The sequence below is a fragment of the Pristis pectinata genome, chromosome 1 (genome assembly GCF_009764475.1).
Source record: "Pristis pectinata isolate sPriPec2 chromosome 1, sPriPec2.1.pri, whole genome shotgun sequence".
NCBI lineage: Eukaryota > Metazoa > Chordata > Chondrichthyes > Rhinopristiformes > Pristidae > Pristis > Pristis pectinata.
In genome coordinates this window covers 5,258,025-5,402,203 of record NC_067405.1, presented here as the reverse complement: position 1 = coordinate 5,402,203, position 144,179 = coordinate 5,258,025, and the positions used below count along the sequence as shown (strand labels likewise).

At 45.3% G+C, this 144,179-nt stretch overlaps 1 protein-coding gene and 1 pseudogene across 1 annotated transcript; one reads left to right on the top strand and one right to left on the bottom strand.

Annotated features, from left to right (window-relative positions):
* The first annotated feature begins 46,827 nt into the window (after window positions 1–46,827).
* Window positions 46,828–72,366, top strand: stk16 (serine/threonine kinase 16). The gene is made up of 8 exons (XM_052014834.1): window positions 46,828–46,883; window positions 52,616–52,726; window positions 54,419–54,638; window positions 58,329–58,462; window positions 59,129–59,249; window positions 61,101–61,196; window positions 63,368–63,489; window positions 65,493–72,366. The coding sequence occupies exons 2-8, from the start codon at window positions 52,641–52,643 to the stop codon at window positions 65,629–65,631; spliced, it is 918 nt and encodes a 305-aa protein (XP_051870794.1). The 5' UTR covers window positions 46,828–46,883; window positions 52,616–52,640; the 3' UTR covers window positions 65,632–72,366.
* A 9,283-nt stretch (window positions 72,367–81,649) lies between these two features.
* On the bottom strand, window positions 81,650–128,803 carry LOC127569631 (tubulin alpha chain-like; annotated as a pseudogene).
* Between the last annotated feature and the right edge of the window lie 15,376 nt (window positions 128,804–144,179).

The window sequence follows — 144,179 nt, the reverse complement described above, 5'->3', positions numbered from 1 at the left end:
AAAATTTGTTCCTCATGTTCCTATTAAATCTCTCCCCTCTCACCTTAAACCTGTGCCCTCTGATTCTTGATTCCCCATCCCTGGGAAAAAGATACCCTACCTATGCCCCTCATAACACTTCTATAAGATCTCCCATCATTTTCCTACACTCCAGTGAGAAAAGTTCCAACCTAAGATAAGATAAGATTTCTTTATTAATCACATGTACATCAAAACACACAATGAAATACATCTTTTGCATAGAGTGTTCTGGGGGGCAGCCCACAAGTGTCGCCATGCTTCCAGTGCCAACATAGCGTGCCCATAACTTCCTAACCCATACGTCTTTGGAATGTGGGAGGAAACCAGAGCACTCGGAGGAAACCCACGCAGACACGGGAGAACATACAAACTCCTTACAGACAGCAGCTGGAATTGAACCCAGGTCACTGGCATTGTAATAGTGTTATGCTAACTGCTACACTACCATGCCTGCCCTCTCAAGCTCTCTCCATAACCCAGTCCCTCAAGTCCTTGCAATATCCTCATAAATCTCCTCTACACTCTTTCCAGCTTAATAGCACCTTTCCTATAGCAAGGAGACCAAAACTGAACACAATATTCCAAATATGCCCTCACCAACGTCTTGTACGTGGAGAAACTTCAGGGGGAACCAGCTACTAGATGGTTCAATTAGTCTTTCGTCCCTATACCTAGGTCAGACGAGCGATTTGCACATCAGGACCACTACAGGCCTCACCAGAGTTTCCTTTGGCTTCACCCTGCCCCGCCATGGATTGCTACCTATCACATCCTAATACATATGCTCCTGCTCCACCTCCCTGCTGGAACAGGTGAGACGGGCCGGTAGTGCACCCACTATTGCAACATAACATCCCAACTTCTACACGGTGCCCTGACTGATGAAGGCCAGCGTACCCAACGCCTTCTTCACCACCCTGTCTACCTGCAACGCCACTCTCAGGGAACCATGTACTGGTACTCCTAGGTCCCTCTGTTCTACAACACAAGTATAACATGGTTACTGGGGATACAACAGGGAAATCAGAAGAAACTTCCTTACCCAAAGAATGGTGAGAATTTGGAACTCTCCGCACAGGATATGGTTGAAGTGAATAGTGTGGTTATGTGTAGTGTGTTAAACAGTGTGAATCTATGACCCTGTGAGATGCATTTACAGCTCACATTCCTGGACTCAGAGCGAGAGTCATACAACGTCGAAACAGGCCCTTCAGCCAACCACGTCCATGCTGACCATTGTACTTATCTATAGTGGTCCCAGTTACCAGCACTTGATCTGCAGCCTTCTATGCCTTGGCAGTTCAAGTGCTTGTCTAAATACTTCTTGAATGTTGTGAGAGTCTCTATCTCCACCACCTCCTCAGGCAGCACATTTTATATTCTTGTGTGAGCAAAACCCCCTCAGCTCCCTCTAAACATCCTACCTCTTGCCTTAAACCCATGCCCTCTCGTTTTTGACACCCCACCAACGAAAAGAAGATTCTTACTCCCTACCCCATCTGTCTCCCTCATAATTTTGAATATCTCTATCAGGTCACCCCTCAGCCGACTCTGCTCCAGAGACAATTAACGCAGTCAATCTCTCCCTATAACTATAATGTTCCAATCCAGGCAACATCCTTGTAAATCTCCTCTGCTATCTCTCCAGCACAATCATATCCATCTTGTGGTATGGTCACCAGAAATGCACAGAATACTCCTTAGCAGGCATGGAAATGAATTGATCCACTAACCTTTCCTCCGGATCATTACATTACTGACTGTACTTCCAAGAAATCAAAAATGGTCTCACCTATTTCCTGTTATGGCTAACACGAGGGGACATAATTTTAAGGTGATTGGAGGAAGGTATAAGGGGGATGTCGGGGGTAAGTTTTTTACACAGAGAGTGGTGGGTGCTTGGAACACACTGCTGGCAGAGGTCGAGGGGGCAGATACATTAGGGACATTTAAGGGACTCTTAGATAGGTGTATGAATGATAGAGAAATGGAGGGCTATGTGGGAGGGAAGGGTCAGATAGATCTTAGAGCAGGATAAGATGTCGGCACAACATTGTGGGCCAAAGGGCCTGTACTGTGCTGTAGTGTTCTATGTTCTGTCTCATACTTCTGAATTCATATTTGTGGATTTGACTGAATCTTATCTTAATGTGTCCATTGAATTGTTCAGAGATCACATCTGGATTTATACATTCCTCCTCACTGATTTCCCAACTGTTAAATAATCTTATCCACAAAAGGATACAGCAAACCTTCTCTTTGTGAGCCATAGCAGTTAGCGTAATGTTATTACAGCGCCAGTGACCCGGGTTCAATTCCGGCTGCTGTCTGTAAGGAGTTTGTACGTTCTCCCCGTGTCTGCGTGGGTTTCCTCTGGGTGCTCCAGTTTCCTCCCACATTCCAAAGACGAACGGGTTAGGAAGTTGTGGGCATGCTATGTTGGCGCCGGAAGTGTGGCGACACTTGCGGACTGCCCCCAGAACACTCTACACAAAAGATGCATTTCACTGAGTATTTTGATGTACATGTGACTAATAAAGAAATCTTATCTTATGTTAGGTTGGAACTTTTCTTGCCTGATACCTTTTTGAAAACTACTGATTGTTAGTTTACATCTTTTGTTCAAATTTTCTTCCATTATGTCATTGGCATCATAGTCCATTATAAGCTGAAATTGGCCAGGGCAGTGGGTCAGGCAGCATCTGTAGGCTTCAGTGGGTGGTGGGTATATGGAACGAGCAGCCAGAGGAAGTGGTTGAGACAAGTACAATAACAATATAAAAAAGACACTTGGACAGGTACATGGATAGGTGAGGTTTAAAGGGACATGGGCCAAATGCAGGCAAATGGGATCAGGCGCAGAATCAAAATCAGATTTATTATCACTGACATATATGACGTGAAACTTGTTGCTTTGCGGCAACAGTACAGTGCAAAGTCATAACTTACAAAAATAAATAAATCGTGCAAAAGAAAGGAATAACGAGGTAGTGTTCATGGGTTCATGGACCATTCAGAGATCTGATGGCGGAGGGGAAGAAGCTGTTTCTGAATTGTTGGGTGTGGGTCTTCAGGTTCCTGTACCTCCTCCCCGATGGTAGCAAGGAGAAGAGGGCATGTCCTGGATGGTGAGGGTCCTTCGTGATGGATGCCGCCTTTTGAGTCGCTACCTCTTGAAAAAGTCCTCGACTGGGGGGAGGGTTGTGCTGTTGATGGAGCTGGCTGAGTCTACAGCCCTCTGCAGCCTCTTGCTATCCTGTGCATTGGAGCCTCCATACCAGGCTGTGATGCAACCAGTCAGAATGCTCTCCACAGTACAGCTATAGAAATTCATAAGAGTGTTTGGTGACGTACCAAATCTCCTCAAACTCTGAATGAAGTAAAGCCACCTGGTCAGCATGGATGAGTTGGGCCGAAGGGCTTGTTTCCATGCTCTATGACTCTATGACTTTATCGTGAACAGCAGGGTCCCACAGAGTATTGAGAAACAAAGGGACCTTGTACAATGTCCAAAGATCCCTAAAGGTGGCAGCACAGGTAGTTATGGTGGTGAAGATATTGGTATTAGTATTGGTTTATTATTGTCACTTGTACCGAGGTACAGTGGAAGTCTTGCATACCGATGGTACAGATCAATTCATTACACAGTGCATTGAGGTAGTACAGGGTTAAAACAATAACAGAATACAAAGTGTCACAACTACAGGGAAGTGCATTGCAGGTAGACAATAAGGTGCAAGATCATAACAAGATAGATTGTGAGGTCAAGAGTCCATCTCATCGTATAAGGAAACCATTCAATAGTCTTATCACTGTGGGATAGAAGCTGTCCTTGAGCCTGGTGGTACGTGTCCTCAGGCTCCTGTATCTTCTGCCTGACGGAAGAGGGGAGAAGAGAGAATGACCCAGGTGGGTGGGGTCTTTGATTATGCTGGCTGCTTCACGAAGGCAGCGAGAGGTAAAGACAGAGTCCAAGGAGGGGAGGCTGGTTTCCGTGATGTGCTGAGCTGTGTCCACAACTCTCTGCAGTTTCTTGCAGTCCTGGGCAGAGCAGTTGCTGTTCCAAGCCGTGATGTATGATGCTGACCAATATTCCAGGCATATAATATAAGAGCATAGAGGACATGTTATAACTCTATGGTTAGGCCACAGTTAGAATATTGTTTATAGTTCAGGTACAGGAGGTACATGGTTGCACTGGAGAGGGTGCAGAATGTTGAAAATCAAAAAAAAACTGTAGATGCTGGAAAACTGAAACAAAAACAGAAAATGCTCGAAATATTCAGCAGGTCAGGCAGCATCTGTGGAGAGAGAAAGGTTGAAAACTCCTCGTCAGAGCCTCCGATCTGAAACGTTGACTCTGTTTCTTTCCCCACATAGAATCATAGAGCAATACAGCATGGATACAGACCCTTCGGCCCAACCAGTCCATGCTGACCACGGTGCCCACCCAGCTAGTCCCAACTTCCTGCGTTTGGCCCATATCCCTCCAAGCCCCGCCCCTCCATGTACCTATCCAAGTGCTTCTTAAATGATACTGTTGTACCTGCCTCACTCACCTCCTCTGGCAGCTCATTCCGTATACTCACCACCCTCTGCGTGAAAAAGTTGCCCCTCAGGTTCCTTTTAAATCTTTCCCCTCTCACCCTAAACCTATGCCACCTAGTTTTGGACTCCCCTACCCTGGGGAAAGGACTGTTACCATCTACCTTATCTATGCCTCTCGTAATTTTAAACATTTCTATAAGGTCGCCCCTCATTCTCCTACGTTCCAAGGAATAAAGACCCAGCCTGGCCAACCTCTCCCTATAACTCAGGACCTCTAGTCCTGGTAACATCCTCATTAATCTTCTCTGCACTCTTTCCAGTTTAACCGCGTCTTTCTTATAAGAGAGTGACCAAAACGGTACACAGTGCTCCAAGTGCAGCTTCACCAATGACTTGTTCAACTGCAACATCATGTCCCAACTCCTGTACTCAATGTCCTGACTGACGAAGACCTGCGTGCTAAACATCTTTTTCACTACATTGTCTACCTGTGACACCACTTTCAATGAACTATGCACTTGTACTCCTAGGTCCCTCTGATCCATTACACTCCCTCGTGCCCCACCATTCATAGTATAAATCCTACTGCCTGGTAACTTACCAGAAAGCCCTGGTAATTTACCAGAATGTTGCCTGCGATAGAACATTTCACTTAAAAAGAAGAGACAGGACAGGCTGGGTTTGTTTGTGCTGGAGCAGAAAAGGGTGAAGGGGGACCTGATTGAAGTAAACAAAATTGTGAAGTGCATAGATTGGCAAACAGATAAACATTTGCACTTAGCAGAGGTGGCTCTGACCAGAAGGCACAGGTTAATGGTAAGGGATAGGAGTCTTAGAGGGGATTTGAAGAAGAATTTTTTTCACCCTGAGGCTAGTTGAAATCTGGAATGAGGTGCCTAAGGCAAGTACTATCACAACATGATAGTTAGTCTCTTTCCCATGGCAGCAATGTCAAATATTACAGGGTGTAGCTTGAAGGTGAGAGGGGGAAAGTTCAAACGAGATGCATGGAGCAAGGTCTTTTACACAGAGAGGGGTGGGTGCCTGGAACAGGCTGCCAGGGTTGGTGGTGGAAGCAGATACGATAGAGGCATTTAAGGGGCATTTAGACAGACACAGGAACATGCAGGAAATGGAGGGATGTGGATCAGGTGCAGGGACATGGGTTTAGTTTCATTTGGCACCATGGTCGGCACGGACGTCGTGGGCTGAAGGGCCTGTCCTTGTGTTGTACTTTTCTATAGAAACATAGGGAACCTACAGCACAATATAGGCCCTTTAGCCCACAAAGTTGTGTTGAACATGTCCCTACCTTAGAAATTACTAGGCTTACCCATAGCCCTCTATTTTTCTCAGCTCCATGTACCTATCCAAAAGTCTCTTAAAAGACCCTATCGTATCCGCATCGACCACCGTTGCCGGCAGCTCATTCCACGCACTCACCACTCTCTGAGTAAAAAACTCACCCCTGACATCTTGTCTGTACCTAGTCCCCAGCACCTTAAACTTGTGTCCTCTTGTGGCAACTATTTCAGCCCTGGGAAAAAGCCTCTGACTATCCACACAATCAATGCCTCTCATCATCTTATACACCTCTATCAGGTCCCCCCTCATCCTCCGTCGCTCCAAGGAGAAAAGGCCAAGTTCTCTCAACCTGCTTTCATAAGGCATGCTCCCCAATCCAGGCAGCATCCTTGTAAATCTCCTCTGCACCCTTTCTATGGTTTCCACATCCTTCCTGTAGTGAGGCGACCAGAACTGAGCACAGTACTCCAAGTGGGGTCTGACCATGGTCCCATATAGCTGCAACATTACCTCTCAGCTCCTAAATTCAATTCCGTGATTGATGAAGGACAATCCTTCTATGTTCTATGTTTTATGCAAGGAGCACTTAGAATAGTGCTGGAAAGTGAGACTATTGTATACAGGTCAACAAACAATCTGCTGGAGGATCTCAGTAGGTCAAGCAGCATCAACCCACTAAGCTCCTCCGGCAGGTTGTGTCTTACTCCAAATTCCAGTATCTGCAGTCTCTTGTGTCTGTACTGTATACAGGTACTTGATGCTAGCATGGACACAATGGGCTGAATGGCCTGTTTCCGTGTTGTAGGACTCTGTGACTCATACATAGCACTGTAACAGTAACCAGACGCCACACCTCATGGTATGGAACGAGCTTAATTATACGAAGCAATGTGAAAACATTGAAGAATTTCTTCAAGCTGATTTTCTGCAGTACTTTATAATCCATAATGAATGACCACCATCTGGAACAAACTTGATATTAAACCCTATTTGTCATCCAAAATGTCAATAATATTTAAACTATTATAATTAATTCACGTTAATCAAATGAATAAATTCTTTCAAGAATTGATAAAATGTCAAAGACGTCAGGCAATATCCAGCGAGTCAAGTGGAGTTTATTGTCGTGTGCACAAGTACGGTGAGGTACAGGGACAATGAGAAACTTGCAGCAGCACAGACGCATAGTTTCAGACAGCACACAGAACATACGCTATACATCAATTGTACAAGACAGGAAGAGAAAAAAACTGTGCAAAACAAGACATTAGTACAAAAAAACACAGAGACAAGTCCTGGTAGTGAGAGAGTTGGTCCGTAGTGTTCCATTGCTGAGGTAGGACTAGGGTTGTCCACATTAGTTTGAGAATCTGATGGTTATAGGAAAGTATCTGTTCCTGAACCTGGTGGTGTGGGACTTCAGGCTTCTGTACCTCCTGCCCGATGGTAACTGCGAGAAGATGGCATGGCTTGGATGGTGGGGATCTTTGATGATGGATCTTGCCTTCTTGAGGTGGTGCCACCTGTCAGAGAGCTAGAGGAGTACAAAAAAGCTGCTGGAGGAACTCAGCGGGTCAAGCAGGGTTGGTCAACCTACCCTAGAAGGGTATGTTGGGCTGAATGGCCTCCCTCTGTATTGGATCATAGCAACAGCAAGATAATGTAAATATTACTGAAGTATTTTCATTTTCTGTTGAACAAGGAGTAACAAATCCATGGACCTCAAATATCAAATCATGCTACATTCCTTTCCAAACTACATCCAATTTTGTTTCTTCTTTGATGTGCATGGATCTGGATCTAGAAACCCGCAGTCAGGTTGAAACTCTTGTCTCTCAATCTCTACTTCATCCTGAGATCCCCACCATCACATCAGCCAGTCTTCAGCCAATTCCATTCATTCCATGTGGTATCAAGAAATAATTGAAACCACACTGTATGCAGCAAAGGCCATGGGACCAAACAATTTCCCTGCTGTAGCACTGAAGATCTGCTTTCCAGAACTAGCTGCATCTCAAGTTCAATTTCAAGTTTATTGTTAGAGGCTTACACACCCGGGGTATAAATGCCGTGAAAGTTAGCTTTTTGCAGCAGTAGCACAGTACATTACAAGCATGGTACACATAAGTTAACATCAACTTAAATTATCATAAATTATACAAAAATAAGCAACAAAATAAACCTATCAACACTAGTGTAAGTTGAGAGAAAGAAAAAGAAATATAGTCCGAGGTTCCAATTGCAGAGGGAGTTCGAGGTGATGGTGTTGCACCCCGAGCTGTAGTCAATGAACGACAGCCTGAAGTACGTCTTCTGGTTGTGCAGGTGGTCCAGAGCAGAGCGGAGAGCCAGTGAGATAGTATCTGTTGTAGACCTATTGTGGCGATAGGTAAACTGAAGTGGGTCTAGGTCCTTGAACCGTAACCAACCTTGCGAAGCACTTTGTTATGGTGAATTATGATTTTATGGTCATCATGGTCATTGTAGCCAAGCTGTTCCAATTCAGTTGCAACACTGGCTTCTACCCAACAATGTGGAAAATTATCCACAAAAATCTTGTCCACTTAATACTCCAAATCAGTAGACACTCAATCATCAGCTGAGAGATGGAAGGTATCACCAACTGTACCATCAAGCAGCACCCACCCATCAAGGGTCAATTCACCAATGCCCAGTTTATGTTTTGCCACAACCACTCAGCTTCAGATCAGATCACAACCTTGGTCCAGACATGAATGAAATTTCAGAAGTGACTGCCCTTGATATCAAGGCAACATTTGACAGAATGTGGCATCAAACCTGTTTGCATCATGGTCTGGTACAGCAATTCAAATGCGCAGGAATGTAAGAAGCTGCAGAGAGTAGTGGACTCAGCCCAATACATCACAGGCACATCCCTCCCCACCATCGCTAGTATCTACAGGAGGATCCGCTTCAAGAAGGGAACATCCATCATCAAAGATCCCCACCATCCGGGCCATGCCATCTTCTCGCAGCTACCATCGGGCAGAAGGTACAGAAGCCTGAAGTCCCACACCACCAGCAACTTCCCTTCAACCATTCAGTTCTTGAACCAACCGGCAAAACCCTAACCACTGCAGTTTAGCAACACTATGACCACTTTGATCACTTTGCACTAAAATTGACTTTTTTTTGTTCTAATTGTGTTCTTGTAAAAATTGTATCATAACTTATGTTTAATTTATGTTTTTCTTGTGAATGTTACTTCTCTGATGCTGTGTGCCTGTGATGCTGCTGCAAGTAAGTTTTTCATTGCACCTGTGCTCACATGGACTTGTGCGTATGACAATAAACTTGACTTTGACTTTTCTAAAACCAAAATGAATGACAATCAAGAGGAAAAGACTCCAGTGGTTGGGGTTAAACCTTGCACAAAGGAAGATTGTGGTTGCCGGAAGTCAACCATCTCAGCCCCATGACATCTCTGCAGGAGCTCCATAGGGCTGAGTCCTGGGTCCAACATCTTCAGCTGCTTCATCAGTGGCCTTTCTTCCATCACAAGGTCAGAGTAGAAACGTTTGCTGATGCTCACACAGTGTTCGATTTCATTCACAAGCCCTCAGAAAGTGAAGCAGCCTGTACCTTCGTGCAACAAGACCCAGACAACATTCAACTGAGCTGATGAGTGGCAAGTGACATGTAAAAGTGTGAAATCACATCTAACTCCAATAAGAGAGAGCCCAGTGTGGAGATATCCCAACCATGCTAATCCCTGCATAGCCAGCCACCGAGCCACCTCCCCCATCCTCACTTTGGTGAGTCAGACCACCGGGCTGTCCTCCTCCTCCCTGCTACAAACAAAAGCTGAAACAGGAGGATCCAGTACAGAAAGTCATACAGTGCTGGTCGGAGGAAATAGATGAGCTCCCACACGGCTGCTTTGAGTCAGTGGACTGGTCCATATTCAAAGACTCAGCTGCCAGCCTTGATGACTATGTCACCAGGCACGGTAGTGCAGTGGTTAACGTAATGCTATTACAGTGCCAGCGACCTGGGTTCAATTCCAGCCACCGTCTGTGAGGAGTTTGTACGTTCTCCCCATGTCTGCGTGGGTTTCCTCTGGGTGCTCCAGTTTCCTCCCACATTCCAAAGACGTACGAGTTAGGAAGTTATGTTGGCGCTGGAAGTGTGGCGACACTTGCGGGCTGCCCCCAGAACACTCCACACAAAAGACACATTTCACTGTGTGTTTCAATGTACATGTGACTAATAAAGATATCATATCTTATCTCTTATCTTAAGAGAGAGCCCAATTATCTAATCATGATATTGAATGCCATTACCATTTGCCAAGACCCCACATTAATATCCCAACAGTCACCATTGTTCGGAAACCCAACTGGACCAGCCAGAATAATACAGTGACTGGTCAGAAGATGGGAATGCTGTGCTGAGTAACTCACCCTGTGACACCACAAAGTTTTTCAATAACCAACAAGTGCCAGGTCAGGACTGTGATGGAATAATCTTCACTTACCTTGAGTGCAACTCAAGGAAGCTTAACATCACCCAGGGCAACGCAGTTAGCTTGATTTGTACCCCATCCGCACCCTAAACCTTCATTCACTCCACAACCAGCTCTCAGTGGCTGCAGTGTGTACCAGTTATAAAATGAACAAATAAGTGAGAATCACTGCATTCTGCACTGGGTCAAGGACATCTTCCCCATGAATGACTGTCCCTCTCCTCTCCAGATTTTTAATAATTCCTCAGCTGTGTTTGAAAACTGCCATCGTCCCTCTCCCTCCCTGTAAAGCACACCTGACCCAATCCCTATGCACACTCACAATGCAAAGAGTAATTAGCCTGTCAGAGATAAAATCTTTTCATTCATTCACTCTATTAGTGACAAAATGATTTACACTTCCAATTAACTCGTACAAATATTTAAGGATCTTCCCAATCACAATTATTGCTTGGTTAATGGATGGGGGGGTGACCCTTCCTTTTACATCAGAGAATGGAAAGTATATTAACTGCAAGGAAACTGTATTAGTATCTGTGGAGAAATTAACCTCCAAACAGGATTTAAAGCAGGAGTGGAAAATTGAGCTTGCTTTGGCTGAGAGATATTTGCTTTAATATAACACCTCACCAACAACAATTGTGTTTACAATACAAGTTTAAAGAATAGTTGGGGGTACAGGGGGGCCATTCACCCTTCAAATCCATGCTGCCTCTCATTTCTACCCAACAATGTGGAAAATTGCCCACAAAACTCTGGTCAACAACACCCTAAATCAGTCAACAGTCAGTCGGTAGCAAAGTGATGGAAGGTATCATTAACTATCTCACGTGCTACAGTTATCAGATGCACCACAGAAAGCATCCTATCCGGATGCATCACAGCTTGGTGTGGTAACTGCTCTGCCCAAGGCAGCAACAAGTTGCAGAGAGTTGTGGACACAACCCAGTCCATCACGAAAACCATCCTCCCCTCCATTGACTCTGTCTACACTTCCCACTGACTCAGGAAAGCAGCTAGCGTAATCAAGGACCCCTCCCACCCCGGGCATTCTCTCTTCTCCCTTCTCTCATCGGGCAGAAGATACAAAAGCTTGAAAGCACGTACCACCAGGCTCAAGGACAGCTTCCACTCTGCCATTATCAGACTCTTGAACAGACATCTCATACGCTAAAAGATGAACCCTTGATCTCCCAATCTACCTCGTCGTGGCCCTTGCACCTTATTGTCTACCTGCACAGCACTTTCTCTGTAACTGTTACACTATATTCTGCATTCTGTTTTCCTTTTTACTACCTTGATCTACATATGCATGGAACAATCTGTCTGGACGGCATACAAACAAAAGCTTTTCACTGTATCTTGGTACACACGACAATAATAAAACTTGATTGGATTTGATTTCTTTATTAGTCACAGGTACATCAAAACACACAGTGAAATGCATCTTTTGCGTAGAGTTTTCTGGGGCAGCCCACAAGTGTCGCCACCCTTCCAGTGCCAACATAGCATGCCCACAACTTCCTAACCCATACGTCTTTGGAATGTAGGAGGAAAACAGAGCACCCGGAGGAAACCCACGCAGACATGGGGACAACATACAAGCTCTTTACAGACAGTGGCCGGAATTGAACCCAGGTCGCTGGCGTTGTAATAGTGTTACGCTAACCGCTACACTACCAATAACTGCACAATCAAGTCACACTCCCCCCTACCCACCCTGCCAAATCCTATAGTCCTGCAAATTACTTTCCCTCACACCTATCCAATTCCCATCTAAGATAAAAACTTCATATTTTACGGTTTCTGGAAAAGCTGATCCCCTTATTATGAAGAGCAAGAGAGACAGAAAGACGGAAAATGGGGAGGAGGAGAGAGAAACAAAATCAAAACCAGGATATAAGGGAGACCAAACATGCACACACACACTCACATCGTTAAGTGGGATAGAGTGATCACCATAGTCCATTCATTCAAGACATTCATACCCCATCTGTGAGTTGGGAGGGGGAGGGACTGGCAGAGGAGACAGGGGCAGCTGGCCTCTTGCTGAATGTCATGTGCATTGTCAGTAAAAGAGGCAGAAGAGGAGCGATGCTGTGAATATCCACATTCACATACTGTTGAACACCCGGACATCTGCTGGCAACTCACAAAATATATGAATGCAAAACTGAAAACGTGGTATGTTAAACATCTGTGTACAAATCATTTGCAGCCAGCCCTTAAAAAAAATACTGATCTATTTTAATTAATAAAATCCTTGCGTCAGATTTTTGAAACAAAATAGAAATGTCTTGTCGATACTGGGGAAACCCAGCATTTTCAGTTGCATCAGTTTTTGGATAAACCAATCCCCTGTCAGGATGTTGTTGTCAGGGACCTCCTTATAATTTCTACAACAACACTTTAATAGTACTTCATTTGCTGTGAATTGCCTTGGGATGTGCTAAATTACAGTTTCACGGTAGTGTAGCGGTTAGCGTACGTAACGTTATTACAGCGCCAGCGACCAGGGTTCAATTCTGGCCGCTGTCTGTAAGGAGTTTGTACGTTCTCCCCGTGTCTGTGTGGGTTTCCTCTGGGTGCTCCAGTTTCCTCCCACATTCTAAAGACGTACGGGTTAGGAAGTTGTTGGCATGCTACGTTGGCGCCGGAAGTGTGGCGACACTTGCAGGCTGCCCCCAGAACACTCTATGCAAAAGATGCATTTCACTGTGTGTTTCGATGTACATGTGACTAATAAAGATATCTTATCTTATCTTGAATTAGTGGAAGGAGCTGCATATTACTGCAAGCCTCTTCTCTGAAAGAGAGCTCCCACTGTCGTGACCGCCCTTAAACTTAGCTCTAACGCAGTCTGTGTTGCCTTTGTTCTTGGTGGGATTGCACAGTGCAAAAAGAATGTCAGCTGTACCTGTTCACTTGTAATTCATTAGTCAGCACGGAAACAAGCCCTTCGGCCTGTGTTTGGCCCATGTCCCTCTAAACCGATCAATGTTGTTGTTTAAATGTTGTAGTTGTACCCGCCTCTACCACTCCCTGGTGTGGGAACCACTGCCGGTGACCTTAGAGAGATGGGTGAATCTTCGTCAGTGACCTTCCTTGTATCATGTTGGAAGTGAGGATGTTTGCCGACAAGTCAGAAACAGCCTCACCTTTGATGGCACAGAACTAATTGGGATTGTCCGTGGTGCTTGGGACACAAAGAGACTTCAAAGGGATATAGAGAAGCTCAGTGAGTGTGCTCACATGGAGCACAATGTGGAAAAATGTGGGGTTATCCACTAGTAAAAAGAAAATACTGAGTATCTTTTAAATGGGTAGAGTTATGGAAATATAGGCGTTTTGAGAGACCTGGGTATTCTTGTGTACAAATCATTGGGAGTTAACAGCCAGCAGTTGAGAAGGCTAATGATATGTTGGCCCTCATAGTCGAGTTTATTGTCATATGCACGGGTACATGTGTGCACAGGTGCAATGAAAAACTTACCTGCAGCAGCATCACAGGCACATAGCACCGTATAAGTGGCATTCACAAGGAAAACATAAATTAACATAAACTATACACATTTTTACAAGGAAGAACACAATTAGAACAAAACAAGAAGTCGATTTTAGTGCAAAGTGGTCAAAGTGGTCATAGTGTTGTTAAACTATAGTGATTAGGTTGTGCTGGTTGGTTCAAGAACCAGATGGTTGAAGGGAAGTAGCTGTTCCTGAACCTGGTGGTGTGGGACTTCAGGCTTCTGTACCTCCTGGCCGATGGGAGCTGTGAGAAGATGACATGGCCCGGATGGTGGGGATCTTTAACGGTGGATGTTGCCTTGAGCTTTATTGGAAGAGAATTTGTGTGCAGCAATAACAATGTCTTACTACAATTATACTGGGCCTTGGTGAGACCACACTTGCAGTATTGTGTACAAGTTTGCTCTCCTTCCCTCAATACAATAATACAAAGGTAGATCCAAAAGGTCAGTTCCTGGGATGTCTGTCATATGAGGAGAGATTGAGGAGACTGGGTTTCTATTCTCTCGAGTTTAGAGAATGAGAGGGTACCTCATTGAAACAAAACAAAAGTTAGAAGGCTGTGAGTGATATGAGAGGAATGTCTCCCTTGGCTGAGGTCCAGAATTAGAGGTCAGAGACTCAAAACAAGGCATAGGCTACTTAGGACTGAAATGAGGAGGAATTTTCTTCACTCAAAGAGGTGGGGGATCTCTGGAATTCTCTAACCCAGAAAGCTGTGTAGGTTCAAGCACTGACATCACTCAAAACTCAGCTCAATACGTCTCTGGATGTTAAGAGTAAGCAACTGCTGAGTTCCTCCCGCAGTTTGCTTTCACCAGGATGTTGCCTGATTAGACGATATTATCTACAAGGAGAGATCGGATAAATGTAGAATTTTTTTCTCTGGAGCATCGGACGCTAAGGGGCAACCTGATAGCGGTTTATAAAATTATGAGAGGCATAGATAGGGTAGACAGTCGAGGGTGGAAATATTGAATACTACGGGCTGTAGTTTTAAGGCGAGAGGAGGAAAGGTTTAAAGGAGATTTACGTGGCAAGTTTTTACACAGAGTTGGGTAGTTGTCTTCAGTACACTGCCAGAGGAGGTGGCAGAAGCAAATATCTTGGTAGCATTTAAGAGGCATTTAGACAGGCACATGAACAGACAGGGAATGGAGGGATATGAACCATGTGCAGGCAGATGAGATTAATTTAAATTGACATCATGGTCTGGACAGACAGCGTGGGCCGAAGGGCCTGTTCCTGTTCTGTGCTAATCTATGTTCTATATTCTAACCAGATTTGAACGAATAAACTCAAAGGATGCACAAAATGGTATCTAATCTCAAAGTGAATTAAGTTAAGAATGGAAAAGCCCCAATCAAAAAATTATGCATCATTTACAATTCTCTCTTGACGAAGGCTGGTGAAGAAGGCATACGGCATGCTTGACTTCACAGGTCAGGGGATAGAACATAAGAATCAGGATGTTAAGTTGCCACTTTACAGAACACTGGCTAGGCCACACTTGGAGTATTGTGTGCACTTCTGGTCACCACACTATAGGAAGGATGTGGTTGTACTGGAGAGGGTGAAGAGGAGACTCACCAGGATGTTGCCTGGATTGGAGGATTTTAGTTATGGGGAGAGATTGGATAGGCTGGGCTTGTTTTCCTAAGGGGTGACCTGATAGTTTACAAGAGGCATTGTTATGGTACATAGTCCACATGGTGAAGGTATGAAAAACAAGAGGGCAGAGTCTTAAGGTGAGAAGAAGGAGATTTAATGGAGATCTGAGGGGCGTTATTACATAGAGAGTGGGTGATATCTGTAATGCTCTGGAGGTGTTGGAATCAGATACAATCACAACGTTTAGGAGGCATTTGGACAGACATGTTAGATAGGCAGGGCACAGAAGGATGCAGCCCTAATGCAGGCAAATAGGATTAGTATAGATGGGCAAACAGTCGGCATGGATGCGGTGGGCTGAAGGGCCCATTTCTCTGCTGTATAACTCTACGACTCTTCACCAGGAAGCTGCCTGGATTAGAGGGCATATGCTATGAGAACAGGTTAGACAAACTTGGGTTGTTTTCTCTGGAGTGGCAGAGCATGAGGGGAGACCTGATAGAAGTTTATAAGACCATGAGAGGCATAGATAGAGTAGACAGCCAGCTTCGGAGCGTCTAATACTAATGTATTTAAGGTAAGAGGGGGAAAGTTCAAAGGAGATGTGTGGGGTAAGTTTTTTTTTATACAGAGAGTGTTGGGTGCCTGGAATGTGCTGCCAGGGGTGGTGGTGGAGGCAGGTATGATTAGAGGTGTTTAAGAGGCTCTAAGATACGCAGAGAATGGGAGGATATGGAAGGGACTGATGTAATTAGATGTCATTGGCTTAACTAGTTTGTCTTAACATTGTGGGCCGAAGGGTCTGTTCCTGTTCTGTACTGTTGTATGTTCTATATCTCCATGATTCAGGCAAGTTGCACTCCCTTAGAATACATATTGATGTTAACTTAAGTAATAGCTTTGACTTCCATTAATTGGGTGTTACTCTATGAGTAAGTTGCTCTATTGAACCACAGGGTCAACTAACTGCAGTGCAAGAACACCGCTCTCCACCATTTTCCAAGGATGTGAAACACCACCAACATCCTGTGTCAATTAATTAAAAATAAGTGTATTGAATCAAAGCTTTTTATTTAAATAATGAAGGATAAACACTAAAGAATGCAAATAGAACTAATTAGCTGACTCTAAAGAACTGGGACTGACATGATCGAAGAATGGCCTCTTTCTGTGCTATAAGATTTCAGAGTCATGGAGAATACAGCACAGAAAACAGGCCCTTCGGTCCATCTCATCCATGCCAACCAATTTGCCTAACTGAGCTAGTCCCATGTGGTCTATATCCCTCTAAACCTTCCTGTCCCTGTACCTGTCTAAATGTCTTTTATAGTTGTAATTGTACCGCCTCTACCACCTCCTCTGTATTTTATTTCTGTATGCTGTTATAAGACTATTGAAGGGACCTCTTGTATGATAAGCTGGGACTCTTGACCTCACAGATCTACCTCGTCGTGACCTTGCACCCTATTGTCTGCCTGCACTGCACTTTCTCTGTAACTGTATCACTTTATTCTGCATTCTGTATTCTTTTTCCTTGTACTAGGTCGGCACAAACATTGTGGGCCGAAGGGCCCATACTGTGCTGTACTGTTCTTGTGTTCTGGTTCTATGTTCTATGCACTACCTCGATGAACTGATGTTGTGAAATGATCTGTATGGATGACATGTAAAACAAAGTTTTTCACTCTACCTCAGTACATGTAACAATAATAAACCAATTTACCTATTTAGTAATTTAACCTCTCCTGTCCTCTTTTTCCAATGCTTCTGTTACAGTGATATTGACTGAATATTGACAATAATAAACCAATAATGTAACTTTGAGGGGAGGGAAAATCCCAATTTTTGCCCTCAAATATTCCCACATCTCTCCCTTTCCTTACCTAATCTGGGGAAGGACTGCAAGGAGGGAAATGCCAGACAATTCTCCTTCTTGCAGCATGTAAACTCTAATGGAAGCTGTAGATGTAGGTAACTAACAATGGACAGAGCTACAGATGTTAGACGTGAGATCAGACAGAAGGGAGGGGACGATGAGGTTTGGTGGGGGCCAAGTCAGTTCCCTTTGTGCACCTCCATTGAGATGCAAATTGGAACAAATTGATGAAGCCTTCTTGTGTGTTACATGCAGAACACAACAAGCTAGTGCCAGCCACCCAGGAGGTATGCCATCCATCAGTTGTACAGCTATTCGTTCATTTAATCAATTAACTAATTGATTCATTATGTCCACTTTACAGCTTGGGTTTTTTTTTATTGCAGAAATACAGGCGGACTCAACTGTCAAAGAGGCAGCTGTTTATTAAAGGATATTTAAGAGCAAATTGAACCACAGATGAAATATAAATGCCTGGTTTTGTGGTGTATAAACCAGACTAATGGTGTTGCAGTGAGGTGCACTAAAGCAAACGCAAGAGAAAAGGTTCCAATGAAAATAATTTCAAACTTTCAGTTTCAAAAACTGGGCATTTGGTATTTTCATAATCAGGGTGATGACCAATGGTTCAATCGCCAGCTGATGACATTCAGGCCTTGCTTTATTTTGCATCAAACAAGACACCAGGACTCTGTGTAAAAAAACTGGCCACATAAATCTCCTTTAATCTTCCCCTCTCTCACCGTAAATCTATGCCCTCTAGCATTTGACATTTCTACCCTGGGGAAAAGACTCTGACTTATCAACCTCATCTATTATATTATTATATCATTAACCCCATAATTTTATAAACCTATATCAGGTTACCCCTCAGCCTCCGATGCTGCAGAGAAAACAATCCAAGTTTGTCCAACCTCTCCTTATAGCTCATACCCTCGAATCCAGGTAGCGTCCTGGTGAAAGACGAACTGCCGGAGGAACTCAGCGGGTCAGGCAGCATCTGTGGAGGGAAACAGACGGTCAACATTTCAGATTGAGACCCTTCAACTGGACTGAAACATCAATTGTCCATTTCCATCCGCAGAGTTCCTCTGGCAGTTTGTTTGTTGCTCCAGATTGCAGCATCTGCAGACTCTTGCTATTTATTTATTTATTTGTTCCTGGGACATCATTGTCACTGATGCCAGTATTATTGTCCATCCTGAGCTTCTCTTCTTGCTAGCAATGCTGCTCCCAGCTCCAACAACCCAGGTTCAATCCTGACCTCTGCATGGAGTTTGCACTTTCTCCCTGTGACCCAGTGGGTTTCCCCGGTGCTCTTGTTTTCTCCCAAAGATGTCCTGACCCGAAATGTTGGCCGCCTTCTTTTCTCCGCGGATGCTGCCTGGCCTGCTGAGTTCCTCCAGCATCATAGTGTTTTTCATCCAGATTCCAGCATCTACAGTCCTTTGGTTCTCCCAAAGATGCGACGGTTGGTAGGCTAATTGGCAGTGTGAATTTCATCTAGTGTTGGTCGGTGGTGGATAAATCAGGGAGAGTTAATGGGCATCAGAGAGAGTACAGGATACAAGAAAACAAGTGGGGGAGTGAGACTAAAGGGACTGATCACAGAGCTAGCACGGACTCAATGGGCTGAACTGCCTCCTTCCATTTCATATGGAGATATGAGAAGTATTAAGAAAGAAGGCAGTTAAAAGTCAACAGTATTAAAGGCTCTGAAGGTGGGTTGGGATTGGCAAGGACCACAAATTCCTTTCCTGAAGGTCATTTTGACAATTCAATAATTTCAGATTATCGCTACTGAGACTGGCTTCCTTTATTACATTGCTAGAATTTACATTTCCCACCTGCTCTTGTTGGACTCAAACTCATATTTTATATATGGACCCATTGCAATTCACCTATCGGCGAAACAGGTCTACAGCGGATGCCATCTCCCTGGCCCTTCACTCAGCTCTGGAGCATCTGGACAGTAAAGGCACTTACGTTAGACTATTATTTATTGACTACAGCTCCGCCTTCAATACAATAATACCAAGCAAGCTTGTCACCAAACTCTGAGACCTAGGACTCAACATCTCCCTCGGTAACTGGATCCTTGACTTTCTAACAAACAGACCGCAATCAGTGAGGATAGGCAGCAATTCCTCCCGCATGATTATTCTCAACACTGGTGCACCTCAAGGCTGCGTCCTCAGCCCTCTACTCTACTCCCTATACACTCACGACTGTGTGGCCAGATTCTGCTCTAACTCCATCTACAAGTTTGTAGATGATACCACCGTTGTAGGCCGTACCTCAAACAGTGATGAATCGGAGTACAAGAAGGAGATAGAGAGCTTAGTGGAATGGTGTCATGACAACAACTTTCCCTCAATGTCAACAAAACAAAGAGCTGGTCATTGACTTCAGGAAAGGGGACAGTGTACATACACCTGTCTACGTCAATGGTTCTGAGGTCGAGAGGGTTGAGAGCTTCAAGTTCCTGGGAGTGAACATCACCAACAACCTGTCCTGGACAAACCACGTGGATGCCATGGCCAAGAAAGTTCACCAGCACCTCTACTTCCTCAGGAGGCTAAAGAAATTTGGTTTGTCCCCTTTGATTCTCACCAACTTTTACCGATGCACCATAGAAAACATTCTACCAGGATGTATCACGGCTTGGTATGGCAACTGCTCTGCCCAAGATCGCAAGAAGCTGCAGAGAGTTGTGGACAAAGCCCAGTGCATTATGGACACCAGTCTCCCCTCCTTGGACTCTGTCTTTACCTCTCGTTGTCTTGGTGTAGCAGCCAGCATAATCAAAGACCCCAACCGCCTAGGACATTCTCCCTTCTCTACTCTTCCATCGGGCAGAAGATACAGGAGCCTGAGGGCACGTCCCACCAGACTTAAGGACAGCTTCTACCCCACTGTGATAAGACTATTGAACAGTTCCCTTATCCAATGAGATGGACTATGACCTATGACTTCATGACCTCACGATCTACCTTGTTGTTACCTTGCACCTTATTGCACTGCACTTTCTCTGTAGCTGTGACACTTTACTCTGTACTGTTATTGCTTTTACCTGTACTACATCAATGCACTCTGTACTAACTTGATGTAACTGCACTGTGTAATGAATTGACCTGTAAGATCGGTTTGTAAGACAAGTTTTTCACTGTACCTCAGTACAAGTGACAATAATAAACCAATACCAATACCAATACCAATCATATTGCTGGAGCAATGGTCCAGAACTCTGGCCGCTGGTCCAATGTTTTAACCAGGACACTACCATACCCCCAGCTGAACAAAGGCTTCATTGAAATCAGAATCAGATTCATTATCACTGATTTATATGACGTGAAATTTGTTGTTTTGCGGCAGCAGTACGGTGCAAAGACATAAAATTGCTATAAATTAATAGTGCAAAATAAAAAGGAATAACGAGGTAGTGTTCATGGGTTCAGGGACTGTTCAGAAATCTGATGGCGGAGGGGAAGACGCTATTCCTGAAACATTGAGTGTGGGTCTTCAGGCTCCTGTACCTCCTCCCCGATGGTAGTAACAAGAAGATCAACAAAGCAATAAATGTACAAACAAAATGTAGTTTGATAATTTTCTTTACATAGAGAATTGTTATAATTGAGAAAACATTGAAAGCAAATTCAACAAAACTTTCAAAAAGAAAAGGGATAAATATTTGCAGGGGGAAATATCAACGGGGTTCCAAAAATAGAGTTAGAATATAGAACAGTACAGCACAGAACAGGCCCTTCGGCCCACAATGTTGTGCCGACATAGCTAATCCCTCCTACCTACAGAATGCCCATATCCCTCTATTTTCCTCTCATTCATGTGCCCATCCAAGCCCCTCTTTAAAGCCCCCAATGAATTTGCCTCCACCACCTTATCAGGCAACGCATTCCAGGCATCCACCGCTCTCTGAGTAAAAAACTTACCCCTCACGTCTGTTCTGAACCTACCCCCTCTCACCTTAAATGCATGCCCTCTGGTTGGGTGGTGTTCATTGAAAAGTGGGTGGTAGTTTGCGTTTAATTGAGGACTTAGAACATTGAACATAAAACAGTACAGCACGGGACAAGCCATTCGGCCCACGAGTTTGTGCCGGTCTTGATGCCAATTGATACCAAATGTCCTCCTCCTGTGTATCATCCACATCCCTCCATTCCCTTCGTATTCATGTGTCGATCTAATAGCCTCAAACTCCACCAAACTGCCTGCTTCCACTACTACCCCTGGTAACCCATTCCAGGCACCTACCACTCTCCGTGTAAAAAACTTGCCCCTGACGTCACCTTTAAACTTCCCCCCTCTAACCTTGAAAGCCTGTCCTCTGGTGTTTGACATTTCTACCCTGGGGAACAGATTCTGACTGTCTACCCGATCTGTGCCTCTCATAATTTAAAAAATCTCTATCAGGTCTCCTCTGGTGCCACCTACACTCCATGGAGAACAACCCAAGTTTGTCCAACCTTTCCTTATAGCTCATACCCTCTAATCCAGGCAGCATCCTGGTAAACTCCTTTTGCACTGTCTCCACAGTCTCCTTCCTATAATGGGGCAACCAGAACTGCACACAATATTCTAAGTGCGGTCTGACTAAAGTTTTATATAGCTGCAGCATGACTTCCTTACTCTTAACTCAACATCCCAACAATGAAGTCAAGCATGCCATACGCCTCCTTTACCACCTTATCCATTTGTGTAGCCACTTTCAGTGAACTGTAGACTTGGATCCAAGATCCCTCTGTACCTCAATGCTATTAAGGGGCCTACCATTAACTAAATACTTTCCCCTTTAATTTGACCTCCAAAAGTGCAAAACCTCACACTTGCCCGAATTAAACTCCATCTGCCACTTCTTTGCCCATATCTGCAACTGATCTATATCCCGCTCTATTCTTTGATAGTCCTTTACACTGCCCACAGCTCCACCAATGTTGGCGTCATCCCCAAACTTGCTAATCTACCCATCTACATTTTTATCCAAATCATTGATATATATCACAAACAACAGAGGTCCCAGCACCGATCCCTGCGGAACACCACTAGTCACAGACCTCCAGCCAGAATAACAACCTTCCACCCCTACTCTCTGTCTTCTATGGGCAAGCCAGTTCCGAATCCAAACTTGCAATTCTCCCTGTTTCCCATGCATCTTTATCTTCTGAATCAACCTACCATGAGGTACCTTATCAAATGCCTTACTACAGTCCATGCAGATGACATCCACTGCCTTACCCTCATTAAGCACCTTTGTCACCTCCTCAAAAACCTCATTAAAGTTTGTAGGCATGACCTGCCCTGCACAAAGCCATGCTGACTGTCCATAAGCAGGCCATGCCTTTCCAAATGTGCATCAATCCTATCCCTAAGAATCCTCTCCAATAACTTCCCTACCACTGACATGAGGCTCACTGGCCTATAATTACTTGGATTATCCCTCGTTCCCATCTTGAACAAAGGAACAACATTTGCTACTCTCCAGTCCTCTGGGACCTCACCTGTTGCTAGTGAGGACACAAAGAGCCCTGTCAAAGCCCCAGCAATCGCCTCACTTGCTTCTCTCAATATTCTGGGATATGTGCCATCAGGCCCTATCCACCTTAATGCTTTTGAGAAGACCCAGCACTACCTCCTCCTTAATCTCAAAACGTCCCAGCACATTAGCATGCCCCACTCTACTTGCATTATCCTCCACTTCTTTCTCCTTTGTAAATACTGACACAAAGTACTCATTTAGTACCTCAGCCACTTGATCTGACTCCAAGCACAAATTCCCTCCTTTATCCTTGAGTGGACCTACCTCTCCTTAGTTATCCACTTTTTCTTAATATAAGTATAAAATGCCATAGGATTACCCTTGGCCCTGCTGGCTAAGGACATTTAATGGCCCCTTTTGACCTCCCTAATTGCCTGCTTGAGCACTTTCCTGCTATCTTTATATTCCATAAGGTCATACTGTTCTCTCTGTATCCATGTGTGTTTCTATTGTGATCCCATTGGACAGGAGAGCCACGTTGTGTGTCTGCTTTGCAGTGATGTAACATTGTCACTGACCGTCTAATGTTCCGTCTGCCAGCTCAGACACAGCTCAGCACATCATGGAAACCAGTCTCCCTTCCATGGACTCCCTTCTACACATTCCGCTGGCTTGGGAAAGTGACATAATCAAAGACCCCACCCTCCCCGGACATTTTCTCTTCTCTCCCCTCCCATCGGGCAGAAGATACAAAAGCCTGAAAGCACGTACCACCAGGCTCAAGGACAGCTTCTATTCCACTGTTTTAAGTCTATTGAACAGACCTCTTGTATGATAAAGATGAACTCTTGATCTCATAGTATACCTCATTGTGGCCCTTGCACCTTATTTGTCTACCTGCACTGCACTTTCTCTGTAACAATGACACTATATTCTGCACTCTGTTAGTGCTTTTCCCTTTGTACTACCCTGATATACTTGTTTCTTGAAACGATCTGTCTGGTTGGCATGCAAAACAAAGTTTTTCACTGTTTTTCAGTATATCTCATACATTGTTTCTCAGACTGGAGACCTGTGTCTAGTGGTGGTCATAGGGGTCAGTGGTGGGACCTTTGTTGTTTGTAGAAACAATTTGGATGTGAATGTACAAGGCATGTTTAATAGGTTTACGGATGGTACTAAAATAGGTGGTGCTGTAGATAGTGTAGAAGGTTATGAAAAACTACAAGGGGTCTTGATCAGCTGGGTATGTGGGCTGAGGATTGGCAAATGGCTTTCAATCCAGATAAATGTGAGGTATTGTGTTTTGGGAAATCAAACCGGAGTAGGACATACAGTGAATGGTAGGGCTCTGGGGAGTGTTATGGAACAGAGGGACTTAGGAGTGCAAGTACAGAGTTTGCTGAGAGTGGTTTCACGGGTAGATAGGGGGTGAAGAAGGTATTTGGCACACTGGCCTTCATCAGTCAGGGCATTTATAGCACTTGGGAAGTTATGATGCAGTTATGCAAGACATTGATGAGACTGCACTTAGAGCATTGTGTAAGTTTTGATCGCCCTGTTAGAGGAAAGATGTTATTAAGCTAGAAAGAGTGCTGAAAAGATTTACCAGGATATACCTGGACGGGGGCCTGAGTTACAAGGAGAGGTTGTGTAGATGAGGACTTTATTCCCTGGAATGTAGGAGATTGAGGGGTGACCTGATGGAGGTATATAACATTATGAGGGGCATAGACAGGGTGAAAGCACATAGTCTTTTTTCCCAGGGAGAGCGGGTGTTAAAAACAGGAGGGCATAGGTTTAAGATCAGAGGTGAGAGATTTAAAAAGGACATCAGGGGCAGCTTCTTCACGCAGAGGGTGGTGCGTACTTGGAATGAGCTGCCAGAAACTGTGGTTGAGGCAGGTACATTAGCAACGTTTAAAAGCCATCTAGATAAGTACATGGATAGGAGAGGTTTAGAGGGCTATGGGCCAAATGCAGGCAGATGGGACTAGCTCGCTGGGCAACACAGTCGGCATGGACGAGTTGGGCTGAAGGGCCTGTTTCCGTGCTGAATGGCCTCCTTCTGTGCTGTAAGATTCAAAGGAAAAATCTAGAAAGGAAAGAAAGCCAGAAAGAATTTGGTTTATTGTTGTAGGGGAGGGCTGAGAGCAACATTGTGTTTTACAACATACTGAGTATCAATCTGTGATGTAATCTCGCTCTGTGACTGACTGCACCTTTACTGCTTGTCAGTTCAACACAATGGATTCATTAAGAGCTGGGCTGGGCAGATCAGCCCAAGTCCATTCCATCTGTCAGTCTGTGGCCCCCAGGAGAGAGTCAGGGAGGCACTAGGGACCTGTCCCGTCTCAATTTATCCCATTAGCATCACTGTGCAGTAAAAACAAACCTAATTTAACAAACAAGGTTCCTGAGTGCTCTCATTAGCAGAGCCTTCACTAACTAACCTCAGAGGATCAATCTGACCAAGGCAGTTTGTGGTGAGGTGTCCTTCGGCTGAAGGGGAATTGAAGCATCATTTGCGGACTTGTCAGTGTTGTTGATCCATCTGCGATGGTTGTGGGAAAATGATATATAAATGCAATTTACTAATGTGAGCAAAGACTTTGGAACTATATTAACGCCTTCCATGACCTCAGGATGTTTCAACACACTCTACAGTGCTTAAGTGATATAAAGTAGGAAATGTTATACCAATGTACTCACAACATAGAACATAGAACACTACAGCACAGTACAGGCCCTTCGGCCCACAATGTTGTGCTGACATTTTATCCTGCTCTAAGATCTATCTAACCCTTCCCTCCCACATAGCCCCCTATTTTTCTATTATTTTCCCAGGGCTGAAATGGTTGCCACAAGAGGTTGCCACACAGGTTTCAGGTGTTGGGGAGTAGCTACAGAGGAGATGTCAGGGGTAAGTTTTTTACTCAGAGAGTGGTGAGTGTGTGGAATGGGCTTTGGATAGGTACATGGAGCTTAGAAAAATAGAGGGATATGGGTAAGCCTAGTAATTTCTAAGGTAGGGACATGTTCGGCACAACTTTGTGGGCTGAAGGGCCTGTATGTGCTGTAGGTTTTCTACGTTTCTATGTTTCTATATTCATGTGTCTATCTAAGAGTCTCTTAAATGTCCCTAATGTATCTGCCTCCACAACCTCTGCCGGCAGTGCATTCCACACACCCACCACTCTCTGTGTAAAAAACTTACCCCTGACATCCCCCTTATACCTTCCTCCAATCATCTTAAAGTTATGTCCCCTCGTGTTTGCCATTGTCGCACTGGGAAAAGGTCTCTGACTGTCCCCTCAATCTATGCCCCTTATCATCTTGTACACCTCTATCAAGTCACCTCTCATCCTCCTTCTCTCCAAAGAGAAAAGCCCCAGCTCGCTCAACCTATCCTCATAAAGACATGCTCTCCAATCCAGGCAATATCCTGGTAAATCTCCTCAGCACCCTCTCTAAAGCTTCCACATCCTTCCTATAATGAGGCGACAAGAAGTGAACACAATACTCCAAGTGTGGTCTGACCAGAGTTCTATAGAACTGCAACATTACCTCGTGGCTCTTGAACTCAGTCCCCCGATTAATGAAGGCCAACACACCATACACCTTCTGAACAATCCTATCGACCTGCATGGCAACCTTGAGGGATCTACGGACGTGGACGACAAGATCCCTCTGTTCCTCCACACTGCTAGGGGTCCTGCCGTCAAAAACAACAAAGAAAATAAGTGACCCTCTTCCAGGGTTACATCCGTGCCTGTGCGCCCCTGGAGAAGAAGCACACGGTGTCCACAGGTACAATAGGAGATTTCCAGGACTGGTGGGAACCACAGGGGCTTGAGTGCATTCTGGATAGTGATGACCATGTTATAATTTGAAATCGTAAATAGTGTGTATTGTGAAGTACTGTAATATTGTGTTAATGTGATCCTGTAATGACTGAATAAACGTCTTTTGGAAAAAGAAAAAAAGAAAAGAGGTGAATATAATCTAATCCATTTCCAAATAAAGATGTTGATGAAGGACTTCTTCGAATTGCACTGTGGTTATCTGTTACATCCCACTAAAAAGGTGAAAGCTTCATGTGAAAGGTGGGTCCTTCGACACAGCAGGATTTTTTCTGATGCCTGCTCAATAAAAAGGCTTGTGTGCAACAACCAGTATCCAAGACCAAGTTTTGAGTTTATTGTCACGGACCAGGGTATAAATTTATACCCAGGGTATAAATGCCATTGTAGCAACTCACTGTCTGAGCAAGCGAACCGGCTCGGCGGTCGGGTCGCGGGTCGTCGGAGCGGCAAAGCCCAAGATGGCGTTGGGCCTTCGTCTTCCCTGAGCGACAGGGAGAACCCGCGTGTGGGAAAGGTTTGATGACGTAGCGTATACGTCATTGCCGTTTGAAGTGGGCGGGAACAGTCTCTCTTAAAAGGCCCGCGCAAGGCGGGAAAATAAACCAGTTCTTGTTCTGAAACCCTTCGATTAGTGTCTTGTTTTCACATCGTGGTAGCAGCCGCTACACCACGAAAATTAGCTTTTTGCAGCAGCAGCACAGTGCATTACAAACATGGCAAACATAGATTACATAAGGTTAAATTAACATAAATTATACGTAACATACAGAATAAACACAAATAAACACAACGATATTAGTGAAAGTTGAGGGAAATATGGTCTGAGGTAAAATTAGGGTTTCTCAGGCGGGTTCAAGAACCTGACAGAAGTGGGGGAAGAAGCTGTTGTTGAGATGTGGGTTTTCAGGCTCCTGTACCTCCTGCTTGATGGCAGTATCGAGAAGTCCCTGGTGATGGATGTTGCCTTCCTGAGACATCACCTCTTGTAGATGTCCTCGATGGTGGGGAGAGCTGTACCCATGATGAATTGGCTGAGTCCACCACTCTCTGTAACCTCTTGTGTTCCTGTACATTGGGGTTTCCATATCAGGCCGTGATGTAAACAGTCAGTCATGATACAGTTATAGAGGCATGTGGCATGGAAACAGGCCCTTCAGCCCATCTCATCCATGCCAACTATGTTGCCCAGCGAGCTAGTCCCATCTGCCCGCATTTGGCCCATAGCCCTCTAAACCTCACCTATCCATGTACTTATCTAGATGGCTTTTAAACGTTGCTAATGTACCCGCCTCAACCACAGTTTCTGGCAGCTCATTCCAAATACGCACCACCCTTTGCATGACGAAGCTGCCCCGATGTCCCTTTTAAATCTCTCACCTCGGATCTTAAACCTATGCCCTCTGGTTTTTGGCATCCCCTCCCTGGGAAAATGTCCAATATGGAAAAAAAGACATAAAGTGACTCAGCATTGCAAAGAAAGTAAATTTTATTTATTTTTTTTATTTTATTTACAGCATGGTAACAGGCCCTTCTGGCCCAATGAGTCCACGCTGCCCATTTTTTAAACCCATATTAACCTACCCGTACGTCTTTGGAATGTGGGAGGAAACCGGAGCACCCGGAGGAAACCCACGCAGACACGGGGAGAACGTACAAACTCCTTACAGACAGCAACGGGAATCGAACACCGATCACTGGCACTGTAATAGTGTCATGCTAACCGCTACGCTACCGTGCCGCCTCAAAGTATTATCGCCCAATGTGGGGGCTGCAAGTAATTTATTTCTTCGTTCTCTTGGACAGAGCTGCTGCTGCTAAGGATAACATTTAGTGCCCATCCCTAAATGCTTGCCTCCATTTTAAACTGTCACTGTCCATGTGGTGACAATGATGGATGGATGGATGATGGATAGATAGATAGATAGATAGATAGATAGATAGATAGATAGATAGATAGATAGATAGATAGATAGATAGATAGATAGATAGATAGATAGATAGGTCAATCGATCACTTTGCACTAAACTAAACTGGACTTTTTTTGTTCTAATCATGTTCTTTCTTGTAAAATTGTGTATAATTTATGCTTAATTTATGTTTTTCTTGTGAATGCTGCTTATCTGATGCTGTGTGCCTGTGATGTTGCTGCAAGTAAGTTTTTCATTGCACCTGCGCATACATGTACACTAAACTCAACTTTGAGTCACTGACAACCAATCAGTCGAAGTATCCCAAGTTGATTCCTGGGAGAATTATTAAAATTAAACAAAAAGGTGTTAACCATGAAAGGTGAGATTAGCCACAAGTGCACAGGTTTAGTCAATGAACAAGGAATTAGGGAGAGCATTAAAGGAACGGGAGGAGAGTTAGGGAAGGTATACCAGAGCTCAGGGCACGGCTGAGGGGGTGAACGGAGGGGAACTGGACTTGGAATTGGTTTATTATTGTCACATGTACCCGAGGTACAGTGAGAAACATAGTATTCCATGCCATCCATACGGATCATTTCAAAACATAAGAACATTGAGGGAGCACAAGGGAAAATAATAACAGAATGCAGAATAAAGTGTTACAGTTACAGAAAAGGTGCAGTGCAGGCAGACAATAAGGTGCAAGGGCCACGACGAGGTAGATTGTGAGATCATGAGTTCGTCTTTAATGTACAAGAGGTCCATTCAAAAGTCTGATAACAGCTGGATAGAAACTGTCCTTGAGCCTGGTGGTGGGTGTTTTCAAGTTTTTGTATCTTCTGCCCGACAGAAGGGGGGATTGTGCATAACTAATGTTTAATTTATGTTTTTCTTGTGAATGCTGCTTATCTGATACTATGCGCCTGTGATGCTGCTGCAAGTAAGTTTTTCATTGCACCTGTGCACACATGCATTTGTGCACATGACAATAAACTTTGAGAAGACAGAATATCTGGAGTGGGTGGGGTCTTTGATCATGCTGGCTGCTTTCCCGAGGCAGCAGGAAGTCTAGTCAGAGCTCTGGGAGGATTGCATGGCGGGGATGTTTTACAGAATGCAAAGCCAATGCATGGAGGAGAGATGTTGAGTGGTATACATTGAGGATTAGGAGGAGCACAAACTAGAACCTTCCCAGTCTGTGGGATCTGACCTCTCATTTTTTTTTTGCTGATGTCTCCCTATCATCCGTGTCTTATCCCTGAAGTATGATGTGTGTTTATCTTTTACTGCGCTCGGCACCTTCATGTCTAGTTTTATGAGGTTGGGTGGATTAGTGCCATAGTGCTCTGTAAACATAAGACAGGGGTTGGGGAGGGAACAGTGGGTTCTCACTGCTCTGTGGGGTCATAGCCCCTGGGGAGAGGTGATAACATCAGCACTTCATTACCAAAATCTATTAACTCATCAGAGTTTAATGAGGAAAGGCGGAGGTGCAGGGTTTACAGGAAAGGCTGATTGAAAAATCCCAACGTAAATCATCTCTCGTGAAGGCCCAGGTACCAAGAATGGGCTGCCTGTCATTGAAACTTTGAGTTGTTTAGTGTTAGATCCACCTCTTCGATTACAGGACGAGCTTCCAATCAGGCCCTTTCCCCACCAACTTGGCAACTCTCAGTCACACCCCTTTCTTCTCCATTTGCCCCCAAGTTGACCCCAGGCACGACTGGGATATAATTCCAGGAAGAGGCAATGAAGGCAAAAAAAAATTCTTCCTTAATGTTTCATATGAAGTGTTTAACACTAACAGCTTACATTTATAAAGAAGCTTTAATGCAATCTCATCAAGCAGTATTAAACAAAATTTGACTCCCTGCCGTACAACAGAAATGATGTACTGAGGAGTTTGATGAAAGAGATGGGGGAAGGAGTTTAAGAAAGAGGGGCTGAGAGGTTTTGGGAAGGAATTCCAGAGCCCAGAGAAACCTAGGACTGAAGATGCTGGAATCTAGATGAAAAAACAAGATGCAGGAAGAACTCAGCAGGTACTTTTTTTTATGTCAGGGTTGGTGCGGAGGGCGTGGAGGGCAGAGCATTCAGAAGGGGGGAGGTTAGAGAGGGTGAGGGGGGCAGAAAAGTCAAAATGGCTGATGCCACGCTGACAGTTGGCTACGACTAGGTCCGGGGGAGGTAACAGGCCCGGTGAGGGAGTCCAGGTGGAAGAAGAGGGCTGGAGGTGGAAGAAAGGGCCATCAGAAGGGGGAGAGGACTCCTTACCGAAGAAGAAGGCACGGACATGGAGGCGTTTTGACCTGCTGAAGACCTGTTGAATTCCAGAGCCTAGCTAGCTGAAGGGACAGTCTCCAATACGAGAGCAGGGATGAACAAGAGGTCAGAAGTGCAGCGGTCTTAGATGGTATGTGGGCTTTATTCACTGGTGTGTAGGAGACTTGAGGGGTGACCTTATAGAGGTGTAGAAAATTATGACGCGCATAGATATGCACACAGTCTTCTGCCCAGGGAAAGGGAATCAAAAACTAGAGGGCAGAGGTTTACCGTGAGAGGGCAAAGATTTAAAAGGGACCTGAGGGGCAACTTCTTCACGCAGAGTGTGGTGCGAAACATGGACGAGCTGCCAGAGGAAGTGGTTGAGGCTGGTAAAGTAACATTTAAAAGACACTTGGGCAGGTACATGGATAGGAAAGTTTTAGAGGGAAATGGGCCAAACACGGGTAAATGGAACTAGCTTAGATGGGCATCTTGGTTAGCATGGACAAGTTGGGCCAAAGGGCCTGTTTCCACGCTGTTTTGCCCTTTGAGTCTATGACTGGGGGAGTTGAAAGGAGGTGAGATCCTGCAATGATTTGGAAATGAGGGCGCTAATTTTATATTGCAGATGTTTCTCGACCGGAAGCCAATGAAGGGCAGCAAGCACTGGGGCTGACAGACCAACGGTGTGAATTGGGACCCAGGCATCAGATTTTGGATAGGAAATTCCAAACCGAGAGATCATTTAAGTTCAGGCCAGTTTCTAACCTCTAGAGTCATACAGTCACAGGGTAATACATCACGGAAACAGTCCCTTCAGCCCAACCTGCCCATGCCCACCAAGTTGCCTAACCGAGCTAATCCCATTTGCCCGTGTTTGGCCCATATCCCTCTAAACCTTTCCTATCCATGTTCCTGTCCAAATGTCTTTCAAATGTTGTTAATGTACCTGCCTCCACCACTTCCTCTGGCAACTCATTCCTCTGTGTGAAGAAGTTGCCCCTCAGGTCTCTTTTAAGTCTTTCCCCCTCACCTAACCTTACGCCCTTTAGTTCTTGATTCCCTTTCCCTGGGAAGAAGACTGTGTGCATTCACCCTATCTATGCCCCTCGTGATTTTATACACCTCTGCAAGTTCACTCCTCTGTCTCCTATGCTCCAAGGAAAAAGTCCTAGCCTGCCCAACATCTCCCTTTAATCCAGGCCCTCGAGTCCCGGCAACATTCCCGTAAATCTCCTTTGCATTCTTTCAAGCTTAATGCCTTATTTCCTTTAACAGGGTGACCAAAACTGGACTCAATACTCCAGGTGTGGCTTCACCAATGGCTTGTACAACCGCAACATAACATCCCAACTCTTATACTCAGTGCCCTAGGTGATGAAGGCCACCCTGCCAAAAGCCTTTTTCACCACCCTGTCAACATGTGACGCCACTTTCAGAGAGCTAGGTGCATAGGGGATAGAGGAGGGAGCTGATTTCCATGGTTCAATCATTGGTAGTTTTGATTTGTAAACTGTTAATTAAAGTGAAATTTATAAGGAGTGACGTTGTGTCAGCTTTAATACAAGGGTTATTGCTGCTCCCAGTCTCAGTGGCTTCGCAAATTAAACCGAGCTCAGAAATTGAAGCTAATTCTTCATCCTGAAGGGAGAGGTGAGAGGCTGAGATAATTTATACCCAGTCACTCCCCAAACAGGTTTCAATTAACAACAACTCTCGACAGATTGAATTAATCTGGAGATGCCTGTCCTGGCAGAACCCAGCAGCGTTATTACACATACTGACCCAGAGAGCATTGGGTCCCAGAACACTCCCTGGGTAACTGAAGTGGTAGGGAGCTGGGAGTGGGGCAGAGACCGCATTTCAAAGAAAAAGTGCACTCCTCAAAATAAAATGAATGGTTTCAAATAGTTCCTGTGAATGATGGGAAGTCAGCTCAATGTCAGTGAAGCTAGCCAACACAAGGGATGATGGGTAATTGTCTCATTCTTAGATTTCACTGTAGGAGACGGGACAGTGTAGAGGGAGCTTTACTCTGTGCTTAATCCATGTGTCCCTGTCCTGGGAGTGTGTGATGGGACAGTGTAGAGGGAGCTTCACTCTGTGTCTGACCCCGGGAGTGTGTGATGGGACGGTGTGGAAGGAGCTTCACCCTGTGTCTGACCCCGGGAGTGTGTGATGGGATGGTGTGGAAGGAGCTTCACCCTGTGTCTGACCCCGGGAGTGTGTGATGGGACGGTGTGGAAGGAGCTTCACCCTGTGTCTGACCCTGGGAGTGTGTGATGGGACGGTGTGGAAGGAGCTTCACCCTGTGTCTGACCCTGGGAGTGTGTGATGGGACGGTGTGGAAGGAGCTTCACCCTGTGTCTGACCCTGGGAGTGTGTGATGGGACGGTGTGGAAGGAGCTTCACTCTGTGTCTGATCCTGGGAGTGTGTGATGGGACGGTGTGGAAGGAGCTTCACCCTGTGTCTGACCCTGGGAGTGTGTGATGGGACGGTGTGGAGGGAGCTTCAGCCTGTATGTAATTCATACTTGGAAAGTTTGATGGGACAGTGCAGAGGAAGCTTTGCTCTTTATCTAAAACGTGCTCTCCCTGCTCTTGCAGTGTGTGATGGGAGCTTTACTCTGTTTTACTGGAGAACAGACTGGCTTCAGTTTTGCATCTTACTGAAAGACTGGCAGCTCCAAAAGAGATACACTCCTTTCGTAATGTGTCGAGTGTCAGCTTAGATTTTGAGTTCCCAGGTCCCTTGGAGCTGGACAATCTTTTGAATCAGCAGGCACAGAATGAAGTGTGGGGGGAGCTGTATATCCAAAGCTGCCCTGGGAGTGTTCAGGTGCACAGTGCTCAGCTCCCTCCACACCATCCCGTCAAGTACTCCCGGGCAGGAACAGGACTGGTGACAATTTCTTGCCCATAGAACCATAGAACTATACAGCACAAAACAAGCCCCTTCAAAGTTTCCTGGCAATAATTAGCACTTCCAGAGCAGAATATTGATATTACTGAAAGCTGGAGAGAGAGATAGGAATTGGAAAGGACAGCAGGAAAAATTTTATAAGATAAGATTTCTTTATTAGTCACATGTACATTGAAACACACTGTGAAATGCATCTTTTGAGTAGAGTGTTCTGGGGGCAGCCCGCAGCTATGGCTCAGTGTGTGGCACTCTCACCTGAGTCAAAAGGTTGTGGGTTCAAGACCCACTCCAGAGACTTGACCACAAAAGAATCTAGGCTGTTATCTGAAGGGGCTACTCCTTGCCTTCTGGTTAAATTTTAGTCCCACCCCTCCTAGTATTTGGTCACCCAGTGTGGGGGGGCGGGGGGGCAGGTCAGGAGGAGGACGTCCTGGGTCCATGGGTCATAGAGGCAGATATCTGAGGACTCCGCCTGAGCCGAATGCCTGGCAGTCTTTCAAGGGTATGTTTGTGCCCAGGTATCCCTAGAAAAAGAACACACCCATGTCCACGGGCACCATGGAGGTGTTCCAGGACCGTTGGGCACCACAGGGAATAAATTACTTCCTGGATCAGAATGGAAATATTTTAATTTAGCTGCTGTTTAGGTATTGTTGTAGTTTGCAGTGACCTGTTGTGTTGTAGTACGTATAAACTTGTAAAAAAAATCTAGGCTGACACTCCAGTGCAGTACTGAGGGAGTGCAGCCCTGTCCAACGTGTTGTCGTATAAAAGAATGCCTCTGTAGTTCCAACATTCCACTAGTTCTGCATATACTTTATGGTTACATTCTCTCCTCAAGTGGATAAGACACCTTGTCACAAGTTCTGCCGCGCAGTCTTTCAACAAAAATTTGCATTGACCCATGGACTTTTTAATCCCAAAGCATATTCTAGAGTTATAGGGAGAGGCTGGGCAGGCTAGGACTTTATTCCTTGGAGCGTAGAAGACTGAGGAGTGACCTTATGGAGGTGTAGAAAATCATGAGGGGCACAGATAGGGTGAATGCACACAGTCTTTTTCCCTGGGAAAGGGAATCAAAAACTAGAGGGTGAGAAGTCAAAGATTTAAAAGGGACTTGAGGGGCAACTCATTCACACAGAGGGTGGTGCATTTTTGGAACGAGCTGCCAGAGGAAGTAGTCGAGGCAGGTACAATAACAACGTACAAAACACTTGGACTGGTACACGGATAGGAAAGGTGTAGAGGGATAGGGACCAAATGTGGGCAAATGGGACTAGCTTAGATGGGCATCTTGGTCAGGGTGGATGAGTTGGGCCGAAGGGCCTGTTTCCTGCGCTGTATAACTCTATGACCCTTTGACTCTCAGACACTGCACAGGCAGGATCTCAGACACTGGGCCAACTGAACAGGTATTGGGGCAGGTGATCACAAACTTGGTCAGAGAGGTAGGTTTTAAAAGAATAACAAAGCAGGTGAGAGAAGTCGAAAGGTGCAGAAGTTCAGGGAGGGAATTCTAGAGCTTAGAGTCTTGGTAGCTGATGGCACAGCTAGCTACATTGGAGAAATGAAATTCAGGGAGAGAGGGCAGATATCTCAGGGGGTAGGAGGATGTTACAGAGAAAGGGAGGGGAGAGGTTGTGGAGGGATTTTAAAGCAGACATCAGTTGCCATAGTCAAGGTCACCAAGCACAAGGGGTGACAGATGAACAGGATGGTGTAACCATCAGCAGAGTGTGAGGGCTGCTCGTTCACGTAGAGTCAAAGGTGAAAGGCCTTTTGTGTGACTTTCCCATTTTAACACCAATAGGTTGTATTAAGAACAAAGCAAAAACACTCACACTGGCCTGATTGTGCAAAAGCATTTTTTAAAATCTGTCTAAACACTTTCAAACAGTCTGATTTTGATATCCAATTACTGAAAAGTGTTTATAGGACACCTGGCGGCCGTTTAATCCATCTGTTACAGTGGCACGTGATGAGGGAACCCACTCTCCTTAATTACGGATGGATTCATTGGTAACCCTGTCAGTTACTGGAGTCTGACACCAGCTTCACGGATGCCCCCTTTGGGTTTATGCAGTGAGGGTCTGAACTGAACTGGCAGGTTCTCAATGGCCCAGGGTACTGATGGACAAGGTACAGAGGCTCCAACTTGTAGTGGTTTACAGAGTGGGCAAGGGTCCCGGGGCAGGGGGAGGTTGGTAAAGAATAAAATCAGCTTGCATTCTTTTTCCTAATCAGTGGCCAGTAATGTGATAGAACATAGAACGTAGAACAGTACAGCACAGAACAGGCCCTTCGGCCCACAATGTTGTGCCGACATAGCTATTTCCTCCTACCTACAGAATGCCGATATCCCTCCATTTTCCTCTCATTCGTGCCCATCCAAGCCCCTCTTAAAAGCCCCCAGTGAATTTGCCATTAATGTAACGATGTCCTTAATCTAATGTAATTGATGCCCTTAATGTAATGGCACACTCAGAGTCCTCTACATTGGTGAGCAGATCCACCAGGGGATGGGTCAAAGTCAGTAAGAGTGTAAGAGGGGGAGTGGAAGTGACTGGCAATGGGTAGATGCAGGTCACGGTTATGGACAGAGCACAGGTGTTCTGCGAAACGGTCACCTAGTCTGCGTTTGGTCTCACCAATGTAGAGGAGGCCACACTTGGAGAACCAAATGCAGTAGATGATATTAAGGGAGGTGCAGGTGAATCTCTCTCTCACCTGAAAGGACTGTTTGGGTCCCTGGAAGGAGGTTTTACCCATCCCCTGGTGGATCTGCTCTCCCCTCCTCCCCCGTACCTACCTACCACTATCTCTTACCTGCATCTACCTATCACCACCTTGTGCCCACCCTGCCTCCCCCCTTATGTCCACCTATCGCTGCTCTGCTTTTCCCTCCTATATATTAGGCTTCCCCTTCTCCTATCCTCAGTCCTGAAGAAGGGTCCTGACCTGAAACATTGACCGCCTGCTTTTCTCCATGGACGCTGCCTGACCTGCTGAGTTCCTCCAGCATCATAGTGTTTTTCATGGAAACCAGCCTCCCCTCTGTGGGACTCTGTCCACACTTCTCGCTGCCTTGGTAAAGCAGCCAACATAATCAAAGACCCCACCCACCCCGGACATTCTCGCTTCGCCCCTCTCCCATCAGGCAGAAGATATAAAAGCCTGAAAGCATGTACCACCAGGCTCAAGGACAGCTTCTATCCCACTGCTATAAGACTATTGAACGGACGTCTTGTTCGTTGCGCAGTGCAGGTAAAAAATAAGGTGCAAGGGCCATGACGAGGTAAGTTGTGAGATTAAGAGTTCTCTTTGATGTACGAGGTCCGTGTTCACTACTTACATGACCCGAAGGAAGAAATAGTATGTACGGTTTTGCCAATGATACGAAACTAGGAGGAATTGTATGTTATGATAAGGATACTATGATTATACAATAGGACACTGATAGATTGATCGAGTGGGCAAAAAGACTGGCACAGGGAGTTTAATGTGGGGAAGTGAGAGGTCATGCACTTTGGCAAGAGAAATCAAAAGGCAGATAATTATCTAAATGGATGCAAGTGACAAAGGTACAGAGGGATCCAGATGTTCTAGCACATGAATCACAAAAAGCCAGCAGGCAGCTTCAGCAAGTAATTAAGAAGGCAAACGGCATTTTGTTCTTCATTACAAAGGGGTTGGGGTTTAAAAATAGGGAGGCAAGAGGTCCGTTCAATCGTCTTATAACAGCGGGATAGAAGCTGTCCTTGAGCCTGGTGGTAGGTGCTTTCAGGCTTTTGTATCTTCTGCCCAATAGGAGGGGGGGAGAAGAGAGAATGTCCGGGGTGGGTGGGGTCTTTGATTATGCTGGCTGCTTCACCGAGGCAGCGAGGTGTAGACAGAGTCCATGGAGGGGAGGCTGGTTTCCGTGACGTACTGAGCTGTGTCCACAACTCTCTGCAGTTTCTTGTGGTCACGGGCAGAGCAGTTGCCGTACCAAGCCGTGACGTATCCGTATATGGTGCTTTCTATGTGCATCGATAAGAATTGGTGAGTGTCAAAGGGGACATGCTAAATTTCTTTAGTCTCCTGAGGAAGTAGAGGCACCAGTGAGCTTTCCTGGCCGTGGCATCTCCATCGTTGGACCAGGACAGGCTATTGGTGATGTTCACTCCTAGGGACCTGAAGCCCTCAACCCTCTTGACCTCAGCACCGTTGATGCAGACAGGTGCATGTACACCGCCCCCTCTTCCTGAAGTCAATGACCAGCTCTTTTGTTTTACTGACATTGAATTGTCATGACTTGTGTACGTAAAAGTGTAAATTTTTGACAGAACTGGAGAAGTTTAAGTGGCAGCAAAGGCGTCGTCCCATTCTGCAATTCCGTGATTCTGTAGCGATTTTTATTTTGCAGAAAGAATGCAAAGGTCTGGCGGCAACGTTGTGTGATGTTGCTGCTCTGGAAGGAGCAATGTTGATGGAGGGAAGGAGTTATACTTGTGGGAAGGTCAATTCACAGGGTCCCTGATTAAAGGTCGAGCAATGTTGATGGAGGGAAGGAGTTATACTTGTGGGAAGGTCAATTCACAGGGTCCCTGATTAAAGGTCGGGGAAAGGGGTGGCACAGGGGAAGGGTGTTGGGAGGCAGACGAACATTGGGGATGTAGGTCATAGACAAAGTTGAGCACAGGTGCAATGAAAAACTTACTTGCAGCAGCATCACAGGCACATAGCATCAGATAAACAGCATTCACAAGAGAAACATAAATTAAATATAAATTATATGCAATTTTTATAAGAAAGAACACAATAGAACAAAAAGTCCATCTTAGTGCTAAGATTAACATTGTATTGATTGGTTCAAGAACTGAATGGTTGAAGGGAAGTAGCTGTTCCTGAACCTAGTGGTGTGGGACTTCAGGCTTCTGTACCTCCTGCCCAATTGTAGCTGCAAGAAGCTGGCATAGCCCGGATGGTGGGGGTCTTTGATGACGGACGTTGCCTTCTTGAGGCAGTGCCTCCTGTAAATCCTACCGATGGTGGGGAGGGTTGTGCCCGTGATGTATTGGGCTGAGTCCACTACTCTCTGCAGCTTCTTACATACCTATATATTCGAATTGCCGTCCCAGTCTGTTATGCAACTAGTCAGGTACTTTCAATGGTATGTCTGCCGAAGTCTGTCAGGGTGTGGGGAAGGCAGGGTGCTAGCAACGTAAGTGGGGAGAAGGGGGAAAAACAGGGGGTATTAAGGGTATGTTTCGGGAGGTGAGAAAGGTGGGGGATGTTGGGGTGTCGGTGGGGAGGAGACAGTGGGTTGGCGGTTTTGAGGGTGTAGGTGGGGATAAGGCGGAGCGTCGGGAGACAGGGTGGGGGGAGGGTGGGGTCATTGAGGGGACAGGTGGAGAAGTAGCAAGACAGCAAATGGTGCGACAATATTGTGGGAGAAATGGTTCCGACTGGCAGGATTATGTTGGTAGTCAGGAAACACAGACTTACAAAGATTGACAAGGGAAGAGATGAGCTTTTTATAAATTCTGCAGGTCATTACAATTTAAAAAGTAATTATTTTGCCAGTTATAGCATCATAGAGTTGTACAGCACAGAAACAGGCCCTTCAGCCCACCACATCCATACTGACCTATTTCCTCATCTAATCTAATCCCCATTTGCCCGCTCCATATCCTAGTATGCCTTGCCTACTTAAGTGTCTGTCTGAAAGCCTCTGAAACATAGTGATTGTGTCTGATTTCACCACCTTCTCTGGCAGTGCGTTCCAGATGTCAACCACTCTCTGTGTGAAAAACTTTCTCCTCAGATCCCCTCTAAAACTCCTCCCTCTCACCTTAAACCTGTGCCTTCTTGGTTTTGATATCCCTACCATGGGAAAAAGATTCTGTCTATCCTGTCTATGCCCCTCATAATGTTATATACATCTATCGGGTCACCCCTCAGCCTCCTCCGCTCCAGGGTAAACAAGCCCAGTTTATCCATTATCTCCCATAACTGAAGTCCTGCAATCCAGGCACCACCCTGGTGAATCTCCTCTGCAATGGTCACAAATCAGGACTCTTGCCCCATCTTGTGGTCAAACGCTGCAGAGCAGTTTCACAGTTGCACCAATTTTGACAGGGGAACCGATCCCAATGCAGAGTTAGCAAACACTTTGCTTTCCAATAGTTTGTCTACTGAACTCCCTGCCACTTCAGTGCTTTAACACACTCCTGCTCCACCTGTGGCCTTCTGCACAGATCAAATGAAGAATAACACTAGCTCAGGAATCACAACTCAACTTTATCAATCTCAAATCAGAATCAGTATCAGAATCAGGTTTATTGTCACTGACATATGTCGTGAAATTTGTTGTTTTGCGGCCGCAGTACAGTGCAAGACATAAAGACATTAAAAATTACTATAAGTTACAAAGACAAATAAGTAGTGCAAGAGAGGAATAATGAGGTAGTGTTCATGGGTTCATGGACCATTCAGAAATCTGATGGCAGAGGGGAAGAAGCTGTTCCTGAAACGTTGAGTGTGGGTCTTCGATGGTAGTAACGAGAAGAGGGCATGTCCTGGGTGGTGAGGGTCCTCAATGTCAGGGAGGGTTGTGTCCGTGATGGAGCTGGCTGAGTCTACAACTCAGTGGAGGGAAATCTGTGGAGGGAAATGGACAGTCGACACTTTTGGTCGAGACCCTTCATCTGGACTGAAAGATAGAGGGAAGATAGCCAGTATAAAGATATTTATTTATTAGTCACATGTACATCGAAACACCCAGTGAAATACATCTTTTTGCATTACTGAGAATGTTCTGGATGCAGCCCGCAAGCATGCCCACAGCTCCTAACCCGTACGTCTTTGGAATGTGGGAGGAAACCAGAGCACCCGGAGGAAACCCATGCAGACACAGGGAGAACGTATAAACTCCTTGCAGGCAGCAGTGGGAATTGAACCCGGGTTGCTGGCGCTGCAATAGCGTTACACTAACTGCTATGCTAAGAGCTGGCAGACCAGGTGGATCCAAGTGAGGAGGGGTGATAGGTATACCAAGGAGGGACACATGGTTGTGGGAGCAAGTCTGGTTAAGAAAGTGGTCAAAGAACAGGAAAGCAGCAGAGATCGCAGACAGGGTGCAGTGAGAGAGGGTCTCACAGAACACCTATTGAAGGCATTATCGAAGAGGGACATGTGGCAGTGGTAACTAGTCTGGGTAGAAGACTTTGCAGCTTTGGTCTGATTCACTGCTTGCAGATCCTCTCATAACATTCATTATAACTGTTCTAATCTTTTAAGTTTCAGTTCTAAGACTGTCAGAATCACTTTATTTATCCATCTGCACTGCACTCTCTCTGTAGCTGCTACACTATATTCTGCATTCTGTTTTCTTTTTGCTACCTCGATGCTCTGATGTATGGAATGATCTGCCTGGATGGCACACAAAGTTTTTCACTGTGTCTCGGTATATGTGACAATAATAAACTAATAATAATAATAGGAAGAAGAAGAAATGAATATGCCATGGTTTCCGTGGATTTTAACTAATCTCATGGTGAGGCTTACAAATCATCATGAATGGGGTGATATGTTCTACTCCTGATTTACCCTGAATCAAGGAGCACAGTGGCATTGCAACAAACAGATGGTGCAACCATACAGGTTGATTTTGGGAATTTGTCATCTACAGGAGCCATAAGATCAGAAAATAATGGAAACACTCATCAGGTCAGGCAGCATCTGTGGAGAGGAAAGCTGAGTTAATGTTTCAGGTCTGAAAACCTTCATCAGAATTGGGAAAGTGAGGGCATCAAGTTGCTGAGAAAGTGGGGGAGATGGGTAGGACAAAGGAAATATCTCCGATAGGATGAGACAAAATGAGTACATGTGGCAGTGGAGGTAGATTATGCTTCATTATCTGTGTCAAGTGTTGCTAATAGCAAGGCTGTGGGACAATATCAGGGGACACAGCACTAATAGAAAGAGTAAAAGTGATCCAAAATCACAGATGGATGATAAGCCAAAATGGCAGTTCCGATACAGACAGAAAGAACAACCCATCTAAAGTGGAAAAGTTCAATATCGAGTCTGCAGTGGGAGAATTCAGTGAGTATCCTGCAGTGGCAGGGGTATCAAGTACAGGTTACCCCCTCGTTACAGCTGTCTGGGTTACAGAAATTCATCCTCTTGGAATTCATGTCCCTACCTAAAAATCCAAGATCCAGTGTAAAATTCACTCCTACGTAATTTATGTGGGAAAAATATTAAATAAATAAACACAAAATGTGAGAGAAACAGCAAATTTTTTGGTATGTCACTTTGTCCAGCACTTCCCAACAGAAACAACATTCCCAATCTATACTGGAGACACAAGAGACTGCAGATTCTGGAATCTGGGGCAAAGAAACAAGCTGCTGGAGGAACTCAGCAGATCGAGCAGCATCTGTTGGGGGAGAGGAATTGTCAATGTTTCCGGTTGTGATCCTGCACCGGGGCTCGTGAATTCTAATGCAAAGTCTCCACCCATTTGTTTCTGTGCAATCTGTTTATTGCTTCTCTTTATACTCGTTTTCTTCCCTCTGCACTCAGTCCTGATGCAGGGTCTCTTCCCGAAACATCGATCACCCCTTTGCTGCTTGACCCGCTGAGTTCCTCCAGCAGTTTGTTATTTTGTTCCCAATCTACACTACTTTAGATGGTCCTGAAGATATCTTTATCAGTGACATGTACATCGAAACACACAGTGAAATGCATCTTTTGCGTAACGTGTTCTGGGGGCAGCCCACAAGTGTCGCCACGCTTCCGGCGCCAACATAGCATGCCCACAACTTCCTAACCCATACCTCTTTGGAACGTGGGAGGAAACCGGAGCACCCAGAGGAAACCCATGCAGCCACGGAGAGAACATACAAACTCCTTACAGACAGCGGCCGGAATTGAACCCGGGTCGCTGGCGCTGTAAAGTGTTAGGCGAACTGCTACACTACCGTGCCTGCCCCTGAAGAAGGGTCCTGACCCGAAACGTTGATCGCCTGCTTTTCTCCACGGATGCTGCCTGGCCTGCTGAGTTCCTCCAGCATCATCGTGTGTTTCATCTAGATTCCAGCATCTGCAGTCCTTTGTTTCCCTACTTTAGATGATAGATGTGCAGCAACATCAAAGGGATGACTATAATTCGGAACAACGCCCATGCCATCAAAACTGGATATACAACTTTCGGCATCAATTGTATCAGTGTCTATGCCCTTTAGCCTTACAAATTCTTTTCTTTCCAATGCTTAGTCATAGAGCAATACAGCATGGATACAGGCCCTTCGGCCCAACCAGTCCATGCTGACCACATTTGTCCACACAGCTAGCCCCAATTTCCCGCATTTGACCCATATCCCTCCAAGCCCTGTCTCTCCATGTTCCTATCCAAGTGTGTCTTAAATGATACTATTCTACTTGCCTCAACTAGAAATTTTTAAGGCTATAGGGCACTGACACTGATACAATTGATGCAGAAAGTTGTCTATCCAGTTTTGATGGTATAGTCGTCCCTTTGATATTGCTACACACCTTTTATCTTCTCCCCCTCCCACTACCTTCCCCCTCTCACCTGGACTCCCCTATCACCCGATCCCACCTATCCCCTGCCTGCGGGTGCTCCTCCCCCTCCTCCCACCTTCTTATTCTGGCTCTTGCCCTCTTCCTTTCCAGTCCTGATGAAGGGTCTCGACCCGAAACGTCGACTGTTTATTTCCCTCCATGGATGCTGCCTGACCTGCTGAGTTCCTCCAGCACCTTTTGTGTATTGCTCCAGATTCCAGCATCTGCAGAATTTTTTGTGTCTCTATACTTCCTCTGGCAGCTCTTTCTACATACTCACCACCCTCTGCGTGAAAAAGCTGCACCTCAGGTCCCTTTTAAATCTTTCTCCCCTATGCCTCCCCTGCTAGTTTTGGACTGCCCTACCCTATGCTTAACGAATTTTATGTTTCATTTCTGTTTTTCTTCTAAATGCTGCTGATGTGTTGCTATGTGCCTGTGATGCTGCTGCAAGTAAGTTTTTCATTACACCTATGCACACATGGACTAGTGTATATGACAATAAACTCGAATTTGCCTCTCCTTCCAACGTCTGAATTCAGGACGATGAGAGCAGTGATTTTCTTTTTTGCAACGCCCACAAGCCTTGAACCCCCAGCGCTGCAGGGAAGGTGCTGGGGCACGTGATCCAGGGCAGCAGTTCCCGGGGACGCAGCTCTCGCGAGACCTCAGGGACCATCCTCGCCGGGGGTGGGTAAGATAAGGTAAGATAAGATATCTTTATTAGTCACGTGTACATCAAAACACATGGTGAAATACATCTTTTGCGTAGAGTGTTCTGGGGGCAGCCCGCAAGTGTCGCCACGCTTCTGGCGCCGACATAGCATGCCCACAACTTCCTAACCCGTACGTCTTTGGAATGTGGGAGGAAACCCCCATAAGTAAAGACAGCTTGGGGAGGTGAAAGGGAGGGAGGTGGGAAAGCTACAATTGATGCTTCAAACTTTCATGTGAATGGAGAGGGAATTTATTCATCTCAAAAGTTTGGAAGAGACAAATTTTTGAAATTCTGCTTTGAATTGCCCTTCCCTCTCCTAATCTAATAATGGTGTATAAAATCATGAGGGGCAATAAATAGGGTGAAGGCATTCGGTCTTTTTCCCAGGCTTGGGGAATCAAGAACTAGAGGGCATAGGTTTAAGGTGAGAGGGGAAAGATTTAATAGGAATTTGAGGGGCAACTTTTTTTACACAAAGGGTGTTATGTACATACAGAGAAAATGGTTGAGGCAGGTACAATAACAACTTTTAAAAGACAGTTGGACAGGTACACGGATTGGAAAGGTTGAGAAGGTTATGTGCCAAACGCGGGCAAATGAGACTAGCTTGGATGGGGCATCTTGGTCGGCATGGAGCAGTTGGGCTGAAGGGCCTGTTTCCGTGCTGTATGATTCTGTGAACTGTGAGCAGACACAGGGAGAACGTACAAACTCCTGACAGGCAGCGGCGGGAATCGAACCCTGGTCGCTGGCACTGTAATGACGTTACGCTGACCACTACACTACCGTGCCTGCTTAAAAAATTCTCTGTCACTCATACTCCTTCCTTAACTCAAGTCACCTACCTTTACTCACCCCTTTACGCCGAAGCCCCTTGAGCCAAAGCCCAGAACACTCTGCTACCTCTCACTCCAATGCCCGCTGGATATGGCGGGTTGGCTTTTTAAACTGCCCGCGCCACACCTGCGCAGTCCAGCCCCCACCCTACCACTGAAAACTTTTTCAACCCTTATAAAAGTACCTTATAACAACACTAACCCTAATAAATTACAACCCTATTAAAAACTAAGCCTTATACTTAAAAACCTAATAGAAAGATAAAGGAAAACATCTGCTCCGAAGCGAAGCCTCCGAAGTTTTGTGAACTGTGAGCAGGCACGGGGAGAAGGTACAAACTTCTTACAGGCAGCGGCGGGAATCGAACCCTGGTCGCTGGCACTGTAATGACGTTACGCTGACCACTACACTACCGTGCCTGCTTAAAAAATTCTCTGTCACTCATACTCCTTCCTTAACTCAAGTCACCTACCTTTACTCACCCCTTTACGCCGAAGCCCCTTGAGCCAAAGCCCAGAACACTCTGCTACCTCTCACTCCAATGCCCGCTGGATATGGCGGGTTGGCTTTTTAAACTGCCCGCGCCACACCTGCGCAGTCCAGCCCCCACCCTACCACTGAAAACTTTTTCAACCCTTATAAAAGTACCTTATAACAACACTAACCCTAATAAATTACAACCCTATTAAAAACTAAGCCTTATACTTAAAAACCTAATAGAAAGATAAAGGAAAACATCTGCTCCGAAGCGAAGCCTCCGAAGTTTTGTGAACTGTGAGCAGGCACGGGGAGAAGGTACAAACTTCTTACAGGCAGCGGCGGGAAACGAACCCTGGTCGCTGGCACTGTAATGACGTTACGCTGACCACTACACTACCGTGCCTGCTTAAAAAATTCTCTGTCACTCATACTCCTTCCTTAACTCAAGTCACCTACCTTTACTCACCCCTTTACGCCGAAGCCCCTTGAGCCAAAGCCCAGAACACTCCGCTACCTCTCACTCCAATGCCCGCTGGATATGGCGGGTTGGCTTTTTAAACTGCCCGCGCCACACCTGCGCAGTCCAGCCCCCACCCTACCACTGAAAACTTTTTCAACCCTTATAAAAGTACCTTATAACAACACTAACCCTAATAAATTACAACCCTATTAAAAACTAAGCCTTATACTTAAAAACCTAATAGAAAGATAAAGGAAAACATCTGCTCCGAAGCGAAGCCTCCGAAGTTTTGTGAACTGTGAGCAGGCACGGGGAGAAGGTACAAACTTCTTACAGGCAGCGGCGGGAAACGAACCCTGGTCGCTGGCACTGTAATGACGTTACGCTGACCACTACACTACCGTGCCTGCTTAAAAAATTCTCTGTCACTCATACTCCTTCCTTAACTCAAGTCACCTACCTTTACTCACCCCTTTACGCCGAAGCCCCTTGAGCCAAAGCCCAGAACACTCTGCTACCTCTCACTCCAATGCCCGCTGGATATGGCGGGTTGGCTTTTTAAACTGCCCGCGCCACACCTGCGCAGTCCAGCCCCCACCCTACCACTGAAAACTTTTTCAACCCTTATAAAAGTACCTTATAACAACACTAACCCTAATAAATTACAACCCTATTAAAAACTAAGCCTTATACTTAAAAACCTAATAGAAAGATAAAGGAAAACATCTGCTCCGAAGCGAAGCCTCCGAAGTTTTGTGAACTGTGAGCAGGCACGGGGAGAAGGTACAAACTTCTTACAGGCAGCGGCGGGAATCGAACCCGGGCCGCTGGCGCTGTAATGGCATTAACAGTCCGGGGGGGGGGAGCAGGAGGAGGAGGACGAGGACGAGGACGACTCCAGATCTCGCGAGATCTGCCGGCAGAGCGGCTGGCGGCTGCAGCCGGCGGACGGAGGGACGGGCGGGCGTCGGCGATGGTTGAGGTACGTCAGGCTATTCCAGTCGGTCCGAACCCTTCGGGCAAACCGGGGATAGTTGCGGGGAGGCGTCTCATCGTGGAAAAAGGTGGATTTATTTTACAAAATAACGAGCTGGAGCCGCTCACTCACTCGGGAAGGGGGGCCCCGATATACGCCGTCGCCTCGACAACGGAGGACGGTGAACTACAACTCCCAGCGGGCGGTGGGCTAGGAGTGGGGCCGGCGCATGCGCGGTGAGCCGGTGACGTGTCGGTGGGGGTCTGTGGAGTGGCCTTCCGGTCGGTAAGGTTTGGTGGTTTTATTTTCCTGCGGGAGCTGCCCGACCCGCTGGGTATTTCCAGCACTTTCTGGCTTTGTTTCGGATTTACAGCATCTGCAGGGTTGTTGAGCCGGTGGGACGGGGGAGGGGGGGACGCGCATGCGCAGTTGTCTGCTGGCCCATTGGCTCTTCATTGGGCAATGGGTTTTGTCACGAACCAGCAACAAAAGAAACACACTGAGCATGATTCAGTGTTAAAAACTATTTTATTAATCACTACTTATGATAATACGTAAAATAAAAGTAAAAATGTTAGTATGTTAGAATTCAAAAATGTTAAACCTCGAACGTTAACCCCAAAACTAAACTCTTCGTGTGTGTGTGTGTGGCAAAGTCCCAAACTCCAAGTTCAGGAATGGTTCTTAAAGTTCAGTTCCGCAAGCCATAAGGTGAAACATGAGCAAGGGTTTCTTCAACAACCACCGTTGTCTGAAGATAAGACGTAGACGTAGAGAAACACAGAGAGAGTAAATACGAAATCCAAATGTTCCACGATGGAACCCAAACGACACTTCAGTGTTTACTCGGTAGTGACTTCCTCGCCCCGAAAAGCATCCGAATCGTGGTCGTCCACACACAAATACCTGTTTCCTTCTACAGGTCAGCAACAAAGTGAACTCCACCGGATTACTTCCAACTTCCAAACATGGGTTTCAGTGGCAAACACAGTTATTGTTTCTCATCCATCGATAGAGAAAACAAGCAGGCTGGTGTCTCTCTCCCTTCTCTCTCTCTCTCCTTCTTCTGACCTCTTCAACAACGTCATTACGTCCTTTATCTTCTATTGACGTAAGCACGCCCCACACACACATACACACACACTCTCTATCTTAAAGGGACTTTCACTGAGTCCGTAACAGTTTCTTCAAGGCAGGCTCCCTGGTGCAATATCAGTACCTCCTTCCAGCAGAGACTTAAATGGAGATCCATATAGTTATAAGAATAACTAAATTGGCACAGTAGTGTCGCGGTTAGTGTAAAGCTTTACGACGCCAGTGACCCGGGTTCGATGCCAGCCACTGTCTGTAAGGAGTCTACGTTCTCCCCGTGCCTGCGTGGGTTTCCTCCAGGTGCTCCAGTTTCCTCCCACATTCCAAAGACGTACGGGTTAGGAAGTTGTGGGCATGCTATGTTGGCGTCGGAAGCGTGGCGACACTTGCGGGTTGTCCCCAGAATATTCTACGCAATAGATGTATTTCACTGTGTGTTTCGATGTACATGTGACTGATAAAGATATCTTATTGGGCCACATGTATTTTTTTTCTAATTGGAATTAGTTTATTCCAATTACTTGTACTGAAGTACAGTGAAAAAACTTGTCTTGGTACCGTTCATACAGATCAACTCATTACACAGTGCATTGAGGTAGTACAGGGTAAAACAATACCTCATCAGTGGTGGGTAAATTTTTGGAAGGGACAGGATATATAAGTATTTGGATAGACAGGGCTTGATTAGATAGTCAACATGGCTTTTTGTGTGGTAGGTCATGTCTAACCAATCTTTCAGAGTTCTTCGAGGAGGTTACCAAGAAGGTCGATGAGGGAAAGGCAGTGAATGGTGTCTACATGGAACTTAGCAAGAAATTTGACAAAGTCCGACTGCTCCAGAAGGTTAAGTTGCTGAGCATTCAGGATGAGGTAGCCAATTGGGTTCAACGTTGACTTAGCAGGAGAAGCTAGAGAGTGGTAGTAGATGGTTGTCTCTGTGACTGGAGGCCTGTGACTAGTGGTGTGCCGCAGGGATCGGTGCTGGGTCCATTGTTGTTTATCATCTATATTAATGATTTAGATGATAATATGGTAAACTGGATTAGTAACTTTGTGGATGACACCAAGGTTGGAGGTGTAGTGGACAGTGAGAAAGGCTATCAAAGTTTGCAAAGTGATCTTGACCAGCTAGGAAAATGGGCTGAAAAATGGCTGATGGAATTTAATGCAGACTAGTGTGAGGTGATGCACTTTGGGAGGACAAACCAGGGTAAGTCATATAGTGAATGGTAGGGCTCTGAGGTGTGCAGTAGAACAAAGGGACCTGGGAATATAGATCCATAATTCCTTGAAGGTGGCATCACAGGTAGATAGGGTCGTAAAGAGAGCATTTGGCACTTTGGCCTTCATAAATCAGGGCACTGAGTACAGGAGTTGGGATGTTATGTTGAACTTCTACAAGACTTTGGTGAGGCTGAATTTGGTGTATTGTGTTCTGTTCTGGTCACCTACCTACAGGAAAGATATCAATAAGCTTGAAAGAGTGTAGTGAAAATTTTCAAGGATATTGCTGGGACTTGAGGACCTGAGTTACAGGGAAAGGTTGAATAAGTTAGGACTTTATTCCCTGGAGTGCAGGAGAATGAGGGGAGATCTTATAGAGGTATGAAAAAATTATTGAAGGGTATAGATGGGGTGAATACGAATTTTCCCCTAAGGTTGGGTGAGACAAGAACTAAAGGACATAGGTTTAGGGTGAAAGGTGAAATATTTAAGGGGAATCTGAGGGGAAACTACTTTACTCTGGTGGTGCGAGAGTGGAACGAGCTGCCGGTGGAAGTGGTGGATGCGGGTTCAGTTGTAACATTTAAGAGATGTTTAGATAGGTACGTGGATGGGAGGGGTTTAGAGGGATATGGTCTGGGTGCAGGTAGATGGGACTAGGCAAAAGATCATGTCAGCATGGAATGGATGGGCCAAAGGGCCTGTTTCTGTGCTGCAGTACTCTATGACCAATAGCAGAATGCAGAATAAAGTGCCACAGCTACAGGGGAAGTGCAGTGCAGGTAGACAATAAGGTGCAAGGTCATAACGAGACAGATTGTGAGGTCAAGAGTCCATTTTATCGTACTAGGGAACCATTCAATAGTCTTATAACAGCGAGATAGAAGTTGTCATAGAATGTCATAGAGTCATACAGCATGGAAGCAGGCCCTTCAGCCCAACTTGTCCATGTCGACTGTGTTACCAAGCGAACTAGTCCCATCTGCTTGCAATTGACCCATGGCCCTCTAAACCTCCCCTATCCATGTACATATCTAGATGGCTTTTAAATGTTAATGTGCCCCCCTCAACCACTATTTCTGGCAGCTCATTCCAAATACTCACCACCCTTTGCATGAAGAAGCTGCCCGATGTCCCTTTTAAATCTTTTACCTCTGATCTTAAATCTATGCCCTCTTGTTTTTAAGCACCCCATTCCTGAGAAAAAGACTATGTGCTTTCATGATCTTATATACCTCTATCAGGTCACCCCTCAATCTCCTGTGTTCCAGGGAATAAAGCTGCAGTTATACCAGGACCTCTAGTGGGTGGGTACAACATAAAAGATGTGTTACTTGCCACTCATCAGTCTAGATCTTGTTGCATTAATGCATGGAGTGCTTCATTTGCCTCAATGAGTGTCGCATTGTTTGATTAGCAGCTGGAATTCTGCACCATTGATCAGGGACACGAGTTCGAATCTCACCACAGCAGCTAGAAATTCAACTAATTAAACAAAAAAATCTGGAACTAAACAAGCTAGTCTCAGTGATGATAACCATAAAACTACTGGATTATTCTTTTAAAAAAAAATCACCTGGTTCATTAACACGCATCAGGGAAAGAAATCTGCCATCCTTACCAGAGTCTGGCATATATGTGACTCCACAACCACCAATGTGGCTGTCTCTTCAGTTCAGGGGCAATAAGGGATGGACGAGAAAGCAGCATCCATGTTCTGTGAATGCATAAATCAAAGCAGCCATTGAGCCTAGTGACACATTCTTTTAGCGTAAAGCTATTACAGTGCCAGCGACCCGGGTTCAATTCCGGCCACTGTCTGTAAAGAGTTTGTACATTCTCCCTGTGTCTGCGTGGGTTTCCTCCGAGTGCTTCGGTTTCCTCCCACATTCCAAAGACGTACGGGTTAGGAAGCTGTGGGCATGCTATGTTGGCACCAGAAGTGTGGAGACACTTGCGGGCTGCCCCCAGAACGCTCTACGCAAAGATGCATTTCACTGTGTGTTTGTACATGTGACTGATAAAGATATCTTCTGCCCAATGGAAGAAGAGAGAATGTCCAGACTGGGTGAGTGGGGTCTTTGATTATGCTGGCTGCTTTAGTGAGGAAGCGAGAAATATAGACAGAGTCATGGAGAGGAGGCTGGTTTCCGTGATGTGTTTCTTCTTGTAAAAATTGTGTATAATTTATGTTTTTCTTGTGAATGCTGCTCATATGATGCTATGTGCCTGTGATGCTGCTGCAAGTAAGTTTTTCATTGCGTATGTGTACTTGTGCATATGACAATAAACTCTACTTTGAGTTTGACTAGTTAAGTCTTTCCAGCTCACCTAGCTCCTGCCCATCACCTTTCTTGGCACATCTATCAGCTGCTGGCTTAAGTCTGACCCCAACCCCTTTCTTCATACTGGCAATCTTCCCTTTCCACTCTCAGTCCTGATCCAGGGTCCTTACCCAAAACATTGACGATTCCTAACCCCCACCAACCCCCCCCACCGATGCTGCTCGATCTGCTGAGTTTCCACAGCTGATTGATTGTTATGTCGGATTCCAGCATTTGACGTCTCTTGTGTCTCTAAGTCTTGTTTTCCTGTTGGCATGGTGTCTTCCGCGCTGTCTGGCTTGTCTCTGACTTCCATGCCTGTGACCCTTAAATGTACAATAAAACATACAAAAATAAGAGCAGAAGTGGGTCATCCACCTCCCTGCAATCGCATGTTTTATTATCCATGAGCTTTACCACCCTCTTTCACCTGGTAACACCACCACTTGTGTCATTCAGTCTCCGTCTTATCAAAGACTCTCCCTGTTGTTCTCTCTGTTCCATCCCTTTCTTGGAAACTTAAAACTTGTTTGACTGCTGACTTCCCAGTTTTAATGAAAGTTTATTGACTTGAAGCATTAATCTCTCAACTATTGCCTGGCCTGCTGGGTATTTTCATTTCTAGCACCTGCATTTATTTCAGTTATGAATCAACGTCTGATTGAATGGCAAAATGAGTCCCAGGTGCTCAATGGCCTACTCTTACTCTGATGTTATACATCACTGATCCGGAAGATCCACATTATATTTCTTTGACTTAATTCTCTAATTAGCATCTGGAGTCACTGTGAACATGAATAGGAGCAGCCACGTAGTCTCGTAATCTCGTATCACCATTCAGTCAGGTCATGCCTGTTTTTCTTCCTCAGCTCCACCCCTCACATTTCCCCTGTGTTACATTATTTCCTCTACCAGTCCCAATCTCGAACATATCAACTTTTTGTGTAGAAAATTACAAAGATCTTAAGTTCTCTGAGAAGAGAATTTGAACTTGTTGCAGTCATTGGTGGTTTGCTATTCTGCCAGGTGGCTGGGTTATGAAATGGGTGATCTGCAGACTTTTCTCTTTGAAAATGATTCCTGCTTTCCTTTGATTAGTGACCTAAAGGATGTCCCTTCAACCATGGGCCAAACTGTCTGCATCTGCTCTCGTGGGATAATCACCATTGACAATAAGCGTTATTTCTTTATCCAAAATCTGGATGAAGGGTATGTTATTACCATTTTGTCTCAGCTTTCTGTTTTGATGAGTTGTGCTTCAATGCAATTTGGAATTATTTTAAACATAATTAATTTAGCATATTCACTGTGCTTAAAACTATCCTGATTCAACCAAGGCTGCATTTGCAGTATTTATTCATTGGAGTGTAGGAGACTGAGGGTTGATTTTATTAGAGATGTATAAAATCATGAGGGGCATAGATAGGGTGAATGCACACGGTCTTTTTCCCAGGGTTGGGGAATCAAGGACTAGAAGGCATAGGTTCGGCACAGACTAGAAGGGCCGAATGGCCTGTTTTCTGTGCTGTAGTTTTCTGTGGTTCTATGGAGAGATTTAATAGGAACCTGAGGGGCAATTTTTTTTTATCCAGAGGGTGGTCTGTATATGGAATAAGCTGCCAGAGGAAGTGGTTGAGGTAGGTACATTAACAACATTTTAAAAAAACACTTGGACAGGTACATGGATAGGAAAGGTTTAGAAGGATAGGTGCCAAATGTGGGCAAATGGGACTGGCTTAGATGGGCATCTTGGTTGGCATGGACCAGTTGGGTCAAAAGGCCTGCTCTGTACTCTTGTGACTCTAGTCTTCTTAGTGCCTCGCAGAAAAAAATATTTATTAACCATTACTTGGGTCAAAATCCTAGAAGTCCTTAAGTTAAAAACAGTGTCATTACTTTTACTATGCATTCCTTCAACAAGGAACTGAATCCTGAGCCCTGGACTGGGGTGGGGGGACTTTCTTCTGCAATTAGCTGGAGTCACAAAAAGGCCATTGACCATTACTTTGCCACTGAGCCAATTGTTGATTCAACTTGGCAGTATCCCATGGTTTTGTTAACTTGTTAATCCACCATGTGAGGCTTATCTATGACCTTGTCAATTATGTAGACCACATCAAATGCACAGCCCTCATATTTGAGAATTTAAGAAAAAAGCAAACTTTAAAAACAAAGATTTGGAGAAATAGTGAAGCCAATATTTCTCTTTTCTCCCCACTATTCCTGCTGCTTCAGATGCTGAGTTCTCAATTTCAGCCATGCTATCCAGAGAAAAGAGGGCAGAAGGTCAGACACTTACACACGGGAAGGATGGAAGCTTATGAGGATCATCTCAGAGAGACACTTTCGCAGTTCTTGTTTAGAGAAATAAAGGACTGCAGATGCTAGAATCTAGATGAAAAACACGATGATGCTGGAGGAACTCAGCCGGCCAGGCAGCATCCGTGGAGAAAAGCAGGCGGTCAACGTTCCGAGTCAGGACCCTTCCTCCCAAAACGTTGACTGCCTGCTTTTCTCTACGGATGCTGCTTGGCCTGCTGAGTTCCTCCAGCATCATCATGTTCCATCGTAGTTCTTGTTTATTCATTATGGGATGTAGGCATCTCTGCCAAGGCTAGCATTGACGTGGGTATCTATGTCCTCCTTCAGTGCACGAGATACTGGAGGAACTCAGCGGGACAGGCAGCATCAGGTTGAGACCCGAAATGTCGACTGTCCATTTTCCTCTGGATGCTGTCTGACCTAGAGTTCCACCAGCATTTTATGTGTTGCTCCAGTTTCCAGCATCTACAGTCTCTTGTGTCTCCATCTGTACCCTCCTTGTCTGCTCTGTTGAGGAGGATTTAAAGGCGAAGGTGTTACTTTGAAGTCTTGAAGTTTTGTTGTCCCTTCCTGCTCCAGGGGTTTCAGCTATGTGGACCTGGTGGAGAGTGTACAGACCGGCAAGTTCTATGCCCTGAAACGCATCATTTGCCATGACAAAGAAGACCGGAAGAATGCACTTACCGAGGTGGAGATGCACCAGATGTTTAACCACCCAAACGTCCTGCCTCTGGAAGCGTACAGCATCGTGGACAAAAGTCCAAAATGCGAGACTTGGCTACTTCTGCCTTACATTAAGGTAGGTCCAGCTGTCCACTTAGCAAAGAATTGTAAGTTATATGACTCTGTGCCCCCTGCAAGGAGTTGGGGGAATACTATGTTAGTGCAAGTTTTTGTTAGGCTATTACCGAGTTACCATCAGAATCAGGTTTATTATCACTGACATTTGTTGTGAAATTTGTTGTTTTGCGGCAACAGTACAGTGCAAGACATAAAAATTACTATAAGTTACAAAAATAGATAAATAGTGCAACAGAGGAATCATGGACTGTTCAGAAATCTGATGGCGGAGGGGAAGAAGCTGTTCCTAAAACATTGAATGTGGGTCTTCAGGCTCCTGTACCACCTCCCTGATGGTAGTAACGAGAAGAGGGCATGATGATGGATACCGCCCTCTTGAGGCACCACCTCTTGAAGATGTCCTCGATGGTATCACTTGCTCCATGTACCTCAATTGATAGCATCATCACCTCTGAGTCTGAAGGTTGTGAATTCAAGTCATACTCCAGGAATCTAAGCATTCCTCTAGGATAATGCTTCAGGTGAATGCTGTACCAGTAGAGGTGCCATCTTTTACATAAAGTATGTGATCATATCTCTGTCTTCTCCCTCGAGTGGCGGTAAAAGATCTTACTGTACAATTTGAAGAAAAGCAGGAGAATTATTCCTAGTTTCCTGCATATTGTTTATCCCTTGGTCAACATTACAGGGAGCTTGTTGTGCAAAAATTTGCTGCTTAATTATCACAGTTGACTACACTTCAAAAGTACTTCATTGCCTGTGAAAGGCGCTAGAGAAAAGTGTGTTTGCTGTTTCACGATTTGTCTAGGAATAGGCAAAGACTCATCAGAGCCTTTTCCTGAAAAATATCCAGACACCGGCAGACCAGCTCTGCATTACCAGCCTTTACATATATTTCAGATTTCCAGGATTTTGAGCATTTTTCTCCGATTTTGCCATGGCATTTGTGCAGTGACTGATCTCAAACACTTGGTGGAGCTGTGCTGCTGTCTTTGCACATTATTCTCAACCAGGATTATGATAGAATGTGTCAATAAAAAAAAGAATTAAGAAGTTGAAATACAAATAAGGTTGCAAAATATAAGCATAATTGTGTCCAAATTAATATTGTGAAGATCAAACCCATTGTGTAGAGTTGTATCACCAAGTCTGTTCACTGATCATTGCTTATTGGCTCTGTCCCTCTCCCTGGTAACTCTGACACAGCGCTGGTGTCCTATTTGATTCTGAGATGAACATCCATCAGTTGCTTACTTCTGTCTCTATATCGTCAAAGGTCATCTGCAGCTGAAATCATCATCCATGCTTTTTATTGCCTCTCGTCTTGACCATTTCAAAGCTCTCTGGCCAGCCTTCCTCGGTGCCATAAGGTCATCCCAAAATTCCTGTCTGTATTCTAACTACTCCTGTACTTGCTGTCACACGTTGGCTTCCAGTGAAGCAAATCTTCAACTGTAAAATATTGATTCTTGTTTCTAATTCCTCCAATGGCCATGTAGCCTTTACACTCTCACCTCGGTCTGTATGATCTCCTGCCCCATAATCCTCTTGGGTGCCTGTGCTTCTCCATTTCTGGCCTCTGGTGTATCCCTGTTCCACTGTTGGTGACCTTGCCTACATTTCTTCTCATGTTCATCCACCAGTCATAAATTTTCTATTGGTAAGTACACTGGTAAGCTTGTGTGTTGGCCTTAGAAAGATCCCAGGCTGTGCATGAGCAGTTCTCAAGCAGTTAGCAAACCAAAGAGCATTGCCTTGTCTACTTACTGCCACAGTCCCAGGTCTCATAACACAGCACTCTCCCATTTTACCATGTTGACTCTTGACAGCCCAACTAGTGTACAGTCATGGGTTACATGTTGACAATTTCTCTTCTGTTCCCACAGAAAGCAGCTCAGTCTCCCTAACGCCAGCACTGAGCCCCTGTCAGTGTTGCACTGTCAAGTTGCAATGGCTGCAGCAGCTTCTCTTGTGTAGGGGATCCTGCTGATTACATGTATTGTAATGAGGAAGCTTCAGTGCAAATTTAGGCATGTTTCTGGAACAACGTGATGATGGAGAGGGTGCATTCACTGTTTCCTTTCCCCTTGCCTAACATCAGCTCTTTGCATGCCTGGTGCTATTCCAGCAGGGATATACCAGCTGTTGACGCTAGTGGACTCAAGAGAGCCGGTGATCCTTGGTATTGGTTTACTATTGTCACTTGTACTGAGGTACAGTGAAAAGCTTGTCTTGCATACCAATCGTACAGGTCAATTCATTACGCAGTGCAGTTACATTGAGTTAGTACAGAGTCCATTGATGTAGTACAGGTAAAAACAATAACAGTACTGAGTAAAGTGTCACAGCTACAGAGAAAGTGCAGTGCAATAAGGTGCAAGGTCACAACAAGGTAGATTGTGAGGTCATAGTCCATCACATTGTATAAGGGAACCGTTCAATAGTCTTATCACAGTGGGGTAGAAGCTGTCCTTAAGTCTGGTGGTATGTGCCTTCAGGCTCCTATATCTTCTACCCAGTGGAAGAGGAGAAAAGAGAGAATGTCCCGGGTGGGTGGGGTCTTTGATTATGCTGGCTGCTTCACCAAGACAGCGAGAGGTAAAGACAGAGTCCAAGGAGGGGAGGCTGGTGTCCGTGACGTGCTGAGCTGTGTCCACAACTCTCTGCAGTTTCTTGCGGTCCTGGGCAAAGCAGTTGCCATACCAAGCCATGATACATCCAGATAGGATGCTTTCTATGGTGCATCGGTAAAAGTTGGTGAGACTTGGTGAGACCTTGCCAAGTACCATCCCTAAACCTCTCCACTCTTGACCTAACTGTAAGGTGCACCTTGAAAAGTGCATGTTTTGACCAGCTCTCTTTTTCAGTCATCTTCCAAATATCCCATTGTTGCTCAGTGTCAAATTTAATTTCATGACAGTCATGTAAAGTAATTTGGGATCTGCTGCCTTAAAGGTGTATATAAATGTGTGTTGTTATTGGGTGAATAAATAAAAGTCACAACTTGGACTTGTATCATGTCTCATCATATTAGCAGTGTGCCACAAAGCTCTTCCTGTCCACTGAATTCAATGACTACAGTTAACAACTTGTAGGATGAGTGAAAATGTCTTTTAGTTTTTGTTGGAAACCCGCAGCTCTGTCTGGACTGTGCCAGAACAGGCAGGGAGCACCTCAGGCTAATGTTTTTGCTGTACTCTCTAATGAAAAAAGGAGCTTGCATTGACATTGCACCTTTCACAGCTTCAAGCATTTAAAATTGCTTCACAGCCAATGAAGTACAACTTAAGACAAAGCCACCATTATTAATGTAGGGAAACATGGCAGCAAGTTTTGTATCCAGAAAAGTCTTGCAAACAGCAATTAAATAAATGACCAGGTTTTTGTTTTGAATTGTTCATTGAAATAGTTTCTAAAGATCCTTTGCATCCACCCAGTAGGGTAGATGGGACCCAGGATTAATGCCCTATTTAAAAGAAGGGATCTCCTGACTTTAGAGCATGCCCTAGAATATGTGCTCAAGTTCCTGGTGTGGGGCTTGAATCAATGGCACTCGGACTGTGAGGCAAGAATGTTGCCAAGTGCACCGCCACTAAGAAAGCAGTAGTCAGGCATCTGACCTAGATTGAAAGTTCTGGCATTGTTTTAATCACAGGAAGTAAGTCCATTTCCAACTTTTCCCTTACAGAATGGCTCACTTTGGACAGAGCTTGAGAAACTGAGAGCTGCTAATAACTTCATGTCTGAAGAACAGATACTGAGCATCTTCCTAGGACTCTGCAAGGGACTGAAGGCTATCCATGACAAGGGCTATGCACACAGGTAAATCTTGTCCTTTAACTGTATTTAAAATGATTTAAAGGGGACCTGAGGGGCAACCTTTTCACACAGAGGGTGGTGGGTATGTGGAAAGAGCTGCCAGAAGAAGGGGCAGGTACAATTACAACATCTAATAGACATTGAGACAGTTACATGGATAGGAAAGCTTTGGAGGGATATGGGCCAAACGCAGGCAAATGGGACTAGCTGAGGTAGGCAGCTTGGTTGGCATGAATGAGTTGAGTCGAAGTGCCTGTTTCTGTGCTGTATGACTCTATAACTTGTAAACAGTGAACATCAGGGAGGTGTATGTGAGAGATCCACAACCTATAGGTACCACTGTTGCTTCTGGCTTGCAAGATGATACAATGAAGTAATAAACCTCTCTGGCAGAGGTAAAATATTCAAAGACATTATATTGAAAAGGAGGAGGAAAGGAGTTCTCCCCAGTGCCCTGGCTCATCTTTATCACTCAATCAACCTCAATTTTTAAGAAAATAATTCCATTTCTGTTTGTGGGAGATAGCCGTGTGCAAATTGACTGTCACTTTTTTTTACAATGTAGCATGAAGACATTTCAGAAGTACTTAACAAACTGTAACGTGGAAGATCCTGACATTGCAAAAGGGGGTATAAATGCTTTATCTTTCATTCTTCATGTCATCTCAGGGATGTGAAGCCCACCAATGTTCTCCTAGATGACAATCAGCAACCTGTGCTGATGGACCTGGGATCAATGACAAAGGCAAGGATTGAGGTCAAAGGGTCACGGGAAGCTATGACAATCCAGGTAAAGGGGAGTGTGTTGAAGGCAACTTTTTTTTAATGATTTTAGTTCCTATCAAAGGATAGTTGTTCATTTTGCATTTTATTGTATAGTCCAATCTTAGTAAAAACAAATAGTTAGCAATTATAATCATCTAACATAAGAGGAAACCAGTTGTCCCAGTATGTCTGTTCTGATTCTTTCAAAGAGCTTGCTAATTAGTTCCAACTCTCTGCTGCTTTCCCCCATTCTATTTGAATTTTTTATTTTCTAAGCACTTGCAAGGCTGCAAATCAATGCAGAACAATTTTTAAAAAACTGTGCAAAATTAGTATTGGCTGAGCATGTTACAAGAAAGGTGTGACCACCAAACAGTGGCTGGAGGCGCTGCTGGCCTCCTCTTCCATTGTTAGCAGTGTGCAGGGTCCAAAGCCGACTCTATGGCAAGTCTCTTTGTATATTAAGATAACAAAACATTTCCATCACCTACAGTGGATGAGTAATTGAACCAAAACATCAGGGATATGAACCCAGAAGAGAACTTGGTCGTCTGAGGTATTGTGGATATTAGAGGACTGAAGTTCTAAAGTAGCACATCTTCTGAAAATCTCAGGGCAACTCCGTACTCTGAGCACTAGAAGACCACCACTGAACTTGTAGAATGTGTGTGAAGTTGACAAATCGTTTTCACTTTGAGGATGAAGTGATGCAATTTGATGTGAAGAATATAGAGGCACTGTATTCCTTGGAAAATAAAAATTTAATCTGGATGGAGGTTCAGAGGAATCTAGGTTTAGGGATAGAAATTGCTGAAAGTAGCAACACAGGTTAGCAAGGCCATTAAAAAACAAAGCACAGGTTTCTGAACGATCCATGAACGCTTGCTCAAAATTCCTTTTGTTTTTGCACTATTTATTTATTTTTGTAATTTATAGATTTTTATGTCTTTGCACTGTACGGCTGCTGCAAAACAACAAATTTCATGTCATAGGTCAGTGATGATAAACCTGATTCTGAGGTGGCGCAGGCCATAGGGCCTCTGCCTCATAGCACTAGACACCTGTCTGTGTGGAGTTTGCATGTATTCCCTGTGACCACGTGGGCATCCACTGGGTGCTCTGGTTTCCTCCCACATCCCAAGGATGCATGCTGTAGGTTAATTGGCCAGTGTAGATTGCCCCTAGTGTGTGAGGGAGCTGATGAGAATGTGTGAAGAACAAAAAGTGGGATTGGTGTAGGATTAGTGTAAATGGTTGGTGTGGAGTCAATGGGCCGAAGGGCCTGTTTCCCTGCTGTATAACTCTAGATGTTGTACTAAACTATTACACCATATCAAATACCAATTGTAATTCTGATCTCCATGTCATTGAAAGATAGAGACAACGGGAAGGTGTGGAAAGTACTTTTAAGATGCCAGAACTACGAGTTTTTCTTCCATGGGCAGGCTGGGGGTTTCTGACCTGCAATGGAAAGGGCTTTTGCCTTTAAAGAGGAGAGGACAAAAGCATGATGTGTTAATGGCTTCAAAAGTACAAATGGATTCGACAAGACAGACTTGGGAGGAGTGGAAACATTCCTACATTAGCGAGACCAAAATTAGGGCCATCAACACCAATTTGTGCCATTGACATAAATCCAATGGTAAATCAAGGTTAAACATTCTTTACCTCCAATGTTAAGAACAACAGGCCCCTCTCCCACATTGTGGTGGGTAGCAAAGATGCATATAGGGAGAAAGGAATAGGATATTTGACAGGGCAAGGTAGAGGGTTGGGGCATAAATGCCACATGAGCCTGTTGGATCAAGTACACTGATTTTTTGCTGTATGTGTTATGTAACTTATCACCACGTTGACATTCAATTGTTCTGTTCAGGACTGGGCAGCACAGCGGTGTACCATATCATACCGAGCCCCTGAGCTCTTCACTGTGGAAAGTCACTGCATCATAGATGAGCGCACTGACATATGGGTATGTATAAAAATTGTCAATTCACATTGAACACTTTCAGTTGTAAACATCCAGCTAGAGCCCAGTCACAGCAACACTAACTGTTAGCACAAGCAAGGGTAAGTTTTTACACAGAGAGTGGTGGGTGCGTGGAACGCACTGCCGGCGGAGGTTGTGGGAGCAGATACATTAGGAACGTTTAAGAGACTGTTAGATAGACACAAGAATGATAGAAAAATAGGGGGATATGTGGGAGGGAAGGGTTAGATAGATCTTAGAGCAGGATAAAATGTTGGCACAACATTGTGGGCCGAAAGGCCTGTACTGTGCTGTAGTGTTCGATGTTCTTTGCCAGAGTGATCCAAAACAGACTAATGGGAGTACCAACCAAATGGCTAATGAATGGCATGGGGTCCTAGCCCTATATGAAATGGCTATTTGTAGTGACGTCACTGTTCAGAGATGGCACAGAAATATAATATTCAGACCATCACATTCGAGCCCTTTGCAAGCTCCGATTGACTCCATTTTCATCGTCCTTATAGGGAATGAATTCCAGATCATAAATTGCATTGCACCTTATTTGTCTCCCTACACTGCACTTTCTCAGTAACTGTAAAAAAAAATTTTCTGCATTCTATTACTGCTTTTCCCTTTGTACTACCTTGATAGACCTATGTATGGAATGATCTGTCTGGATGACATGGATTCACTATCTCGGTACATGTGACAATTATAAACAAGTTACCAATTACTCCCCCTACAACATCTTTCGCCCATCACTTTGAATCTGTGTCCCCTGATCCTCAAACCATCTGCTAATGGGAACAACTTCCTTCTATTTAGGCTGTCTAAACCTACAATGATTTTGTACACCTTCATCAAATTTCATCTCAACCTTCTTAAAGGAGAATAACCCCAAGTTCTCATCTAATTTTGCAACTAAAATCTCTGGAATAAAATTTAAAAATGCTAGAAATACTCAGGAGTTTTAAATGGCATTTGGGGAACCTTAGAACCATTTTAGTAAACCTTTTCTGACTCCATTATTTTCCCACCTTTCACCATGTGCTGACCAGAATCGGACACTAATGTTCCAGTTATGGCCAAAGCATTCAAGATAATTTCCCTGTTTTTGTACACAGTGTTTCTAATTACAAAGCCCAGGATCCCTGCCAGGTGTTGACGCGCGCCTCCCTGCCAGATGTTGACATGCGCCAACTAATTGCTCTCTCAACATGTCTAGGAATTTTCAAAGTTGTGTATGTAAATAAATGTTGTTCCCTCTGTTCCTGTATACCTTTACAATTGTACTGTTCAACTTTTATCATTCTTTCTGTGAAAGTTGTTGATCCATAGCTTCATATGTTATGGTATTTCAAGTGAATACCTAAGTAATTTTTAAATGGTGCTTCAATGGTGGTGCATCAGCAGTGAATTCCAAAACCCACCACCCTCTGATTAAATACTTGTCTCTTCCCAATTCTATTGAATATACTGTTCCCAGTTAGAATGGGGGTATTTTGTCTGGAGACTGCACTGCTGTAAGTGCGGGCACACATTATTTGGAAATCTGATTCACTGCATTTTTTTTTGGAGTTTTATCATGAATTTTTGCCATAGTTTCAGTTGCAAGTTCTGTTTACTGCTGTTTATGAGGACTATGATTGAATAGACACTATTGAGTGTCTATTCAATGTTTGATGTGGAGTGGTTACTGTGTGTTCTGATACAAGGACCTCTAGCTTCACTGACTGGCACAGTGGAGTCAGCACACACAGTAATTTCTGAGCTGGAGGAATGCTGAACTCGAAGGCTCACGGTTTCAAATTACGTACACTGATGCATACAATCCACACTCAAGTACAGGTAGCCAAAAATTCCCAAGCCAGGATTTATTTTCGTAAACTTTGAGGAAGGCATTGGGCTAATTTTGGCTCTATCCCCTCCACAGTAGCAAGTATAAGATAGCAGTGGGTTAGGAACTAAATAAAGTCTCTCTCCTTGTGAATGCGTCAGACGCACTCTTGTGATTCTTGAAAATAAGTAGTGTCATCAAAATATGTTTACTAGATTGCTTGGTCCTCACCTTATGATCTAAATGATAATAGTTGCCAAGCTCCTTGCTGTTATTGATTGAGTTGTTGATGATAGCCAAGTATTTTAAATGTGTTGTGATCATTTATTTCCAGTCCCTTGGATGTGTGCTGTATGCTATGATGTTCCTGGAAGGACCGTATGATGGCATCTTCCAGAAAGGAGATTGTGTTGCATTGGCTGTACAGAATCCAATAAGCATTCCGGAAAATTGCAGGTAAAGACAGCTTGGGCAGGTGAAAGGGAGGGAGGTGGGAAAGCTACAATTGTTGCTTCAAATTTTCATGTGAATGGAGAGGGAATTTATTCATCTCAAAGGTTTGGAAGAAACAAATTTTTGAAACTCTGCTTTGAATTGCCCTTCCCTCCCCTTCCCTAATCTAATAATGGTGTATAAAATCATGAGGGGCAAACACAGGGTTAATGCACAGGGTCTTTTTCCCAGGGTTGGGGAATCAAGAACTAGAGGGCATAGGTTTAAGGTGAGAGGGGAAAGATTTAATAGGAATTTGTGGGGCAACTTTTTATGCAAAGGGTGTTATGTATATGGAATATGCTTCCAGAGGAAGTGGTTGAGGCGGGTACAATAACAACTTTTAAAAGACAGTTGGACAGGTACACGGATTGGAAAGGTTTAGAAGGTTATGCGCCAAACGCGGGTAAACTGGGCGTGGACCAGTTGGGCTAAATGGCCTGTTTCCGTGCTGTATGTCTCTGTGAACCCTTATGTACTATCCACCTGTCCTGAAACTTGGATGACTTGGAATAATAGGTATCAGGTTTTATGGCAATTAATTTGTAAGTGATTACCTTTCTGGAAGCTTGGGATATTAAGCATCAGACTTACGGTGTGGAACTGGAGTATCACATCGCCTGGAACAGAGCGAGACAGCAGTCTCTGTGTCCCGGTGCTTCAAAAGCCAGTTGATAATTCAAGTTATTGGAATGATGTTTTTAGTCACCATCTCTGCTATTCCCTGTGTCATCAATTGGATGTCATTTGATAAAATGGGAAAAATATTTGTGGAGTAAAACTTGAATAATAGTGAAGATTCTTTTCCAAACATGGATTGGTGTCTAATGACAGTGTTAATGCCAATGTAAAGCAGAAGCAAAAATATTTAAAAAAAAGGTGAGAATGGACTTCATAGAGTCATCCTATAGAGTCACTTGTGGATTAGTAGGTGGTTCTCCTCTCTGAACCATAAGGTATTGAATTTGTTGAACTCCAGAAACTTGAGTGTGACAATAGGCTTGATGCTGTAGTGTAGTAATGGAGGGTCACAGAGCTACAAGAGGGACCTTTGTTTGGCTGAGAAGTTAAACCACAACACCATTTGCTGCCCAGGTGGATATGAAAGTTCCTACAAACACTGCTTCAAAGAAGAACAGGGGAGAAGCAAAGTGCCTTGACCAGTCTTTATCCAACAGCTAATGACATTTTTAAAACACTAATGTTTTATACTTATTCATTGACAGCATGTGGGCATTGCTGGCAAGCGTGGTGTTCATTGTGCATCCCTTTGTCCTCTGACCCAAGTGGCTTAAAATGCCAAACTGGGAGCAGTTTGAGAGTCAACCAGATTGGCGAGTCTGGATAAGAGCAAGGACTGCAGGTTTTCTTCCCTGAAGACATTAGAGAGCAAAATTTGATGAAAGAATTCATCGGAAGTCTAAAAATAGTGTGTTTCTTTTTTAATTTATGTTAAGGTAAGTCAGTGCAAAGGAGTTTGTCCAGTGCTGTGAATTCATCCTTAAAAAAAAGATAAAACTTGCATATACCTGAGAGAGGTCTTTAATATTTCTTAAAGTGGTCAGAGAGAATTTTGTGTACATCCTGATTATGCTCACTAAGGAGAATATCCAGTGAGCATAATCAGGATGAGAGTGGTTAGAATTAAAGCCTGTGCCTTTCTGTCTCCCTGTCTGAGGGTTAGCTTTACTGGCGGTGGGGGGGGGGGGGGGGGGGGGTGCGGACAACACATAAGGACAGCATGTCCTTCTGTTCCGTGGAGGTGAGATTAGCAGATGCTGGAGAAAGAAGTAGAAGGATATACTGAGTACACATGAGAGGACAGAAGGATGGTGCTGAGCAGCACAAACACAAATTGAGCCACATGGCCTGTTTCTGTGCTGCACATTCTATGTAAAGAGTAGTTTTGTTTTTGCATATTAACATTCAATGAATTGAATTTGCCTCTGAACCTTTTTCCTGTCCAGGTACACACAATCCCTGCAACATCTGCTAACCTCTATGATGGTTGTTAACCTCCAAGAGAGACCAAATATTACCTGGGTGTTGAACCAGACTGAACAACTGCAGCCTGCAGGAGCCGTCCAGGAGACCAAAATGATCTGATCTTGGCAGCTTAAACTGGAGTGGCTCCCTCTGTCCTAGGAGGCACTTTGCATTTATCAATTATCAGACTTTCATTATTTCTACATGGAGAGAAAAACATCGAGCAGCCTACTTTCAGTATTTCTGCCAATTGGGCAGGATCCTGGGTGTTCCCACACCATTTTGCACTCAATATTTTTCAATTTTCAGTGGGACAGAAAGTAAAAGAAATTGCACATCTTTCTTCATTGCAGAAGGAATTGGCTGCTTGTTTTGCTCCATTATTACTACCTGTGCTTTAATTTGAATTAATCATAGCCACCAAATCCTTTGAATGCTATGATTACATGCAAATAATTTGCATACAGCATCTTGCTGGAGAAGTAGTCTCACTGAACATGAGAGACACGATTTGCTGTCAGTTTGGTCACTATTTTGGACGTTGCCTCTCAGCTCATTTCCATCGTCGTTCACCAGGTATTAAGTGTTCACAGCTGGAGTGCACTATTTCCAGCTGTGTATAATAAGGCAAATGAAAAATTGGCCTTGCACTGCCAACTCTACATTGAGTGCAGGCAGGGCACAATTCGTAAAGGTGGACTTTGAGGCTGTTGAACCTGACTTCCAGGTGTGCGACAGAGAACTAACTCAATAATGATTAAGTTTTGGGAGCAAGTGTGGAAATCTCTAAAGTTATCCTTTGCATCATAGCCTTGCAAACTCCACCCGGTCTTACCATGCTCTGCATGGTGGGGTAAGGGTTGGTTATAATTGGGTTGCATGGTTTGTTTGGGATCCTGAGGGTGCTGGCAACCATCTCTATAGTATTTTGTACTGTTTTTCTTTCAATTAAATCAAGTTTTTCCTCTTATCTTTCACCCCTGTGTCCTCCCCCACTTACAAAAAATGACAAGATTCAGAACTTGAAATCATCAGTGATTTTGGTTGCAGAATGGGCAAGTTTGAATCCATCCGGGCTAAGCAAGCTGGTGAGAAGCCCATCACTCATCTCTCCACCCCCAGCCAAACAGTAGATCTGAGCCAAACCAGATGAATATTTTCCTCAATGCTGCCTCACTCTTTCTGGAAATATCACCTCCCACTCTGTACTTTCTGTAGGAGCTTAGTTAAACCCATCTCTGCTATTTTCCAAGTACGTATTCCATGTCTGTTCAAAATGGGCAGCCTTGTCTTTTGGAAGAATCTCAAAATGTCCAATTTGTCAGCTTGCCAGGAAATTGAGTCATTTCCACAAGCAGGAGTGTAAAAACTTTCAATCAAAATCATCTGTTGCAGAAATGTTTCAGTTCCTTGTTGGAACTTGTACGCACATGCGCACCTTAGATAACATATTTCTTCCTTCCCCTGCATTGCACTCCACCCTAAGCAACAATGTATTGAACACCAGAAAATAAGCAGGTGTAGGCCACCTGGCCTGCCATTGAATATGATTGTGGCTGATCTGCCCAAGCCTCAACTCCTTTTTCTGTGTCAGTTTCCACATAACCCTCAATTTGCTGACCCTTCAAAACTGTATCTAGCTCCTCTTTAAATACTTCCAAAGATCTGGCCTCCACAACTCTCCAGTGTAGATAATTCCAGAGATTCACCACCTTCTGCAAGAAATTCCTATGCATCTGTTTTAGATGACAGCCCCCTTATTTTGTAACTATATCCCCCTCGTTTAACTGTCCCATGAGTGAAAACCTCTCAACATCTACCCTGTCATTACACCCTTGGGATCTTCTGCGTTTCAGTCAGATAACTGCTCATTCTTCTAAACTCCAACTTCTTTAGCTGCTTCTGATAGGGTAGCACTTTCTTCCCAGGAATTAGCTCAGTGAATCTCTCTCAGATTTCTTCCGATGTCAGTATATTCATCCTTAAATAAGGGGACCAAAACTGTGTAGGGTGCTTCAGGTATGCCCTCACCAATACCCATGGTAACAATGCATCTCTATTTCTAACCCCTTTGACTCTGCAAAAACAAAACCTGTGCAAATTATTTTAAAGGGGTTAAAGGTGACTTGGTTGATTCCTGAAGTTGCATTTTCATTTTCTAATGTGTAATACTGTACTTTTCTTTCCAACACTTCCTCCTCCACCCCACCCACCAGCTCCTACAATCCCCAATACTACGAACAAAAATACTCTCAGTGCTCACCAGCTAGGTATTTGGTTGTGTTGGGAACTTGCTTTGGTTTTAAATAAGAGAGAAAGCTTGAAATTAAAAATAAAACTCCTGGGGGGAAAAAAACTTTGAATTAATGTGGAAGTCAGGTTAGCATTTCAGACTAGGACCTTTTCATCAGAACTGGAAGTTGTTGAGGGGTCAAAAGCTAAACAGAACAGTCCATAGGGTGGATGTTGACTGTTAACTATTATAAATAGTAAAGTGCAAATCAAGAGAATGGTTTGGGTCTGGTCTCTCTCTTCAAAGAGCAATCTAATGAGTCGCACTCTTGTATATCCCAGCAGTTCTTTTCCTGGAAAAAACCTCCCATTCCCTTTTGAGGACTATCATCCTTTCTACCACCTACCAACAAGTGATTTCACGTTCCAACTATGCATTCATCTAAACAAGTAGTTTTGCCTGGGTGCCTCTGGTTCTTTTGCCAATCACCATTTAAAACTTTGTTAGTCCTTCAGCTGTTGGTAGCGGTTTCTCTGATTTTGCAAAGGAGAGGAGGAATAGGCCCTCTGAGCTTCCACATTCAATTTCATGGTTGAAACCTATTCCCCAAGACCGTTTTGCTGGCCAGTCCTCATAGCCTTTGATTCTTCAGGTGTCCAAAAATTCATCGCTCTCAGCCTTAGATATATTTAATGCATTTACATGGTTTTAAACGCCTCTATCAAAATGTCTTAACCACCTCAGCTTTGAGGAGGCCAATGTTATGAAGACAGAAAATATAAAAGACACTGAAGAGATGGAAATCTGAAGAAAAGAATGCTTGAAGTGCAAAGCATGCCGCTCTGTGCCTGTAGAAAAAGACAAGCAAAAACTGGTGACCAACTGAGGCCCACAAAGTTGGTTAGTCTTTCTCTGTTGTTCATTTGTAGAGGAGGACAAGTTCTTCTTATTTTGTTTAATTGTCACAGAATAACATTCTTTCTGAAGAACTAGTGAATGCGACATAATTGTTGCATTTAGTTACCAGAAGAAACACAAATGCTTGGCTTTTAACATGGGACAGCCAGAGAGACATACAAAATATCATAAACACTGATTCCATATCAGCTTCATAGTGACAGAACATAAAAATGCAACGTACGTTTGAAGAAAGGAAAATTTAGGACTTCATATAAACAGAGACAGAAATAGATGTAACAGTGGAGCTATTGGAAGCTAAAGCCCTGAGATTTGTTGGATGTGGTGATTTGAAACTAGCATTTACTATGTGAGCTTTTCCACAATGTATTGTCATGGAGTAATAAAGAAGGATGTGCTTTGTCTTTGCCATCGCACTTTGAAAAAGCTCTCTAATTACTCCCTGCCCCCATTAAAACCGCTTCTGTTAACTAGGTAAAATGTCACATTACATTAGAAACAGAGAATTTTGTACAGACATCAGCAATGGTGTACCTTGGCATTCTCCTGCCAGAACCTAATATCCCTTGATTCACTTTGTGTCCAGAAATCTATCAATCTTGGAAGTACTTGGTGTCAATTCTTTAGGGTAGAAAATTTTAAACATTTTCAAATCTCTGGATAAAAAAGATGCTGGTGTTAGTGGGAGAGAGTGTAAGCCATTGTAGGGTTTCTTTATCCACTTCAACCTTCTGCTTTTGTATGGCTGAAATCAGACCAAGGAAAATGCAAACTTTTTCAATATTGTATCATGAGTGCAATTATTTATATTTATGCATGTTCTTTCAAAAGTCAAGTGAAATACAACCTAGCAATCATTCTCTATTTATATACTGTTTGTGGGATTTTGCTTTGCACATAATGGGCAACATTTGCCTGCATAATGTAATTCATTGCAAGAAACTCTTGGGATATAGTAAGAAGCAATACAGGGTCTCTCCCTACAGGTGGACCCACTCATTGCCAGGTCAGGTTGTATTTGATCTGATTCCATTGTCATTGCCTTGACGATACTTAAAGTGACTAATTTTTTGGGATATCAATTCTTTGAGAGCGTCATGATAGGATTTTGATGACATTCTGAACTTGTATACTCCCCACAGATGCCTTGTCCTGATTTTCTGTTCTATCCTCGTGTATGCAATTCCAATTATTTGCATGTCTTTAAGATAAAATAGTGTGTAATTGTTTGTTAAATTCTTTCCTGTTTTGACCCCTCCCATGTGTTTTGTGGTTGCGGAAGGCTAGTTTCTGGTGTGTAGATGCCTACTGCATTTATGAAGCATTACTTTCTCCTTGGCTACTGTGTCATTTATGACAAAATTGCAGAGACAGCCAGCACAATGAGCATTTGTGTACTGGCATTATTGTGGATGTTGATGAGTAAAACTTAAACCTCAATTTGAGAAGTGAAAAGTCTGCATGGTTGCTCCGAGCCCTGATGTTTGGATGTAGATTTTGTGTTCACTGAGGCCTCTTCTGTTGGAAATACTGTGTTATTTTTTAAAACCTATTTTAGAATCATACAGCACAGAAATAGGCTCTTCAGCCCACCACATCTGCACTAATCATCAAGCACCTATCCACATGAATTCTTTTTTTTGCATTCCTATCAACTGCACTCCCCTCCCCCCCCGGAAATACCCACAGTTCTGCTCCCCCCTCCCCCCACGAAACTGGGGCCAATTCACGGTAGGCAATCAATCTACCAACCTGGGATGTGGAAAGAAACTGGGCCACACAGACAGCACCGGAGGTCAGGATTGAATCCTGGTCCCTGGTGCTGTGAGGCAGTAGCTTAAATAAATCTTTCATGGGTTTTCACATAATTCTTTGGATTTTTCTACATCTGCGGTTATAAATATCTTGTTCAGATCAATGCCGCAATGACTCTTTACCGAGAATCTCCTCTCACTCTTTAATAATTTTAAAATAAAATTATTTTTCTCATAGCAGGAGCGTAACTTGTAATCCCATCTTGCTCCATGACCCTTTTATATAAACCTCACTCTTGCCTCCTAAGTTATACCAACACAACCACACACAGGGTAAGAGCAGTTAGTTGACAAGGCAGATTTTCCTCTGGTTATGATGTTACAGTTAACATTATCAGGTTCAGCTCTTATGCATTGCACCCTTATGATCTTATTAGTAGCACTGAGCTGCTGGATTTTTTTTCAATCAATCATTACTTCCAAGATTACAGACCAATAATCATTGCCCAACCCTAGTTGCTGTAGAAAACAGGGAGATGGTTTCTGTAAGATCCTCCAGCACATTGCAGATTTTGCTTGTCCCGCCATTGATGATCTTGTCTGCACTTCCCTCTGATTTAAGTTTTGGAGTTACTTGGCTAAATCCCTCTGCCTCTTCACCTCCTTTTACGATACTTCTTGATGGGGTTATGGTACCATGTGGCGGTCAACCAGATTATCATCCTGAGGTCTGGATCATTGATTCGGGTGCAGAAGTTGAAATCTCACCTTGACAGCAGGTATTTAAACTTGAGTAATTAAATCTGGAATTTAATGAAATAGTGAAATCTGTAATTGTGACCATGAAACTGTCAGGAAGGAAGTCTGCCGTCCTTGCCCAGTCTGACCTGTTTGTGACTCCAGACCCTCATGTGCTTGACTGCTGTTTCTTCAATTTAGGGCCAACAATGTGGATTGTCAACAACATCGAGATTCACTTAAAAAAAAGTAAATTAAAGAAAAACTACCTCATAAACCAAACTATTAACCATCTGTCTTGATTTGACTGAGCCACAAAAAAAACTTCTGATTCAATTACACTCCCAGGAAGATTTTTGTGATGTTTTGCAGATCTAAAGCTGCTATATAAATGCAGGCTTTTGTTCTTGAATCAGTTTGTGCAGTTAGATACAGCTGAGTGTTTTGTACCAGTCAGCCACATTAATGTGGGGCTTAAGTCAGATATAAACTCAGATCGTTTAATGACATCTGCTACTTTCCCTAAAGGACACCAGTCTGATTCATCATTGTACTCTAAGCCTTTTTATTCCAAGGTTCTTTTATAATTGATCTCAAATGTTAAGTGAATATGTGGAAACCCTCCCCCTCATTGCACAGACACTGCTACTAATGTGTGTGCTATAGGTGAAGGGGGTTGCTGGTACAGCACCCTGAAGCGATACAATGAGCTGCATTCCCTAGTCCCATCCCAGCCTTGCCAGGGCAGGGAGAGCAGTAGCAGGATATAAATTAGAGGTGCTTTGTACATTGTTTTCCTAAACAGCTGCCAGAAATGAGGTATTGCAGTGGTACTGGCCTTAACTTGTTGATTAAGGAGCATGCTCTGAAAGTCTCTCATGAGCGTCCTCCTGTGAATGGGCCGATTATCTATTCCTGACACTTTGGCACCCCTATGTTGTGTATTTAGTTGAATTATCTGAGTGATTCTCTGCATGCTTGAATCTGGCAATAACAAGGTTGAAGTCTAGTGTCATTGCTGTCTAACTCTCACTTGCGGTATTTCCAACAATTGCATTCCAAAGTGGAAAGTAGCAGCTTGAATGCTTTTAAAGTCTGTTTTAGTCATTTAAAGTTTTATTTGAATCATTATTTAACTCTGTATTTAACAGAGTTATCTGTATTTAACTCTAGAGAAATGAAGAATTAAAAATATGTTGATTTTGCACTTTATTTGGCTCTTTGGTTTTGCCGCATTAAAAAAATGCAGTATTTTACAGAGGAAGATTAATGTTTGTTTACATCCTTATGATCCAATTGAATAATTAGAAAGGCTGAATGTCCCACTCCTGTTTTCCCACTTTCATATTTACATCACAGGCTTTAATGTAACCTAGATTTAAAAAGGCTGGAGCTATGCCACAACTTTTCTAATGTCAGTACGCCACTGATAGAGCAGTGTTTATGTAGTACCTATAACATGATAAGAGCAGCTCAAGGTGCTTTCCAGCAACATGTAAACGGCTACTGAGATGTTGGGCAGGTGATGTTCGGGAGCATTGTGAAGTAGAATAAGAGGTGGGAAGATTCAATGAGGAAACTCCGCAGCGTAGAGCCCAGACAGTGGAATGCACAGCTGCTGTGGTGGGACAGTCCGTTTCTCTTATATAGAACATAGAACAGTACAGCACAATACAGGCCCTTTGGCCCACAATGTTGTGCCTACCTTTAAACCTCACCTAAGTATCTAACCCCCTTCATCCCATATATTCCTCTGTTTTAAATTCCTCCATATGCTTATCTAGTAATCTCTTGAATTTGACCAGTGTACCTGCCTCCACCACCGCCCCAGGCAGTGCATTCCATGCCCCAACCACTCTCTGGGTGAAACGTTCGTCCCACATGTATGGTGGTGAAGGGCAGCATTTGTTGTCCATCCCTAATTGACCCCTTGGCCATTTGAGTTAACATTGAGTCTGGAGAGCACAGCCAGCAGAGCTGCTCCCTCACAGCTCCAGTGACCCAGATTCAATCCTGACCTTGGTGTCGAGTTTGCACGTTCTCCCTGTGACTGGTTGGGCTTCCTCTTGGCGCTCTGGTTTCCTCCCACAGCGGGTTTGGGTTGGTAGGTTAATTGTCCCTAGTGTGTGAGGGAGTGGTAGAATCTGAGGGGAGTTGATGGGAACACGAGGCAAGTAGCCTACAGGGAGAACTAGTGAGGGGCTGGGATAGCTTTGTGAGCAGGCATGGACTTGGTGGGCCAGATGGCCTCTTCCTATGTTGTAAGGAAATAGGTCATATCCTGGATGTGTGTACAGTAACGCAGACACGTGAGACTGCAGGTGCTGAAATGTGGAGCTAAAATCAAACTGGAAGAACTCAGCAGGTCAGGCAGCATCTGTGGAGGCGGAGGGGTGGTTGACGTTTTGGCTCAAGACCCTGCATCAAGATTGTCTCGGCCCGAAACATGGACCATCCCTTTGCCTCCACAGATGATCTCTAACTCGCTGAGTTCCTCCAGCAGTTTGTTTTCACCTCCAACTTGATCACAAGACAAGGGAGCAGAAGTAGGCCATTTGGCCCATCAAGTCTGCTCCAAAGAAAAGGGAAAAAAGAAATGAGAAATTGGAGGGGGGGGGGGCAAAAAAAACACACTATTCTAACCCCAATTTCTGGCCTTATCCCCATATCCCTTGATACCCCGACTATTTAGATATCTATCTATCTCTTCCTTAAATGCCTCCAATGATCTGGCCTTCACTGCTGTACGTGGCAAAGGATTCCACAATTCACCACCCTCTGGCTAAAGAAATTTCTCCTCATTCTGTTTTAAACCTGTACCCTCTAATTCTAAGATTGTTCCCTCTGGTCCTGGACTCACCCACCAAGGGAAACAGCTTGACCACATCACTCTGCTGCCATAACTCTCTGAAAACTGATGCTATAACTCTCTGAAAACTGAAAAGGTGGCAATACACCAGTCACTGGGAGCATCAAAGGGTGAGCTGTGACTTACCTCCATTCCTCAGAGTTCAATTGGACAGACAGGTTGTAACAAGGCTACACTGGGCCAGTAGAAGCTTCTTCTCGCATGTCGACACCTCACATCTACAGGGACCTGGAAACTTCACGACCTCGAATCTGTTGAGAGCTGTAGTCGGCACTGCTCCCCCAAGCCATCCTATACATCCCAAACACGGGCTACCTCCTGCACCCACTCTCTTCCACTTCTTATTAATCTCTCTGCTCTGCCGATTTCTAAGGATTTTTCTTGCTCCTCCTGCAATTTTCAACAATTGCTCCCAGGCATCCTGGATACATTGAGAGAGAGGGATGGAGTATACATGGGAGTGAAGAAGGCCATTGAACAAAGGTGGCCATTGTGCACTGCAGTCAAACTTTCACCCTGCAACACCAAGGATGACCCCTTTCCACACCATCCCCCTCCTCCCTACTGCCTCCACTTTCCCATCCACCCTCACAGACTGGCATCACTGACTGAGGAGCAGCTTCCCCTGGTATGCAGTTCTTTCCAATCAGACCAGTTACAACTTGGGAGCTGTCTGCACTCCCTTCCACCTCCCAGCCGCAATCCTTTCTCCACCTCTCCCTTGGAATTGTGTGCCTGTACAATGCTTCATGTGCTGCCCGGACTTGTAGGATAAATTAAGCAGGAACCTTTCATGAGAGATTACAACCAAACAACTAAACATCAGTGAAAATTACCCAGTGAGAATTGTCATCGCTAGGTAATGCAAAACTTAGAGAACACTTTCCTGTTCCAGAATGGTAGCATTAGGATAGGTTGATAAGATAAGATTTCTTTATTAGTCACATGTACATCGAAACACACAGTGAAATGTGTCTTTTTGTGTAGAGTGTCTGGGGGCAGCCCGCAAGTGTCGCCACACTTCCGGCACCAATATAGCATGCCCACAACTTCTTAACCCGTATGTCTTTGGAATGTGGGAGGAAACTGGAGCACCCGGAGGAAACCCATGCAGACATGGGGAGAACGTACAAACTCCTTACAGACAGCGGCCGGAATTGAACCTGGGTCGCTGGCACTGTAATAGCGTTATGGTGACGAGGAGGTGTACAGGAGTGAGATAGATCAGCTGGTTGAGTGGTGTTACAACAACAACCTTGCACTCACAATTGATTGTGGACTTCAGGAAGGGGAAGTCGGGAGAACACACACCAGTCCTAATTGAGGGGTCAGAGGTGGAAAGGGTGAGCAGCTTCAAGTTCATGGGTGTCAACATCTCGGAGGATCTATCCGGGGCCCGCCAGCAGCTCTACTTTGTTAGGAGTTTGAAGGGATTTGGTATGTCACCAAGGACTCCTGCAAGTTTCTACAGATGTATGGCAGAGAGCATTCTGACTGGTTGCATCACCGCCTGGTATGGAGGCTCCAATGCACAGGATCGCAAGAGGCTGCAGAGGGTTGTAGACTCAGCCAGCTCCATCACACACAACCCTCCCCGCCATCGAGGGCTTTTTAAAGAGGCGGTGTCTCAAGAAGGCGGCATCCATCACTAAGGACCCACACCATCCAGGACATGCCCTCTTCTCATTACTACCATTGGGGAGGGGGTACAGGAGCATAAAGACCCACACTCAACAATTTAGGAACAGCTTCTTCTCCTCTGCCATCAGATTTCTGAACAGTCCATGAACAGTATCTCATTATTCCTTCTATTTTGCACTCTTTATTTATTTTGTAATTTATGATAATATTTATGTCTTTCCATAGTACCGCTGCCTCAAAGCAACAAATTTCACGTCATAAAAGTCAGTGATAATAATTCTGAGACCAGGCGTGTATTCCCTTGAGTGTAGAAGATGAATGGGTGAACTAATTGATGGCTATAATCTGATTAAAAGGATCAACTAGTTGTCTATTTCCTCTGGTGGAATCCAGAGCAGGGGCGTGTAACAAACTGGCCAGGCCATATCGGAGTGATACCAAGAAGAATTACTTCCTACAATGGATTGTTGAAGAGTGGAACATTGTTCCCCAAAAAGTTAGAGGTTTGGTATTGTATGGTAATTTCAAAACAGGTACGTAGAACATAGAACAGTACAGCACAGAACAGGCCCTTCGGCCCACAATGTTGTGCCGACAGAGCTATTCCCTCCTACCTACAGAATGTCCATATCCCTCCATTTTCCTCTCATTCATGTGCTCATCCAAGCCGCTCTTAAAAGCCCCCAATGAATTTGCCTCCACCACCCTATCAGGCAACGCATTCCAGGCATCCACCACTCTCCAGTAAAAAAACGTACCCCTCACGTCTGTTCTGAACCTACCCCCTCTCACCTTAAATGCATGCCCTTTTCGTAGTCAATGATATGGGTTTTGGAATCAGAATCTCTGATCCAACTTTAGGATTATTACCCTTTGGTGTGGACTGTCCCACTACCATTTTCTCTGTCTACCCTTTCAAATCCTGGTCAGTTCCTCAAGTTTATCGTTCTACCATCTCTTCTGTGCTCAGAAGAACTTGAACCCAGTCCCCACAATACACTTTCATAATTTAACCCTGGAAATACTCTGGATGAATTCTCCTTCCACAGATGTGAGTTAGCTACTGGGGGTAGTACATCATAGAAGCAGATCCTCCAGCCCACTGCGTCTAGGCTGACCATCGTGCCTATCTATAATAACCCCACGACTGTATTAATTCCATATCCCTCTAAGCCTCGCTCAGATGCCTCTTGTTAATGTTATTGTTCCTTCCTCCACCACCTCGTCTGGCAGCTCATTCTAGACGCCAACTACCCTTTGTGTGAAAAATTTACCCCTCAGTTTCTCTTTAAATTTCCTCCCTCTCACCTTAAACCTATGAACTCTGAGGTGACGTGACCGAGGTATATAAAGTGCGAGGCATAGAGAGGGGAGATTAACTCAGTCTCTCTCTCCACAGTCGCTGCCTGACCTGCCGAGTGTTTCAAGCGCATTCTATTTGTATAAATGAAAAACTAACACAATGACTGTCATAAATGTACCCTAGTACATGTGACAATATTAAACCAATTTACCACATTACATTCTTGAGCCTTTAATTCTATCTCCCTCGGTTATTCCATTATTGTCACTTCAGCATTTCTTCTTGCACCACTTCAGACTGCACTACAGTCTTTGCACCATTCTCTTGTTTTGTGCTTCTTGTTGTATTTTTTTTTACCTTGTATACTGTTTAATCTGTGATCATACTAACAGGCAGGGAATGGAGGGAAATAGACCATGTGCAGGCAGATGGGATTAATTTATATTGGTATCATGGTCGGCACCAGCATAGTGGGCCGAAGGGCCTGTTCCTGTGCTATACTGTTCAGTGTTGAATGTTATAGTGATGCCTCACAGAAGCAGCCTTCAAATTCCAACCATCAAATTCCCATTTTACACTAATCTCATTTGTTCCCCCCACATTCTAATCAACTCTTTTCCCCGCTGCCCCCCCCCTCAGATTCTACCACTCACCTACACATTGGGGACCATTTACAGCAGCCAATTAACCTTCAAACCTTCAGGTCCATGGTATGTACTGCCACTCACTGATCTCAACACCCAACTCCCTAATCCAAGCCCCAACCCCTGATCAGCTTCTGAATTGCGAACTCTCATGTCCCCATGTCCCCCTGACCCACCCTTCTCAACTGCACACTCCACAGTGGTGCACTATTCTGTCCACCTACATGGTGTATTACTTCAGGAAGGCTGTTAGTATCGTCAAGAATGCCGGCCATTCCCCTCTCTCCCACCTTCTGGGAAAAGATACAAGTGGTTGAAAGTCCAGACAACCAGACTTAAGAACAGTTTCTTCCCCACTGCTATCTCTTCTAAAGCAATCACCTCTTTCACATCCCCTTCCCAGTGGTGCTTTAAGTTGCTCTGACCACAAGAAACTGCAGAGTTGTGGTCTGAGCTCAGCACTTCACGGAAACCAGCCTCCCTTCCATGGACTCTGTCTACATTTTTCGCTGCCTCAGTGAAGCAGCCAACATAATCAAAGACCCTATCCACCCTGGACATTCTCTATTCTTCCCCCTCCCATCGGGCAGAAGATACAAAAGCCTGATAGAACGTACCACCAGGCTCAAGCACAGCTTCTATCCCGCACTTATAAGATGATCGAACGGTTCCCTAGTCCAATAGGTGAACTCTTGACCTCACAATCTACCTCGTTATGGCCCTTGCACCTTATTGTCTGCCTGCACCGCACTTTCTCTGTAACTGTAACACTTTACTCTGCATTCTATTATTGTTTTACCTTGCACTACCTCAATTCACTGTTGTAATGAAATTATCTGAATGGATGGCATGCAAGACAAGTTTTTCACTATGCCTCAGTACATGTGACAATAATAAACCAATTTATGTTCTCAAACCTTTAATTCTACCTCCCTCAGTTATTCCATTACTGTCACTTAGCATTTCTTTTTGCACCACTCCAGACTGCACTATAGCTCCCTAGATTTATAGTCTTTACACTATTCTGTTCTTTTGCACTCGTTGTATTTATTATTGCCATGTATACTGTTTGCCCTGTGAGCTTCATGGGAGCAAGGAATTTCAATGCTCCTGGTGTGTATGACGATGAACTAATCTGAATCTAGTACACAATGATGAGGTTTCCACACTTTCCTATTTGTAAAATGTCTGGGGGTTGTCTCGAGAATGTCCTTATGGGCACCGATACAGTTAACAACTGCCAGCGTTCCTCAGAAGTGGGCAATGCCTGAGGTGCCACATCTGCTCGATGAAATAATAGTCAATGAAACCATTCCCTCCCCAGTGCAGTGCCTCAGTGTCCTCCCCAATATTGCAATGAGCAGCCAGTTAGAACATTCCTGTGGTGACAAAATTCGGACGCCAACGTGACCTTGATCTACAGTGAAGGACCAACACAGGTTCAAGAGCTTCCTACAGCACTCTACTCGTCTCAGTGATGACAGCCTTGGGAGGCTTGAGCCTGCAAATACGTTGTTCACCAGATGGCTTCAGGTACAATGTGTGACAGTCACTGAGTCATACAGCAGAAGCTCTGGTCCGCTGAATCCACAACAAGCATTTATTTGCACTAATCCCATTTTATTCTCATGAGCTCCCTCCCAATTCTATCACTCACCTACACACTAGGGGACAATTTAGAGTGGCCATTTAACCTACCAACCCACATGTCTTTGGGATGTGGGAGAAAACCAGAGCACCTGGAGGAAACTCACGTGGTCACAGGGAGAACGTGCAAATTCCACACGGACAGCACCGGAGGTCAGTATCAAACCCGGGGCTGCTGGAGCTGTGAGGCAGCAGCACCATCTGTGCTGCCCAAAGCTGTAGTGCCGTTGATGACTCCCTAGGAATGGGCTCTTTGCTGAGGAAAAGCCTTTGTTTCCTGAAACCTGCTCCACCCTTGATTGTTTATGCTGGCGAAAACACTCATTGCCTGTTGCAGTGCACTACAAACTTTGAGGCATTTCTGCAGTCTGTAATCAGTTCTGAAGCTGCCCAGTCAGATGTCCCAATGTTAGCAAAGTCCCCTTTAGGGAAGCAAACAAAAGCATGAATTAGTGTAATGTGCTCCTCCTATTTCAATTGAGTGTTCTTCCACAATGAATGATAGGATACAGAGCTGGGCTGAGAAGTGGCAGATGGAGTTCAATCCAGAGAAGTGTGAGGTGGTACTCCTTGGAAGGACAAACTCCAAGGCAGAGTACAAAGTTAATGGCAGGATTCTGGGTAGTGTGGAGAAGCAGAGGGATCTGGGGGTCCATATCCACAGATCCATGAAAGTGGATAGGGTAGTTAAGAAAGCTTATGGGATGTTAGCTTTCATAAGTCGTGGGGTCAAGTTTAAGAACCACGAAGTAATGATGCAGCTTTACAAAACTCTGGTTAGACCACACTTAGAGTACTGTGTCCAGCTGTGGTCGCCTCATTATAGGAAGGATGTGGAGGCGTTGGAAAGGGTGCAGAGGAGATTTATCAGGATGCTGCCTGGTTTAGAGAGTGTGCATTATGAGGAGAGACTAAGGGAGCTAGGGCTTTACTCTTTGGAGAGAAGGAGGATGAGAGGAGACATGATAGAGGTGTACAAAATATTGAGAGGAATAGATAGAGTAGACAGCCAGCGCCTCTTTCCCAGGGCACCAATGCTCAATACAAAAGGGCATGGCTTTAAAGTATTGGGTGGGAAATTCAAGGGAGATATCAGAGGAAGGTTTTTTACCCAGAGAGTGGTTGGGGCATGGAATGCGCTGCCTGGGGCGGTGGTGGAGGCAGGTACATTGGTCAAGTTCAAGAGGTTACTAGATAAGCATATGGAGGAATTTAAAATAGAGGGATATGTGGGAGGAAGGGGTTAGATAGTCTTAGACGAGGTATAAAGGTCGGCACAACATAGTGGGCCGAAGGGCCTGTATTGTGCTGTACTGTTCTATGTATTTTATAATCTGTGGAGCTTTGAGTTCCATTTCACAGCAGGAGGGCCAAAATGAGCGCTGCACAAATCATGAAAGCATTAGGTGCATGTGTGATGCGGCGAAAGGCCAGGCTGCTGTGAATAGTGACTGGAAGTGCCCGGTCTAATTTTGTAAATGTGCAATTACTGGAAATGATTTATGATCCGGGTAAAATTGAATTTGGAGGACATAGTGCTATTTTTGTCCCTGTGTTAATCCCATTCCTATTCCAGGCAAATGAGGGAACATTTACTCCTTGTTGTGTCATGGGAGATTTTTAAATATACAACTGAATGGCTGGAATAGCAGATGAAGCCTCGTTTAAATGTTTTATCTAAAGGGCAAAACAGCACTCCTTCAATTCCACATTGGAGACTCGGTCTGGGTTATGTGCTTGTGTGAAGCTAAAACCCATGATCTTCTGACCCAGTGCTACTGAACAAGTTAGTCTGACACACCCAGTGAATATGCGTGGCTTCTAAATGGCCTCATTACAGAGCTTCCAGTGGATACATTCCACATTGTTTTGGTGGATGTTTCTCCTACTTTTTTATAGAAGGTACATTTATTTATTTGCCTCTTTTGTGGCATCCCAGAGTGATTCAGTCAATTACTTCTGAAGTGCTGTCTTTGTTGTAAAATAGGGAAGCCGAGCAGGCAGTACAAACACCAATTACACCAGGGTTTTTTTCTGTTGTAATAGTTGCTGGATATCAGGATCCTCTTCTAGAAGTTGCATGTGACCTTCTCCCTTCATGTGAAAATAAAACAGAGGCTGCATCTTAATGTGCTCTCTGAAAACAGTGACAGTGCAACGTTCTGTTAGCACAGCACTGGGAATGCCAGTCTTACAGCCTGGTCTTTCACACTGACAAAGCAAGTGTTTGTGAAACTGGATCATGTAACTACCGGTGTTGGCAGAGCACAGATGCCAAATGAACAGTGTGCCCAGCTCCCAATTTAGGAGAGGATCTCTTAAACCCGACAAACATCAGATCGACAGCGCCGAGATAATTCAAACTAAGACAATAAAAACTTGTGACAAGTGTTGGCTCCAAATATTCTTTTACTAAATATCAGAAAATAAAAGTCCAGCATAGTCATACCATCTTGTGAACTTTCAGAATGTTAAGAAATAAAATTGAGCCTCATTTTTCAGATTGTGTGTTGATTATGAAGTGTTAATTAATACTCTTCCTCCCCCTCTTCATCACCCTCAAACGAGTCAATGCCAACCTCCTCGTAGTCCTTCTCCAAGGCTGCCATGTCTTCCCGGGCTCGGAGAACTCCCCCTCCTCCATCCCTCCCCAACATACCAATGCACAAAGGCGCGCTTGGCGTACATCAGGTCAAACTTGTGGTCAAGACGTGCCCAAGCTTCAGCGATGGCAGTGGTGTTGCTCAGCATACACACCGCACGCTGCACCTTGGCCAGGTCCCCACCAGGCACCACAGTGGGAGGCTGGTAGTTGATGCCAACCTTGAGCCAGTCGGGCCACCAGTCGACAAAACTGGATGCTGCGTTTGGTCTTGATGGCACCAATGGCAACATTGACATCTTTTGGCACCACATCACCCCGGTAAAGCAGGCAGCAAGCCATGTACTTGCCATGGCGAGGGTCACACTTCACCATCTGGTTCGCTGGCTCAAAGCAGGCATTGGTGATCTCAGCCACAGAGAGTTGTTCATGGTAAGCCTTCTCAGCTGAGATCACAGGGGCATAGGTAGCCAGAGGGAAGTGGATACGTGGGTACGGGACTAAATTGGTTTGGAACTCTGTCAGATCAACATTCAAGGCACCATCAAAGCGAAGGGAGGCTGTGATGGAGGACACAATCTGACTAATGAGGCGGTTAAGATTGGTGTAAGTTGGACGTTCAATGTCCAGGTTTCTGCGACAGATATCATAGATGGCTTCATTGTCTACCATGAAGGCGCAGTCTGAATGCTCAAGGGTTGTGTGGGTGGTCAGGATGGAATTGTAGGGTTCGACCACTGCAGTGGAGACTTGTGGAGCTGGGTAGATGGAGAACTCCAGCTTGGACTTCTTGCCAAAGTCAACAGAGAGACGTTCCATCAGCAGAGAGGTGAAACCAGAGCCAGTGCCGCCACCAAAGCTGTGGAAGACGAGGAAACCCTGGAGACCTGTGCACTGGTCAGCCTGTGAAGAAAACATAATTGACAGTACCATCCGACATAGCAAGGAACCTTGTAGTGATTACTGTGCTTGCCGATGTAATAGAAAGCCCTCACTCACCAGTTTACGGATCCTATCCAGAACAGAATCAATCAACTCCTTGCCAATTGTGTAGTGCCCACGGGCGTAATTGTTGGCAGCATCTTCCTTGCCAGTGATGAGCTGCTCAGGATGGAACAGTTGGCGGTAGGTACCAGTACGGACCTCATCTGGAATTCAGAGTGGTAGACGGAGGTCAGGTTAGAAAGCAAAAGCATTGATCCATATTAAGGGCATAAGAGAATGGAGTTAGTGCAGGAAAGTGGTGCTGAAGTAAACTAATCAGCCATGACCAGCAATCTGCTGGAGGAACTCAGCAGGTCAAGCAGCATCTGTAGGAGAAAAGGAATTGTCAACTTTTTGGGTCGAAACCATCAGAACTGAGAGTGGATAGGCAAGATGGCCAGTATAAAGGGAGGGGGAGTGGTGAGAAGGGAGTCCGAGGTGACTGGTGGACTGAGGAGGGGTGTGAGATGACAGGCAGGTAGTGCCAGGTAGGGGAGGTGAGCGGGGGTAGAGCTGGGAGACAGTGGCAGGTGAATGATAGATGGAGGCAGACAATGAGAGGGAAGGAAATATATGGAGAGGCAGGTGGAGCAAGGTGGGGAGAGGGGAGGGTGAAGATAGGAGACAGCTGCTGGAGGGGGATAAGCAGGAACACAAAGCCCTACCTTTGAAGACACAAGCCCACAAAGGGTTTGTGTCTCCAAATCAGCCACGATCTTATTGAAGCAGGGAAGAGGGGCCGAATGGTCTCCTCCTGTTTCTATTTACAGGCCGTTCCTAGGTTATGAACGGGTTCTATTTTAACAGACTTTATAAGTTCATTTTGTCCGTAAGTTTGAAGAAATCACTCAGTACGATAACTGTACGTCCGCTTGAGCTGCAACTGAGTTAGGAATGTTCGAGTGACTGGTTCGAGCATGATATGGGTGGTGAGGTGGGCGGTGTGGACTCAGTGCGCCCTGTCCTATAACATCTCTGTGATTCTACGATAACAGCAGAGTGCCAGCTGTAAGTTTAATGTCTCACCGCGCAATGGTAGGTGATGGAGAGATCAGAAAAATGAAATCAAATGGTTTAAAAAATGCCTAACAACCCAACACTAACCTATCACAGTGGGTTCCAGATCCACCAGCACAGCCCTGGGGACATGTTTGCCAGCTCCTGTCTGGCTGAAGAATGTAGTGTATGAGTCATCTCCTCCTCCAAGACCCTTGTCTCCTATCATCTGTCCATCCGGCTGGATACCGTGCTCCAGACAGTACAGCTCCCAGCAGGCATTGCCCATCTGGACTCCAGCCTGGCCAACATGGATGGAGATACATTCACGCTGGAAATAAATAGAAAACACCAAGTTACAATTAGAAACTGATCATAAAGAGGTACAAGAATTTCACCTCGCAGAGTTGGGAGTTGGAGCGAGATTTGGAGCGGGAGCTTTGAAAAGTGGTGAGTCTCTGTGCGTGTGCTTTTGAGCTTCACCTTGTAGAGTCAGGAGTTGGAGCCAGATTTGGAACAGGAATGTTGAAAAGAGGTAAGCCTCTGTGTCTCTGCTCGTGAGTTTCACCTTGCAAGAGTCTAAAAGAGGCACATTTGCAAATAGTTACTAGCTGATTGGCTAATTAACAGCAGCAAATAAAATTAAGGTAGGTATATAAGCAAAGCGGCCATTATGGGAGCAGATCAGGGTTAGTGGAGCACTTGAGGCTTTGGCGAGAGGAGGCGGAGGCTAAGGTAAATCTCTGGTAAGTTTCTTTCTTTTGTTCTTTGATTTTTCCTTTAGTGACAGACTAGAGTAGTGAGAATGGCTCCAGGGTCAGTGGTGTGTTCATCTTGTGAGATGTGGGAGCTCTGGGAGACATCCAGTCTCCCTGATAACTACATCTGCAGGAGGTGCATCCAGCTGCAGCTCCTTACAGACCATGTTAGGGAACTGGGGATGCAACTGGATGACCTTCGGATCCTACGGGAGAATGAGGAGTTCATAGATAAGAGCTACAGGAAGGCAGTCACTCCTAAGCTGCAGGAGGCTGGTAGCTGCGTGACTGTCAGGAGAAGGACTGGGAATAGGCAGGTAGTGTAGAATTCCCCTCAATAACAGGTATACCGCTTTGGATACTGTTGGGGGGGATGACCTACCAGGAGAAAGCCGCTGTGGCCAGGTCTCTGGCACTCAGCCTGGTCGTATGGCGCAGAAGGGAAGGGAGGTAGAAGAGGAGAGCGGTAGTGATAGCGGATTCCATAGTAAGGGGGGCAGACAGGAAATTCTGTGGGTGTGAAAGAAACTCCCAGATGGTATGTTGCCTCCTGGGTGCCAGGGTCAGGGATGTCTCGGATCAGGTCCACAGCATTCTGAAGGGGGAGGGTGAACAGCCAGAGGTCGTGGTACATATTGGTACCAATGACATAGGTAGGAAAAGAAACAAGATCCTGAAGAGGGAATATAGGGAGCTAAGTAGCAAACTGAAAAGCAGGACCTCAAGCGTAGTAATCTCTGGATTGCTGCCTGTGCCACGTGCCAGCGAGGGTAAGAATAGGTTGATTTGGCAGATGAATGCGTGGCTGAGGAGTTGGTGCAGGGGGCAGGGTTTCAGATTTGTGGATCATTGGGATCTCTTCTGGGGAAGGTACAGCCTGTACAAAAGGAACAGGTGACACCTAAATTGGAGGGGGACCAATATTCTTGCGGGCAGGTTTGCTAGAACTGTTGGGGAGGGTTTAAACTAATTTGGCAGGGGGATGTGAACCCAGGTGATAGGTCAGAGGTTGGTGCATTTAGTGTACAAGTAGATGCAGCATGTAGAAAGACTGTGAGGAAGGATAGACAGTTGAAAGGGCAAAATTGCAGTCAGTTGGATGGGCTGAAGAGTGTCTAATGCGAGAAGTATCAGGAACAAGGGTGATGAACGTGGGTAAGTACATGGAACTGCAGCGTGGTGGCCATTATAGAGACTTGGCTGTCACAAGGGCAGGATGGGCGGCACGGTAGCGTAGCGGTTAGTGCGACGCTATTACAGCGCCAGCGGTCGGGGTTCAATTCCCGTCGCTGTCTGTAAGGAGCTTGTATGTTCTCCCGTGTCTGTGTGGGTTTCCTCTGGATGCTCTGGTTTCCTCCCACATTCTAAAGACGTACGGGTAGGTTAATATGGGGGTTTAAAATGGGCGGCGCGGACTCGTTGGGCCGGAAGGGTCTGTTACCACGCCGTAAATAAAATTTTTTTAAAAATTTAAAATGGCTGCTGGATATTCCGGGGTTTAGATGTTTCAAAAGGGACAGGGACGGAGGTAAAAGAGGTCGGGGAGCGGCTTTGCTGATCAGGGACAGTGTCACAGCTGTAGAAAGGGAGGATGTCCTGGAGGGATCGTCTACTGAGTCAGTGTGGGTGGAAGTCAGAAACAGGAAGGGAGCGATCACTCTATTGGGAGTATTCTACAGACCTCCCCCCCCCCCCCCCCCAATATGAAGCCCAAGGAACCATGGTTGACAAGAAACATAGGATATCTTGTCAAGAGGAAGAAAGAAGCTTACCTAAGGTTTAGAAAGCAAGGATCAGACAGGGCTCTGGGGAGTTACAAGGTAGCTAGGAGGGAGCTTAAGAATGGACTTAGAAGAGCTAGGAGAGGGCATGAGAAGGCATCATGGATGAAGGATACGGGGCAAATGCAGGCAAATGGGACTAGCATAATGGTCAGCATGGACCAATTGGGCCGAAAGGCCTGATTCCATGCTGTATGACTCTATGACTCTCTCTCAAATTAGCCATTGAGAAAATGTAATTGCTGAGCTGTAGATTAGCCATAACTGATAAGTAAATGTCAACAACATTGGCATGTAGGCTGACTGTTTATATATGCACAGTGTGCAGATTGCATTAGCCAAGCCAGATTACTTTCAAGTAGACTAGTACAGGGCTCTGTTTTTACAAACGTCCTTATGTCGATTTTGTCCGTGAGTTGGAAGATACACAAAAAAAATCACTCGATATGGTAACCACACCTTCACAGTGGTGTAATGAACGGCATCAAAAGCACACAAGACTGATAAGAGAGAACAATTACCAAAAGTGGAGAGAGAGAGAAAACCAGTTCTGCCGTCCGTAGGAATAAACGTATGTACGTAGGTCGGACTTTTGAATTTAATAATTAAGTTCATTCAAATGTAGGGGTGTCCATAAATCGGGGGTTTGTAACCCAGGGACTGCCTGTACTGCAGTCCTCCTTGGTAATTACCTGTAATTGAGCCAAGCATACTGGTCATTGGTAGTTGGTTTATTGTTGTCACATGTACTGTGACACAGTGAAAAGCTTTTGTTTGCGTGCTATCCCGACAGATCAATTCATTACAACAGTGCATTGAGGTAGTACAAGGGAAAACAATAATAGAATGCAGAATAAAGTGTTCCAGTTACAGAGAAAGTGCAGTGCAGGCAGACAATAAGGTGCAAGGGCTATGATGAGGTAGACTGAGAGATCAGTAGTTCATCTTTATTGGCTGATAAGAGTTTTTAGAGTGTGTTGTTCATTTTAAATTACTCCCACTTGGTGTGTTATAAGGAGCAGAATCAGGCCATTCGGCCCATTGCATCTGCTCTGCCATTCGATCATTCCTGATTTTTTTCAACCCCATTCTCCAGCCTTCTCCCCGTAAACCTTAACCCCCTCACCTATCAAGAACCTATTTGCCTTAAGTACACCCAGTGACTTGGCCTCCACAGCCCTCGGTGGCAATGAATTCCACAGATTCACCACCCTCTGGCTGAAGAAATTCCTCCTCATCTCAGTTCTAAAGGGACGTCCCTTTATTCTAAGGCTGTGTCCTCGGATCCTGGACTCTCCCACTACTGGAACATCCTCTCCACATCTACTCTATCCAGGCCCTTTCAGTATCCGGTAGGTTCAATGAGATCCCCCTTCATCCTTCTGAACTCCATCGAGTACAGGCCCAGAGCCATCAAACGCTCCTCATACATTAAGCCTTTTATTCCTGAGATCCTTCCTGTGAACCTCCTCTTGACCCTCTCCAGGGCCAGTACATCTCAATGTGCTTCATGGGAGTATTGTCAAAGTGTGACACCAATTCATATAAGAGCTATTTGGATGGGTAACCAACAGCCTTGTCACTGAGCTCGGGCTTTCCTCCTTGGAGAGAAGGAGGATGAGAGGAGACTTGATAGAGGTGTACAAGATGATAAGAGGCATAGATCGAGTGGACAGACAGACTTTTTCCCAGGGTGAAGGGGGTGTAATTTTAAGGTGATTGGAGGAAGGTATAAGTTTTTTTTTACACAGAGAGTGGTGGGTGCGTTGAATGCACCACCGGCAGAGGTTGTGGGGGCAGATACATTAGGGACATTTAAGAGACTCTTAGATAGCCACATGAATGATAGTACAATGGAGAGCTATGTGGGAGGGAAGGGTTAGATAGATCGTACAGCAGGATAAAATGTCAGTATGACATCGTGGGCCGAAGGGCCTGTACTGTGCTGTAAATTTCTATGTTCTATGTTTAGAATAGGGCCAGGAGTAAGCCGCATGGCCCTCTCATGCCTGTTTCTCTATTCAACAGGATCCTGGCTGATTTCAGTCTCATCTCCATTTTCTAGACCTATCCCTGATGTCTCTCCAACAAGTATTGGGCAGAGAACTGTGGTGCAGCATGTTGAGCCTGCTGCCGTCATAGCTCTGGTGACTCTGGTTCAATCCTGACTTGTGACCTCTGTGTGGGGTTTGCATGCTCTCCCTGTGACTGGCGTCGGTTTCCTCCTGGTGCTCTGGTCTCCCCCCACTTTGAAAAGGGGTTGGTCAGTTAATTGGCCACAATAAGTTGCCCCTGGTGTGTAGATGAGGGGTAGAATCCGGGGGTAGCTGATGGGAAAGTGCGGAGAACAATGCGGGATTAATCCATGACACGTCCTAACAATCACAACCTTTTGTCACAGTAACTTCTGCATTCTGCCCAATCACAGACCTTCCCTCCATCCTTCCTCTGCACTGCTGATATCCACCAGGTCTGACAGAGGCTGCTCAACCCAAAATTCTGATTGCTTCTCCCTCCACAGTCACAGACTGACCTGCTGAGTATTACCACAGTGTTCTGGTTTTTATAGACTTCAACTCTCTGTCTACACTTCTTGCTGCCTCAGTAAAGCAGCCAACATAATTAGAGGACCTCCACGTCCACCCTGGACATTCTCTCTTCTCCTCCTCCCATCGGGTATAAGATACAAAAGCCGGTGGCAGGCACAGTAGCATAGTGGTTAGCATAATGCTTTACAGCGCCAGTGACCCAGGTTCAAATCCGGCCCCTGTCTGTAAGGAGTTTGTACATTCTTCCTGTGTCTGTGTGGGTTTCCTCCGGGTGCTCCGGTTTCCTCCCACATTCCAAAGACGTACGGGTTAGGAAGTTATGGGCATGCTATGTTGGCACTGGAAGCATGGTGACACTTGCGGGCTGCCCCCCAAAATCACTACGCAAAAGATGTATTTCACTGTGTGTTTCGATGTACATGTGACTAATAAAGATCTTATCTTGAAAGCACATACCACGAGGCTCAAGGACAGCTTCTCTCCCGCTGTTGTAAGACTATTGAATGGTTCCCTAGTACTCTTCACCTCACAATCTACCTTGTTAAAGCCTTGCACCTTATTGTCTGCCTGCACTACACTTTGTCTATAACTGTAACGCTTTATTCTGTATTCGTTTTTACCTTGTACTACCTCAATGCACTGTGTAATGAATTGATCTCTATGAGCGGTATGCAAGACAAATTTTTCACTGTACCTCAATGTGTGACAATAGTAAACTAATTTACCAATTTCTCTGCATCCTGAAGCGTAGACACTGATTTGAGCCATAAGTTTACAAGATCATTGGGAATGCAAAGTCCTCTGGGAAGAGAATTCCCTCATTCTGAGAGGATGAATTCACCACCTTGGTCCTAAATTAGGAGTTTGAGGAGATTTGGTATGTCACCATAGACTCTTGCAAATTTCTACAGATGTATGGTGGAGAACATTCTGACTAGTTGCATCACCACCTGGTATGGAGGCTAGATGGTGCAGGATTTAAGAAGCTGCAGAGTTGTAGACTCAGCCAGCTCCATCATGGGCACAACCCTCCCCACCATCGAGGACATCTTCAAGAAGGCGGCATCCATCATTAAGGACCCTCACCATCCGGGACATGCCCGCTTCTCATTACTACCATCAGGGAGGAGGTACCGAAGCCTGAAGACCCACACTCATCATTTTAGGAACAGCCTCTTCCCCTCTGCCTTATTACTTTATCATTCCTCTTTTGCACTATTTTATTTTTTGGTATTCGATAGTAATTTTTATGTCTTGCACTGTACTGCAGCCACAAAACAACACATTTCACAGCATATGTCAGTGATAGTCAACCTGATTCTGGTTCTGAAACACCTGCCTCCTTGGAAAGGTGCAAATGGAAACGAGGTTCTCCGACGTGTTTCCATGATGATTCAGAGCAGAGCATAGAACACAAAACAACCCAGTATGTAATCCCCAAACACAAAGGAGACATCACATCAATACATTTCTCCAGCTTGATTATAATGTCTAACGGTAAAATTATTGTTGCTGTTCTACAGTTACATCAGGAACTCATAGAAACAAGGATGACAACTTGTCCTTGGATCTTCTCCTTTAACCTTGTGTTAATTTTTTTTTAGTCTGATTAGGCTTCTGTGATGGACACCAGGATGTTTCACTGCAATAAAAAGATCTTAAACAAATCCAAATTATTGTTGTTGTAAACTTAAATGAAACAAATTACGACATACAGTCTGATGTTTCAGTGCGATCCCTCAAGGTTGCCGTGCAGGTCGATAGGGGTTGTTAAGAAGACATATGGTGTGTTGGCCTTCATTAGTCGGGGTACTGAGTTCAAGAGCCGCGAGGTGATGTTGCAGCTCTATAGAACTCTGGTCAGACCACACATGGAGTATTGTGTTCAGTTCTGGTCGCCTCATTATAGGAAGGATGTGGAAGCTTTAGATAGGGTGCAGAGGAGATTTACCAGGATGCTGCCTGGATTGGAGAGCATGTCTTATGAGGACAGGTTGAGTGAGCTGGGGCTTTTCTCTTTGGAGAGAAAGAGAATAAGAGGTGACTTGATAGGGGTGTACAAGATGATAAGAGGCATAGATCAAGTGGACAGTCAGACTTTTTCCCAGGGTGAAAATGGCTAACACGAGGGGGCATAATTTTAAGGTGATTGGAGGAAGCTATAAGGGGGATGTCAGGGGTAAGTTTTTTTTTACACAGGGAATGTTGGGTGCATGGAACACACTGGCTGAAGAGGTTGTGGGGGCAGATACATTAGGGACATTTAAGAGACTCTTAGATAGACACATGAATGATAGAGAAATGGGGGGCTATGTGGGAGGGAAGGGTTAGATAGATCTTAGAGCAGGATAAAATATCGGCACAACATCATGGGCCATAGAGCCCGTACTGGGCTGTAGTGTTCTATGTAACACTGCTCTGGTGAAACTGACACACCGTGAAACAATATCAGCCTCTTTGCCTTCCGCGAGAGTATCTGAAGTGACTCAGTGCTCAGTCACATCTGGATTCCAGCATCTGCAGTCCTTTGTTTCTTCCAGTTTATCTTGTTTTGTGGAATGTGACTCTATTACAGAGAATGTGAAAAGCGCCAAAGAAACACGGGCGCTGGTTGCAAGCTGCAACTGCGGAGGTGTCACCATGCTCAGCAATCCCTTAGGATTGAGGATGACTCGCTCCCACTCCAGTTTTGTGGGTTTGAGTAACTGTAAAAGGCTGATGCGGGAACCACAGACAAAGAGCTGGTCATTGACTTCAGGAAAGGGGGCGGTGTACATGCACCTGTCTACATCAACGGTGCTGAGGTCGAGAGGGTTGAGACCTTCAAGTTCCTGGGAGTGAACATCACCAATAGCCTGTCCTGGTCAAATCACATAGATGCCACAACCAAGAAAGCTCACCAGCACCTCTGCTTCCTCAGGAGGCTAAAGAAATTAGATTTGTCCCCTTTGACACTCACCAACTTTTATCGACGCACCATAGAAAGCATCCTATCTGGATGCATCACAGCTTGCTATGGCAACTGCTCTGCCCAGGACTGCAAGAAACTGCAGAGAGTTGTGGACACAGCCCAGCACATCACGGACACCAGCCTCCCCTCCTTGGACTCTCTTTACCTCTCACTGCCTTGGCGAAGCAGCCAGCATAATCAAAGACCCCACCCACCCGGGTCATTCTCTCTTCTCTCCTCTTCCATCAGGTACTAGATACAGGAGCCTGAGGGCACGTACCACCAGGCTTAAAGACAGCTTCTACCCCACTGTGATAAAACTATTGAACGGTTCCCTTAAACGATGAGATGGACTCTAACCTCATGATCTACCTTGTTGTGACCTTGCACCTTATTGCACTGCACCTTCTCTGTAGCTGTGACACTTTGTACTGTTATTGTTTTTACCTGTCCTACCTCAATGCACTCTGTACTAACTCAATGTAATTGCACTGTGTAATGAATTAACCTGTATGATCGGTATGCAAGACAAGTTTTTCACTTTACCTCGGTACAAGTGACGATAATGAACCAATACCAATACCACAGACCCTTAATACAGGTGGGGAGGAGGTGCCTGATGGAGTTGGGGGAGGGGGGTGTGTGAATAGTTTGGGGAGTAGTGTGCTCTTTCTGCCACTTACGCTGGATTTCTGTGTGCCCCTGTCACATGCATTCAAAGTCACACTTTCATCCCGAATGCCCCTTCTCCACTTTGAGTGCTCATGGGCCAGGGATTCCCAAGAGGTGGTCAGGATCTTGCATTTTTTCCACGGAGGTTTTGAGCACATCCTTGACTCTTTTCCTCCAACCATGTGGGGATCTTTTCCCCTGACAGAGCTCAGAATAGTATTTCAAGAATGGTGTGGCCTGCCCAACAAGTGCTGACCAAGTGTAACAAGAGACTGGATGTTGTGGATGTTGGCCTGGGAGGGATCACTGACAGTTCCTTCATCACTTCCCGCTGCCTTGGGAAAGCAGCCAACATAATCAAGGACCCCTCCCACCCTGGTCACTCTCTCTTCTCCCTATTCCAGTTGGGCAGAAGAGACAAAAGCTTGAGAGCACGTACCACCAGGCTCAATAAAGCTTCTATCCCCCTGTTATCAGACTCTTGAATGGACCTCTCATAGGACATAGAACACTACAGCACAGTACAGGCCCTTCGGCCCACAATGTTGTGCTGACATTTTATCCTGCTCTAAGATCTATCTAACCATTTCCTCACACATAGCCCTCCATTTCTCTATCATTCATGTGTCTAAGAGTCTCTTAAATGTCCCTAATGTATCTGCCCCCTCAACCCCTGCCAGCAATGCATTCCACACATCCATCACTCTCTGTGTAAAAAACTTACCCCTGATATCCCCCTTATACCTTCCTCCAATCACCTTAAAATTATGCCCCCTCATGTTAGCCATTGTCGTCCTGGGAAAAAGTCTCTGACTGTCCACTCGATCTGTGCCTCTCATCATCTTGTATGCTAAAAATGTTCTCCCTATCTAGCATGCCGTGGTCCTTGCACTTTATTTGTCTCCCTGCACTTTCTCTGTAACTGCAAGACTATATTCTGCACCATATTAGTCCTTCCAGCCGTGGCAAAGGTTGGCACGCATCTCCCCCAACCTCGTCTACTGCATTCAGTGTTCGCCATGTGGCCTCCCCTACGTCGGCGAGACCAAGCGCAGACTGGGCGACTGTTTCGCAGAACACCTACGCTCAGTCTGCAACGGCCATCCCAAGCTCCCAGTTGCAGACCATTTCAACTCCCGTCCCCATTCCCACAACGACCTGTCCGTCCTCGGGTCTCCTCCACTGCCGGAATGAAGCCCAATGCAAACTGGAGGAGCAACACCTTATATTCTGCCTGGGTAGTCTGCAACCCAACGGCCTGAATGTTGTGTTTTCCAATTATAAGTAACCTTATTTTTAATTCCACTCCCCCCTCCCATCTTCATCCCCTTTCCCACACCCCCCCCAGCCCCCCTTCACCTATCTTAGTCCCCCTCCCCTTCCTGGTTCCATCCACCCACTTCACACACTGGTTTCCCTCCCACCCATCCCCCCCCCCCCCCCCCATCTGGTTCCATCTCTCCCTCATGGTTCCCATTCTCACCTCCCTATCAGAGTCCAGCGCTGGTGTCCCTTTGTGTTCCTGCTTATCTCCCTCCTGCAGCCGTCTCCAGTCGTCACACCCCCTTCGCCCACCCTGCCCCATCTGGTTTTTTTCCACCTTTCCCCCTCTCGCTTTGTCTGCCTCCATCTATCATTCATCTGCCACTGTCTCCCAGCTCCGCCCCTGCTCCCCTACCTGGAACTACCTCTTACACCTCTCCTCAGTCCACCAGTCACCTCGGACTCCTTTCTCGCCACTCCCCTTCTCTTCATACTGACCATTTCTCAGGGTTTCAACTCGAAACGTCGACAGTTCCTTTCCTCCCAAAGGTGCTGCTCGACCCGCTGAGTTCCTCCAGCACATTGTTTGTTGCTCTAGATTCCAGCATCTGCAGTCTCTGTGTGTCTACTATATTCTGCATTCTGTTTTGCTTTTACTACCTCAATGTACTTATGTATGGAATGATCTGTCTGGATGGCATGCACACAAAAGCTTTTCACTGTATCTCGGTACATATGACAATAATAAACCAATTACCTTCACCTCCTAAGAAAGTAAAGATGCTGGTCTGCCTTCCCTGTGATTGCATCTATGTGCTGGGCCCAGGACAGGCCGTCTGATATGTTAATCCCCAGGAATTTAAAGCTGCTGACTCTCTCAAACTTCATGTCAAGCTTTTAGTTTTATTGACATCCCTGCATGTCTCCCTCCTCCTTCGACGGTGAGGGATACTTGGGCTGTGAGGTGCCTACTTGGCTGCCCAGCTGTGGCTCAGCGGGCCACGCTCTCACTCTGTGAGTCAGGTTGTGGGTTCCATTCCCTATTTCAACACATAAGATTTCGTTATTAGTCACATGTACATCAAAACACATGGCGAAATGCACCTTTTGCGTAGTGTTCTGGGGGCAGCCTGCAAGCGTCGCCACGCTTCCGGCACCAACACAGCATGTCCACAACTTCCTAACCCATACGTCTTTGGAATGTGGGAGGAAACCGGAGCACATAGAGGAAACCCCCGCAGTCACAGGGAGAACGTACAAACTCCTTACGGACAGCGGCCGGAAATGAACCTGGGTCGCTGGCGCTGTAAAGCGTTATGCTAACCATTACACTACCGTGCCTGCCCCACTAAATCTAGGGAGCTAAACCTAGGCTGTCATTCCCAGGCTCGGTGATCACTGTACAGTCAGTGATGGAGGAGGTGTTGAAGTCCGCCTTCTGATGGACCCCAAAGATTCTATCTGTCAAAGGTGGGCAGTTGCCCTGATCAATAGTTACCCCTCAACCAACATTACTTGAAATTAAGACCAAAAGACACAAACAGCTGGAGGAACTCAGTGGGTCGGGCAGCATCTGTGGAAGGGAAAGGTCAGTTGATGTTTTGGTTCGAGACCCTTCATCTGGACTGAAAGATAGCCAGTATACAGAGGTCCCAGGAAGGGGTGGGGCAAGACCTGGCGAGTGATAGGTGGATACAGGTGAGGAGAGGTGATAGGCAAATGGAGGAGGGGAGAGTGGAGATAGTGAGGCGATAGGTGGAGACAACAAAGGGCTTATGGAATCTGATAGGAGAGGAAGGTGGACCATGGAACCAAACAGGGGAGGTGGGGAGGGCAGATGGGAACAGTGGGGCGAGGGGACCCAGTGGGAGGAGTGTGTGGGTGATGGGCAGATGAAGGAGGGGAAAGAAACTGGGTGATAGAGGGCTCTGGGGGAGGTGGTGTGTAGGAGGAACTGGGTAGATCAGGGGAGAGAGAAACAGGACAGAAGGGGAGCAGCTTACCTGAAATTAGAGATTCAATGTTCATGCCATCAGGTTGTAGACCACCCAGGTGGAATATGAGTTTATGTTTGGCAGCGGAGGAGGCCGAGGAGAGACAGGTCAGTGTGGGAATGGGAGGGGATTTAAAATGGCTGGCAGCCAGGACCACCAATTTCAAGTAATTACTTGAACTTAATTACCTGGGCATTATCACTCTGGCTGTGGACATTTGTGTAACGCTGAATGTACCACTTTAAGTACTTCATGGTTGTAAGGTGCTTGGGTAGGTCAGGAGGTCTTGAAAGAGGGTTTTTACAGTACTTTCAAATCTTGGATAAAATCAGTTGAATGCGTTACAGTCAATCCATTTCTAATTTTCCTGATTTTTCTAGTTTATTAAGGCAGGTTACAATCAAGGACAATCACACCCTGCAGGGCTGACTGTTTATGAACTGCTCAGGTTTTAGCCTGTTATCGACTGGTTAATCATTAAACTGACTGTTAACTGAAATGCAAATAAAATATTGCTGAGATGCATCTGCTCCGTGTAACCACTTGCGAGCAGTTCTCATTTCCTGTTAACATAATCCAGGAAGTTTTGTCATATTGAGTAAGCATCTCACAAGCACATTGCTGCCACTGGTCACCTGACCAACCCATTCTTACCATGGGGCCTCCTTCACAAGCCAATCTTTATTTGTTTATGGAATGTGGATGGTCAACATTCATTGACCATCCCTAATTGGTCTAAAAATGTAGATGGTCAGCATTTATTGTCCATCTTTAATTGGTCTAAAGAAACTTGGCATGTCCCCTTTGACCCTCACCAACTTCTATCGATGCGCCATAGAAAGCATCCTATCTGGATGCATCACGGCTTGGTACGGCAACTGCTTTGCCCGGGACTGCAAGAAACTGCAGGGAGTTGTGGACACAGCCCAGCGCATCACAGAAACCAGCCTCCCCTCCATGGACTCTGTCTACACTTCTCGCTGCCTCGGTAAAGCAGCCAACATAATCAAAGACCCCACCCACCCCGGAAATTCTCTCTTCTCCCCCCTCCCATCGGGCAGAAGATACAAAAGCCTGAAAGCACGTACCACCAGGCTCAAGGACAGCTTCTATCCCGCTGTTATAAGACCATTGAATGGTCCCCTTGTATGATAAGATGGACTCTTGACCTCACAATCTACCTTGTTATGGGCTTGCATCTTATTGTCTGCCTGCACTGCACTTTCTCTGTAACTGTAACACTATATTCTGCATTCTGTTATTGTTTTCCCTTGTACTACCTCAATGCACTGATGTGGTGAAATGATCTGTATGGATGGTATGCAAGACAAGTTTTTCACTGTACCTCGGTACAAGTGACAATAATAAACCAATTTACCAATTGCCTTCCAGTGGATGGTTGTTTTCTGCTGCCTTGACCTACTGCTGTCCTCGTGGTGTAGTTTCCTCTAAATTATTAGTTACCACTATTGGGATTCCCTCTCAGATCTGTCAGTTCAACAAATTACGTCACCATCATCACTTGCTCCACAATGACACACAAGCACTGATCTTCACCAACAGGTCCATCTCGGACCCAATCCCAGTGTAGAAATATCCGGATGCATCACTACTTGGTATGGTAACTGCTCTGCCCAAGGCTGTAAGAAATTGCAGAGAGTTGTGGACCCACAGCCCAGACCATCACGGAAACCAGCCTCCCTTCCATGGACTCTGTTTGCAATTCCCGCTGCCCCAGTAAAGCAGCCAACATAATCAAGGACCCTTCCAACCCCAGACATTCTCCTCTCCCCATTTCCATCGGGAGGAAGATACAAAAGCCTGAAAGCACGTACCACCAGGCTCAAGGACAGCTTCTATCCCTGCCATCAGACTCTTGAATCGACCTCTTATCCGCTAAAAGATGAACCCTTGATCTCCCAATCTACTTCATCGTGGCCACTGCACTTTATTTGACTACCTGCACTGCCATTTCTCTGTAACTGCAACACTATATTCTACATGCTGTTTTTCCTTTTTACAACCTTGATGTACTTATGTATGGATTTAAGATTTAAGATTTCTTTATGAGTCACATGTACATCAAAACACACAGTGAAATACATCTTTTGCGTAGAGTGTTCTGGGGGCAGCCCGCAAGTGTCGCCACGCTGCCGGCGCCAACATAGCACACCCACAACTTGCTAACCTGTATGTATTTGGGGTGTGGGAGGAAACTGGAGCACCCGGAGGAAACCCACGCAGACACGGGGAGAACGTACAAACTCCTTATAGACAGTGACCGGAATTGAACCCGGGTCTCTGGCGCTGTAATAACGTTACTCTAACCGCTACACTACCATGAATGACCTGTCTGGACGACACACAAACAAAAAGGTTTTCACTGTATCTCAGTACGTGGCAATAATAAACCAATTTCAATTCTAATTCCAATTCCATTATCAGTTAGCATTACTGGGGTTTCCTCTCAGATTTGGCAGCCCAAAAAATTATGTCACCATCCATCACTTGCTTCATAATGATATGCAAACCCTGAACCTCACCAACAGGACCATCTCGGACTCAATCCCAGTGTAGAACTGAGGTCAGGCAAGGCTGTGTCATTGCCCCGAGCCACTTCTCAATCTGCACCTTGGATCCAAAATGCTTCCCACTGGAATGAGTTTGATCGGAAGTTTTGAACAGGAAACTGATCAACCTTGACTGCCTCCAGTCCGCTACCAAGATCATCCCAACCACACTCATTGAGTTACGGGTGTGTAGAGGATGAGTATATGTGCACAGTCGGAGGTGGAGCTCCAAGTGAGTTGATTCCTTCACCGAAGTTTATGAGGATCTGGTAAACAAGGCTCCTTCACCAAACTTCTCCTTCACTGAACATTACTGTCAGCAGTCAAGGTCCAAGTGAATGATCCCAAACAAGAATGATCCCAGGAATGAACGGCTTAACGTATGAGGAGCGTTTGCTGTCTCTGGGCCTGTACTCGATGGAGTTCAGAAGGATGAGGGAGGATCTCATTGAAACCTACTGAATACTGAAAGGCCTGGATAGAGTGGACGTGGAGAGGATGTTTCCATCAGTGGGAGAGTCTAGGACCAGAGGGCACAGCCTCAGAATAAAGGGACATCCCTTTAGAACTGAGATGAGGAGGAATTTCTTTAGCCAGAGGGTGGTGAATCTGTGGAACTCGTTGCCACAGACGGCTGTAGAGGCCAAGTCACTGGGTGTATTTAAGGCAGAGATTGATTGGTAAGGGGGTTAAGGGTTATGGGAAAAAGGCAGGAGAATGGGGTTGAGAAAAAAATCAGCCATGATTGAATGGTGGGGCAGACTAGATGGGCCGAATGGTCTAACTCTGCTCCTATATCTTATGGTCTTATCAGGTCCTTGAACTGACCTGCACAACCTTAACCCTACCTCAGCAACAGAACTGTGGAACACTGTGGATGACCTCTTGCACTACTGCAAACTTGTCTCTGACTGTGTTTTATTTCTCACAGATATCTTTCTTTGCAGTTTTTTTTCCTCTATCTTGTACAATTTATATATATTTTATATTCTGTGTTGTTGTCTGTGGCTGCGTGCCTGTGATGCTGCTGCAAGTAAGTTTTTCATTGTACCTGTACCTCACCATACTTGCGCACATGACAATAAACTTGCCTTGACTTGACTTGTATAGAATGGCGGAGAATTCTATTCCATTTGATATCTCCCTTGTAAAACTCTTCCCCGTCATCCTGACAAGGTCCTGATGAAGGGTCTCGACCCAAAATGTCGACTGTTTATCTCTCTCCATGGATGCTGCCTGACCTGCTGAGTTCCCCCAGCATTTTGTGTGTGTTGCTCCAGATTTCCAGAATCTGCAGAATCTCATGTCTCCCAGTCATCCTTGTACTCTGGCAGCCAGGACAGTAATAAAGTACAGCAGGTATGGTCGAGCCATGAACTTCCCAATGGTTCCATTCCCGCCCCTCTCTGCAAATTAATCTTGTACCATTCGTTTTACTGTCTAGTCACACCCAAGCTATGATGCAATGATTAGGGATGGGCTGACCCGTACATTGATTCCTTTGTTAGGTGACTGCACCTCCCCTGTGACCCGTCAATCAAAAATAGACAATGTCTCTTGGCACAGGGCACCATTCCGCGGGGCAGTGGGAGCAGGAAGAGTGTCAATCCTCGGGGGCTCCCACTTGACGCTGTATCTCTCTCCACAGACACTGCCTGACCTGATGGTCCATTCTCTGAGTTTAGAACATAAAACATAGCCCATAGAACAGCACAGCAAAGGAACTCTGTTTAGACCACACTTAGAGTACTGTGTCCAGTTCTGGTCACCTCATTATGGTAAGGATGTGGAAGTATTGGAAAGGGTGCAGAGGAGATTTACCAGGATGCTGCCTGGTTTAGAGAGTATGCATTATGAGGAGAGAATAAGGGAGCTAGGGCTGTTCTCATTGGAGGGGAGGAGGATGAGGGGAGACGTGATAGAGGATTACAAGATATTGAGAGGAATAGATAGAGTGGACAGCCAGCGCCTCTTTCCCAGGGCACCAGTGCTCAATACAAGAGGGCATGGCTTTAAAGTAATGGGAGGGAAGTTCAAGGGAGATATCAGAGGAAGGTTTTTTACCCAGAGAGCGGTTGGGGCATGGAATGTGCTGCCTGGGGCGGTGGTGGAGGCAGGTACATTGGTCAAATTCAAGAGATTACTAGATAAGCATATGGAGGAATTTAAAATAGAGGGATATGTGGGAGGAAGGGGTTAGGTAGTCTTAGGTGAGGTTTAAAGGTCGGCGCAACATTGTGGGCTGAAGGGCCTGTACTGTGCTGTACTGCTCTATGTTCTATGTAGGTCAGTTTCTGGATCGCTGGATCACTCCTGCTGTGGTTTGACATGCCCACAAGAGTTTGCAGGCACCTTACCATGCAACTAAGCTCTATAAATCCATACAAGCCCCTCCATCGCTGCGTTGACTCGCTTTCCCCACCCCCCTTAGGCAAGATGATTTAGTGCTGGTACATCAGAAGCAAGTGCACAGACCTGGGTGTGACACTAGCTGCGACACTCCTGTGGAAGACCTGTTCACCAGCTGCTCGTGTGATAGTAAACAACAACCTGGCTCAGAACTCCCTGGCCCCAGCCCCTCCTCCCTCTGCTCCTGCTCGTTACTTAGGGATGGCAAGACGAACTCTGCCCTCTCTGCTTCTCCCTCTCTGTTCTGGTTCCGATCGATTTCTTGAACCAGAAACTGGACATCTGATCTGTAAAACAGAACAATCTGTTCAGATCAACCTGCTAACTCCATTCTGCTAGCTAAAAAATGCCCCACTGGGTATTTACCACATTCCCCTTGTCACAGAGTTCCAGGATCCACAAGGTTCTGTGTTCATTGTTCCAGCATTAGTTTTGACCCCCACCCCCCCCCCCTCTTCTATTCTCTTTCACCTTCTGTTTACATCTCCTTCAGACAGAACAGCTGTGGTTAACAAGCTTGCTCCGATATATTTTACATCACAAACAACAAACAGAGAGGCTGGATGAACTCAGTGGGTCGGACAGCAGCCGTGGAGGGAAGTGGACAGTCAATGCTTCAGGTCGAGATCCTTCATCTGTCCAGTGAACTAGCGGACATAGATTGAGGGTAAAGGGTGAGAGAGGAGATCTAAGGGGGACCTTCTTCACCCAGAGAACACACTGCCGGAGAGAGTGAACATAGAACATTATAGCACAGTACAGGCCCTTCGGCCCACAATGTTGTGCCAACATTTTATCCTGCTCCTAGACCTGTCTAACCCTTCCCTCCCACATAGCCCTCCATTTCTCTATCATTCATGTGGCTATTTAAGAGTCTCTTAAATGTGGAAACAAAGTCGCTGACAGCATTTAGGAAGTGTCTAGACGAACTCTTGAAATCACCTAGATGTAAGAGGCCACAGGCCAAATACTGGAAGATGGGATTAATAAATTGGTAAATTGGTTTATTATTGTCACATGTACCGAGGTACAGTGAAAAACTTGTCTTCCATACTGGCCATACAGATCAATTCATGACACAGTGCATTGAGGTAGTACAAGGTAAAACAATAACAGAATGCAAGCAGTTACAGAGAAAGTGCAGTGCAGGCAGGCAATAAGGTGCAAGGTCATAACAAGGTAGATTGTGAGGTCAGAGTCCATCTCATCATACTAGGGGACCATTCAATAGTCTTATAACAGCAGGATAGAAGCTGTCCTTGAGCCTGGTGGTACGTGCTTTCAGCTTTTGTATCTTCTGCCCGATGGGAGGAAGGAGAAGAGAGAATGTGTGGGGTGGGTGGGGTCTTTGATTATGCTGGCTGCTTTACCGAGGCAGCGAGAAGTGTAGACAGAGTCCATGAAGGAGAGGCTGATTTCCGTGATATGCTGAGCTGTCCCCACAGCTCTCTGCAGTTTGGGTGCCCACTAGTGGGCATGGACAGAGTGGGCTGAATAGCCTCTTTCTCTGCCGTCTGACTCTATGACTGGCCACAGATCCTTTAACACCCACTAGAAACGAATGTGGGTTATCAGTTTATTGTCTCAGCCAAAAACTAGCACCTTCAACAACGCAGCGCTCCCTCTGTACCGCTAATGGGAACGCCAGCCTGGATTGGATGCTCATTCCTCTCGAGTGGGCCATGCACAGGAGGGGGGGAGGTGCACTGTGTGAGACAAAGTTCAATAATAGCTGCCTTGCTGGGTCACAGCACACTTCCATGTGCTGATGATTCACTTACTAAATTTAATATCTGATTCTCTCATCGTGCAGAGACTAAGACACAGATCATGATGTTATTCCTGCAATCTTTGGGATTGCAGCTTCGGTTAAGGAGGTTTGGCTTGTCACTGAACACTAACAAACTTCTACAGATGTGCTGTTGAAAGTATCCTGACTGGTTGCATCATGGTCTGGGATGGCAATTCAAATGCGCAGGAATGCAGGAAGCTGCAGAGAGCAGTGGACTCTGCCCAATACATCACGGGAACATCCCTCCCCACCATCGGTAGTATCTACAGGACACGCTGCCTCAGGAAGGCAACATCCACCATCAAAGATCCCCACCATCCGGGCCATGCCATCTTCTCACAGCTACCATCGGGCAGGAGGTACAGAAGCCTGAAGTCCCACACCACCAGGTTCAGGAACAGCTACTTCCCTTCAACCATTTGGTTCTTGAACCAACCAGCACAACCCTAATCACTACAGTTTAGCAACACTATGACCACTTTGATCACTTTGCACTACAATGGACTTTGTTCTTTTTGCTCTAATTGTGTTCTTTCTTGTAAAACTTGTGTATAATTTATGTTTAATTTATGTTTTTCTTGTGAATGCTGTTTATCTGATGCTATGTGCCTGTGATGCTGCTGCAAGTAAGTTTTTTATTGAACCTGTGACACATGTGCATATGACAATAAACTCGACCTTGGCTTTGACTGTTTGTAAGTATTAGGTGCTGCTTATCAAAAATCCTCCAGAGATCATTGTCTCCTTGGGGGAATCCAAAATCAGGGACCATTCTGGCTTCCTAATGTTGACACTAAGTGTGAAATGGGATGAATTTCTCCGTACAAAAGCAGTGTAGAAATTTGCTTCCATTTCTTCTTAACAATAGAGCAATGTGGTGTTTTACGTCCACATTGCAGTGTAGGTGGAGAAAAAGGCTGAATATATATGGTGGGGAGTCACAGCCGGCTGCCCAGATCCTGAATCGCTCAGTCTGTGAGCACCTAGAAGTTCCGATGTTACACTTGGTCAATAAATGGAGATGCTGGAAATCTGGGGCAACACACAAAATGCTGGAGGAACTCAGCAGGTCAAGCGGCATCTATGGAGGGAAATGGACAGTCGTTGATTCAGTTCGAGACCCTTCATCAGGACTGGAAAGGAAGAGGGGAGATAACCGGTATAATAAGGTGCGGGGAGGGGTGGAGCAAGGCCTGGCAGCTGATAGGTGGATCCAGGTCAGAGGGAGGGGGGAGAGTGTGAAAGATGTCAGAAGCTAGGTGATAGGTGGCAGTGACAAAGGGCTGGAGAAGATAGAATCGGGTAGGAGAGGACAGTTCTGGTCACCTCATTATAGGAAGGATGTGGAAGCGTTGCAAAGGGTGCAGAGGAGATTTACCAGGATGCTGCCTGGTTCAGAGAGTATGCATTATGAGGAGAGACTGATAGAGATGTACAAAATATTAAGAGGAATAGATAGAGTGGACAGCCAGCACCTCTTTCCCAAGGCACCAATGCTCAATACAAGAGGGCATGGCTTTAAAGTAATGGGTGGGAAGTTCAAGGCAGATATCAGAGGAAGGTTTTTTACCCAGAGAGTGGTTGGGGCATGGAATGCGCTGCCTGGGGTGGTGGTGGAGGCAGGTACATTGGTCAAATTCAAGAGATTGCTAGATAAGCATATGGAGGAATTTAAAATAGAGGATATGTGGGAGGAAGGGGTTAGACAGTCTTAGGCGAGATTTAAAGGTCGGCACAACATTGTGGGCCGAAGGGCCTGTATTGCACTGTACTGTTCTATGGTTCTATGATTCTATGGACCACGGAATAACAGGGTGAGGAGGGGAACCAGAGGGAGGAATGTGTGGGTGATGGGCAGATAGAGAGGGTGGGGGAGGGCAAAGAGAAGGGGTGATGGGGGCTGGTGGGATAAGGGAAAACTAAAGGGGGGACAGAGGGGAGTGGTTACCAGAAGCTAGAGGAATCGATGTTATCGGAAGTTAGCGAAATCAATGTTGAATTGAAGTTGGTAAATAAGTATTGATGTGGAACTGTGCTGTGACCCAGCAGAGCAGCAATTTGCAGTGGTCTGACATTCTTCTACCTGCCCCTGTTCCAGTCATGCTCCAGAGAAAGTGTTAATACAGAAGTAGCGCTCAACATTCCTTCAAGGGCTTAAAGAAAGCCCTGTTTGCTCTTTTAACTGGGTGAAAGGACACAAGAACATAATATTCAGCAACAGGAGTAGACCATTCAGCCCCTTGAGCCTGTTCCATCATTCAAGCTGATCCTGGAGTCATACAGCACAGAAACAGGCCCTTCAGCCTCACCGGTCCACGCCGACCAAGACGCCCATCTAAGCCAGTCCCATTTGCCCGCATTTGGCCCATATCCCTCTAAACCTTTCCCATCCATGTACCTGTCCAATTGCCTTTTAAATGTTGTTAATGTGCCTTCCTCAACAACTTCCTCTGGCAGCTCATTCCATATACGGACCACTCTCAGGGAGAAAAAGTTGTCCCTCGGGTTCCTGTTAAATCTCTCCCCCTCACCTTAAAGCTACACCCTCCAATTCTTGATTCCCCAACCTTGGGAAAAAGATGGCGTACATTTACCCTATCTATGTCTTTCTTGATTTTATACACCTCCATCAGATCTCCTCTTATCCTCCCAGGCTCCAATGAATGAAGTCCTAGCCTGCTCAACCCCCCTCCATAACTCAGTCCCTCAAGTCCTGGCAACATCCTCATAAATATTTCCTGCACTCTTTCCAACTTAAGGACATCCTTCCTATAGCAGGGTGACCAAAACGGAATACAATATTCCAAATGCGTCCTCACCAGCATCATGAAGAACCGCAACATAAGATCCCAATTTCTATATTCAATGCCTCAATGTTCCTCTTCTTTGACACAATCTTCCTGCCCTATTCCAAAAATGTATCCACCTTAAGTTTTGAATAAAACCAACAAATGAGATTGCGCAGCCACCTTGGGGAGAGAATTCCAAAGATACACCACCATTTGTATGACAAAATTTCTCCTCATCTACATTCCAATGGTCTACCCCTCAGTTTGAGACAGTGACCCTTGGATTTAGACTCCTTACCCAAGGGGAACATCCTTCCTGTATCTGCCCTGTAAGAACTTTGAACGTTTCAATGACGCCACCTCTTATTCTACTAAACTCTAGAGAATTCAGGTCTATTCTTCTTAATCTCACCTCATTGCAGATGACACAAAAATTGGTGGAATTTGCGAAAACTGGTGCTGTGGATAGTGAGGAAGGTCGTCAAAGGATACAGCAGGTTATAGACAAGTTGGAAATTTGGGTGGAGAAATAGCAGATGAAGTTTAAACTGGACAAGTGTGAGGTGATGCATTTTGAAAGGTCAAATGCAAGAGGAAAGTACACAGTAACTGGCAGGACCCTTAGGAGCATTGATGTACATCACGGAAACCAGCCTCCCCTCCGTGGACTCTGTCTATACCTCTCACTGCCTTGGTGAAGCAGCCAGCATAATCAAAGACCTCACCTACCCGGGTCATTCTCTCTTCTCCCCCCTCCCATCAGGTAGAAGATACAGGAGCCTGAGGGCACGTACCACCAGGCTCAAGGACAGCTTCTATCCCACTGTGATAAGATTATTGAATGGTTCCCTTATACGATGAGATGGACTCTGACCTCAATCTACCTTGTTATGACCTTGCACCTTATTGTCCACCTGCAATGCACTTCCCTGTAGCTGTGACACTTTACTCTGTACTCTGTTATTGTTTTTACCCTGTACTACCTCAATGCACTGTGTAATGAATTGATCTGTACAAAAGGTATGCAAGACAAGTTTTTCACTGTACCTCAGTACAAGTGACAATAATAAACCAATTCCAATACCAATGTACAGTGAGATCTTAGGGTTCAAGTCCATAGCTCCCCAAAAGTTATCATCAGTCCTGACCAACACTTAATCCTCACCCCAACTCATCCCAAACCTGCACAAGAGACTGGTGATGCTCGTCATTAACTTCTGTATTTGCTGATCTGGGTAGCAATTGAAAGTAGACCAGTGAACTTAAACAAAGCAACCAAAAGCCTTATAGTACATTCAATGGTAGAGAAAGTGTGCTTTCCATACTAAAACAAGGTGAATTTAGGGCAGACATCAGGAAGAATTGTCTATGAACAGTGACCAAGTCCTGGTAAAGTCTTTTGCATTGGATAGGAGGGGGAGCCATCGTCAATGATGGAAATTCTATCTCTCAGAATCAATGTGCTGAATGGCCTCCTCTACCTGCGTGAATTCTCATGAAACCTCTCATCCTCTAATTTCTCTTCCCTCTATCTGAAAATAAATCAGGTCCCACCAAGTGCAACATCTCGTTCCCAAATTGCAAGCCTGGCAAAGTAGCTTTGAGCAGAGCTGGGGCCTCTGTGGGTGGAACTGAGAGAACATATTCACACCCCAAGGCAGCATCCATTTGGCGTTTGCCATTTCTTGGAATCACACAACAATGGGGGAGGTCATGTAACCCACTCCACCTCTTCAATTAGTCCCAAGATCTACCTCCAAACCCGGCATATCTTTCAACTTCAACACTTATCCAGCGCCTTTTCAAAAGCTGCTGTTGCATCAGCTTGCAGTGTGCCTTCTGAAGTGCCTTCAGATCACAGAAGCAAGTTGCAGAGTACACAGTTGGCTCACGGCCCAGCACATTCATAAATGAAACCCCTCTTCTCACACCACAGTTCCACATCTGTCTCAGCCACAGTTTACTGTATAAAGCTATTCCTTTTTCCCCTAGCCCTTATCCAGAATGAGGCCACCGCAGAATTAAAACGATGCTAATGATGTTGTTGACCTTTAAGCACTTCACTAAATATAAACCTACAGCTCACATATCTGCAGTGCTTGGCTTCGAGCCTCTCTGCTGTAGCACAGGGAATTTTTCTTCAGCTGTTCCATTGCTCCTGGTGGATTCTCTGCTGCAAAGTTCATGCTTTCTACAATATTGTGCTCCTGTTAAAGAATTATACTTCATGACCAGATGCTCTATGTATCTATTGTTGCATTGCTAGTATTGGTAAATTAGTTTATTATTGTCACATGTACCGAGGTGCAGTTAAAAACTTTGTTTTGCATGCCGTCCATACAGAGCATTTTATTACATCAGTGCGTTGAGGTAGTACATGGAAAACAATAACAGAATGCAGAATAAAGTGTTACAGTTACAGAGAGAGTGCAGTGCAGGCAGACAAGGCCATAACGAGTTGGATTGTGAGGTTGAGAGTCCATTTTAATGTACAGGAAGTCTGTTCAATAGTCTTATAACAGCGGGATAAGAGATATCTTTATGAGTCACATTTACGTCAAAACACACAGTGAAATGCAGCTTTTGTGTAGAGTGTTCTGGGGGCAGCCTGCAATTGTCGCCACGCTTCTGGCACCAACATAGCATGCCCACAACTTCCTAACCCGTACGTCTTTGGAATGTGGGAGGAAACTGGAGCACCCGGAGGAAACCCACGCAGACACGGGGAGAACGTACAAACTCCTTACAGACAGCAGCGGGAATTGAACCTGGGTCGCTGGTGCTGTAATAGCGTAACGCTAACCGCTGCACTACTGGTAGAAACTGACTTGAGCCTAGTGGTGCGTGCCTGAAAGCACATACAACTTAGGTGGGTTTGAACCAGTCTACCAAACTGGGAGGTGCACAGGTGTAACATTGAATGAAACACTTTGCAAGTTTATCTTCAGTATCTCAGGGAACAAAACTGATATTGACACACCTATCCACCATCAACCCTGTGCTCACTGCACACAGGCTCAGACCTTGATTTTATATGTTCCTCCATGGTCAAGCCCCTCCCCATCTCCAATGTAGAACCCCCATCAGAATCAGATTTATTATCAGTGCATTATATGATGTGAAATTTGTCTGACCCTGTCAAGACCCTGGAGGATAACAAAACCATCCCCAGTGCAGCCTACAAGGTACCAGAGCTCTGGATTAGACAACTAATGTGACATCAGTTAAGAACATAGAATATAGAACATAACAGCACAGTACAGGCCCTTCGGCCCACAATATTGTGCCGACATTTTATCCTGCTCTAAAATCTATCTAACCCTTCCCTCCCACATAGCTCCCCATTTCTCTATCATTTATGTGTCTATCTAAGAGTCTCTTAAAAATCCCTAATGTATCTGCCCCCACAACCTCTGCCGGCAGTGCGTTCCATACACCCACCACTCTGTGTAAAAAAACTTACCCCTGACATCCCCCTTATACCTTCCTCCAATCACCTTAAAATTATGTCCCCTCATGTTAGCCAGTTACCCTGGGAAAAAGTCTGACTGTCCACTCGATCTATGCCTCTTATCATCTTGTGCACCTGCATCAAGTCACCTCTCATCTCCTTCTCTCCAAAGAGAAAAGCCCTAGCTCGCTCAACCTATCCTCATAAGACGTGCTCTCCAATTCAGGCAACATCCTGGTAAATCGCCTCTGCACCCTCTCTAAAGCTTCCGCATCCTTCCTATAATGAGGCAACCAGAACTGAACACAATACTCCAAGTGTGGTCTAACCAGAGTTCTATAGAGCTGCAACATTACCTCGTGGCTCTTGAAAGCATTCACCAGCCAAGCATGTCTCCAATACCCTGACAGTCTTCCAATTCTGGCCTTTTGCACACCTTCAGCCTTCGGTCCATTATTGGGAGCTGAACTTTGGGACCCTAAATGCTTGAAGTTTCACTTTCATCTGTTTCTTTATAACCAAGCCCTTGTCACTGCTCTCAATGTCACCGTCTTTGCCTTGATACTATTCTATTTTTCTGAATTCACCTAACTTTACATTCATGTAAAAACATGCTACATATGTCCAAGATGTTGACAACGGTAAAACTACTTATATGAAACATCTTCCTCCACGGCTCGGTACGGCAACTGTTCTGCTCGAGACCACAAGAAACTGCAGAGAGTTGTGGACACAGCTGAGCACATCAGGAAACGAGCCTCCCTTCCATGGACTCCGTCTACACTTCTCGCTGCCTCAGTAAGGCAGCCAACATAATCAAAGACCCCACCCACCCTGGACATTCTCTCTTCCCCCCCCACCCCAAATCGGGCAGAAGATACAAAAGCCTGAAAGCACGTACCACCAGGCTCAAGGACAGCTTCTATCCTGCTGTTATAAGACTATTGAATGGTCCCCTAGTACGTTAAGATGGACTCTTGACTTCACAATCTACCTTGTCATGACCTTGCACCTTATTGTCTGCCTGCACTGCACTTTCTCTGTAGCTGTGACACTTCATTTTGTTTTACCTTGTACTACCTCAATGCACTGTTGTAATGTATTGATCTGTATGGACAGCATGCAAGACAATTTTTTCACTTGGAGCAGGCACGGTGGTGTAGCGGTTAGTGTAACACTTTACAGCGCCAGTGACCTGGGTTCAATTCCAGCCACTGTCTGTAAGGAGTTTGTATGTTCTCCCTACACACTAGAGGCAATTTATAGTGGTCAATTAATCTACCAGCCAGCACACCTTTGGGATGTGGGTTAATTATTCTTCTTTCCCTGGAGAATATTCCTCCACATCCCTAAATTGTGCCTTGCAAAGCTCCTTTGTAATTGCCACCAATGGGGGCAAAGGTGGACAGTGTTACTTGCCTGATGCAGGGGGTTTAAGTACAGAAGATAGTTTAAACAGGGAATGGAATGCTGGGCCTTATCCGAAAGGGGTCGGAATATAAAGGGGAGGAAGTGGTATGTCAGTGGTACACCGTTTGAGCCAGACTTCTCCTGGAGGACAAAGTGTTCAGTTCTGGACATTGCAAGGGGTTGCAATTTGTACAGGGTGGGCATTGCAAAAATTTCAGACTGGGTTCCATCACATCTTCTTGGGTTTAGGAGGAGATTGAAGAGCGATCTGAACTAATGGTACATGCTGGAAATGCTCAGCAGGCCAGGCAGCATCCGTGGAGAGAGAAGCAGTCAACGTTTCAGGTTGGAGACCCTTCCTCAGAACTGGTTGAAAAAGGGGGTTAAGGGTTATGAGGAGGAGGCGGGAAAATGGGGTTGAAAAAAAGTCAGTCATGATTGAATGGCGGAGCAGACTCAATGAGCTGAATGGCCTAATTCTGCTCCTGTATCTTACGGTACTATGAAGGGCATAGGTAGGGTGAATGCACATGGTCTTTTTCCCAGGGAAGGGGAACTAAAAACTAGAGGGCATAGGTTTAAGGTGAGAGGTGAAAGATTTAAAAGGGACTGGAGGGACTCAGAGGGTGACGTGTAGATGGAACGAGCTGTCAGAAGTGGTTGAGGCAGGTACAATAACAACATTTGGATAAGTACATGGATAGGAGGGGTTTAGAGGGATGTGGGCCAAATGTGGGCAAATGGGACTAGCTTGGTGGGCACCGTGGTCAGCATGAATGAGTTGGGCCAAAGGGCCGATTATCAATGGCAGATATCATTCTAGTAAATCTTCTCTGAACTGTTCCAAATGCAATAACCCTTTCTTCAATGAGACACATATACAGTGCTTCAGATGTGACTCATCAGTGCCCTATATAACTGAAATGTAATCTCCCTACTTTTGCATTCAAATCCCCTGGCAATCAGCTATCCCGATTACTTGCTGGACCTGCATACTAGTCTGTTGAGAAAGAGACAATTTCCTCCAGATTCATCTTCTCCAGCACCACACCCCACCCTGTACAAATTGCAAAAGAAGATTCTGGATAGGATTAAGTGTAAACTGTGTGTTCTACCCACGACGGTAACCATGCCAACCAGTTCCTATGAGTCAGACTGTTTGCAAAAATAACACTCATGAAAGCTGCAGCTTGAGTGGGCAACCCTGGAGTTACTGAGAGAACAATCCGGTGCAAGAATGAAGGTGGTACTGCCGATAGTTAATGTTATAACAGCCCCTGCCCCTCCTCACTTCTGTCCCCTCGGACCGCGTTCTCTGTCACCCGTGAAACAGCAACAATCCAAGTTGTGAAAGGCGCCATGCAAATGCAAGTTCAATTCCACTTAGTTTATGTAAAAAAAAACCTTCCACGAGATCCTGATGGAAAGAAAACATTATTAGTCCAGCAAGTGCTTTTCTCCTCCAATTAGAATAAAGGAACTTTCAACCTTAGGATTATTCATTATTAAACAAAAAGCAAACAGTAGTGGAGATTCATTCAAGCAAAGATCAATACAGGTGGCGATGAAAGAGTAATGACCTTGGGGGCTATGAGTAAGTGTGAAAGGCAGAAACAGCTGCAGTACCGTGATACTATTTTCTGCAGAGCTCACAGAGCAACAAGTGCAGAGCACTGAGTTTATGGGTTAAGAGGCTTTCAATGTACAGATCTCCTGGAGGGACCACACAATCAGGGAGCCCCGCAGATAATGAAGACTCATTGCCCCTCCCCAGCTCTAGGCAATTTCCCGAAATAGGAGCAATCCTGCCACAAGGCAGCCCCGCTGAACGTTACAGTTCCTGCCATGATATCAACCAACAATGAAGTTTTGGAAGTCCTTATAGAACAGCACAGCACAGCACAGGAACAGGCCCTTCAGCCCACAGTGTCTGTGCTGACCAGGATGCCAATTTAAACTGTTCACATTTACCTGCATGTGGTCTGTACCCCTCCATTCTCTGACCCCTGGACACAGCTCAGCACATCACAGAAACCAGCCTCCCCTCCATGGACTCTGTCTACACTTCTCGCTGCCTCAGTAAAGCAGCCAGCATAATCAAAGACCCCACCCACCCAGTCATTCTCTCTTCTCCCATCGGGCAGAAGATACAAAAGTCTGAAAGCACGTACCACTGGGCTCAAGGACAGCTTCTATCCCTCTGCTATAAGACTATTAAATGGTCCCCTAGTACGATAAGATGGACTCTTGACTTCACTCTACCTCGTTATGGCCTTGCACCTTATTGTCTGCCTGCACTTTCTCTATAACTGTAACATTTTATTCTGCATTCTGTTACTGTTTTCCCTTGTACTACCTCGATGCACCGTGCGATGAAATGATCTGTATGGACAGCATGCAAAATAAAGTTTTTCACTGTGCCTCGGTACATGTGACAATAATAAACCAATTTACCAAATTTACCCTTCTGGTCCACGCAGCAGTTCCCACACAAAGAATTCCTTAACACCTCACAACCTCCCTCACCAGCCCAGAAGCTTTTAATTTTAGAAAATAAAAAGTAAAACTTGAGCAAATTCTAAAAAAGTCCCCTCCATCTTGTACTCCTGTTACTGCAGATTAATACACTAACCCAACAGCAACTTGTATTTTACCCTGTACTACCTCAATGCACTCTGTACCAACTCAGTGTATCTGCACTGTGTAATGAATTGATCTGTACGAACGGTGTGCAAGACAAGGTTTTCACTGTACCACTGTACAAGTGACAATAATAAACCAAAACCAATATTTATCCACTAACTTTAATACAGAAAACGTTCCATATGTGTTCACTAAAAGATGCCCAACTATAGATAGTTACACTAGAGGGCTATGGGTAAGCCTAGTAATTTCTAGGGTAGGGACATGTTCAGCACAGCTTTGTGGGCCAAAGGGCCTGAATTGTGCTATAGTTTTTCTATGTTTTATGTTTTAAACATTGGTAATTCAAAATAAAAGCAGAAAATACCAGAAACACTCAGCAGGTCAGGCAGCATCTGTGGGGAGAGAAACGGATTTCAAGTTGGATGATTTCTTATAGAGTTCACAGAGTCATACAGCACGGAAACAGGTCCTTTGGCCCAACTGGTCCATGCCGACCAGGATGCCCCATCCAAGCTAGTCCCATTTGCCAGCATTTGGCCCGTAACCTTCTCAACCTTTCCAACCCGTGTACCTGTCCAACTGTCTTTTAAATGTTGTTATTGTACCTGCCTCAACCACTTCCTCTGGCAGCTCGTTCCACATACCTACAACCCTCTGTGTAAAAATGTTGCCTCTCAAGTTCCCACTAAATCTTTCCCCTCTCACCTTAAACCTATGCCCTCTACTTCTTGATTCCCCAACCCTGTGAGTCCATTCACCCTATCTATGCCCCTCATGATTTTATACATTGTTACGGACTCAGTGAAAGTCCCTTTAAGATAGAGAGTGGGTGTGTATGTGTGTGTGGGGCGTGCTTACGTCAATAGAAGATAAAGGACGTAATGACGTTGTTGAAGAAGTCAGAAGAAGAAGGAGAGAGAGAGAAGGGAGAGAGACACCAGCCTGCTTGTTTTCTCTATCGATGGATGAGAAACAATAACTGTGTTTGCCACTGAAATCCATGTATGGAAGTTGGAAGTAATCCGGTGGAGTTCACTTTGTTGCTGACCTGTAGAAGGAAACAGGTATTTGTGTGTGGACGACCACGGTTCGGATGCTTTTCGGGGTGAGGAAGTCACTACCGAGTAAACACTGGAGTGTCGTTTGGGTTCCATCGTGGAACATTTGGATTTCATATTTACTCTCTCTATGTTTCTCTACGTCTACGTCTTATCTTCAGACAACGATGGTTGTTGAAGAAGCCCTTGCTCATGTTTCACCTTATGGCTTGCGGAACTGAACTTTAAGAACCATTCCGGAACTGGGAGTTTTGGACTTTGCCACACACACACACACACGAAGAGTTTAGTTTTGGGGTTAACGTTCGAGGTTTAACATTTTTGAATTCTAACATACTAACATTTTTACTTTTATTTTATGTATTATCACAAGTAGTGATTAATAAAATAGTTTTTAACACTGAATCATGCTCAGTGTGTTTCTTTTGTTGCTGGTTCGTGACAACATGTTTAACCTTATATCTTGCTTAATGTCTTGAGTTACTGACCCAACTATAGAGAGAAGGTAGATATCAAGGTTGACCTCAAACAGAGATGGGCCAAAGCAAGCAAGGATCCCACCATCAGTGAAGAGACAAAGATAGTGGAGGGTGAGCAGAAAGTTGTGGTGTCAAAGGATGCTGATTAGAGGGGGCAGGGTTGTTGGTGGATAGCATGGAGACTACCAAGACATTCAGGACAAGGCTACAGAGGGATGTGAAGGGTCACAATTGTGGAATGGTGAACTGGCAAACTAGAGCACTAAAGACTAGATCATTGACAAGAGCAACACCTATGGCAGGAGAGGATCAGGATGGCTGAGGTTTGGGAAGGTAGAGGAAAAACTGAACTACAAGATATTATTCCACAATTAATAAAAGTTTGCTTTAACTAACACCTTTCACATGTCCCTGAGGACACTACTACCAACAAAGGATATCATTAAGGCTGGGTTGCCAAGTAGAGGGTATAGTACAGTTTTGACTTGCACAGCAAGTTTGCCAAGCAAGACCCTCAAGGGTGTGACTTAATGAGCTTCTTTTCTCTCCTGAGTTCTACATAGAACGTAGAACACTACAGGCCCTTTGGCCCATGATGTTGTGCCGACATTTTATCCTGCTCTAAGATCTATCTAACCCTTCCCTCCCATATAGCCCTCCATTTCTTTAACGTTCATGTGGCTATCTAAGAGTTTCTTAAATGTCCCTAATGTATCTGCCCCCACAACCTCTGCAGGCAGTGTGTTCCACGCACCCACCACTCTCTGTGTAAAATCTTACCCCTGACATCCCCCTTATACCTTCCTCCCATCACCTTAAAATTATGCCCCCTCATGTTAGCCATTTTCGTCCTGGGAAAAAGTCTCTGACTGTCCACTCGATCTATGCCTCTTATCATCTTGTACACCTCTATCAAGTCACCTCTCACCCTCCTTCTCTCCAAAGAAAAGCCCTAGCTCACTTCTGACGAAGGGTCTTCAACCTGAAGCATTAACTCTGTTTCTCTTCCCACAGATGCAGCCTGACCTGCTGAGTGTTTCCAGCATTTCCTGTGTAGGAGAGTAATTGGGAAGGCAAAAAGAGACCATGAAATATCCTTGGCGGGTACAATTAAGGAGAATCCTAAGTCATTCTGGAGCAAGAGGATAACCAGGGAAAGAATGGGGCCCTTTTGGGACCAAAGGGGTAATCCATGTGTGGATCCAGGGGATGTAGGCAAGGTCCTCAATTAATACTTGTCGTCTGTATTCACCAAGGAGAAGGATGTGGAGGATAGAGAGTTCAGGGAGGGAGACATTGATATTCTGGAGCATGTCAGTATTGAGCAGATGAAGGTGTCAGATGTCTTGGAATGCATCAGAGTGGATAAATTCCCAGGGCCAGATGGGATCTATCCCAGAATGTTATGGGAAACAAGGAAGGAGATTGTTGGGGCCCTGACAGAGATTTTTGCATTTTTGTTAGCCGCAGGCGAGGTACTAGAGGACTGAAGGATAACTAATGTTGTTCCTTTATATAAGAAGAGTGTCAGGGATAAGCCATTTAACTACAGGCTGATGAGCCTTACATCAGTAGTAGGGAAATTACTGGAGAAAATTCCAATGGACAGGATTTATGCATATTTGGCAAGGACTGATGATAGATAGTCAGCATGGCTTTGTGTGGGGGAAGTCCTGTCTCACTGATTTGATTGACCTTTTTGAAGGCATTACAATGGAGATGAAGGCAGGTTGGTAGATGTTGCCTACATGGACTTCAGTAAGACTCTTGACAAGGTCACACATGGTTAGTGGGTCCAGAGGTTAAGGGACATGGGATCCACGGTGAACTGGCTAATTGGTTCCAAAATTGTCCTGGTGATAGGAGACAGAGGGTTGTGATGGAAGGATGTTTTTCTGATTGGAAGTCTGTGACTCGTGGTCTACCACAGGGGCTAGTGCTAGGACCCTTGCTGTTTGTGATGTATGTGAGCAACTTGGACGTGAATATAGGAAGTATAATTCATGAGCTTGTGGATGACATGAAAATTGGTGGCGTAATGGATAGCGAGGAAGGTTGTCTCAGGCTACAGCAGGACAAAGATCAGATGGAAAGTTGGGCGGAGCATTGGAAGATGGAATTTAATCCCAAGATGCATTTTCAGAAGTCAAGTAGGGGTAGGACGTATGCAGCAAATGGTAGGGCACCAAGGAATGTTCTTCGAGAGATCTCAGAGTCCAAGTCCATAGTTGGCTGAAAGTGGCAACACAGGTGGATAGGGTGGTGAAGAAGGCGTACGGCGTGCTTGCTTTCATATGTCAGGGCATAGAATATAAGAGTTGGGACGTTATGTTGCAACTTGACAAAACACTGCTTAGGCCCACTTGGAGAATTGTGTGCAGTTTTGGTTGCCACACTATTGGATGAGGTGAATGTACTGAAGACAGTGCAGAGGAGGTTCACCTGGATGTTATAGAACATAGGAACTGGCCCTTCAGCCCACCATGTTGTGCCAAACTAATTAAGCTAATGACACCTAACCCTTCTGTCTGCACATTGTCCATATCCCTCCACATTCACATGCCTATCTAAGAGCCTCTTAAACACCTCTATTGTATCTGCCTCCACCACCAGCCCTGGCAGCACATTCCAGGCACCCACCACTCTCTGTGTAAAAAACCTGCCCCCACACACCTCCCTTAGATTTTCCCACTGTCACCTTAAATGCACGTCCTCTAGCATATGACATTTCTACGCTGGGAAAAAGATTCTGACTGCCTACCTTATCTATGCCTCTCCTAATTTATATAAAGTTCTATCAAGTCTATCAAGTTCACACCTCAAAATTCAAATGTATAAAATAATGTAACACACCCCTTAGAATATTTTGCATAAACTTGACTTGTACTCTTTTAAGTTTAAATACTGTGGATTGTTTTCACCACAGGGACTGCCAGTACCTTCTCAAGGGCAGATCCTCAAGGACAACTAGAAATGGGCAGGTGCCCGGGTACAGTTACGTTAAACATCACCAACAGCCTGTCCTGGTCAAATCATGTAGATGCCACAACCAAGAAAGCTCATCAGCGCCTCTGCTTCCTCAGGAGGCTAAAGAAATTCGGTTTGTCCCCTTTGATTCTCACCAACTTTTACCAATGCACCATAGAAAGCATCCTATCTGGATGTATCATGGCTTGGTATGGCAACTGCTCTGCCCAGGACCGCAAGAAACTGCAGAGTTGTGGACACAGCCCAGTGCATCACGGACGCCAGCCTCCCCTCCTTGGACTCCGTCTTTACCTATCGCTGTCTTGATGAAGCAGCCAGCATAATCAAAGACCCCACCCATCCAGGTCATTCTCTCTTCTCTCCTCTTCCATCAGGTAGAAGATACAGGAGCCTGAGGGCACGTACCACCAGACTTAAGGACAGCTTCTACCCCACTGTGAACGGTTCCCTTATACAATGAGATGGACTATGACCTCACGATCTACCTTGTTATGACCTTGCACCTTATTGCACTGCACTTTCTCTGTAGCTGTGACACTTTACTCTGTACTGTTATTGTTTTTACCTGTACTACATCAATGCACTCTGTACTAACCCAGTGTAATTGCACTGTGTAATGAATTGATCTGTACGATCGGAATGCAAGACAAGTTTTTCACTGTACCTCGGTACAAGTGACAATAGTAAACCAATACCAATACCAGCGACCTGGAGCACTGATCCAGGGACACAAGTTTGAATCAAACGTGACAGCTGAGAATTTAAGTTTAAGTGATTAAATAAATCTGAAACAATAAAGGTAGTTATGCTATTAGCGATCGTAAAACAATTGGACTGTTGCAAAACCCACCTGGTTCACTAATGTCCTTCACTCAAGGAAATATGCTGTCTATACCCAGTCTGACCTACACTGACTCCAGACCCGCCAGTGTGGTTGGATCTTAAATGCTTCCTCAATTCAAAGCAATTAGTTATGGATAATAAATACTGGTATTCCCAGTGAAGCCCAGACTCCGTGAACAAATAAAGGAAGGTTACCCAAAAGGGTGCACGTTGTAAGTCACACAGACCACCTATGTTGACTCCCCAAAGGGAACGCCGAGCTTGCTGTTACCTATCACTTTAATACTCTATCCCACTCCAAGTTACCTGTGTGTGGCCTCTTGCACAGTTAAAACGAGGCCCATTTCAAGCTTGAGGAACAGCTTCTCCTCTTCAGTCTGGGCATGTTAAAGCCTTCCAGACTCAATATTGAATTCAACTGGTTGCAACACAGTACGGAGGTTCCAATGCACAGGATCGCAAGAGGCTGCAGAGGGTTGTAGACTCAGCCAGCTCCATCACGGGCACAACCCTCCCCGCCATCAAGGGCATGTTAAAGAGGCAGCACCTCAAGAAGGTGGCATCCATCACTGAGCACCCTCACCGTCTGGGACATGCCCTCTTTATGTTACTACCATCGGGGAGGAGGTACAGGAGCCTGAAGACCCACACTCAACGATTCAGGAACAGCTTCTTCCCCTCCGCTATCAGATTTCGGAATGGTCCATGAACCCATGAACACTACCTCGTTGTCCCTTCTTCTTGCACTACTTATTTATTTTTGTAAATTATAGTAATTTTATGCCTTTGCACTGTACTGCTGCTGCAAAACAACACATTTCATGTCGTTTAAGTCCGCGATAATAAATCTGATTCTGATTCTGGACAACTCAGTAATTCATTCTCTCTGTTTAATTCACAACGGGACAATCATGCTGTAGGCCATTCTCTTGTGATATTGGCTATTCTCTCTCTCCACCAGCACAACCTGATCTGCTCGGCACGTCCCACAGCCCTGGATTTTGCAGCTTTTATGTCCATGTTTCTCCAACATACAGACTCGAAGGGCCAAACGGCCTCTTCCTTGCTGTAGCAATTCTGTAATCATCATCTTTTAAAAGCACTTCTGTTTTATGTCTCCAAGGAGTCCATTGGTAATTCCTTTCTTTTGAGAGAGATATTAAATTGATATCTGCCTGCTCTCACAGCTGGGTGCTAAAGAGTGCATGTGCTTCCTTGGAAGCAGAGCTGGAGAGTCTCGCCCACTATTTATCCGTCAACTACCACCAAATATCACATTATTTGGTCATTCTCATATGACTGTTTCTTTTTATGTCCGTGTTCCCTCTAACTGCCCTCATTTCACAGCTCTGAATGTTCCTTGTTCATGTTCACTCTCCAAGTCCCCTCATCAACCTGTCAGCCTGATCACATTCTCAACAGCTTATCCCCACGACAACCCTGTCCTCTCCCATCAGAGACGATTCCTTTGTCCTGTACATCTCTCCCCCACCAACTTATATTCTCCCTTTTCCAGTTCTGAGGAAGAGTCTTCAACCCTAAATGTTAAATCAGTTTTTCCTTCCACAGAGCAACAAAACAATCTGCTGGAGGAACTCAGCGGGTCGGGCAGCATCTGTGGAGGGGAAAGGAATTGTCAGCGTTTCGGGTCACGACCGTGCATCAGGACTGGTGCAGGATCTCGACCCAAAACGTCAGCAATTCCTTTCCCCTCCACAGATGCTGCCCGACCCGCTGAGTTCCTCCAGCAGATTGTGCGTGGCTCCAGATTCCAGCATCTTTAGTCTCTTGCATCTCCATTCTTTCCACAGATGCTGCCTGACCTGCTGAGTGTTTCCTGCATTTTATGTTTATATTTCAAATTTCTAGCATCTGCAGGTTTTTGATTTTCAAAGTATAGGCACTGTTTGGCGTCCATTTGCAACAACAAGCTCCCATAAACAGCAACGAGTTACCCAGGCATTCCAGTTGAGGGATAAATATTACATTGGACACAAGGGAAAGTGTCACTGCTCCACTTTGAAGTACTACCACAGGATCTTTAGGACAGCAGATAGAACTGTGATTAACATTTCACTGCAAGCATTTCCAACAGTCCAGTGCCTCTTCAGTACTGTTATGGGAGTGGCAGTCAGAATTACATTTATATAGTTAATAAGAGATGAGATCATGGGAGAATTAGCAAAAAACCTATAGGAAAGATGTTAGAAAGACTGCAGCTGAGAGAATGACACAAGAGACCTGACGTGAGTAAAGTGGGTGTGACATTGTGGTGTCACCCAAAGAGAACTCTAGGCCATGAAATGCTTCATATTTCGGAATGATCTGATAAGTTTCTAACTTCTGTCCAGATGCATCACAGCTTGGTATGGCAAAGGCTCTGCCCAAGACCACAAGAAATTGCAGAGTTGTGAACACAACCCAGTCCACCACGCAAACCAACCCTCCCTCCACTGACTACGTCTAGATTTCCCGCTGCCTCGGGAAAGCAGCCAGCATAATCAAGGACCCCTCCCACCCCGGTCATTCTCGCTTCTCTCCCCTCCCATTGGGCTAAAGATACAAAGTCTTGAGAACATGAACCACCAGGCTCAAGGACAGCTTCTATCCCGCTGCTATCAGACTCCTGAACAGACCTCTCACACGTTAAAAGATGAACTCGATCTCCCAATCTACCTTGTCGTGGCCCTTGAACTTTCTTTCTCTGCCTGCACTTTCTCTGTAACTGTAACACTATATCCTTCATTCCGTTTTCCTTTTTACTACCTGGACGTATGGAATGATCTGTCTGGATGGCACGCACACAAAAGCTTTTCGCTGTATCTCAATGTGCCTGACAATAAAACTCTAATTCCACAAATGCAAGATTTTATTTAATCTTAATTATAAAAGCACACAAATGTGTTGGGAAATTATTACTGAAAGGAAAAGCTTACGTTTTCATGTCCTCAGGATGTCCCAAGTATTGTACAGTCAAAGATGTACCTACTGAAGTGTAGCGACCACAATTAACATGGAACAGCTATGAATACTTTTAAAGTTTGGAAAGTTAAACTGCTCAACGTTTCCTTGTCACTCAACCTTTTCATACTCCAACCAAGGAATGACCCTAGTGAACCTTCACTGCACTACCTGCAAGGCAGAGGGAGCTTTTCAACTCTTGATCAGACCTCTCACACGCTAAAGATGAATGCTTGATCTCCCACTCTACCTCTTCGTGGCTCCTGCACTTGTCTGCCTGCACTGCACTTTCTCTGTAACCGCACACTATATTCTGCATTCTACTTTCTTTTTACTGCCTCAATGTACTTGTGCGTAGAATGATCTGTCTGGATGGCAAGCAATCAAAAGTTTTTCACTGTATCTCAGTACATGTGACATTAATAATAAACCAAACCTCTTAAATAAGGAAACCAAAACTTTTACAGGTGCAATGGGCCGAATGGATTCTTTCTGTAAATGAAAACAAGCCCAGCAGACCTCCTCTACGTGACAAGTTTAGCTTCTGTGATGCTCTTCAGAGAACATGGAACAGTACAGCACTGGACAGGCTATTCGGCCCACGATGTTGTGCCAATCTTGATGCCAATTTACACTAAATGTCCTCCTCCTGTGTATCATCCACATCCCTCCATTCCCTTCATATTCATGTGTCGATCTAATAGCCTCTTAAACTGCATCAAACTGCCTGCTTCCACTACTAGCCCTGGTAACCCATTCCAGGCACCGACCACCCTCTGCGTAACAAACTTGCCCCTCATGTCACCTTTAAACTTCCCCTCTCTAACCTTAAAAGCATCCCTCTGGTGTTTGGCATTTCTACCCTGGGGAACAGACAATCTACACCTCTCATAATTTTAAAAACTTCTATCAGGTCTCCCCTCAGCCTCCGACGCTCCAGAGAAAACAATCCTAGTTTGTCCAACCTCTCCTTATAGCACATACCTTCTAATCCAGGCAGCACTGTGGTGAACCTCTTCTGCACCCTCTCCACATCCTTCCTATAATGGGGCGACCAGAACTGCACACAATACTCCAAGTGCGGTCTGACTAAAGTTTTATACAGCTGCAGCACGACTTCCTTACTCTTATACCCAACACCCCTACCAATGAAGGATTTTCCTACTGGACGCAAACCCCAGGTTTGTGTGAAATGGTGCTGTGTAATATTGGTCCCAAGATATTGCTCCGAGTCTCTCTCCATATTACGCTATGGAGTCCAGCCCAGAGCTGAGCCCAAGGGGTCCCCAACGATTGGATTCGGGTGTATCATGCTACCCTTGCACTTCATCCAGGACCGGATCACTTGCTTACCATTACCGTATGTGAATCGCATATTTCAGATTATTGAATCTACAGCAATGGTCCGGTTGGCTATAGGACTAATTATAAGGACCACACTAAGGTCGGGTTGGACTTTAGGTCTGAGCCGATCACTGGCTCCTAAAAGCCACCAGCACAGCTTCAGTCAAAGTGCACACAAAGTCAAGCATTACCTCTGTCCCACTTGTATATCGAGAAGCTCTTTCCTGTTATTTTGTTTGTTGGTCAGCCTGGTACACTTTTACACAGTTCTACAATCAGCACAGAATGACTCTTAATAATGTTAAGTCCTAATCCAAACTCTACAGAAGTAACTAAATATATTCAAATCCACTGAACAACTTGACAAACCTTTGCCACTATATACATTTAAATGCCCCACAGTGTCCACCCTCCCTATTAACAGGGAGACTTGTTAATAACTTCATAGATTGAGGCAGGGAATACACGAGTTGGAACACTTTTCCCCAGGGTAGGGTAGTCCCAGAACTACGGGGCATAGGTTCAAGGTAAGGGGAGAAAGATTTAAAAGGGACCTGAGGGGCAATTTTTTCACGCAGAAGGTGGTGTGTATATGGAACGAGCTGCCAGAGGAAGTGGGTGAGTAAGATACAATTGTATGATTTAGGAAGCACTTGGATAGGTACTTGGAGGGGCGGGGCTTGGAGGGATATGGGCCGAACGCAGGAAATTGAGACTAGCTGGGTGGGCACTGTGGTCGGCATGGACTGGTTGGGCCGAAGGGCCTGTATCCATGCTGTATTGCTCTATGACTGCAACTTCACAAAGCACCGGTTAGGCCGCACTTGGTCTATTGTGTGCAGTTCTGGTCACCACACTGTAGGAAGGATGTGGTTGCACTGGAGAGGGTGCAGAGGAGATTCACCAAGATGTTGCCTGGACTGGAGGACTTCAGTTATGGAGAGAGCTTGGATAGGCTGGACTTGTTTCCCCTGGAGCAGAGGAAGGCTGAGGGTAACCTGATGGAAGTATACAAGATTATGAGAAGCATAGTTGGAGTAAGTAGTCAGAATCTTTTTTTTGCTGTGGTAGGGGTGCCATAAAACAAGAGGGCATCAGTTTAAAGTGAGAGGGAAAAGTTTTAAAGAGAATCTAAGGTGTTTTTTTTTAAACACACACAAGAGTGGTTGATATGAGGAACTCACTGCCAGAGGAAGTGTTGGAATCAGATACAATCATGATGTTTAAGAGGTACTTACTGTAAATAGGCAGGGTAGAGAAGGATACAGGCCTAATGGGTACAAATGGGATGAGTGTTGACTGTCTATACTTCTCACTGTCTCGGTAAAACAGACAACATAATCAAAGTCCCTACCCACCCCAGACATTCGCTCTTCTCCCCCCCTCCCATTGGGCAGAACATGGACGATGACCTCACGATCTACCTTGTTGTGACCTTGCACCTTATTGCACTGCACCTTCTCTGTAGCTGTGACACTTTACTCTGTACTGTTATTGTTTTTACCTGTACTACATCAATGCACTTTGTACTAACTCAATGTGACTGCACTGTGTAATGAATTGACCTGTATGATCAGTTTGTAAGACAAGCTTTTCACTGTACCAATACCAATAGAACATACAACACTACAGCACAGTACAGGCTCTTCGGCCCACAATGTTGTGCCGACATTTTATCCTACTCTAAGATCTGTCTAACCCTTCCCTCCCACATAGCCCCCTATTTTTCTATCATTCATGTGTCTATCTAAGAGTCTTTTAAATGTCCCTATTGTATCTTCCCTCACAACCTCTGCCGGCAGTGCGTTCCACGCACCCACCACTCCCTGTGTAAAACACTTACCCCTGACATCCCCCCTATACCTTCCTCCAATCACCTTAAAATTATGCCCCCTCATGTTAGCCATTGTCGCCCTGGGAAAAAGTCTCTGACTGTCCACTCGATCTATGCCTCTTATCATCTTGTACACCTCTATCAGGTCACCTCTCGTCCTCCTCGCCAAAGAGAAAAGCCCTAGCTCACTCAACCTATCCTCATAAGACATGCTCTTCAATCCAGGCAGCATCCTGGTAAATCTCCTCTGCACCCTCTAAAGCTTATACATCCTTTCTGTAATGAGGCAACCAGAAGATAAAAAAGCCTGAAAGCACAAACCACCAAGCTCAAGGACAGCTTCTATCCCACTGTTATAAGACTATTGAACGGTCCCCTAGTACGATAAGATGGACTCTTGACCTCACAATCTACCTCGTTATGGCCTTGCACCTTATTGTCTACCTGCACTGCACTTTCTCTGTAGCTGTGACACTTTATTCTGCATTCTGTGATTGTTTTATCTTGTACTACCTCAATGCACTGACGTGATGAATTGATCTGTACGAACGGTATGTAAGACAAATTTTTCTCTGTACCTTGGTACATGTGACATTAATAAACCAATGACAATGAAAAGGTCAGCATGGATGTGATGGGCTGAAGGGCCTGTTTCTGTGCTGTACCACTCTATGATTTCAGGCAACATTTATGAGCTCATAAGTGGAAGTTAACACTCTTACACATAAGGGCTGGACATTGACCAAGAAGACAACCACTCATCCTTGACATTCAAAGGTATTCCCCACCATCAACACCACATAGCTGTGACACTTTACTCTGTACTGTTATTGTTTTTTACCTGTACTACATCAATGCACTGTGTACTAACTCAATGTAACTGCACTGTGTAATGAATTGACCTGTACGATCGGTTTCTAAGTCAAGCTTTCACTGTACCTCGGTACAAGTGACAATAATAAACCAATACCAATAATTACTGCATTGACAAACCATGAAAGTGTCCTGACTGGTTGCATCATGGTCTGGTACAACAATTCGAATGCACCGGAATGTAAGAAGCTGCAGAGAGTATTGGACTCAGCCCAATACATCACGGGCACATCCCTCCCCAACATCAGTAGTATCTACAGGAGGTGCTGCCTCAAGAAGGCAACATCAAAGATCCCCACCACCCAGGCCATGCCATCTTCTCGCAGCTCCCATCGGGCAGGAGGTACAGAAGCCTGAAGTCCCACACCACCAGGTTCAGGAACAGCTACTTTCCTACAACCATTTGATTCTTGAATCAACCGGCAAAACCCTGACCATTACAGTTTAGCAACAGTAATGACCACTTTGCACTAAAATGGACTGTTCTAATTGTGTTTTCTTGTAAAAATTGTGTATAATTTATGGTTAATTTACGATTTTCAAGTGAATGCTGCTTATCTGATGTTATGTGCCTGTGATGCTGCTGTAAGTAAGTTTTTCATTGCACCTGTGTACACATGTACTTGTGCAGATGACAATAAACTCGACTTTGACTTTGACAGGTCTGAGTCTGGGTATCCTGCAGTCACTCAGCTCCTGACACTCCAGAGCGTTTCTATAACAGAACATAGAACAGTACAGCACAGGAACAGGCCCTTCAGCCCATGGCCTGTGCTCAACACCATGCCGAATTAAACTAAATCTCTTCTGCCTGCACATGATCCATATCCCTCCATCCCCTGCATGTTCGTGTGTCTATCTAATAGCCTCTTAAACCCCACTATCATATCTGCTATCATCTCCGAGGCACAAGTCAGGAGTGTGATTGAAAGCTCTCCATTCTCCAGGGCATGTGGCTCCAACAATACATGAGAATCTCGACACTATCCCAGGGCAAAGCTAGTTTGGCACCCCTGCCACCAGCCTAAACATTCACTGCCTCCACCAGCCACATAGAAGGTGCAGTCACCAGCCTGGGTTATTACGACAGCCCCTTTGACACCCCCCACCAAAGAGGACAAGGACAGCAGGAGCAGGGAGACACCACCACCTGCAGATTCCTGGCAAGGTCAAGCAACACTTTCCCTGAGAGTGACGTCGCAGGTAGACAGGGTGGTGAAGAAGGCTTTTGGCAGGCTGGCCTTCATCAGTCAGGGAATTGAGTATAGAAGTTGGGATGTTATACAGCAATTATACAAGACATTGATGAGGCTGCATTTGGAGTATTGTGTTCAGTTTTGGTCACCCTGCTCTAGGAAAGATGCCATTAAGCTGGAAAGAGTGTAGAGCACATTTACGAGGATGTTGCAGGGACTCGAGGGACTTGAGTCATAGAGAGAGGTTGAGCAGGTTGGGACGATTCATTGGAGTGTTGGAGAATGAGGGGTGATCTTACAGAGGTGTATAAAATCATGGGGGGGCATAGATAGGCTGAACGTGCACAGTCTTTTTCTCAGAGTTGGAGAATCAATAACTAGAGGACATAGGTTTGTGAGAGGGAGGAGATGTAACAGGAACCTGAGGGGCAACTTTTTCTCCCAGAGGGTGGTCTGTATGTGGAATGAGCTACCATAGGAAGTGGGTGAGGCAGGTACATTAACAACACTTAAAAGGCACTTGGACAGGTACATGGATAGGAAAGGTTTAGAAGGATATGGGCCAAACATGGACAGATAGGGCTAACTTGGATGGGCTGAAGGGCCTCTTTCTGTGCTGAGTCTATGAGAACAGGTTGAGTGAACTTGGCCTTTTCTCCTTGGAGCGACAGAGGATGAGGGGGGGACCTGATAGAGGTGTATAAGATGATGAGAGGCATTGATCGTGTGGATAGTCGGAGGCTTTTCCCCAGGGCTGAAATGGTTGCCACAAGAGGACACAGGTTTAAGGTGCTGGGGAGTAGGTACAGAGGAGATGTCAGGGGTGTTTTTTACTCAGAGAGTGGTGAGTGCGGGGAATGGGCTGACGGCAATGGTGGTGGAGGCGGATACGATAGGGTCTTTTAAGAGACTGTTGGATAGGTACATGGAGCTATGGGTAAACCCAGTAATTTCAAAGGTAGGGACATTCGGCACAGCTTTGTGGGCCGAAGGGCCTGAATTGTGCTGTAGGTTTTCCATGTTTCTATGACTCCAACATGCTGACTTAAATACATTCTTGGGTCCAGATCGCTGCTCAACAGTACTGAGGGAGCACCTTCACCAGAAGGACTGCAGTGGGTCTAGGAGTTGGCTCAATCCCATTTTCCCAAAGATAATTAGGGATGGGCTTTGCTCCCGAATGGTTTTTTTTATTGAGGAAAAAAACCTGGTGTTGGTGGGGGGTTGGAGTCTTCTCCTGAAGGGCCCGATTTTCCCGCGGGTTTGATGGGTGCCTCCAAGCTCCAGACCACATGGGAGGCTTGAGATCTCCTCTTATGCGGCGGAGCACGTCACCCTAGTGCGGGAGAAACTGCGACAGCCGCAGAAAGCTCATCTCACCGCACGCAACGCCCCAAAGGAACCCTTCCAGTCGCGGGAAGGGTGAATATTCAGCCCGAAACGGAACCCGGGGGGTGCAGGGGGAGGCGGACGGGACCCTCCTCCAGTCACCCCGGGTTACGTAGCTCAGATTATTTCCCGAACGGGCTCTGTTGACAGGAGGCTCCGCGTACGACCTCGATTTATTCTGGTTAACTGAGTATGATTTTTGTTTTGGGAGGGTGGGGGGGGGGGGTGAGATCAGGTGCGGAGATCGGTCACCTCCTGTCCCGGGAATGTACTGCGCCAAGAAAATAAGAGGTTTACCGCAGGACTAACAAGTCGCCCCTCCCGGGGGCTAAACGCCCCGCCGAGGTACCGCAAGCGAAGGTGTAATTACGTAACGCGAGGGCAGATTGAACAACTGTCAATTTCAGGTTGATTACGTGTCAATTTCACCCAGTCCCATCCCTGTTACTGTCCGCCCACACCCTGCCTTATACAGGACACATTTATATCCACTGCGAAGATTTTTCCCATGCGGATAATTCATTCTTTATTAATTAATTTTAAATTTTTTGCTTTAAATCAATAGCCGCATTTTCAACACATCTTTGAAAGTCTTATTTCCCGCCCGCCTAACCACACAACCCAACTCCGTTTAACCTGAATATTGCAAACCTTCATATGACAACATCCCCCCACATCTTTTAAAAAATAAAAACCATCCTGATCTAAATTATTTGCAGGAAATTTTTAAATTGCAATTTAGCAGAAAAATAAACATAGTTGTAAAGTTCCCGCGACTCACCATGTTTGGGATCGATCTGTCACCTCCTGCGGGGTTTTAGGCGTAGAATTGTGGCCCTCGCTTTGCCGTCTCACTCTCAGAACCAGTGACGCGTCTGGGTGAGCACTGAGATCCGAGCACTGCTCTTCCGCCCGTCTCTTTTAAGCCCAGCGACTGGCGCCAGAGAGAAAGACAGAGGCGGAGTCCTCAGTTCCCCCGCCCATGTTCACCGGGTACCCATTCCTTGCCACTACCAGCGGTGAGCTGTAGTCACTCTCTGAGCGAGGAACACCAATAGAGGAGACACAGGAGACTGCAGACGCTGGAATCTGGAGCAACACACAGTCTGCTGGAGGAACTAACGGGTCGAGCAGCATCTGTGGAGGGAGATGGACAATCCAGGAATGGAGCTTGGAGTTAGAGAAAGCTTCTGGTTTGAACAAGATACCATGGCGTGCAGGTGGAGAAGGTGTTTCCATTAGAACATTACAGCACAGTACAGGCCCTTCGGCCCACGATGTTGTGCCGACATTTTATCCTGCTCTAAGATCTATCTAACCCTTCCCTCCCACATAGCCCCCCCCCCCCCCGCCATTTCTCCATCATTCATGTGTCTAAGAGTCTCTTAAATGTCCCTAATGTATCTGCCCCCACAACCTCTGCCGGCAGTGCGTTCCACGCACCCACCACTCTCTGGGTAAAAAACTTACTCCTGACATCCCCCTTATACCTTCCTCCAATCACCTTAAAATTATGCCCCCTTCACCCTGGGAAAAAGTCTCTATCTGTCCACTCGATCTCTGCCTCTTATCATCTTGTACACCTCTATCAAGTCTCCTCTCATCCTCCTTCTCTCCAAGGAGAAAAGCCCGAGCTCAGTGACAAGGCTGTTGGTTACCCATCCAAATAGCTCCTATATGAATTGGTGTCACACTTTGTTTGACAATACTCCCATGAAGCACATTGAGATGTACTGGCCCTGGAGAGGGTCAAGAGGAGGTTCACAGGAAGGATCTCAGGAATAAAAGGCTTAACGTATGAGGAGCGTTTGATGGCTCTGGGCCTGTACTCGATGGAGTTCAGAAGGATGAGGGGGGATCTCATTGAAACTACTGGATACTGAAAGGCCTGGATAGAGTGGACGTGGAGAGGATGTTTCCATCAGTGGGAGAGTCCAGGATCCGAGGACACAGCCTCAGAATAAAGGGACGTCCCTTTAGAACTGAGATGAGGAGGAATTTCTTCAGCCAGAGGGTGGTGAATCTGTGGAATTCATTGCCACCGAGGGCTGTGGAGGCCAAGTCACTGGGTGTATTTAAGGTGGAGACTGATGGTTCTTGATAGGTGAGGGGGTTAAGGTTTATGGGGAGAAGGCCGGAGAATGGGGTTGAAAAAATCAGGAATGATCGAATGGCAGAGCAGATGCAATGGGCCGAATGGCCTGATTCTGCTCCTTATAACACACCAAGTGGGAGTAATTTAAAATGAACAACACACTCTAAAAACTCTTATCAGCTGATAAAGATGAACTACTGATCTCTCAGTCTACCTCATCATAGCCCTTGCACCTTATTGTCTGCCTGCACTGCACTCTCTCTGTAACTGGAGCACTTTATTCTGCATTCTATTATTGTTTTCCCTTGTACTACCTCAATGCACTGTTGTAATGAATTGATCTGTCGGGATAGCACGCAAACAAAAGCTTTTCACTGTGTCACAGTACATGTGACAGCAATAAACCAACTACCAATGACCAGTATGCTTGGCTCAGTTACAGGTAATTACCAAGGGGAACTGCAGTACAGGCAGTCCCTGGGTTACAAACCCCCGACTTATGGACACCCCTACATATGAATGAACTTCATTATTAATTTCAAAAGTCCAACCTACGTACATACGTTTATTCCTACGGACGGCAGAACTGGTTTTCTTTCTCTCCCCACTTTTAGTAATTGTTCTTTCTTATCAGTCTTGTGTGCTTTTGATGCCGTTCATTACACCACTGTGAAGGTGTGGTTACCATATCGAGTGATTTTTTTTTGTGTATTTTCCGACTCACGGACAAAATCGACGTAAGGACGTCTGTCGTGTTAGTCTACTTGAAAGTGATCTGGTCAATGGGCTTGGCTAATGCAATCTGCACACTGTGCATATATAAACAGTCAGCCTACATGCCAATGTTGTTGACATTTATTTATCAGTTATGGCTAATCTACAGCTCAGCAATTACATTTTCTCAACGGCTCACTTGAGAGAGAGTCATAGAGTAATATAGCATGGAAACAGGCCTTTCGGCCCAATTGGTCCATGCTGACCATTATGCTAGTCCCATTTGCCTACATTTGCCCCGTATCCCTCTAAACCTTTCCTATTCATGTACCTGTCCAGGTACCTTTTAAATATTGTTAATGTACCTGCCTCAACCACTTCCTCTGGCAGCTCGTTCCATATACTCACCACCCTCTGAGTGAAGAAGTTTCCCCTCAGGTCCCTTTTAAATCTCTCACCTTAAATCTATTCCCTTTTTGATTTTTGATACCGTTTCCCTGGGAAAAAGACTGTGTGCATTCACCCTGTCTATGCTCCTTATGATCTTCTACACCTTTATAAGGTCACCCCTCAGTCTCCTACGCTCCAAGGACTAAAGTCCTTGCCTGCCCAACTTCTCCCTATAACTCAGGGCTTCGAGTCCTGCCAACATTCTGGTAAATCCTCTTTGCACTCTTTGAGATCTACTCATCCATGGTATAGTAAGTTGACTCAGAAGTTTCGGGAAGACATGGACAAGTTACACACACCTCAAAGCACAGGAGAGGGGACGCTAATGCATTCTCCATGAAATCCACAGTCAGGACAGGTTCTATGCAAGGTTTCTTTAAGTAGTATGTGGATAGTCCAACTAGAGGGAAGCCATACTGGATCTTATACTGGAGAATGAGCCTGGCCTGGTGACTGACCTTTCAGTGGGAAACAGTGATCACAGCTCCTTAGCGGTCAATAAGGTTAAGAGTGGATCTTGCACTCTAGAAGTCTCTAAAGGCTCTAAAAGTAAACCAGGTAATTACAGGCCGGTGAGCCTGACATCAGTAAATTATTGGAAGGTGTTCTGAGAGATCGGATATACAAGTATTTGGACAACCAAGGGCTGATTAAGGATAGTCAGCATGGCTTTGTGCATGGTAGATCATGTTTAACGAATCTTGTAGAGTTCTTCGAGGAGGTTACCAAGAAAGTAGATGAAGGAAAGGCTGTGGATGTTGTCTACATGGACTTTAGTAAGGTCTTTGACAAGGTCCCACATGGGAGGTTAGTTCAGAAGGTTCAGACACTAGGTATCCATGGAGAGGTTGTAAACTGGATTCGAAATTGGCTGTGTGGGAGAAGACAGAGAGTGGTAGTGGATGGTTGTTTCTCAGAGTGGAGGCCTGTTACTAGTGGTGTGCCTCAGGGATCTGTGCTGGGACCATTGTTGTTTGTTGTCTATATCAATGATCTAGATGATAATATGGTAAATTGGATCAGCAAGTTCGCTGATGACACTAAGATTGGAGGCGTTGTGGACAGCGAGGAAGGCTTTCAAAGCTTGCAGAGGGATCTGGACCAAATGGAAAAGTGGGCCAGAAAATGGCAGATGGAATTTAATGCAGACAGGTGTGAGGTGTTGCATTAAGGAAGGAGAAATCAAGGTAGGACATGCACAGTAAATGGTAGGGCACTGAGGAGTGCGGAGGAACAAAGGGATCTGGGAGTTCAGATACATAATTCCCTGAAAGTGGCGTCACAGGTAGACAGGGTTGTAAAGAAGGCTTTTGACATCCTGGCATTCAGAAATCAAAGTATTGAGTACAGGAGTTGGGATGCTATGTTAGGTTGTATAAGTCATTGGTGAGGCCAAATTTGGAGTATTGTGTGCAGTTCTGGTCACCTAACTATAGGAAGGATATCAGTAAGATTGAAAGAGTGCAGAGGAGATTTACTAGAATGTTGCCGGGTCTTCAAGAGTTGAGTTACAGGGAAAGATTGAACAGGTTAGGACTTTATTTCTTGGAGCGTAGAAGAATGAGGGGAGGTTTGATAGAGGTTTACAAAATCATGAGGGGTATAGTCAGAGTAAGTGCGAGTAGGCTCTTTCCACCTAGATTATGAGAGATAAGTACGAGAGGACATGGCTTTAGGGTGAAAGGGGAAAGGTTTAGGGGGAACATTAGGGGGAACTTCACTCAGAGAGTGGTGAGAGTGTGGAACGAGCTGCCATCTGACATTGTAAATGCGGGCTCCATCTTAAGTCTTAAGAATAAATTGGATAGGTACATGGGTGGGAGAGATCTGGAGGGTTATGGACTGGGTGCAGGTCAATGGGACTAGCGGAATAAAGTTTCAGCACAGACTAGAAGGGCTGAATGGCCTGTTTTATGTGCTGTAGTGTTCTATGGTTCTATGCAGGAAAGTATTAAATTGAGAGAGGGCAAATTAGGAGGGCATCAGATGGGAGCTAGAGAGAGTTAGTTGGGAAGAGTTGTTTTGGGGCAAATCCACATCTGACCTGTGGAGGTTGTTTATTGGTATTGGTATCAGTTTATTATTGTCACTTGTACCGAGGTACAGTGAATAACTTGTCTTGCGTACCATTCTTACAGATCAATTCATTACACAGCACATTGAGGTAGTACAGGGTAAAACCAATAACGGAATATAGAGTAAAGTGTCACAGCTACAGAGGAAATGCAGTGCAGGTAGACAATAAGGTGCAAGGTCATAACAAGGTAGATTGTGAGGTCAAGAGTCCATCTCATTGTGTAAGGGAACCGTTCAATAATCTTATCACTGTGGGATAGAAGCTGTCCTTGAGCCTGGTGGTACGTGCCCTCAGGCTCCTGTATCTTCTACCTGATGGGAGAGGGGAGAAGAGGGAATGACCCGGGTAGGTGGGGTCTTTAATTATACTGGCTGCTTCACCAAGGCAGCACAAAGTATAGACAGAGTCCATGGAGGGGAGGCTGGTTTCTGTGATGTGCTGAGCTGTGTCCACAACTCTACGCAGTTTTTTGCAGTCCTGGGCACAGCAGTTGCCGTACCAAGCTGTGATGCATCCAGATAGGATGCTTTCTATGGTGCATCGATAGAAGTTGGTGAGAGTCAAAGGGGACATGCCAAATTTCTTTAGCCTCCTGAGGAAGTAGAGGCGCTGGTGAGCTTTCTTAGCTGCGGCGTCTACATGGTTGGACCAGGAGAAGCTATTGGTGATGTTCACTCCTAGGATCAGCTGCAGAGAGTTCAGGACCAGTTTGTTCCAGTGAGAGGGAGGGACAGTGACTGCAAGGTATGGGAGCCTCAGATGATGAGAGACGTAGTTAACTTAGTCAGGAAGCAGATGTAAGGCTTAGGAAGCTGGAATCAAACGTGGCACTTGAGGACTATAAAGGATCCAGAAGGGAGATCAAGAAGTGACTTGGAAGAGCTAGAAGGGGTCTTGAAAAGAGAAGAATTAAAGAGAATCCCAAGGCATTCTGCATATACATCAAGAGCAAGAGGATAACTAGGGGGAGGTAGGACCGGTCAAGGATAAAGGAGGGAACTTGTACAGAGGCAGAGGATGTGGGCAAGATCCTAAATGAGTATTTTGCGTCGGTATTTACAAAGTAAAGGATAGTGAGAGGAAAGTGGAGCGTGCTGAGATGCTGGGGCATTTTGAGATAAAGGAGGAGGCAGTGTTGGGTGTCCTAAAGAGAAGTGAGGTGAATAAGTCCCCAGGGCCTGATGGGATATAAGGTATTAAGATATTTATTTATCTTAATACCTTATATCCCATCAGGCCCTGGGGACTTAATACTGAAACACACAGTGAAATACATCTTTTTGTGTTACTGAGAGTGTGCTAGGGGCAGCCCGCAAGTGTCGCCACGCTCCGGGACCTTGACCAAGTTCTTCGTATCCTCACTAGGCACAGGTGTGGTGCTGGAGGACAGGCAAGGAGCTAGTGTTGTTCCTTTGTTCAAGAAGGGGAATAGGGATAATCCTGGAAACTATAGACCGGTGAGTCTCATGTCAGTGGTAGGGAAACTAATGCGGAGGATTCTCAGGAATAGGATATATGAGTATTTGGTGAAGCATGGTCCAATTAGGGACAGTCAGCATGGCTTTGTACAGGGCAGGTCATGTCTGACTAATCTGATTGAGTTTTTTGAGGAGGTGACGAAGCTGATTGATGAAAGTAGAACAGTATTGGTATTGGAATTGGTTTATTATTGTCACTTGTACCAAGGTACAGTGAAAAACTTACCTTGCACACCGATCATACAGGTCAATTCATTACACAGTGCAGTTACATTGAGTTAGTACAGAGTGCATTGGATGTTGTCTACATGGATTCTAGTGAGGCATTCAACAAGGTCCTGCATGACAGGCTCATCCAGAAAATTAGGATGCATGGGATCCGTGGTGACTTGGCTGATTTGATCCAAAATTGGCTTGCCCATAGAACACAGAGGGTAGTAGTGGATTGAGTCCCCTGTGACTATACTTGCTGGAATTCAGAAGAATGAGAGGGGGTCTTATAGAAACATGTAAAATTATGAAAGGGATAGATAAGATAGAGGCAGGAAGGTTGTTTCCACTGTTAGGTGAGACTAGAACTAGGGGACATAGCCTCAAGACTCGGGGGAGTAGATTTAGGACAGAGATGAGGAGAAACTGCTTTTCCCAGAAAGTAGTGAATCTGTGGAATTCTCTGCCCAGGGAAGCAATGAAGGCTACCTCTTTAAATATAGTTAAGACACAGTGAGATAGATTTTTGCATAGGAGGGGAATTAAGGGTTATGGGGAACAGCCAGGTAGGTGGACCTGAGTCCACAGACAGATCAGCCATGATATTATTGAATGGCGGAGCAGACTCGATGGGCCAGATGGCCGACTCCTGCTCCTATTTCTTATTGTCTTACGGGTCTGGAGGTCTGTGACTAGTGGTATTCCGCAGGGTTCGTACTGGGACCTCTGTTGTTTGTCATATATATAAATGATTTGGATGAAAATATGGTTGGGTGGGTGAATAGGTTTGCAGACGACACGAAGATCGGTGGCGTTGTGGATTGCATAGAAGATTGCCAAAGGGTACAGCAGGAGACAGATCAGTTGCAGATACGGGTGGAGAAGTGGCAGATGGAGTTTAATCCGGGCACATGTGAGGTGCTGCACTTTGGGAGATCAACATAGAGGGAGAGTACACAGTTAATGGCAGGATCCTTAACAGTGTTGATGAACAGAGGGATATTGGGGTCCAGATACATGGCTCCCTAAAGGTGGCTGCACAGGTTGATAGGGGGGTACAGAAGGCATATGGCATGCTTGCCTTCATTTGTTAAGGCATTGAGTTCAAGAGCCAGGAAGTTATGTTGCAGCTTTATAAAACTCTGTTTCGGCCACATGTAGAGTATTGCGTTCAGTTCTGCTCACCTCATTGTAGGAAGGATGCGGAGGCTTTGGAGAGGGTGCAGAGGAGGTTCACCAGGATGCTGCCTGGGTTGGAGGACATGTGCTATGAGGAGAGGTTGGACAAACTGGGGTTGTTTTCTCCGGAGCGGCAGAGGCTGAGGGGAGATTTGATAGAAGTTTATAAAATTGTGCAAGGCAGAGATAGAGTAGACAGCCGATATCTTTTTCCCAGGATTGAAATGTCTTGTAACTGGAGGGCATGTATTGAAGGTGAGAGGGGAAACGTACAAAGGAGATGTGCAAGACAAGTTTTTTATGCAGGGAGCTGTGGGAGCATGGAATGCGCTGCCAGGGGTGGTGGTGGAGGCAGATATCATCAGAGTGTTTAAGAGACTCTTAGATAGGCACATGAATATGCAGAGAAGGGAGGGATATGGTCAAGTGCGGGGAAGAGGGATTAGACTAACTTGGAGTCATTGGCTTAATTAGTTTGGCACAACATGGTGGGCCGAAGGGCCTGTCCTGTGCTGGACTGTTCTGTGTTCTATGTTCTATCACACATAAACCTCATCGGCAGCCCCAGAACCGTTAAACCAATCCGGAACACCAAGGGGCATTCTGGTTTCTTCCCATGTCCCAAAAATGTGCAAGGTGGTAGGCTAATCAGCCACTGCCAATTGCCCCTCATGTGTAGGTGAGTGGTAGAATCTGGGGGACTAGCTGACAGGAAGATAGGAGAATAAAATGTGTTAGAGTAGGATTAGTGTAAGAAGTGGTCACTTGATGGTCAGCAGAGGTTTGCTGGGCCAAAGGGCCTGTTTCTGTGCTGTACCTATGATTCTTGTATCTGATTCTGAAGTCAATGGAATCTATTATCCAGATGTTTCTGGAGTCATAGAGTTGTACAGCATGGAAACAGGCCATTCGGCCCAAGTTGTCCATGCCGACCAAGGTGCCCATCCAAGCTAGTCCCATCAGGCTGATAAAGTTGTTAAGAAGGTCTATGGTGTGTTGGCCTTCATTAGTCAGAGTATTGAGTTCAAGAGCCGCAAGGTGATGTTGCAGCTCTATAGAACTCTGGTTAGACCACACTTGGAGTATTGTGTTCAGTTCTGGTCGCCTCATTATAGGAAGGATGTGGAAACTTTAGAGAGAGTGCAGAGGAGATTTACCAGGATATTACCTGTATTGGGGAGCATGTCTTATGAGGATAGGTTGAGTGAGCTAGGGCTTTTCTCTTTGGAGAGAAGGAGGATGAGAGGTGACTTGATAGAGGTGCACAAGGTGATAAGAGGCGTAGATCGAGTGGACAGTCAGAGACTTTTTCCCAGGGCAACAATGGCTAACACGAGGGGACACAAGTTTAAGGTGATTGGAGGAAGATATAAGGGGGATGTCAGGGGTAAGTTTTTTACACAGAGTGGTGGGTGCGTGGAACGCACTGCCTGCAGAGGTTGTGGGGGCAGATACATTAGGGACATTTAAGAGACTCTTAGATAGACACATGAATGATAGAGAAATGAGGGGCTATGTGGGAAGGAAGGGTGAGATAGATCTTAGAGCAGGATAAAATGTCAGCACAACATTGTGGGCTGAAGGGCCTGTACTGTGCTGTAGTGTTCTATGTTCATTTGCCTGCGTTTGACCCATATCCCTTCGAAACTTTCCCATCCAAGTACACAATTCAAGTTCTAATTCAAATGAATCCTTGCATGGTTAGCTCAAGGAGATCCACTGAACAGGTATGGAGCAGTTGATGCGAACTGAGTGAAAGTTTAATGACACTAAAGTCTGGGAGGTAAGTGAGATCTGATGGTTTCCATTCAAAGGAAGGCAGTGGACAACAATAGAAGCAAGTTAGCTTAATCTTCCAGTGCTCTTTATTCTGGGTCCCTTTAAGACTGTGGCTTCATTATTTAAGATAAGCAAGATAATGAAATTGTCCAACATCAGTGGGTGGGAGAGTTACTGAGATCCATGATTCATAAATTAGAAACGTGAACTGATTTGATAATGCAAAAATAGATTTGTAAAGCATAGATCATGTTTAGCTAAAACCTAACTGATTTCTTGATGGAGACACAAGAGACCGCAGATGCTGGAATCTGGAGCAACACACAATGTGCTAGAGGAACTCAGTGGGTCGAGCAGCATCTGTGAGAGGAAGGGAATTGTCGATGTTTCGGGTTGAAGGATATTGACCCGAAACATCAATGATTTTTTGATGACATTATTAAGGGAGAGTCTGGATGAACCAGATAAGGTTTCACCTTAAATATCTAGCAATGGATCTGAATCAGGAAATTAAGGTAAATATTTAACTGTTTAAGAGATTGGTGAAATGACAGAACATAAAGGTGGGACAATAAGAAAGTGTTTGCTTTGGTCACCCACAAGGAGGCCTCAACTGTAAACTATAATCATCAGGCTGAATCTTGTTGGCTTTAAGTCATTCGAACTGAACTCCAGACTTGTGTGTGCACAGGGCTCAGCGATGCTAGTTCTCATTCATTATTAGCAAGACCAATGTATATTTATTCAAACTGGTAAATTGGTTTATTATTGAGAAAACATCCTATCCGGATGTATCATGGCTTGGTACGGCAACTGCTCTGCCCAGGACCGCAAGAAGCCGCAGAGAGTTGTGGGCACAGCCCAGTGCATCACAGACACTAGCCTCCCCTCCTTGGACTCTTGTCTTTACCTCTCACTGTCTTGGTGTAGCAGCCAGCATAATCAAAGACCCCACCCACCCGGGTCATTCTCCCTTCTCTCCTCTTCCATCAGGTAGAAGATACAGGAGCCTGAGGGCACGTACCACCAGACTTAAGGACAGCTTCCATCCCACGATGAGATGGACTCTGACCTCACGATCTATCTTGTTGTGACCTTGCACCTTATTGTCTATCTGCACTGCAATTTCTCTGTAGCTGTGACTCTGTAGTTCTCTGTACTGTTATTGTTTTTACCTGTACTACCTCAATGCACTCTGTACTAACTCAATGTAACTGCACTGTGTGATGAATTGACCTGTACGATCAGTATGCAAGACAAGTTTTTCACTGTACCTCGGTACAAGTGACAATAATAAACCAATACCAATACCAAAGTACAGTGAATAACTTGTCTTGCATACCATTCATACAGATCAATTCATTACACAGTGCATTGAGGTAGTACAAGGTAAAACAATACAGAATGTAGAATAAAATGTCACAACTACAGAGAAAGTGCAGTGCAGGCAGACAATAAGGTGCAAGGTCATAATGTGAGGTCAAGAGTCCATCTCATTGTATAAGGGAACCGTTCAATAGTCTTATAAAGTGGGATAGAAGCTGTCCTTGAGCCTGGTGGTACAAAGAGAGAAGCAGTAGCCATTTCACCATGATTACATATAAGCTGGACCAGGTAAAGACAGCAGATTGTTATGCCAATTCAGTATTTCTCATATTTTCTCACAACACAGAGAGAGACCATTCAGCCCACTTAGTTTATGCTGGCAGTCCCATTGATCCCATGCCCCCATTCATTTCCCTCTAACCTGTCCTCTCCCACATGCCACCAACCACCCTCAGATTCTGCCACTCACCCGCACACCAGGGGCAATTTACAGTGGTCAATGGACCTGCCAACCAACACACCTTTGGGATGGAGCACCCAGAGGAAACCCACTCAGTGACAGGGAGGAACATGCAAACTCCACGCAGACAGCACCCGAAGTCAGGATCGAACTTGGATCACTGGAGCTGTGAGGCAGTGGTTCTACCCACTGTGTTAAATTGATCATGATTAATGGTCCCCTAGTACGATAAAATGGACTCTTGACCTCACAATCTACCTCGTTATGACCTTGCACCTTATTGTCTACCTGCACTGCACTTCCCTGTAGCTGGGACACTTTACTCTGCATTCTGTTATTGTTTTACACTGTACTACCTCAATGCACTGTGTAATGAATTGATCTGTACAAACGGCATGCAAGACAAGTTTTTCACTGTACCTCAGTACAAGTGACAATAATAAACCAATACCAATACTAGCTTTTGTTTTAAATTGAACCATGATGGGATTTGACCTCAGGATTACTCATCCAGTACCTCACCTCCACCACTATTACCCTATCCCTGCACCACACGGGGGAATTGCCTCCTTAATCCCGTGCAAAGTTTCTGAATTGCTAACTTGGTAACCACTCCTCCCTCTACTTCCATGATAGCTCTCCTGGCAACAGCACACCTTTGCTTTTCTGCACTGATCCTGAGGATTGGATGTAGCAGTTTCAGAGCCTGTACCCCAGAGACCTGCTGCCCAACTACCTCCCGGACTACTGACCGATGAGTCAGTGCCATGGAGAACAATGGTGTGAACTGGTCAATAGGAATGAACTATAATGCTACATTGGCGCCGGAAGCGTGGCGACACTTGCGGGCTGCCCCCAGAACACTCTACACAAAAAGATGCATTTCACTGTGTGCTTCGATGAAACCTTGTCTTATCTAATAACGCAAGGCTGCTACTTAGAGGCCGAGCCTCATTCCACAGATCCTCCAAGAAGTGCCAGGGGTCTGCCATTTCCTCAAGAGGGAAGTCACCTCTGCCCATTGACAGATGAAAAGCAAAAAAAAACTGTTGGAAATCTGAAATAAAAACAGAAAATGCAGGAACCACTCAGCAGGTCATAGAACATAGAACAGTAACAGCACAGGAACAGGCCCTCCACACAGTTTTGTCCCCCAGGCTGTCAGGCTCCGGAATGCCCTGAATACCCTGGAGGCAGTCTCAGACAAATGCCACGTCAAAAGTCCTGGTTTGCACATCGGCGTATAAGAACTTTGGTCGCTGCTGAACATGTTATACACTTAATGCAACACACTGCATTCTGTATTTTCTTTGTCCAGTTCGATTTTGCACTAATTTTGTATCCCGTATATACCATTTTTTTGCTCTATTTGTGCTTGCACAATTTTTCTGTCTGCGTTTATTGTATGTCCTCTGTTCTGTGTAAGTCCTCTGTTGTGAGAGTCTGGGAAAAACGACATTTTGTTCCTTCATGTGTTTTGCAGCATGTGGGTGAATTACAATAACATAACTTGAACTTGAACTTTGGCCCACAATGTTGTGCCAAACTAATTAAATTAGTAATCAAATGCCCTTTAACTAATCCCTTCTGCCGACACAATGTCCATATCTTTCCGTTTCTTACACATTCATGTGCCTATCTCAGAGCCTCTTGAACACCTATAACATATCTGCCTCCAGCACCACCCCTGGCAGCCCGTTCCAGGCACCCACCGCTCTCGGTGTGAAAAACTCGCCCCGCACATCTCCTTTGAACTTTCCCCCTCTCACCTTAAATGCATGCCCTCTGGTATTAGACATTTCAACCCTGGTCAGTCAGCGTCCATGGAAATAGAAATGGTTAATGTTCCAGGTTGATGTCCTTTTGGTTATTCATAGCGTCATACAGCACGGAAACAGGCCCTTCGGCCCAACTCATCCATACCGACCATGTTCCCCAGCGAGCTAGTCCCATCTGCCTATGTTTGGCCCATACCCCTCTAAACCTCTCCTAACCATGGACTTCTCTAGATGGCTTTTAAGTGTTGCTAATGTGCCCGCCTTGACCACTATTTCTGGCAGCTCATTCCAAATACGCAGCACCTTTTGTGAGCCTTTACCTAACATTGCCACCAGGATGTCCCGGGACTCAAGGGACTGAGCAGCCTGGGACATTATTCATTGGAGCATAGGAGAATGAGGGGTGATCTTACAGAGATGTATAAAATCATGAGGGACATAGAGACAGTAAGTGCACACAGTCTTTTCCCCCAGGGTTGGGGAATCGAACTAGATTTAGAGTGAGAGGTGAGAGACTTAATAAGAACCTGAGGGGTAATATTTTCACCCAGAGGGTGATCTGTATATTGAACGAGCTGCCAGAGGAAGTGGTTGAGGCAGGTACATTAACAACATTTAGAAGATCCATGGATAGGAAAGGTTTAGAGGGATATGGGCCAAACACAGGCAAATGGAACAAGCTGGGGTAGACATCTTGGTCAGCATGGATGAGTTGGGCCGAAGGACCTGTTTCTGTGCTGTATGACTCTGTGACTCCATAACTACAAGTTGAGTCAATGTAGGGAATGGAACTGGCAGAGTTACTGCGCTAGTTATCCAGAGGGAGCTGCGCAATTTAATTGGAATTGGTTTATTATTGTCACTTGTACCGAGGTCCAGTGAAAAACTTGTCTTGCGTACCGATTGTACAGGTGAATTCGTTAAGATAAGACATCTTCGTTAGTCACATGTACATCGAAACACAGAGTGAAATGCATCTTTTGTGTAGAGTGTTCTGGGGGCAGCCCGCAAGTGTCGTTACGCTTCCAGCAAAAACGTAGCATGCCCACAACTTCCTAACCCGTACATCTTTGGAATGTGGGAGGAAACCGGAGCACCTGGAGGAAACCCACGCAGACACAGGGAGAATGTACAAACTCCTTGCAGACAGTGGCAGAATTGAACCCGGGTCTCTGGTGCTGTAATAGCATTACGCTAACCGCTACACTACTGTGCCTGCACCTACCGTGCCTGCACAGTGCAGACAAGTGCAGTTACATTGAGTTAGTGCAGAGTGCATTGAGGTAGTACAGGTAAAAACAATAACAGTACAGAGTAAAGTGTCACAGCTACAGAGAAAGTGCAGTGCAGGTAGATAATAAGGTGCAAGGTCACAACAAGGTAGATTGTGAGGTCAGAGTCCATCTCATCATCTAAGTTAACTCAATTAAAAAATACTAGTTGGTTGTACTGATGATAGAGAAGGAGAATTGTCATAAAACCCATCTGCTTCATTAACGTTCTCTAGGGAGGACATCTGACATCATCACCAAGTCTGGCTTCAATGTGACTCCAGACCTGGTGGCTGATCTGAAATGTCTCCTGGAATGGCCCACCAAGCCATTCAAGAGGAAATTAGAGATGGGCAATAACTGCTGCCTTTGCCAGTGATCTGACATCTCCCCTGATCTCCAGAACCTCCTTTTTGTTCTGACTGCAATAAACCACATCCCCACTGCACTTTCTCCATTTTATCTCTGATGAAAGGTCCTGGACCTGAAATGTTTCCTCTGTTTCTTTCTCCACAGATGCTGCCTGACCTGCTGAGTGTCTCCAGCATTTTCTGTTGTATTGACTGTTCCCATGGCCTCCTGATTTGGAGGTCGAAGTGGTACACGTTTAGACACAGGTGTCACTTTCCACCTTGCAGTGTTGGGAAACACCAACTCTCTACGTTCTGTACTACAGAACATCCCCACCATTGAAACGTCTACAGGAGGTGCTGCCTCAAGAAGGCGGCATCTGTCATCAAGGATCCCCACCATCCGGGTCATGCCCTCTTCTCAAAGCTACCATCAGGCAGGAGGCTGAAGTCCCACACCACCAGGTTCAGGAACAGCTACTTCCCTCCAACCATCAGGTTCTTGAACCGACCTGCACAACCCTAACCCTCCCTCAGCAACGGAACACTACGGACCACCTCTTGCACTACCAAGGAAATGTCTCTGATTGTGTCTTCTTTTTGCATTAATTTCTTGTTTTGCACAGTCTATATTTTCACTGTCTTGTATAATTTCTGTATAATTTATGTTCTGTGTGTTGTCTGTACCTACGTACCTGTGATGCTGCTGCAAGCAAGTTTTTTATTGTTCCTGTACCTCACCGTACTTGTGCACACGACAATAAACTCAATTTGACTTGACCAGTGACGGTAACCTTCTCTCCAACGGGAGCAAACACAATGGGCAGGCTCCAATTTTCTCTGCACTTCAGTGAGCCAGTGACGTGAACCTGATACTTCACTGCCCTCTGGTGGCTGAGTTTGTTTTTGCTGTTTGAGACAATCTTTCATCCCCTTGTCAGAGGAGATGGGACTGCTTTGGTTCTGGCCAAGGTGGCCATTCACGGGTCCAGTTGGCGGGCATTCGAAGGTTCTGCCTGAGCTGATTGCCTGCCCCTCTTCCAGGGGTTACATCTGTGCCCATGTGTCCCTGGAAAAGGAGCACATGGTATCCACGGGTTTAATGGGGGTCTCTTGGGACTGGTGGGTGTCACAGGGGCTCGAGTGCGTTCTGGATAGAGATGACTGTGTCGT

Excerpts from the sequence above, each read along its gene's own strand:
- stk16 (XM_052014834.1), top strand. The coding sequence starts at position 52,641 with ATGGGCCAAACTGTCTGCATCTGCTCTCGTGGGATAATCACCATTGAC. Across the intron at positions 58,463-59,128 it reads GACAAGGGCTATGCACACAG|GGATGTGAAGCCCACCAATG; the intron begins GTAAATCTTGTC and ends ATGTCATCTCAG. Across the intron at positions 63,490-65,492 it reads AGCATTCCGGAAAATTGCAG|GTACACACAATCCCTGCAAC; the intron begins GTAAAGACAGCT and ends TTTCCTGTCCAG.